Source organism: Phoca vitulina, unplaced genomic scaffold (genome assembly GCF_004348235.1).
Source record: "Phoca vitulina isolate PV1807 unplaced genomic scaffold, GSC_HSeal_1.0 scaffold18, whole genome shotgun sequence".
In the NCBI taxonomy this organism is placed as follows: Eukaryota; Metazoa; Chordata; class Mammalia; order Carnivora; family Phocidae; genus Phoca; species Phoca vitulina.
In genome coordinates, this window is record NW_022589721.1 from 6,803,647 (window position 1) to 6,938,788 (window position 135,142).

The 135,142-nt window shown below is 36.7% G+C and overlaps 3 protein-coding genes across 6 annotated transcripts in view; 2 read left to right on the top strand and 1 right to left on the bottom strand.

Moving 5' to 3' along the window:
- Positions 1-27,623: 27,623 nt before the first annotated feature.
- On the bottom strand, positions 27,624-98,203 carry NUDCD1 (NudC domain containing 1). 2 transcript variants are annotated; one of them, XM_032415720.1, is made up of 10 exons: positions 97,342-97,969; positions 87,290-87,444; positions 76,479-76,664; positions 73,185-73,362; positions 69,338-69,520; positions 67,279-67,483; positions 62,307-62,451; positions 57,988-58,113; positions 31,466-31,625; positions 27,624-29,066 (listed from the first exon to the last, which is right to left on the bottom strand). In XM_032415720.1, exons 2-10 carry the CDS (start codon positions 87,395-87,397, stop codon positions 28,774-28,776), a joined length of 1,584 nt encoding a protein of 527 aa, XP_032271611.1. In that variant the 5' UTR covers positions 87,398-87,444; positions 97,342-97,969; the 3' UTR covers positions 27,624-28,773. The 2 variants fall into 2 exon arrangements, with proteins under 2 accessions (XP_032271611.1, XP_032271610.1); XM_032415719.1 differs by lacking the exon at positions 97,342-97,969 and adding an exon at positions 97,985-98,203 and having other exon boundaries at positions 27,628-29,066.
- Positions 98,204-98,389: 186 nt separating this feature from the next.
- ENY2 (ENY2 transcription and export complex 2 subunit) lies at positions 98,390-111,344 on the top strand. Of its 2 annotated transcripts, none has more exons than XM_032415901.1 (5): positions 98,390-98,486; positions 99,966-100,042; positions 103,724-103,794; positions 105,145-105,219; positions 107,801-111,344. In XM_032415901.1, the coding sequence occupies exons 2-5, from the start codon at positions 99,975-99,977 to the stop codon at positions 107,875-107,877; spliced, it is 291 nt and encodes a 96-aa protein (XP_032271792.1). In that variant the 5' UTR covers positions 98,390-98,486; positions 99,966-99,974; the 3' UTR covers positions 107,878-111,344. The 2 variants fall into 2 exon arrangements, with proteins under 2 accessions (XP_032271792.1, XP_032271791.1); XM_032415900.1 differs by having other exon boundaries at positions 98,397-98,558.
- A 12,436-nt stretch (positions 111,345-123,780) lies between these two features.
- Positions 123,781-135,142, top strand: part of PKHD1L1 (PKHD1 like 1) — a 152,943-nt gene continuing 141,581 nt past the window's right edge. For both annotated transcript variants that reach the window (XM_032415905.1, XM_032415904.1), the window contains exons 1-3: positions 123,781-124,026; positions 125,807-125,896; positions 134,504-134,648. In XM_032415905.1, coding sequence (XP_032271796.1) covers positions 123,954-124,026; positions 125,807-125,896; positions 134,504-134,648 — 308 coding nt within the window. In that variant the 5' untranslated portion in view covers positions 123,781-123,953. The remainder of the gene's footprint in view (positions 124,027-125,806; positions 125,897-134,503; positions 134,649-135,142) is intronic.

Sequence of the window (135,142 nt, forward strand, 5' to 3'; positions counted from 1 at the left end):
TTTTGTTTTAGCTTACATACAGGAAAATTTACTCTTTATACAGTTTCTGGGTTTGTTTGTTTGTTTATTTGAGAGAGAGAGAGAGAGAGCACCCAAGGCCGGGGGGGCGGGGGAGTGGACAGAGAGAGACAGAGAGAGAATCTTAAGCAGGCTCCACACTCAGCAGTACCGAGCCATGAGCCTAAGGTCGTGACCTGGGCCAAAATCAAGAGTTGGATGCTTAACTGACTAAGCCACCCAGGTGCCCCATTTTCTGGGCTTTGACAAGTTACAGACTTTTGAGTTCACCGCTACAGTCATGATACAAAACAGTTTATCACCCCAAAAATTCCCTCAAAAGAAAGCAGTTTTAAAAGCATCAAATTTTATTATTTTTTATTTTTTTAAAGATTTTATTTATTTCTTTGAGAGAAAGAGAGAGAGAGAGTGCACAAGCAGGGGGAGGGGCAGAAGGAGAGGGAGAAGCAGACTCCCAGCCGAGCAAGGAGCCCGATGTGGTGCTCCATCCCAGGACCCTGGGAACATGATCCAAGCTGAAGGTAGACTCGTAACTGACTAAGCCACCCAGGCGCCCCTAAAAGCATCAAATTTTAAAAAGTAAAAAGACTAACCATAAATAACACCGCTGAAAATTTGACTTCCTAAATATTTTTTCAAGTACTTGAATTTTTTTTATTGGTTTATTTTGTGTTCATACTGTGTTCCTCAAATATCATATTTAGTCTTAAAATTTCATAAGGTTTTACTGAGATGAATTTTAAATTAGCTTCTTTGAGGTATCATTTATTTAAAAAATAGGCTGTACCTATTTATTTACTTTTTAATTTTTTATTTGAGTATAGTTGATACACAATGTTACATTAGTTTTAGGTGTACAATATAGTGATTTGACAAGTTTATACATTATGCTATGCTCATCACAGGTGTAGCTACCACCTGTCACCGTACAACACTATTATAATATCATTGACTATCTTCCTTATACTATGCCTTTTATTCCCATGACTTATTTTTTCCTATAACTGAAAGCCTGTATCTCCCACACCCCTTCATATTTTGCCCATGTCCGCATCCCCATCCCCTCTGGCAACCATCAGTTTGTTCTCTGTAGATCTGATTCAGTTTCTTGTTTGTTTATTCATTCATTTTTAGATTCCACATGTAAGTGAGATCATACTTCTTGTGATGAGAGCTTAGGACCTACTATCTTAATGATTTTTAAATATACTATACAATGGTGTTAACTGTAGTCATCCTGTTGTAAATTACATTCCTAGTACTTATTTATTTTATTTATCTTATTTACATCCCTAGTACTTATTTATCTTATCTGGAAGTTTGTAGCATTCTCCCATCCCACCCCCACCTCTGGTCTCTTTTTGTATGAGTTTGGGGGTTTTTTTGTTTTTGCTTGATTATTTGTTTGTTTAGATTCCACATGTAAGTGAAATAGTACAGTATTTGTCTTTGACTATTTAGCATAATGTCCTCAAAGTCCATCTATGTTGTCACAAAGATAAGATTTCCTTCTTTTTTATAGTGAATAATATTCCATCGTGTATATATATATATATATATATATATACCACAACTTCTTTATTCATTGATCTCTCAGTGGACATTTAGGTTGTTTTCAGGTCTTGGCTATTAAAAATAATACTGCTGTAAACATGGGGGTGCAGATATCTCTTCAACATAGTATTTTCATTTTCTTCAGATATACTCCTAGAAGTAGACTTGCTAGGTCTTACGGTATTTCTATTTTTAATTTTTTTGAGGAATGTTCATACTGTTTTCCATAGTGGCTGTAACAATTTACGTTTCCTCCAACAGTGGAAAGGGTTCCCTTTTCTCCACATCCTCACCAGGATTTGTTATCTATTATCTTATTGATCATGGCCATTCTAAGAGGTGTGAGGTGATATCTCATTGTAGTTTAATTTGCATTTCTCTGGAAATTAATGATGTTGAGCACCTTTTCATGTACCTGTTGGTAATTCATAAATCTTCTTTTGACAAATGCCTATTCAGGTCATTAGCCCATTTTAATTGGATTATTATTATTATTATTTGCTATTGAGTAGTGTAATTTCTTTATATATTTTGGATATTAGGCCCTTATCAAACATACAATTTATAAATATTTTTTCCCGTTCCATTAATTGTAATTTCATTTTGTTGTTTCACTGTACAGATACTTTTAAGTTTAACGTAGTCCCACTTACTGATTTTCAATGTTGCTGCTTGTGCTTTAGGTGTCATACCTAAAAAATCATTGCCATCACCCATGTCAAGGAGGTTTATCCTATGTTTTATGATTTCCAGTCTTACATTGAAGTCTTAATCCATTTTGAGTTAATTTTTGTGAGTGGTTTAGAGGTTTAGTTTCCTTATTTTACATATCAATATACAATTTTTCCAGGACCATTTAGACTGCCCTTCTCCATTGAGCATTCTTGGCTTCCTTGTGAAATATTAGCAAACCATATCTTCATGGGCTTATTTCTGGGCTCTCAATTCTGTTCCATTGGTCTATGTGTCAATTTTTATGCCAATATCACAGTATTAGATTAGCATAGCTTTATGATATCACTTGAAATCAGGAAGTGATACCTCCCACTTTGTTCTTCTTTCTCAGGATTGCCTTAGCTATTTGTGTCTTTTGTGATTTCCACAAAAGTTTTAGGGGTTTTTTTTCTTCTATTAAAAATACCATTGGACCTTTGATAGGAACTGCATTGAATCTATAGATGGCTTTTGGTAGTATGGATATTTGAACAATATTAATTCTTCCAATCCATGAAAATAGGATGCCCTTCCATTTATTTGTGTCTTCTTTGATTTCTTTTACCAATTTCTTATAGTTTTCAATGTAGAGATTTTCACCTCTTTGGTTAAGTTTATTCCTAAGGATTTTACTATTTTTGGTGCTATTGTAAATGAGATCATTTTCTTTATTTCTTTTTCAGATGATTCATTGTTAGTGTATAGAAACACTACTGATTTTTGTCTGTTAGTTTTGTATCCTGCAACTTAACTGAATTTATTGATTAGATCTAACAGGTTTTTGGTGGAGTCCAGGATTTCCTATATGTAGTATCATGTCATCTGCAAATAGTGACAGTTTTATTTCTTCCTTTCCAATTCTGATGCCTTTTATTTCTTTTTCTTGCCTGATTGCTCTAGCTAGGACTTCAGGTACCATGTTAAATAGGAGTGGTGAGAGGGGACATGCTTGTCTTGTTCCTGATCTTAGAGGAAAAGCTTTCGACCTCTCACTATTGACTATAGTGTTAGCTGTGGACTCATCATATATCGCCTTTATTATGTCAGTGTACATTCCTTCTATACCTAATTTGTTAAGAGTTTTTATCGTAAACAGATGTTGAATTTTGTCAAATGCTTTTTCTGTGTTTAGTGAGCTGATCATGATTTTTTCTTTCATTCTATTAATGTGATATATCATATTTATTGACTTATTTAAGTTGACCATCCTTGCATCCCAGGGATAAATCCACTTGACTATGGTGAATAATTCTTTTAAATGCACTGCTGAATTCAGTTTGTCAGTATTTTATTGAGAATTTTTGCATCTATACTAATCAGGAATACTGGCCTATAGTTTTCTTTTCTTGTAGTATCCTTTTCTGGCTTTAGTATCAAAGTAATGCTGGCCTGGTAATGTGAGCTTGGGAGTATTCCTTCCTCTTTGATTTTTTCGAGACTTTTGAGAAGAATTGGTATTAATTCTTCTTTAAATGTTTGGTGAATTTCACCACTGGAATCATCTGGTCCTGAGTTTTTCTTCTTTGAGAGATTTTTGATTACTGATTCAATCAGTAATTGGTCTGGTCATATTTTCTATTTCTTCCCAGTTCAGTCTTGGTATGTTTTTAAGAATTTTTCCATGTCTTCTAGCTTGTCCAATATGATGGCATATAGTGATTCGTAGTAGCTCTTATGATCCTTTGTTTTTATGTGATATCAGTTGTAATGTCTTCTTTTTCATTTATAATTTTGCTGATTTGGGTCCTCTTTTTTTTTCCTTTGTTAGTCTAGCTAAAAGTTTGTCAATTTTAAAAAATCTTTTCAAAAAGCCAACTCTTTAGTTTTGTTAATGTTTTCTATTATTTTCCTACTCTTTTAGTTATTTCTGCTCTAATCTTTATTACTTCTTTCCTTCTGCTAATTTTGGGCCCAGTTTGTTCTTCTGGTAGTTCCTTTAGTCATAGAGTTAGGTTGTTTATTCGAGGTTTTTTAGATTCTTTTTTTTTTTTAAAGATTTTATTTATTTATTTGACACAGAGAGGGAGATAGTGAGAGCGAGAGCACAAGCAGGGGGAGTGTCAGGCAGAGGGAGAGGGAGAAGCAGGCTCCCCGCTGAGCAGGGATCCCGCCGACGTAGGGCTCAATCCCAGGACCCTGGGATCATGACCTGAGCTGAAGGCAGATGACTAACTGAGCCACCCAGGTGCCCCAAGATTTTTTTGATTCTTAATGTAGATGTTTATTGCTATGAACCTCCCTCTTAAAACTGCTTTTGCTGCATTCCATAAGTTTTGGTATGTTGTGTTTTCATTTTTGTTTGTTTCAAAATACTTTATTTCCCCATCCAGGTGTCCAGGCCAGACTTTCTGGTCAGGAGCTATACTGGGGGGTGGGTGTGGCTATTAATGAACTCTTCTGCCTGAGCAGAATGGAAGGGCCAGCCCCAGCAGCCTCTCAGAGGTTCTCAATCAAGTTTTCTGGTTAAAGGAGTCCAGGAGCTGCATTCTGCAGCGTGGGACTATGAATTAGCTCTCTTAACTGAGTGAAACATGAGGGTCAGCTTCAAACAGCCTCCCAGGTGCTCCCAATCAGGCTTTCTGGTTTGGAGGGGTTAGGAGCTGCACTCAGCAGTGCCTGGGGCTAAGAATTAACTTTTCTGCCTGGGTAGAACATGAGGGCCAATTCCAAGCAGCTTCCCAAATGCTTCTAATCAGGCATTCTGGTTGGTAATGGCCAGAAGCTGCACTCAGTAGTGGATAGGGCTATAAATTAGTCCTTCTGCCTGGGCAGAGCAGGGTTGCTGATTCAAAGTTCCGAAAGGTTGTTTGTGGTCTTAACTCAAGCCAACCTGCTCCTTAAGTTCCTTAAGTGTGACTGGCTCTGCTCTGGGAACCATCAGCTCTACTTGTCGGACTCTCTACCCACGTGTTGCTGGGCCATGCAGCTTCTAGGTGTTCCTACCAGGCTTTCTGGTCAGATAGGCCTGGGGGTTATACTCAGCAGCAGGCCCGACTATGACTATGCAGCTGGCTATGCAGCTACCCTCAGCTGTGCACCTAGGACTCTTACTCAGCTCCCTTGCTTGGGCAGCAACAGTCCAAGCTCCAGGGCTATCAAGACTCTTCAATCCAGGATCCAAATCAGGCAGACCTGCACCCACCAAGTTTCCTGGTTGGACTACACCACCATCTTGTCTCTGCTGAAAAACAAAACTACTGATTGGGACAACTACTTGAACATTGCAAGTAGGAACTCGGTCTGCCATGATCCAAGTGCTGGTTATTGCAAACCCCTCTCCCAGTCTCCATCACAATGAAATTCCCAGTGGTCAAGCCCTACAGATTCCCCCACAACCCCTGTCTGGCAGGACCAGAGTTGGGGCTCCTAAGAAGTGACCCATAATGCTGAGGAAGCTGGATGTCCACACTGGACTCTTTTTTCCCACTGGAGGAACATAGGCTCAGGGGAGACTTATTCTACTGAGGGAGGGGCAATGTCTCTTATCCTTATAATTCAGTTTGTCTTTGCCTCTGTGGTGCTGGGAGTGTGTGTGTGTGTGTGTGTGTGTGTGTACGTGTGCATGGGGGGATTCCTCAGCCTCACCCCTGTGTTTAGGATTTTCTGTGGTGTCTTGTCCATTTTTTTTTTAATGAGGTGGAGCAAAGTCAGGAATGATCTATGTCACCATCTTGGGGACGTTACTCTCATGAGCTGGGTAATTCTTTGTTGTGGGGGACTTCCACTGTCTGGCCAGAGCAGGGGAATTGTAGGATGCTTACCAGGATCCCTGGACTCTACCGCTAGATGCCAATAACATTTTTCTACCCCAGTGTGACAGCCAAAAAATGTCTCCAGACATGGCAAATGTCTCCTAGGAAACAAAATTACCCCTAATTGAGAAACACAATGCTCTACAGAAACTTGGAAGGAGGGCAAATGGGGAACTCCTGTTAGCATTGCTTTAGTGGTAGCAGTTGCCCTCATTTCTAGCTTCCTTTAGCACTGAGTCAGAGACATTAGTGGCTGCTGCATAGGGTAGTACCCCTCTTCAGTCTCTTCTGGTCATCAGCTCCTCAGGGACTCTGCTCTGAGCTACAAGGTAACCCCAACTGTGCCCACTATTTCCTCAGCTCAAGGGGCAATGGTGAAGTGGTCACTTCCTGGAAGTGGTTTCTTCCTCCAGCTTACCTCGGTAACTCCCTGCTGTGCTTTCACCTTCCATCACTCATGTAACTATTCCTCTGTATTAAAACCTCTGTTTGAAATGCCTACTGTAGTTTCTGTTTTCTGAACTGGCCTCTGACTAATAGAATGATAATGACTAACTTTGACATAGACCAAAAGTATAGGTTCAGGAGCCTAGAATGTTTTTCTTCAACAGACATTTATTAAACATCTATGAATAGACAGGAACTGTACTAGCCTTTGAGAATTAAAGGTAAACAATATGCAGTCTCTGCTATCTGCACAATAAAGAAAAGGCCTATCAAGAGCCAACTATAGATGAACTAAGTACCTGCAAAATTGTTTTTTAATCCAGTACCTCATTTGGCAACCCACGGATCAGTGTCAAGAGGTGCATTGTATTTTTTTTTCTTTACTAGTTTTAATTATTTTGAGTACATGTCCTATTTCTTTTGTGTGGCTTTTCAATTGAAAATAAACTCCTCCTGAAACATGCATGTTTATCTTTACTAAAGATGAAAGTAATTCAAATATTTTATAGTTACCAGATCATCCACAAAAGTGGAAGGAGGTTAAAAAATATGTATTCTTTGTTCAAACATCTTTGTTGCAACTTGGCGAAATTGGCCAGATTTATTTAGAAAAATGAAGAGTAAAAGATACAAGCTGGAAACCAGTAATGTTAAATGTTTAAAATTTTACAAAATCCTCCAAGATTGATTTGAGACTTCATATGTTGAATAGTGAAGAATTTGAAAAAATAAATTTAAGACTCCTAATTTTATAAGGTTGAGTATCTGAAGGAAAATTTCAAGTTCTCTCCTTTGCCTGAATATGCCTGGTGAGAAAAGAAAAGGACCTTATTTAGACACTGTCTTAAATTCTGATCTTGATGATTGTTTTGAGACCAGTAATGAATGGTCTTTTTTTCCTTCTGTGATGGAGTAGGCCCGCCAGTGTCTTAAATAGGACACTTGCTAGCAAGTGATAGAAGCTGAACTCAAGCTAACAAAACCCTAAAGGAGAACGTAAGGATGTTGGGGGATCTCACCACCATGTTGGTTTTCAGGAATATTGGAACCAGGGTCTTGAATTTCATTAGGACTTGATATTTTCTTTCCTTTCTTCTTTACCATTTTTTTTCTCTCCTTGTAGATCAGTTTTCTAACAAAAATTTCCAAGTTGTGTAGGGTCCAGCCTTAGCCACCAGAGAGAAACTTAGTATGTGTTCCATTCCCAAGTCCAAAACTATGAGGAAAGAATCTCAGTTTTAACCCAGCTTGTGACCCATCAAATGTCACCTGAACGGAGGGTTTTTTAAGAATAATTATTTTTAAAAAGAACAGTTACAGAGTTCAGTTAATAGAGACAGTAATTGTACCTAAGGACATCAGGAAATGGTAACAGCATTTCACCCAAGCATTTAAGGATGAGCAGGAGTTTTCCAAAAGAAAGATACACCATGTATACCTGACTGGAGGAACTACCTCTGCAAAAATGTTGAGGCCTAGAAGAATCTGGAGTATTGATAGAGCAGTTTTCAGTGTGATTGGAGCATAAGATGCCTGGTGTATAGGAGCAGGAGATTAAGCTGCAGAGAGCTAGGAGCTAGTTCACAACAGGTTTTATATGCTGTCAAATTCCTCATATGCTATTGCAGAAATTAAACTAGATCATACAAACAAAAAGGAGATAAGAGAGGTCTCAGATAAAAGGCTACCATAATAGTCTTCAGGCTCTAGTCTAAGACAGTGACTCTTAACTGAGGACAATATTGCCCTCCCCCCACCCCCCCAAACATTTTGTAACCTAACTAACATGATTTTGTACCTTGGTGAGTTACAGGCAGAGACTACACCAGGTGGAGTTGTCACACAAAGGAAACTTTATTTTCAGCAAGTAAGAAGATCATAGGGAATAACTTCCAAAGCTGCAAGTACCCCAGTGGGGGTGAGTGGGTTCCTTTTATTTAGGGTTACGATGAATATTCAGAAAGGGAGATTTTTTCATCATATGTGGAAGTGGTTATAAGATCATGCATGTGTGCTTAGGAAACATGCCTATACATGCATCATATGTTATGTTAATGAGGCTTGTTCTCCTTCTTGGGCAGAGATTTTAACATTATAATGAGGTAGAGGTAACTGTTGGACACTCCATGGTCCATCTATGCAGGTATGAGTTGGTGGTGGAGCTCAAACTGGCCGGGTGGAGCTTTTCCTGTTATTTGCCTCTAAAAGATAAGGTTAACATACCTGTGAAGAAGAAGATGGGTCAGAGGTGGGAGTCATGCTAGTGACAAAATGGCAATATCCAGAAACATTGATTTCACAATGTGGGGAGTGATACTGACATCCAGTGGGTAGAGACCAGGGTTGCTTTAATGCACGGGACAGCCCCCACAACAAAGAACCATCCAGTCCAGAATGTCAATAGTGTAGAGGTTGAGATCATGGCTGGTCTGAGATCATGGCTGTGGAGACTCAATGGCTTTTGTAGAGATGCTTCAAAAATGGGTTGAATGTGGGAGTAAGATAATGAGAAAGTCCACAGTGACTCTGCGGCAGCTGTCTGAGGAGCTTGTGTGGTCATTGATGCCATTAATCGAGAACAACTGAAGTGGGCTTTTGTGGGATGATAATGAAGCATTCTGACAGGTTTCTGTCCCATTGTTATGACACTGCTCCCAGGAAGGTGGAGATGGATAATTAGCCCAAGGGGAACTTGGGTGTTATTTGATTATATATCCTCTCTGCTACAGTAATCCAGGGCATAGTTCTTCAGCCTTTACACCAGCATACTAGCAGTGAACGAAGCCCATAGTATATTGGTCATTTTATGGCCAAATGAAATACTCTTATCGTTGCATTCAGGGAGATGATATTTAATGGCACTAATGTATATTAAAAGAAATAGTGTTTATGCTGTTTTTGCTCATCTGGTTATTATTCCTTGGTTTCCAGACATTTTGAATAAAGGTATAATAAGCAGGAATTTGAAATTATTTTATTAACAAGCTGCCATGTCCTTTATAATATCATACATATTACTTTTTTCTATTGATTAGCAAAATATATTTAGATATTGACCAAGACCCTCTTCCTGACTAACTTTAGGCTCCTCTAAGCCCTGTAGGCCTTGATCTTGATGTCCATCTTTGTCATACCTGCATCACCCAGTTGTAGCAAGCATCTTGCTAAGGCAGTTTAGAGAGCCCCTCCCCCATTCTTGATATCTGATCAAATTCCTCACCCCTGACCCTTGATGTCTGATTACCCTGAAATCCTATGAAATAGGATTTCAGCAAAAATCCTATTACGGCTCCCTCTCTCACCCCTCTTAATAACTTTCCATCCACTCATGCCCGCCCTGCTCCTTGGCTATAAATCCTCACTTGTCCAGACTGTATTTGGAACTGACCCCAGTTTTATGCTGAGGTCTCTTTTCCCCTGAATGGAATCTGTTTTTACTGTTTGACCTACTGTCCACCTCTGGGTTTCTTTAACAATCTCATCCTAAAGTAGGAGTTTAAGAAATTTCAACAAAGCCAAACAAATACCTACTAGGTACCATTACTATGCTAGGGGGTCATATCAGTTAGGGACTAAGCAGGAAACAGAGCCACTTGAACTTGTAAAACATTTAACACAGGGCATCGGTTACATGGGTGATGAAAGAGCTGAGAAGCTAAACAAGGCACGCTAAGTCAGGGCAGAGATTCCTAAAGCAGGAACCTAGGATTAATACTCCTGGGCGGGGAGGGGAATGGCAGGGAGGTGGAATTACCCAATCCCAGGGAACAGGGTTACATGGCAGAAGTTAACACCGTGGTGCACCTAACCAACAGGAACGGGGGCCATGAAGAAGACAGGCTGTGCCAGAAACCTCACCCAAGGCAGAAAAGACAGGGGAGGGGAAAGACTTTGGCTTCTCTCTCTCCTACACGTCTAATGAGCAATCAGTGTTCCCCATTGGCCAACTCCCACTGAAACCCCAGAAATACAGTCTGCAGAGGTCCCCTCACTTAGAGCAAAGCAGGGGAAAGGCAAGAAATGGATCTGAGGCTGGAGACACTACAGCTGGCAGAGTGGTTCATTTAGTATTTATTTAATTTGTGCAACACTCAGTAAGGTACCGTTACCCACTTTACAGCTGAGGAAACCTTAGTTCATCAAGTGACTCAAAGTCACAAGGCCCATAAGGGGTAGATCTGGAAGTTTTACAAGGTCTCTCCTGATCCAAAGCCCCTACAGCTTGCTCAGCAAAGACTTGAACATCACTGCTGGGCTTTCCATGCTGCTAATCCTGAAAGAACGGTTCCCAGGAGGACTGATACGCTTCTGGAAAACAAAATAGGGAGATCTTCTAAGTCATAGAGAGACACTCCTGTAATGCAAGGCTACAGGACCTAAGAACCCAGCTACAGACCTTGAACCTTTTTATTAAACAAAACAAAGATCCTGGCTTAACTGCTCACATAAATCATTATTGTTCTGCTTAATGGGGCTGCCATAAACCTAATAACCTGAAGGATTTGAAAGCATTTTAATGAAAAATACGCTGGCATTTTAGAGGAAAGTAATTTGGCCCTGGGGGACAGTTTGGATACAAGGGAGATTTAGCCTTTGTAGTCAACAATAAGCTCCGTTTCCTGGGCAATGTAACACATTAGCACAGATGAGTTTATCTGATAAGGTGCTGCCAGCAAAGAGCAAAACCTGAAGACAAGTAGAAGGGCACAGAAGAAGTGGTTTTTATAGAGTCTGACAAGAGGTAAGGGGGGGAGGAAGGAAGATGAGCTATCTTACAGAGAGATAAAGTCTCCATCAAGAATAATGGAATTGCTAGGGAAGTTTATTTGGTTTGTTATTTGTTTTTTGTTTATTTAGCAGATTTTCTATGTTCTTATTAAGTGTGTTACATGATCCTATGGTTGTCAGGCCATATTAGAAAGTGATCTTATATAGATTTAAAGATTAAGTAATGTGGAAAACTCTTCTTGGATGCTTGTACAACAGGTGTCCACATTTTCTGATCTCTATAGCCTGATGGGTTCATAGGCCTCAGATAATCCATGGTTATAGCTATTTCCCCGGAGCCATGTGGCAGTGTTTAAAATTCCTGATTTACAATTTTTTGTACTCTTTGTACTTGGATGTTTTATGGCTTGCTTGATGTGTTGTAGAGACAAGCTAGGCTCAGAATCTTCCCGTGGGCTCTGCGTGGCTCCTGTAATCTGGTATCAAGCCTAATCCCCACTCTGCAATTGAGCCATTGGAGAAACTTTCTCATTTGGCCCCAGTGATGAAAAAGAGATGAGCACACAAAGTCAAACCCATTTGAGGCCATTGCTGGTTTTTTCCAACTGAAGCTAACCATAAAGCTGTTAGGCTATAATACTCTAAGGTGTTGCCAGTCACATTATAGCAGATAGAAAAGTCCTTTGAGCATCAGGAGATAATGAAGCTGATAAACTAAGGAGAGAGAACCAAGAGCATGTGTGTCAGGAGTGTTTAAGTTCTAGTTCCAACCCCCTGGTTCATGTAGCGCAAACCCTTCCAAGTGCTTCTGTCACTTGCAAAGTCCTTGCCTAAAATAGTTTTTAATGTAGGTATAATGCTGGTGATTCAAATATAAGTGAAACTTCCTGAAGCCCCGCTTCTGAACCCATCACTTGTGGAAATCAAAACTATACACAACCCCTCCAAAGACATTAGCTAATTCCTGGGAAATTTACATTATTCCCACCACTCCTGCGATGGGGACCCAGCATCCTTGCATATTACCTGTACCATACCATGAACAAAGCACACAACAGGACAGGCTCTTCTATGAACAGCCTCCATAAAAATCACATTTGTGAGTTTAGAGGACTGCACTAAAGATTTAATGGAGGCTAGGTCCTGACGCACAACTATGTTGCATACTTCATGGCCTTTTACCATCGTTTCATTCTCTCCCATCTCCTACCCCTTTTGTTCTCTCTTTTCTTCTCAGTAGCAGTACCAAAAAAAATTAAATGCATTTTCCCCATACATGGAGATTTATTCATCATAATCTGTTGCCTTTACATCTCAATTATTCAACTTCACTCCAAATGTCTTATTACGATAATTTCCTAATAAAATCCTTTCACAGTCTGATGCCAGCTAGAATTTTACCATATTACATAACATCATCTGTGAATTTCTTTTGTCTTTTTTAAAAAGTAAAGTTTTAGATATTTGAAGTAGTAAATCGTATCTAATTTTATATTCTGCCTTCTTCATCTCACTTGAGACCATAAGCATTTTCCCGTGTGAATAAAAGCTCTTCAAAAATCATGATATTTAATGTCTTTGTAGTATTTTTATTATATAAATGTATGCTAATGTACCTATAATTCTCCTAATCTTGAGTATTTGTTTTTAGTTTTCACTACAATGCAATGAACATCTTCATGGATAAATGTTTGCATTTTTTATTCCTCTTCTGGAATCGTTTCCCAAAAAATGAAATTATAGAAGGTATGAGAAATATTAAGGCTCTTAACCAAATCTCTAAATTGGTTTTTCAGGATGCTTATGTAAGTTTAAAATCTCTCTGGCAGTGTATGAAAATGTGCTTATTTCACTTCATCTTTGTTATCTTGTGAGTGTTTCACTTCACCTTCTATAAAAAAGTGCTTATTTCACTTCACTCTTGTTACCTATGTAAACCTGGTTGTCAAGTTTTTAAATTTCCTAACTGGTAAGTGAAAAAGGATTCATCATTATATCTCTTTAATTACTAGGGAGGCTGAGAAAGTTTTATACAAGTTTAGCCTTTTATAAATAGTCTGTTCATGTCCTTTGCCACTTACATAATAAAAGCAAAGTCTGACATCCCACCTAACCCTCCATCAGAAACAAACTCTTTTAATATTTCTGTTTGAATTTGTTTTGGTGGTTTTCACTGTAATCCAATAGCATGTTCAAACTGTCATTTCTCATTTTACCAAATTTAGACAATATGTATTAGTTCCTGGGTGTGGGGTGATAAAAAAAAGATTTGACTCACATTTTATAGCTTAGATTCCCACCAAAAACAGACCCTGAGACAAGGATTTATGTACAAGTAGTTTATTTGGGAAGGCAATTCTGGGAAGCAGAGTGAGGGAGTGAGGAAGTATAACACAGAAGAGAGAAAAGCCAATGAATAGCAGGTTAATGAGTGAGTTATCTCTGTGGGCAACTGGGCTAAATGTTTCTGGGGACCCTGTAAAAAGACAACTCAAAGTTGTCTGCCTGATTGCAAACACTCATCCTCATTGTCTGAAGGTTATTTCTGAGCCATCTTCTTAGCACTTATGGCCTGTCCACCTTACAGGTCAAGCCCATTCTAGCAGAGAGAAAAAGACACAGGAGGCCATCAGGCCAATCTGTGCAGGAATTGTCTCTGGTGGTCTCTGGGGTAGGCTGTAGGGATATGGGTAGTACACCAACAGCCTCTTGGTGTACAACAGTACACCAACTCTTCCTCCCTAAGTGTGATATTCTTGTTTTTATTATTTTTTTATTGTTCTCTTGGTTGCCTTGATAATGTAAATAGCATACTCTAGATACTTTTTTTTTTAAAGATTTTATTTATTTATTTGACAGAGAGACACAGCGAGAGAGGGAACACAAGCAAGGGGGAGTGGGAGAGGGAGAAGCAGGCTCTCCGTGGAGCAGGGAGCCCGATGTGGGGCTCAATCCCAGAACCCTGGGATCATGACCTGAGCCAAAGGCAGATGCTTAACGACTGAGCCATCCAGGCGCCCTTAGATACTTTTAACATTATCTCTTTTTGAATCCCACTTTGTGAGACAAGAAGATTGACACTCATGCTCTTTCTCAGCTCTTCCTCTTCCCTTCTATATGTCACCCTCTGCACCTACAGAGTTAATATTTACATTATTTCTGGCTATCATTGCAGGGCTTCTTTGTTGTGTCTTTAGGTTGACTCTAAAAACTGAGACCCAATACAAAACATTTCCATATTTATGATTATATAAGCAGTGCTCATTAAAGACCCAAGTAATCTGTTTGGATTGCATTTCCTCCTCTGTGTGTACAATAGCTTGATCCAATGCCACCTGAAGAGAAAATGAAGGTTAACATGCTTAACTTCATGCCATGTATCACTTAGCATCATATTCAAACCATGACTTCTCCAACTTTTTATTTTGCTCAGGGATTCTATTTGCAATTTTTCTCTTGGTTTATTTGTATTTAGCATACTCTGAGTTTTTTCTAACCTCAAAAACTGGTTTTATTCTATAGAGCTCTCCCTTTCAGAGCCCTCTGTCCTTTTCTTCCTAACTGGATGAGGTACTAACTGCTCAAGAGCTAATTGTTTTTTAAGTCCTCATGAGTCCCTTCTCATCACTTTATTTGTTTGATCCCACTGTTTTTAGTATTTCATATTCTTGGTTTATTCTCTCATTTTATTGGACTATATCCTTAATAAGAACACTTTCAACTTTCCTAGAACTTACATGCAAGAAAAATATATATATTCTGCCCTCACACTAAACTGATAATTTGTTGGATACAAATTTCTGGATTGAAAATAACTTTGTGACAGAATTTTCAATTTATTGTGCCACTATTTTCTACTCTCCAGGACAGTTGGAAAAAAAAAAAAAGAATCTGATGTCAGCATGATTCCTTGTGATTTGGTTTTTTGTCTTTGAAGATTTTAAGATCATCAAATAATCTCAGTATTGTGAAAGTTCATGATACTGTCTAGGTGTGTCCTTCTACAATTGTTTTCCTGGACAGTAGGTGGGTCCTTTTAGCCTGAAAACTTTTTTCTTTAGTTCTGGAAAATCCTATAAATGGTGAAACCCCACTGTAGGTTATCAGTTGTTGTTTAAAACAAATGGGCAGATTGCCACTGTGGATATTCTGTGATACTGAGTATCTTGGCCTCTTTTCTGAATAGATCCCTCTCCAGTATAAAGAAATTTGAGAACTCTAGTGAGGAAATTCAGGGTATGTCAATAAATATAATCTACTTCACTGTGAGCTAACAGAACTATTTGTGAGGCCACAAATCTGCCCAAATTCTAAAATGAGAAAAACTTTTTTGGAAGCTCCAAAATCTTCACCAGAAGTCTTAGTTATTTCTAAATAATCAGATTTGTGTTTTGTTTTTCCTTTAAAAAAAAGTTGGGGGGGGGGCAATTGCAGGGAGGACAACAAATGTTTTGCCTTGGAAAATGCCATCTGCTTCTCCATGAGCAGGGCAGAAGAGACTAAGGAAACCTACAGGTACAGTTGGCCCATATAGAGTCATTTAATTAATTCCTCTGATTTCAGCCTCATTCACTTTCCCACCTGATCAAATCTGAGCTCAGAACCTCCATGGGGTTCTATTTTGGTAAGCTGCTATATTCTCACTATCCCTTCCTCATAGTGTTATAGGTATCATTTTCTCTACCTGCTTCATCAATCCACTAATTTCTTTCTTCCAGAAATTGTTTTAAAATGTGCTTAATCTATCTTCCTATTTAAGCATAACCTTAGGTTTTTATTACTCATTTGTATGAGCATTTCACATATGAATTTATGTGTTTATACATTTTCTTATTTAAAACAGGACTTAAGATAGAGATTGCTTTCAGGATATATATACCAGGATAGATATATACACACACACACACCAAATTGTAATAAACCCTTTTAGGCCTAATAGATATATATGCATATGTATCTTGATAACAACAGTGAATAATAAAATAAAAATTAAGGCTTCAACCTATATTGATATAAAAATCTTTATATTCTAGATAACAAGCTATGAGATAGCTGTAGTAGGTAGAAAAATGATCCCCCCCAAGATGTCCTACCTCCTAATCCCCAGAATCTGAATATGTTACATTACAAGGCAAAGAAATGTTATGGTTGCAGATAGAAATAAGGTTATTAATCAACCGACTTTAAGATAGGGAGATTATTCTGTATTATCTGGGTGGACCCAATATAATCAAAAATGTCCCCAAAATAGAAGGAGGCACAAATATAATAGTGTCAGAATAATGCAACTTGAGAAATTAGACCACCATTGCTGGCTTTGAAGATGGAAAAGGACCATATGCCAAGGGAAGCAGGCAGCTTCTAGAAGCTGGAAGCCAAGGAAACAAATCTTCCCATACACATTGGTTTTAGCCCAGTGACACAAGTTTGGGACTTGTGACTTCCAGAACTGCTAAGATAAATTTGGGTTGTTTTAAGCCACCAAATTTGTGATAGCTTAGTAATTTGTTGTATTAGGATACTAATCTACCTCTCTAGGATTTAATCTCTCTAGGATTCCTATTGTAATTAAGATTCTGGACTCCAGAATGGGCAAAAGCAGCTTAGCAGCACTATCTAGAAAATGCTATCATTTAGCACATTATTTCCATCTGGGTGAAGGTGAAAGCAGAATAATGATATTAATATATCGTTTAATGATATTAATATATATCATTTTTTTAATGTGATTTTAAATATAATTCTTGGAGAAAATTAAGGAGTACAATTGCAAAAGCTTCTCTTTGAACTGCTTAAAATGCATATGGCAATGTTGAATTTCCTTATTTATTAAAAGCAACATTTCCAACTCAACCCATTATATTTAGTTTTTGATGACTGTGAATTGACTGCAGTTTCTAATTTCACATCAGTTTGAAAAGTAGGTACTACTTGCCTTCAGATCTAGGATCAATACTGGTTAACACCAAAGTGCGAACATTTGCTAAGGGACAGATGGCTTGTATCACTCCTTTAACTCTACAATGAGTCAATTCTTATGAGTCATCATTCCAGAGTCCTACCAGGAATGCAGTAGAAACCACTAGTTAATTCCCTACAAAGAAGTTCACTCCTTTCAAAAATCTGTCATTGCATCTGACTCCACAGTGGACAGACTTGGTAAATAGGTCAACAGGCTTTCCTGCTTTGTTATAATGATTCATGGACACTGGGTAAATCAGGAAGCTTAGCCAGCTGCTATCTTTGTAAAACATGGTCTCTGGGCAAGTAAACAAGTATGTTTAGCCCAGGATTCAGCACAGGTTGAAATGATCCCTTGAGAACTAAACACTCAAGGAAGTTAGAAAAGGGAGAGGGGGAGAGCCAAAACTTGGAAAAAAGAGTAAAAAAAACTGTGCAAGAAGCATTGCTTAAGAAAGGTTGTTCAGAAACAGTTGAATAGTAGTTTTTCTTCTCATCATACTAAACTGTAATAAAACCTTTTATGCCTAATTAGGAATTATTATACAGCTGGGGTCAGCCATTTGATAGATCACCGGGGAAACCATTAAAAAGCATGCACTTGGAAGAAATTCAAAAGCAGTGCTATGGAAACCACAACTGAAATTATCTAGACCCACCCCAAAAAGCATGGGGTGAAATCATGAGTTTCTAAAATCATAAACCAAATTTTTCCATTGATTTAAATATATATATATATATATATATATATATATATTTATTTATTTATTTGAGACAGAGAGAATGAGAGAGAGAGAGCACATGAGAGGGGGGAGGGTCAGAGGGAGAAGCAGACTCCCCGCCGAGCAGGGAGCCCCATGTGGGACTCGATCCAGGGACTCCAGGATCATGACCTGAGCCGAAGGCAGTCGCTTAACCAACTGAGCCACCCAGGCGCCCGATTTAAATATATTTAATTACTTTCCCAAAGCCTCTGTCTCTGAAGATAATGAATACTGACAACCACAGGAAAAGTTAGTCAAGCAGTAAAAGAAAAGCAATGATTGAGAAATATAATTGTGCCCAAAACTCCATCTGCTTAAAATCTTAGAGACTTGGGACCTATATGACAAGAAATCGCTACCACAATCATCAAGGAGTATGCGGACAAGTCACTACCTATGCATGTAAAGCAGATTTTAAAAGTGGTTAAGAACTCCCTAGAGTCCATACTGTCTTGGTTCAAATCCAGGCTCTGACACTGTTGTAGAACGAAGGCATACTTAAATTCTGTGTCCTGGTTTCCTCTTCAGTAGAAAAAATGATAGAATTGTTATGAGAAAAGAGTTAGTATGTAAAGTACTAGAACAGTGGCCGGTACATAGGAGTGCTATTTACATATCAGCTGTAATATTGTTGTTACCTTTAAGAAATAGGATTTTGAAATGCCTGTGGCTTCTATGTACTTATTTAAGGCAAAGATTCCAACTTGTCATTTAGATAAATGTATAAATTTAAGACAGTGTTGTTAGTCTGTTTTCTATTTCAAGATCCCAAGGGGTTTTGTTTGTTTGTTGTTTTTGAAAGAATTTCCTGTCCTTGCACAAAGTTTCCAAAGAAAAGTAAAAGGTTGGACTTTTAACATAGGATTTCCCAAATTAAAGACCACATATTCCTTCTACAACTTGCCCCTAATCCTGAATCTATGCATCTAAGCAGTCTGGTTGTAGTAGCCAGATGCTGAACCTCCATATCACAGTCTACTGCTATTATTAACTTGCAAATGTCTAGCCAACTTCATTCTGCCTCCCCTCATCCCTGAGACTTTCAGAATTAAGCTTTCTGGTTTTAACTGTTAACCCTGTGAGACCCAGTTACATAGTCTATTTTACTTCCATATAGTGGCACCCACTTTGCAGCTGCCCTCAGACATAATGCTTCATTGTCACAGACTGTGTCTGTCCTTGGAGAATCTCTGGCTTCCAATCTCGTTGACTGCCTTCACTCCTAACACTGGTACCTGCAGCCATGAAAAGAACCCATCCCTGTACGTCTCAGGCATCAGGAACTCCGTTCAGGGTCCTTGTACCTTTCCCTCGCTGGTATCCCTCTACCAAACCACCTGTCCACACTGTTCTTTGCCCTACTCCCATAGCACAGGGCAGGTGGAAAAGCCTGATAGCTAAGCAGAAATCTGACTTTGATTTGTCCTTCTTTGACACCTACAATGCTTTAGAAGAAATTTTCAGCATCTCTTTGGGGAGGAAAACTAGTCAGGCACTCCATCTCTCTCCATCCCAGCCCTCTAAAATTACCCGAAGGTATTAGAACTGTGAATGCTGGCAGTACACGTTCTGCGAACACTGGCCTCTCAGCATGCCCTGGTGCCCTCCACGACAGCTGGTTCCCCAAGCCAGAAGTAGCATGCTTAGCAAACTTCGTCCTCTTTCTGCAAGCTTTAGAAGCCAATTATGGGGGGGGGGGGGGGCGGACTCATTTAACACCCAGTATCATGCTGTTACAATTATTTCTTATTTATCAGTTGTGTATTCTTTAAGACACTATAAAGCCTTTTGAGGAAATTAGCATGGATGGATAATTAGGCACTCTATATAACCTATAACCCTCACAACTCTGTGGGGAATGTATTATTTTCCCCATTTACAGAGTAGGTATTGAGGAAAATCTGACTCCCTAAATCATGTTCATTTTACTAAATGAAACTTGAAGATCTGTGTTTACATTTTGATTAATCTTGGCACTTAGCAAAGTTACACAGAAACCTAGCATATTTTCAAAGTTCATAATGCTGTAGTATGTATTAGTACTTCATTCCTTTTTATTGCCAAATAATATCCCATTCTATGGCTATAGCACATATTTATCTACCCATCCATTTCTTTATACTTCTGGCTATTGTGAGTAACGCTACTATGAAAATTCATGTACTAGTGTTTCTTTCTCTTGGGTATATACCCAAGCTTGGGATTAGTGGGTCTTATGGTAATTCTATGTTTAACCTTTTGAGGAACTGCCAGGCTGTTTTCCAAAGCAGCTTTCCATTTTGTTTGACGTTCTTGATTTCTCAGTTGTTTTTCCTCCTCTCTGATTCCTCCTCTCTGATTCCGGCTGGGTTCCTGAAGTACCAGTAACAAACCCCCAACAGAATTGATTATACCAACATTAGAGAATACACTTCATACTTTTATTACCCTGTACTTCCATTAAGATAGCCTCATCCTTCTCTTTTTTCTCTCTAGTAAAGTATGTATTTACAGACAAAGAAAAACCCTGAATACACATGTGCTATTGAGGTAAAGGACCACGGAAGAACAGTATTTCTTTGAGAGTTCATTTCATAATTTCAGTGACTGGATTAATGTTGCATGCCAAACCATCGTTTTCCTGGGGTAAATACACATGACAGGCAAGGGAGCAATATTTGTTTTAATGTCAAGAATATACTCAATCTTCTTCAACATTCCCCTGCTACCATTTTTCCAGAAATAAGAGAAGTAAATATCTGTGTTGGATATTTTAGCAAGCATTAAAATGAATCTCAAACTTAAAAAAAAATTAATTATAGAAGTAGAAAAAAATGTAAATGGCTTAAAAATACAATATGCTACCGATTTTCCCCCCATTTTTAGTAGAATATCTATAGCATGGGCACATGGAAAAATGGCAAAATCAGAAAATAGAGTTTCAGAATTGAAACATCTCCTAAATCTCTTCCCCCCGTGGCACCAAAGAAGTTGTTTTCTGAATTTATTTTCATAAATACACATTTTTGAGGAGGGTAGCAAAACTATTTTGAAATGGAAAAAATTACCCTTTCTAAAAGGCACTGTAATTTATTTATAAACCCCTATTTACTGCTGCTCTTGATAAAAACATAATTTAACCATCATCTATAAACTCAGGTGTAAATGTCTAGCATAAAGTCTCAATGTGAAGAGCATAGTTATGCATTAAAAGAATTTTTCATCATGGAATCAGGCTTCTCTTGACCAAAAGGCTCAGGCAAAAAGATAACTTAATGACTTACATTACCCAAACATCCAAGAATAGATCTAACTTTAAGCACTGAGAGGTAGACTAGATGATATAATGAAGATCTGTTTTCTCTCTTACAGCCTTTTAGCTCCATCCCTCTATTGGGTCCATATTTTGAGAGGTTCTCACCTTACTATAGTGACAAATTTGGTTTTGTTTATATTCCTTCATTCTCACATCCAGTAGCATGTCTTTGTCCCAGAAATCACAGCAAATACTCATTGTGAATCATTAGTTCTAAATGGGTCAGGTTCCCATTTATGAACCAATCCCCATAACCACAGCAATGCAAAGTGCTGACTGGCTTAGCTTTAAGTGATGGTGCCAAGGATGGAGTCAGTAACACACAAATATATGGTTTCAGAAAGAATTTATGGTATAGCTACCAAAATAAAGGGGAATGGAGGCTGATGCCCAAAATATATAGGAAATGTGTACTAAAATGCTTAATACAAGTTATTAATAAAGGAAATACAGTAAAAAATGATTACACAATAGGAGAAAAAATTGATAAAATTCAATACTTAATCCTTAGATAAAAATTGTAGTAGCATTATGGAGTAATCATTGACATAAACTGCACATTTAAAGCATACTGTTGAATAAAGTTTGACTTAGGTATACACTCATAAAATGATCACAGTTAAGACAATGAATACAACCATTACCTCAAAATGTTTCCTTATCCCCCTTTATAATCTCCCTTCAACCCCTCCCACTCAGCAACCACTGATCTGTTTCCTATCAATATAAATTTGTTGACACTCTAGAATTTTATCTGAATTAAATAATTTAGTTCACACTTTGGCTTGTTTCACTCAGCATAATTATTTTGTGATTCATCCATGTTGATTATGTCAATAGCTTATTTTTTATTGTCCTGTCCATTGCATGGATATCTCCCAGTGGATTTTTTCATCTGTGATGGACATTTGGCTTGTTCTCAGGTTAACTATTACAAATAATGTGGCTATGTACAAGTCTTTGCATGGGCATATACTTTCATTTCTCTTGGGTAAGTGAAATGTTTTGGTCATAAGGTAGATCTATATCTAACATTCTAGATATTTGCCTATTTTCCAAAGAAGTTTCCAAATTCTGCCATTTCACAATTCTAATCAGCAGTGCATGAGAGTTCCAGTTTTCGGATCCTTGCCAACACTAAGTATGGTCAGTCTTAAATTTGAAGCATTTCAATACCTTATTGTCATATCTTATGCTTTCATTTTTTGATATCCTAATGACTAATAATGTTGAGCATCTTTTCCATGTGCTTACTTACCACTCATAATATCTCCTTTGATGTGATGTCTGTTTAATACTTTGGCTCATTTAAAGACATTTTATTCATTTGATTATTTTCTTGCTGAGTTTTGATGAGTTTGAGTTCTTTGTATATATTTTGGAGATATATATATATATATATATTTTGGATGAGTGATTTGCAAAAGTTTCTTCCAGTCTGTGGCTTGTCTTTCATTCTAAGACTGTCTTACCAAGAACGTAATTTCTTGAAGTTCAGTTCATCAATTTTCTCTTCAATGGATCTTGCTTTTGCTTTTTGGTGTCCTAAACAAGAAATCTTTGCCTAGTCCCAGGTTACAAAGATTTTCTTTTAGGTTATCTTCGAGAAGTTTCAAGGTTTCTTTTCATTTCCATTTGCATGATACTTTTCCATCCCTTCACTTTCAATCTGCATGTGTCTTTAGGCCTGAAATGAGTCTCTTATAGGCAGCATATAGATAGATGGGTCTTGCTTTTTTATCCGTTCCATCACCCTATGTCTTTTGATTGGAGCATTTCATCCATTTACATACAAAGTGATTATTAATAGGTATGTACTTACTGCCATTTTGTTATTTTACTATTGTTTTTGTACTTCTTCTGTTTCATCTCTTGCTCCCCTCTCTCACAGGCTGGCTTTCTTTAGTGATCTACTTGGATTCCTTTCTATTTTTTGTATATCTATTACTGGTTTTTTATTTGTGGTTACCATTATGTTTATATATAACATCTTATGCACATAACGGTCTATATTAAGTTGATGGTCACTTAAATTTGAGCCATTCTAAAAGCACTAAATTTTTACTCTTCTCACCACCCCCCCACCCTCAGTATATGGTGTCATACTCTACGTCCTTTTATTTTGTGAATCCCTTGACACATTTTTATAGATATAATTAATTTCACTGCTTTCGTGCTTCCTAATTTTCTTACTCCTGCTTATGGTCTTTCCACTCAGAGTCCCATTTAACATTTCTTGTAAGACTGCTTTAGTGGTGATGAATTACTTCAACTTCTGTCTGAGAAACCTCTCCTATTTTGAATGATAGCCTTGCTGGATAGAGTATTCTTGGTTGCAGTTTTTTCTTTCAGCACTTGGAATATATCATGCCACTCTCTTCTGGCCTGCAAAGTTTCTGCTGAAAAATCAGCTGGTAGCCTTAGGGGGTTTCCCTAGTATATAACTGTTCTTGCTGTTTTTAAAATTCTCTTTATCACTACTTTTTGCCATTTTTAATTACTATGTGTCTTGGTATGGACCTCCTTCGGTTGATTTTGTTGGGGGCTTTCTGTGCCTTCAGGATCTGGATTTCTGTTTCCTTCCCCCAATTCGGGAAATTTTCAGCTATTACTTCTTCAAATAAATTTTCTACCCCTCTTTTCTCTTTCTTCTTCTGGAATCTCTATATGGCTAAAGTTATTAAACTTAATGGTGTCACTGAATTCCCTTAATATATTTTCATTTTTTTATTCTTGTTTTCTCTCTCCTATTCAGCTTGATAGCTTTCTATTACTCTGTTCTCCAGGTTGATCTTTCTGCTTCCTCTAGTATTCATTGAGTTCTTCATCTCTGACTGGTTCTTTATTTTCTATCTCCTTGTTGAGGGTCTCACTGAGGTCCTCCACTCTTTACCCCAGTCCAGTGAATATCTGTGACCATTACTTTAAATTCTCTATCAGTTATATTACTTATATCCATTTCATTTAGCTCTCTTGCTATGATTTTTTTTTTTCCTATTCCTTCATTTGGGACATATTCCTCTAATTTTGCCTTACTTTCTGTCTGTTTCTATGTGTTAGAAAAGTCATCTATGTCTCCTGCTCTTGAAAGTAGTGGCCTTATAAAGAAGAGGTCCTGGAGTGCCCTCCAGTGCAATTGCTCCTGTTCACCAGAACCTGGCAGCTCAGGGGTGTCTCTTGTGTGTTGAATGCACCCTACTATTGTGGCTGAGCTTCATTTGCCTTCAGTCCAGTCATCTGCAATGGTTTCTGCTTTTGTGGCAGGGTTTGATCCCTGTATTAGGGGTCCAGTCTGGGACTGCCTTGGGCTTGAGTTGGGTCAGACCAGGTGTTTGCCCCTACCCCACTGCTGGGACTGCTGTGTGTGGTGGTTATCTCCCCCTCTCCCTGGGCAGGAGTCACTTAGGGGTGGTGCTGACTCATCACGGCTGCTTGCACACTGCCATGTTTGTGGCACCTCTTTGGATGGACTCCTACCGAGGGTGTGTTGGAGATAAGTCCACAGAATACAGGGATTGGGACATGCAGTGTTAGCAAGGTCAGTGCTGGTTTGCTGTGAGAGGAATTTGAGATGGGGGCAGATCTGTACAAGTACGCAGGGCCGGGGCACACTGTTAGCAAGCTAGGTGGAGAGTGTTCAAGCTGTGCTGGTTCCTGCAGGTGTCTATATATCTAGGCTGGGCGCAGGTGAGAGAAATGGCACCTACCAATTCCTTTGTTCTTGGTGAAATCTCCCTCCAGCATACGCCCCAAGATTAGCAAAAAAATCTCCCTCACATATACTCCAGGTGTCTTTTAACCTGCTGCTTCTGTATCTCAATGGGGCTGTTTGTGATGCTGTCTCTTCAAGGGTGGGGACTCTTTCCTATCACCCTCTGGCCTGCCCAGCTGAGCCCATGATTTCTAAAGTTCCAGGTATTAAGCCCCACTGATTGTTAAGAATTGAGAAGTTAAGCCCTTCTGGTTTTCAAAGTCAAATATTATGGGTAATCATCTTCCCTGTGCGGGTCCCCCATGCCTGAGGTGCCGGTGTAGGGGATGCTCCTTTCACCTTTTGTGCCTGCAGCGTCCCTCCCCCCTGTGGATAGTTCTGAGTCAGTTTGGCTCTGGATGATGTCTCTACCCTTCCTAACCCCTTCGATGTGGCCTCTTCTTTACATTTAGCTGTGGAGTCTGTCCTGCCAGTCTTTGGGTCATTTTCTGGGTTATTTACACTGATGTGGATTTTATCCAGGTGTATCCATGGACAAAATAAGCCTAGGATCCTCCTAGTCCACCATCTCCCTGGAAGTCAATAAAGTTCATTTTAAAAGTTAATGCAATGATATGTATGTATATCTGAAATGGTAATAATTATACATTTTGGATCTAAATGGCACAGTATATTTTTCTAAAATAAAATTTCTCAATAATTTTTTGAAGAAAATTGAGTATAGCACTTAACTATGACAGTCTTTCAGTGCATATACATACCTCTTAGACTTTACATCAGTGTGTTGCAAATAGGTTACAGGTTTCCTAGATACTTAATCCCTTGGTCCTTGGATGGCCAAGGTCACTTCTGGCCAAGAGCAGCCCATATACTTATGGTGTGCCATAAGTATAATTTTCTGTGTGTCATGAAGGGGGGGGGGTGGTTAGAAGTCTATATTGGTTGGACATAGTATGGGTACATGTGATAGATTTCAAAAATGGTTCCAATTCTTCACCCTCCCCATAGGCATGTCCTCTGCCATGGAACTTTGCAGGGCACTCTATTCTAACTCTGGGAAAAGCTATGTGATTTGCTTTGGCCAATATGATATGAGAAAATGTGACACAAATGGAGTCTTGAAAAATGGTTGTGCAATTGATCTTGCCCTGTCACATTCTGACACATAGCCATAATACATGCCTGGGTTAGTCTGCTGCTGGAAAAGACAGGTGGAACAGAATCTCAAGATGGATGTGGCTGGCAATGGATGAACACAAGTTACCTCTCTTGAACATGGCTTACCTGCTTTTAAACCCAAAATACTTCTTCAAAGCAAAGACACGGGGTTGGCTCTTTTTATTTCCTTCCCATGGCAGAAACTTAGGAACCAGGGAAACACACAATCTTAATTTTCTTATTTCCTCTGAGGCACTAAGAGGGTATTTCCCTCCTTAATATATACATTAAACATTAGAAAAATACATTTTTTATTAACAAGAGTTTTCACAGGTCTATCTATTCTCTTGGAAAAGACACAAATCCTGTTGTCAACTGCCCATGTGTTATAATTTAACTGCATCTTTCTCTTATGAGAAAGAGGGAAAATATTACTTACTTACATAATGAGTGTCAGGAGGTGCCTCGTTAGCGCAGTAGGTAGCACATCAGTCTCATAATGAGTGTCAGGGAGTTTTCAGGCCCACAAAGAGGGATTTAACTTAAAGCTTTTTATAAACACTAATAATACATATACTATTCTAACATAAAAACACTACAATTTAGTTATTCCCCTAATGACAGACATTCAGATTCCTCCAAATTTTTATTATAAACATCACTATAATGTATATTCTTATATATATTGCTCTGTGCACATGCTGTTTTCTAGTATTTCTGGAATTCTAGAAAATGCACTGTTTATATGTATTCAAATAATATTTAATCCTTTGGTACCTACTGACACTCCCACCAACAGTATAGGCGAGTTTCCATTTTCCCTACCTCGGCTGATATGCAATGTTATAAAACTTTACATTTTTTACCAATTTCCCTGATTACCTGGGAGACAGCATCTTTTATAAAAGTATTGGCCATCTTTATTTATTTTTGTATGACTTGGCTGTTAATATCTTTTGTTTCCTTCTCTTCTGTATAATTTTTTTGCTTTTTATTATGAAATAATCTTTTGACTTTCTAGATTTTAACCCTCATCTATTATGCACTGACAAATATCTTCTCTCAGCCTGTTGTTTTTACAACTATTAATAGAAGCAGGTCATAAAGAAATTTTACATTTTGTAATAAATCTATTAATCTTTTATATTCTTGCTTTCTGGGTCTTCAGAAGCCCTCTCAATCTTGAGATTATACACATTTTCGTCTAATAAGTAAATAAAAAATGTCTCTATTTACTGATCCAATTATACCATCTCATTTAATTACCACTTCATAAATATCTTGATATCTGGTTACTTTTTTTTTTTTTTTAAAGATTTTACTTATTTATTTGACAGAGAGAGACACGAGAGAGGGAACACAAGCAGTGGGAGTGGGCATGGGAGTGAGAGAGGGAGAAGCAGGCTTCCCGCAGAGCAGGGAGCCCGATGCGGGGCTCGATCCCAGGGCCCTGGGATCATGACCTGGGCCGAAGGCAGCCGCTTAACGACTGAGCCACCCAGGCGCCCCTGATTGGTTACCTTTTATCTTGGCTGTTTTTGCTCATTAAAATGGTATATGAAGTAAACAATTTTCCAGGTAAATGCAAGCCTAAAAAATCCAAGGAAATAGTAAGAAACTAAAATTCATGACACAAAATATTTAATGTATTAAGCAAGGTTTTGTTTTTTTTTTTTAAATGTAGAAGTTCAAGAAGAACTACAAGGATAAATCATAATTTGTGTGTGATAGATTTACATTAATGGATACTAAGAATTATACCTCCTGTTATCTGTGTTCCTGTGCAGTCTCCTCTCACACTGACTTTAGACTTGGCCATGTGACTTGCTTTGTTCAATGCAAGAAGAGCAAAATGATGCAAACACAGGCCTGACAAGCTCTTGTATACCAAGGCTTGCCCTCTTGCAAGGTTTTCTCTATCACAGGAATAAGACGAGTCTAGCCTGCTGGAGAATGAGATGCCATGCAGAAAGAACAGAGATGGCCCAATCAGTGATTCATAGATTTTCAAATGTCCTTGTTTTAAATCACTGAGTTTTGAGGTGGTCTGTTGTATAGCAATAGAGAAGAGCTACACTTTGTGGAATCTTACCATCTCTCTATGTCTGTGGAAGAACAAATGGATAAAAATTAAGTGGAAAAAATTAAATAATTAAAAAAAAAATCTTAGTCTTTCAGCAAACTGTAAGAATACCGGACCTGTTGTACTTCTGTTGTATTCCCCCTCTTCCTCATCTATTTATTCCACTTAAGTATTTACAAGAATCAACAGTTTATCTGTTATCCAAAAATTCTATAGGTACAGAATGAGGAAACTATATCAATGAACAAAGAGTACATGATAAACATTTTTATTTTTAAACACTGAATTGTACATCTTTCATATAAAAGATGAAATTCCAGCCTGTTTTTTAAAAATAATTATACTTACTAATACTTTTACATTTTTTTAATAGAAGCCAATTTCCTCTAAATTTTCAGCTTCGTTCCATAACTTTTACAGAATCATAATCTCTTGAATATATTTCCAATATCCTTTAAAAAATAAAAAATTCATACAAGATAATTTTATTTAATATAGTAAAACTTAACAGGTTACAGTATAACTACCAACCTTCTGGCTATAACTGAATACTTTTCCACTACAGAAAAGCCAACACGTTGGAGTAATCAATTCTCTGTATTTACTTTTATTAAAAAGAGGTTTTTGGTAGTGAGAACAAATAATCTCTCATTTGTTGCTTGAAAGCCTAAAATAGGATCATTGGTTTCTAGGCTTGCTACTTGCTGCTTAGCAACCTGTCCTACTTGCCTGCCTTCCTTTCTGTTGTAAAGTACAGTGGACATGGGAGTAGGCTGACGGTAGATGAATACTCGACGAAGGCATTCGCACAGGGCTGCATAGGAGTAATTGGGAGCACAGGCAAAAAATTTTTTGTCTCTCTTTGATGCTTGGACATAGCCTGACAAGAAATAAGAGATAAACAAATAAAAACCCCATATATTAAAAAGAAGAAAAATGTGATTAAACATTTAATATTTCATAGTTTTTATTACAAATTAAAATGCCTCAATAAAATATACACCATAAATATTCAACAGTGGTTGAATTCTGAACCATTAATGATTAGCCATAATCAGTTTCTCCCAACTGGTGCAAAAATAGCTTTAATTCCTAAGGAACAAAATAGGTAGGGTTTTATCTCTTTAAGAAAAACAAAACATAGTTCCTTATTATTTCCATGAACAATTAAAACACTAAAAATCTAAAATCAGTAAAACTGAAAACATGTCAAACTATCTTTAAATGCCAATTTAATAATCAGTTAAGCATCAGACTCCTGATTTCAGCTGAGTTCATGATCTCAGCATTGTGGGATCGAGCTGAGTGACTGGCTCTGAGCTGGGTGTAGAGCCTGCTTGGGATTCTGTCCCTTTCCCTCTGCCGCTCCCCCTGCTTGTGCTTGCTCGCACACATGCTCTCTCTCTCAAATAAATCTTCAAAAAAATAATTAGGCTCATCAATCACAGATGTAGCATTACAGAAATCTTTTTTATCAAATAAATGGGAAAAAATTATAGAATGCCACTGTAAAGTTATTTCAGGAGTGTATCTATAATATAGGCCCCAAGCCTGAAAATGCTAATATGACAATGCATTCTCTTATTATTTCTGTAATGTTAGTGGTTATTTTTATACACCAATACCAACAATGTAGTAGGATTCTGTCGTACTTCAGCTTCCAGAAGTAGAACCTTGAGATCACTACAAGCTGGAATGAAAATTCAAGTATCTGATTTTAAAAACTCAATTAGGACATCCCTTGAAAACTAAACTTTGGAAAAAATCTTGTCTTTTAAAAAATCTTTACAGGTTAAAAGGGCATTTACGTTCTGAAATACAAATTAGGATTTTCAGATTGGGACATGGTTACAAATGTCATAACATGTGAGAGAAAAAACAGGACACTAATTTAAATTGAGATCTCACCAAATAATGAGCAAAGGAACGACTGAGCACAGGAAGGCCACCACTTTTTTTTTTTTTAAGATTTTATTTATTTGAGAGAGAGAGCGCGTGTGGTGCAAGTGGGGGAAGGGGCAGACCAAAAGGGAGAGAATCTCAAGCAGACTCTGTGCTGAGCCCCACATGGGGCTCGATCCCCTGACTCTGAGATCATGACTTGAGCTGAAATCAAGAGTTGGACACTTAACCAACTGAGCCACCCAGGTGCATTTCGATACTGGTTTTTAATATTAAGCAGAGTTTGAGGAGGAAAAAGTGAAGGGGATGTAGATACCTATTTGAGTATTTTAGAATTAGCTCTCCAGGCTAACCTTGAGAAAATTAATAATGTATATAATATCTCAAGACTACATATCTAACGCAATGTTGATTTAACTTAAATTCAAGCATAGTAGAATTTGTCTATGATAACGGATTTAGGGATACAAATGAAGAATCTGAGCATATAAAAATTATGATAGTGCTTTCTTTACTGAAAAAAGATTCAGAATTGTGAATTGTAGTACAGAGGCTAGAAATTGTGTGTTTAAATTTTTCAACAAAACTGTATTCCACATCAGAAAAATCCCATTTGGTGTGTGAATTAACCAATTTAAACAGCCTATATTATGAACTATAAAGGATAACTGACAAATCTCTATAATTAAGGTTGTATTCAGAATGTATAATTTTACTTCCTGTTGCCAGTTTAAAATCACCTAATAAAGCAATAACTGTGCCTAATCGACATAGAAAACTTCTCCCACACAATATTATTTAGACATAAAATCAATTATTGCATAAGTCTACAATTATGTAAAGTTTTTCGAGATATAGTTTTAAAACCATTTTCCCTTTTACCCTACAGAATAAATTTGATTTCTGCTTTCCCTGTTTTCATTACAATGGCTCTTTTGCACAGAAGTTCCATGACAGATGTCTCCTCGTGTGCATTATCTTAGAGCAATTTTATCATGTTTTTGAAGATTACTCTAAAGAAACCTGAATACAAGTTCCATGTAGGGTATTATGAAACCCACTGTTCATGTTCTAATTCAGTATAGTTTACTTAGAATAAACAAATGACTGATTAGAATGATTCAAGTGGTTAGATAACCACTTTGATTTCTAGTCTGTATTGACCTTCTGTACAAGCATAAAAACAGATTAATTCTACTGTTCTGTTCCAAAAGTACTAACGTTCATCAGCTATAGTAAAAGCAACCAAATTATAGTACAAATCAATCCAAATATAATTAGGACAGCTCAAATTAAAAAAAAAAAAAAGAAATTAAAAAAAAAAAGACCATAATTTTTGACATAATGGAAAACGCTTGCAAAGAGTTTGTTTTATACCTAAAGCATTGAAAGTTGCAATATGTTCCCACATATCATCTTGTTTGCTGGAGTGTGGTTGCCAGAGTAGGGCATCAACATCATGGCGCAAACAGAAGCAGGGCATTTCTTTAGGATCCACTATGACAGAGAAAAGGTACTGGTTGCTTCCAAGATTCACCTAAAATAAAAAGTGACAGAATAATTAACAAATAACCATGATGCCAATAATTGACACACAGTGCTATGTCAGCAGCTTTTCTAAACTTTCTAAATGCATAATCTGATTACCTCTTCAGAAATGCGCCTGGGAGAAATGTGCTAGTGCCATGTCTATTTTATAGTTGAGGAAAATGGTACACAGGGCCTTTAAGTTACTTGCTCAGGGGCAGCCTGGTAATAGTGGAGCTGAGATTTGAACCCAGAATCTATGTTCTTTTCTTTTTTTAAGATTTTATCCATTTATTTGACAGAGAGACAGAGCACAGCCGCAGGAGCGGCAGAGGGAGCAGGAGAAGCAGGCTCCCTGCGGGAGCCAGACACAAGGCTCAATCCCAGGACCCTGGGACCATGACCTGAGCCAAAGGCAGACACTTAACAGACTGAGCCCCCCAGGCGCCCCTGGAATCTGTGTTCTTAACCACTAGACTGTACTGCCTCTCAACTGTTAGTAACCTAGTTTAAAACATGATATAAAAGCATTAATTTATAGACAGAATATTTTTTAAACCATAGAATACAAATATGAAGTTTACAAATGGTTAACTTGTAATAATTACCAAGAACAATTATAGCTGCTAGGATTTATGAGCATGTGCTTATATGCCAGGCATGTTACAAATATTAATCTCAACCTATAAGGCTATTGTTACCTTCATTTAATAGATAAAAGAACATACTTGGAAAGTTTGAGAACTTGTTTAAGGCTACAAAGAAAAACCACAATGCTGGGATTCAAGTTCAAATCTGTCTTTACAAATTATTGACTTTGACGTACTATTTAATTATAGTATCAATGTCAAGAATGTTTATTATGTTAATTTTTATTGCAATACTGATGACTAAAGGAATTCATTTTAATACAAAACCATCAGGCTGAGACTCATACTTACAAGAATACTTCTTTTAACGAAAATAAGTTGAAATGATATTCTTTATAGAAATGTTATTAGAGTTAAAAATGTCTAAATACCATACCAACAAAATCACATCAAATGGAGAAAACATAAAATATGCATAGCACTTGATAAATACTGAATTGCCCTCTTGAGTTTCAGGGTTAAAATGAGAGGTAGAGACCCGACCTGTATTCAATAGGGAAAACTGTGAAGTGGCTCTCCAGCTAGAGGGTTTGTGGGTACAGCTGTGCCAGCAGAGGCTCCTGGTCACCGGAGAATCCTGTGACAGAGCAACCCAATTTCTGTTGCCCCAGCAATGCCTGGAGATAGGGCTTCTGTTTGTTCTCTACAGAGGGGGGTAAAGGCTGGCAGACAGTGTTCATAGATGATACCTGTGTATACGTATATATACTTACAAGGATGTTTACCGCAGCTTTGTTTATAGAACAGTGAAACACTTAAAACTGGTACATTTATTCTTGAAAAAAAAAAAAAGGGCCCCTTATTCTGACTTAGATGTTCCTTCTCTTCCACTCTCACTTTATATGTATCTCCATTACAGTGGAATCAAAGTACTATTAATTACAAAAACAGCAATTTCACATGGTTTCATTTTGCTCCTGCTAACCACTGGCTAAGTGAGGTTCATTTTCAAAACCACCAACTGCCTGGCCTTTTATAGTAAGTTTGATGGATCCAACACTGCTTCAAGCTCTCTTCTCTGCATGTCCCTCTAATATTCTCATTTATAATTTACCAAGGGCTTTCACAGAAGGAAAAAATAGTTGAAATACAAATAGGGGTTGATATTTTCATAAAAATGCATTTATTTTTATGAGCCAAGTGCCTTAAGAAAGTATTGGGTATTAACAATGAAAATGATGTACCTCTGATCCTCGCATATATGAATGCACAACACTAAGAGAACAGAGGGCCCTGAATCATCACGTAAAAGGCTAACCACTGAGGGAGATCAGGCATGAAAAAAGGGGATGGGGGTGTAGATCTCTTGCTATGTGCCCCTTATTCCAACTTAGATGTTCCTTTTCTTCCACTCCCACTTTATACATAGCTCCATTACAGTGAAGTCCAAGTACTCCTAATTACAGAAACCGCAATCTCATATGGTTTGCTTTTGCCATACCTTTCACACCGCATTCTGCCTGGACTTTTTTTTTTTTTTTTTTTAAAGATTTTATTTATTTATTTGAGACAGAATGAGAGAGAGAGAGAGAGAGAGAGCACATGAGAGGGGGGAGGGTCAGAGGGAGAAGCAGGCTCCTTGCCGAGCAGGGAGCCCGATGCGGGACTTGATCCAGGGACTCCAGGATCATGACCTGAGCCGAAGGCAGTCACTTAACCAACTGAGCCACCCAGGCGCCCCTCTGCCTGGACTCTTCTTGCCCTTTCTTGCCTGATGGATTCCTTCTCACCCTCCAAGATTCCAATCAACATCAGTTGCTCTGGGAACTTCCTCTATTCCCATGGTTATATGAGCTGCTTGAACTCTTGAGAACCCTCAGCATCAAGTATATCATTCCAAACGAATTTTCATATTTGTGTGAGATTCTTAATATGCATGTATACCATCCATGGTATGCTGACTAATGTACCGCCCCCACCCAATGTCCACATCTTAATCCCATGGAACCTATGAATATGTTACCTTCCAAGGCAAAAGGGGCTTTGCAGATATGACTAAGTTAAGGATCCTGAACTGGAAAGCTAATCCTGGACTACCTGGATGGGCCCAATGTATTAACAAGGTTTTTGTTTTGTTTTTTTTTTAAGATTTTATTTATTTATTTATTTATTTATTTATTTATTTATTTGTCAGAAAGAGAGCAGGCACAAGCAGGGGGAGAAGGAGAAGAAGGAGAAGCAGACTCCCCGCTGAGCAAGGAGCCAGTGTGAGGCCTGATCTCAGACCCCGGGATTATGACCCGAACAGAAGGCAGACACTTAATCGACTGAGCCACCCAGGCGACCCTGAGTTGTAATTTTTTTGATGGTGGAGAGTCTTGCCTTGATGCTAATGGCTGCTGAGTCATCAGGGTGGTTATTGCTGAGGATAGGGGTGGCTGTAGCAATTTCTTAAAATAAGACAACATGGAGTTTTCTGCATTGATTGAGTCTTCCTTTCATGAATGATTTTTCTGTAGTATGTGATACTGTCTGGAAACATTTTACCCATAGCAGAGCTTCTTTGAAAATTGAGAGTCAATCCTTTCAAACCCTGCCTCTGCTTTATCAACTAAGTTCATGTAATATTCTAAATCCTCTGTTGTCAATTTCAATAATCTTCATAGCATCTTCACCAGGAGTAGATTCCAACTCAAGAAACCACTTTCTTTGTTCATCTCGTAAGAAGCAACTGTTCATCAGTTCAAGTTTTATCATGAGATTGCAGCAATTCAGTCACATCTTCAGACTGTCCTAATTCTAGTTCTCTTGCTATTTCCATATCTGCAGTTATTTCTCCACTGAAGTCTTGAACCCCTCAAAATCATCAACAACTTCCAAACTCCTATTAATATTGGTATTTTGACCTCTTCCCAAGAATCAAGAATGTTCTTACTGGTACCCTAAAATGCCAAATTTTTCCAGAAGGTTTTCAACTGATTTTGCCCAGATCCATCAGAGGAATCACAATCTATGGCAGCTATAGCCTTATAAAATCTGTTTCTTAAATAAGACTTGAAAGTTGAAATTACTGCTTGATCCATGAACTGCAGAATGGATGTTGTATTAGCAGGCATGAAAACATTAATCTCATTATACATCTCCATCAGAGCTCTTGGATGATGAGATGCACTGTCAATGAACAGTAATATTTTGAAAGGAATCTTTTTGCTAAGCAGCAGGTCTTAATAGTGGGCTTAAAATATTTAGTAAAGCATGTTGTTAAAAAAAAAATACTGTCAACCAGCTTTGTTGTTCCATTTATATAGCAAAAGCAGGTAGACTTAGCATAATTTTTTTTTAAGATTTTATTTATTTATTTGACAGAGAGAGATAGCAAGAGCAGAAACACAAGCAGGGGGAGTGCGAGAGGGAGAAGCAAGCTTTCCGCTGAGCAGGGAGCCCGATGTGGGGCTCCATCCCAGGACCCTGGGATCATGACCTGAGCTGAAGGCAGATGCTTAACGACTGAGCCACCCAGGCGCCCCTAGCATAATTTTTAAGGGCTCTAGGATTTTCAGAATGGTAAATGAGCACTGGCTTCAACTTAAAAACACCAGCTGAACTCACCCCCAACAAACAGTCAAGCCTGTCCTTTGCAGCTTTGAAACCAGGCACTGACTTCTCCTTTCCAGCTATGAAAAGTCCTAGGTGGCATCTTCTTCCAATATAAAGCTGTTTTGTCTACACTGAAAATCTGTTGTTTAGTGTAGTCACCATCATTAATGATCTTAGCTAGACTTTCTGGATAACTTGCTGTGCCTCACCTTGCACTTTCATGTTATGGAGATGGCTTCTTTCCTTAAACCTCATGAACCAAGCTCTGCTACCTTCAAACTTTTCTTCTATAGCTCTTTACCTCTTCCAGGCCTTCATAGAATTGAAGAGAGTTGGGGTCTTGCTCTGGGTTCGTCTTTGGCTTCAGGGAATGTTGTGCCTGGTTTTATCTTCTATCCAGACCACTAAAACTTTCTCTGTATCAGCTAAGGCTGTTTTGCTTTCTTATCACTGGTGTGTTCACTGGAGTAGCACTTTTAATTTCCTTCAAGAACTTTTCCGGAGTGCCTGGGTGGCTCAGGCGTTAAGCGCATGCCTTCGGCTCAGGTAATGATCCCAGGGTCCAGGGATGGAGCCCCGCATTGGGCTCTCTGCTCCGTGGGAAGCCTGCTTCTCCCCTCTCCCTCTGCCCCTGCTTGTGTTCCCTCTCTCGCTGTGTCTCTCTCTGTCAAATAAATAAATAAATACAATCTTAAAAAAAAAAAAAGAACTTTTCCTTTGCATTCACAACGTGGCTAGCCATTTGGGGAAAGCAGCCTAGCTTTTGATTTTAAAATGACAGACATGTGATCTTTCCTTTCACTTTAATGCTTAGAAGCCATTGTAGGGTTATTAATTGGACTAATTTCAATATTGATGCGTCTTAGGGAACAGGGAGGGTTGGAGAGGGAGAGAAGGGAATGGCAAGGTTGGTCAAGCAGTCAGAATACATACAACATTTATAGATTAAGTTTGCCATCTTATACGAGCAAGGTTTGTGGCACCCCAAAACAATTACAATAGTTAACAATAAAGATCAATGATCATAGATGACTGTAACAAATACAATTTTTCAAACTTTTTTATTATTATAAGAATTACCAAAATGTGACAAGGAGACACAGTGAGCAAATGCTGTTGGAAAAATGGCTCACTAGACTTGCTCAGCACAGGGTTGCCAGAAACCTTCAATTGTGAAAAAACCAAACCAAACCAAACCAAAACAAAAACAAGAAAAACAACAACAAACAAAAACACTGCATCTATGAAGCACAATAAAAGGAGGTATGCCTGAACTTTATGCCATACTCAAATAATACCTTCTCTTCTCAGTTTTCTCCATTAATAAAAAGAAATAAGGCAACAATAGTTTATACCTCTCCTATAAAACTTATCTCATTTCCTTTATATGCTCTTTGAGGGTGAGGCCTATGACTCTAGGTGGGCTACTTAGCCCCTATTTCATTCTCCTGTAAATATATGATAATAATAGTACTTATTTCACAATTGTTATAATCAGTAAAATATATTTCAAGCACCTGCATAGTGCTTGGAACTTAGAAAGACCTTAGTAAACCAAATATTCTTTATTGCCATTCTAGGCATCTTCTATAGATTCTTCCTTAAATATTATTGGCATTCCAAATTAAACAAAGGAGATGAACATTAATGGGGAAAGCATAGCAACTTAGCAATGATCTTCATGAAATCATACAGCACTTAATTTTATGCCTAAGAAATGTGTGAATAGCTATTAAAAAGAAAACCCTTACTCTGTGTTAATCAGCATATTTCATTTAGACAAATTTCTAAACTCTTGCACCATTTCAAAACTAAGAAACGCAAAATTCATTATTCTGCTTGTCATTTTATTGTCAAATAAATTCTATCTATAGTTCCACCTGTATGCCCATCAGTTTTAATTTTATACCTTCCTATAATGCATATGTTTCAGTAGTTTGCAGATCTGCCTAGAAAAAAGTGAACAAATTATTCTTGAAATAAGATTTGGATGCTTTAAATATACTCTCAAAACCAAGTTTCTGGAAGTTTTAAATAAAGCAAATTAAAATTAACTAGTCTGATGATACTAACTGCAAATAATATAATGTGAGAAAAAACATGCTTTAATGAGGTAAACAATTCAGAATTCTTCTATGTGTAGTAAGAGACTGTGTAATATTCATTTTAACTAATAAATTCCAGCCTTTCTTGTCTTCATTTTATTTATTTTTTTAAAGATTTTATTTATTTATATGACAGAGACAGAGACAGCGAGAGCAGGAACACAAGCAGGGGGAGTGGGAGAGGGAGAAGCAGGCCTCCTGCTGAGCAGGAAGCCCAATGTGGGACTTGATCCCAGGACTCTGGGATCATGACCTGAGCTGAAGGCAGCCGCTCAATGACTGAGCCACCCAGGCGCCCCCCTTGTCTTCATTTTAAATCAAGTATTCTACACAGCTAAATAAACAAGACTATGTCACTAAAAAAAAAAAGCCACTGAAAGATGTTTGATCCTTCTTGGATTGGTCAGTGGCCATGACAGGAAAATAGGCTTATAATTCCATTCAAAGTCGCAAAGTAAGAGTGGATAAAGGAACTGCATATAAACACTGATTTTAAGGTAACACCTTAAAAATGTTTGGTTTCATTCTTCTCATAACAGTACTGGAATCTTGTGATAATTATTCACGCTTTTTACTACTTTTTTTTGCCTCGCTTCACTAGCATGGATTTCCAGCACGATGCTGACTAGGAGTAATGAGGGCAAACACCTTGCCTGCTACCAGTCTTAGCGGGAGGCATTCGGTCTTTTACCATAAAGTACAATGTTAACTCTAGGTTTCTCAGGGAGGCAGTTAGCTTCAATTCCTAGTTTGCCAAGCATTTTTATCATAAATGGCATAAATGTGGCTAAAATATTTTTAGTCTGTTGATAATGCTGAATTTCACTGATATTTGAATGCTGAATCAGCTTGGAATTCCCAAGATAAACTATAATTGGTCATGATGTATTATCATTTTACTTACTGCTGGATTTCATTTACTAATATTTTACTGAGAATTTTTACATTTTATTCATGACAATATTGGTTTCTCTTTTTTCATACTTTTCTTTTTTTGTCATAACTTTGGCTATCAGAGTACTGTGGCCTCCTAAAATAAGTTTAGAGGTATTCCTTTTATTTCCTGGGACAGTTTGTAGATGAATGATACTGTTTCTTTGTTTGGTAAAACACTGGTGAAGCAACCTAGGTCTGGAGATTTGTTAGAAGGTTTTTAACGATAAATTCAATCTTGTTAACAGATATAGGACTACTAAGGTTATCTATTTCTTCTTGAGTGAACTGTGCTTGTCTTTTAGGGAATTTGCTGCACTTAAATTGTCAAATATATGAAAACAGAGTTGCTCATAATATTCCATTATTACACCTTAGTGTCTTTGGACCTTTATGCACCTTTTTATTCCTAATATTGGTAATTTGTGTCTTCTTTTTCCTTGGTTATTCTGGCTAGAGACTTACCAAGTTTGATCTTTTCAAAGGATGAGCTTTTGGTTTCATTGCTTTTATTATTTTCCACTGATTTCTGCTCTTACCTTTATTAAGTTTCCTTTCTCCTGTTTGCTTTAGATTTGGTTTGCTCTTTTCCTAAGTTTAAGGTGCAAGCTTAAACTATTAAGTTGATACATTTTTTCTTATATAACCTGTAATGCTATAAAAATTCCCTCTAAGCATTGCTTTAGGGGCATCCTACATGTACTTGCGTCATTTTCATTCAACACAAAATTTCTTAACTTCCTTTGTGAGGTCCACTATGGCTCATGGGTTATTTAGAAATGTGTTATTTAATTTCCAAATTACTTGTGGGTTTTCCAGATTTTTCTGTTTTACCAGTATCTAATTTAATTGTTATGATCAGAGAACATTCCATTTGTGATTCTTATTTTTAAAAAATTGTTGAGGATTATTTTTTGGGCCAGAATATGGTCTATTTTGGTGAATGTTCCATGTCTCTTCTGGGATTCCAATCAGATGTAAATACTCCTAAATGCTTTTTTTGTTTTTAATCCCTACCCCACCCCCCACTTTGGTTTAGGTTCTACTAATTTTTGATAACCTATTTTCAAGGTCACTAATTCTTTTTCCACAGATGTACTGAATATACTGAATATACTGATGAGTTTGTTAAGGCATTCTTGTTGCTGTGATTTTTTTTCTAGAATATTCATTTTATTCTCTTACAGTTTCTCTCTGCTATAATTCTGCATTTATTTATGTACGTACGTATGTAATTTGTATTTTCTACTAAACTCTTTAACATCACACAGTTATTTTAAGTTCCTTGTCTGGTAGTTCCAAAATACATATCATTTGAGTCTGGTTACCTGGTCTGCCTTGTCTCTTGACAGTGGAATGTTTTTACTTTCTTCTTTTTGTGTGCCTTGTATTATTATTTTTTTGCCTTGTAATTTTTGATTAAATACGGGATGTGAAAAACAGTAGAGACTGAGGTAAGTAGTATTTATGCCCGAGAATGGACACATTTCTGCTAGGTCACTAGTGTGGGTGGTTATGACAGAGTAAGGTTGTAAAAAGGCTGATTTAAGCTTGAGTTCTGTTGTTACGGTTACTCTCAGTGTATCCCTGGCTTCAACTTCCCCTAGTGTTAGTTATTTCAGGGTTTGGGCCTTTTCAGTGACACGGTCCTTCCTCCAGTGGTAGAAAACTTCTAATAGTCTGGGCCTCAGATGATCTGACTTCTCTCCCAGGCCCAGAGATGGTGTTTTTTAAAGTTTTTATTTTTATTCCCCTTAGCAGCAATAGGTCTTCTTCTGAGCCCTTGGGATGCTAAGATTCGATGCTCTTCTCCCAGCAGCTTAAGACTTCTGTTACTTATGGAAAATAATCTAAGAAGGATATCATACACTGCACTGGAGTACAGAGCAAGGGACATTTGGTTCTCAAGAGATAAGTAGATTACCTGTTCATCAAAACTATGTGCTGTTTTCTAAACAATATTCCACTTCTCCGTTAGACCTGACTTGCCAATGCATTTTTTATAGGATGACCTTCTAGTTCTTCATGAAATCTGAAAGAGATTGTTTCTACTGTTCCCTATAATCTCCACATATGTTCACACTAAACATCCATCTCAAGATAATTTCAAAGGTTTTCTCTCATCCCTGCAAACTCTAAAAATCCACACAACATAATCTTGTCCAAAAGAAAAATCAGAATTAAGATTACAAATGAAGTAACCAGTTTGCTAAGTGAACTAAGTAAATGAAAATGAAGTGTGATAATTAAAAAATAGAATTAAAATTAAAATTAATTAATTAATTAAAATTAAAAGCTGCTCCTCCTGGTCTTAATTTAGGAAATTACGAGGGTTTCAGGAACTCGGTGTCAGGAACTGGAGGCAGAGTATATATACATATTTTCTATTATTTTACAACTACCTTATTTAATCTTCACTACTTGAGAATTAAGAATATGATGCTATTTTGTAAAAGAGGAAACTCAAAAACAAGATGTTAAGAGACTTAAGTTAAGCTAATAAATGGCAACTGGATTTCAGTTCGGATATGCTTCCAAACCCATGTTCTTAATTACCACCACTGCATGCTCTCCAAAGCCCATTTTATAGTACTTATTATTTGTTATTTTTAATTGAAGCATAGTTGACATGTAATACACCATTAGTTTTAGGATGACCTAGTGATCCAGCAATCATATATGTTACAAAATGCTCACCCATGACAAGTATAGTTACCATAGTCACCATACAAAGTTGTTAAATTACTGACTATATTCTCTATGCTATACTTTTTGATCCCTGTGACTTTTTATAACTCCAAAGATGTACTTTTTAATCCCCTTCACCTATTTTGTCTGTCTTCTTACCCACCTCCCCTCTGGCAACCACCAGTTCTCTGTATTTATGGGTGTTTTTGTTTGTTCATTTGCTTTGTTTTTAGAGATTCCACATATAAATGAGATCATATATTTGTCTCTGACTTATTTCACTTGGCATAATGCCATCAAAGTGCATCCATGTTGTCACAAATGGCAAAATTACATTCTTTTTTATAGCTAAAAAAATATTATATTGTGCGTATACACACATTTTCTTTACCCATTAATCCATCAATGGACACATATTGTTTCCCTGTGTTGGTTCTTGGCTATCATAAATAATGCTACCATGAACAATGGGGGTTAGTGCTTTTTTGAGTTAGTGTTTTTATTTCCTTTCAATAAATACCCAGGAGTGGAATTACTGGATCATGTGGTTATTTCTATTTCTAGTTTTTTGAGGAAACTCCATGTTTTCCATAATGGTTGCACCAATGTACATTCCCACCAAAAGTGCACAACGGTTCCCTTTCCTCTCATCCTCACCAACACTTGTTACTTCTTGTCTTTTTTGATACTAGCCATTCTCACTGGTGTGAGATGGTGATTCACTGTGGTTTTGATTTGCATTTCCCTGATGATTAGTAATGTGGAGCATATTTTCACAGGTATCTTGGTCATCTGTTGTGTCTTCTTTGGAAAAATGTCTATTCAGGTCCTTTGCCTTTTGGTGTTGGTGTTGAGTTGTAGGAGTTCTTTATATATTTTGGATATTAATCCCTTATTGGATATATCATTTGCAAATCTCTTCTCCAAATTGGTAAGTGACCTTTCATTTTGTTAGTGGTTTCCTTTGCCCCTCAAAAAGATTTTTAGCTTGATGTAATCCCAATTGTTTATTTTTGCTATTGTTTCCCTTGCCTGAGGAAAGAGATTTAGAAAAATACTGCTAAGGCTGAGGTATAAGCCTTTACTGCCTATGTGTTCTTTTGGGAGTTACATGGCTTCAGGTCTTACATTCAGGTTTTTCAGCCATTTTGAAATTATTTTTGGGTATGGTGTAAAGAAATGGTCCAGTTTCATTCTTTTCCCAGCATTATTTATTGAAGAAACTATCTCTTCCCCATTGTATATTCTTTAAAGAAAAAAAAAAAAGATGTATTTGAGAGAGAGCAGGGTGGGAGGGGCAGAGAGGGGCAGAAGGAGAGGGAGAGAATCCCAAGCAGACTCCCTGCTGAGTGTGGAGTCCTACTTGAGGCTCGATCCCGTGCCCCTGAGATCATGACATGAGGCAAAACCAAGAGTTGGACCCTCAACTGATTGATCTACCCAGGTGCCCCATCCCCCTCATATATTCTTGCCTCTTTTGTCATATATTAATTGACCATATCAGCATCGGTTTATTTCTGGGCTCTCTCTTCTGTTTCACTAATTTATGGGTCTGTTTTTGTGTCAGTATCATTCTGTTTTGATTACTATGGCTTGTAGTATAGTTTCAAATCTGGGATTGTGACATTTCTAGCTTTGTTCATTCTCAAGAATACCTTGGATATTAGTGGTCTTTTGTGGTTCATACAAATTTCAGGATGTTTTGTTCTAGTTCTGTGAAAAATGCTATTGGTGTTTTGATAGGCATTTCACTGAATATCTAGATTACTTTGAGTGTTACGGACATTTTAACAATATAAATTCTTCCAATCCATAAGCACGGTATATATTTCCATTTCTTGTGTTTTGTTTGATTTCTTTCATCAACTATAGTTTTCAGAGTACAGGTCTTTCACCTCCTTGGTTAAATTTATTGCTAGGTATTTTAATTGCTTTTGATGCAACTGTCTATGAGGTGTCCTTAATTCCTCTTTATGATAGTAATTAGTGTACAGAAACACAAAAGATTTCCGTATGTTGATTTTGTATCCTGCAACATTAGTAAATACATTTATTAGTTCCAACAAATTTGGGGTCTTTAGGGTTTTCTATATACAGCATTACATTATCTGCAAACAATTTTACTTTTTTTTTAATTAATTGAAATACAGTTTAACACCTAATGTTCTGTTAGTTTCAGATGAACAACATAGTGATTTGGTAAGTCTCTATGTCATGTTATGCTAATCAGAAGTGTGGCTACCAACAGTCACTATACAGTGTTATTACAATACCACGGACTGTATTCCTTATACTTGTATCCTCCATCCCCATGACTTATAACTATAGGCCTGTTTCTTCCACTCCCCCTCACCTGTTTTGGCCATTCCCTCCCCTTTGGCAACAGTTGTTCTCTGTACTTATGGGTCTGTTTCTGCTTTTTGTCTGTTTTGTTTATTAGATTCTGCATATAAATGAAATCATATGGTATTTGTCTTTCTCTGACTTATTTCCCTTAGTGTAATACTTTCTTCCTATGTCCAACCATACTGTCACAAATGGCAAGATTACATCCTTTTTTTATAGCTGAGTAACATTCCTGTGTGTGTGTGTGTGTATGTATAAACACATACCACATCTTCTTTATCCATTATTCTATTGATGGACACTTGGGATTGCTTCCATATCTTGGCTATTGTAAATAATACTGCAATGAACATAGGGGTGCATACACCTTTTGGGTTTTTTTTTCCCCCTGTTTTTAGAAAGGAAGAGAGAGGGGAGGGGAGGGGTAGAGGGAGAGAATCTTGAGCAGGCTTCACACCCAGCTGGAGCCCGACAAGGGGCTCAGTCTCACGACCCAGAGATCGTGACCTGAGCCTAAATCAAGAGTGGGATGCTTAACTGACTGTGCAACCTGGTGCCCCTACATAGATCTTTTTGAATTGTTTTTGTTTTCTTTGGGTAAATACCCAGTGGTGGAACTACTCAGTTTTACTTCTTCCCTACTAATTTGGATGCCTTTTTCTTTTTCTTGTCTGACTGCTGCAGCTAGGACTCCCAGTACTATGTTGAATAAGTGGTAAGAGTAGGCATCCTTGTCTCGTTCCTGATCTTAAGAGGAAAATTTTCAGTTTGAGTATAATGTTAGCTGTGGCTCTATCATATATGGTATTTACTATGTTGAGGTATGTTCCCTCTATACCTGACTTTATTCAAAGTTTTTATCATTAATCAATGTTAAATTTTGTCAAATGTTTTTTCTGCATGTATTAAGATGATCTTATGATTTTTATTCTTTATTTGGTTGATGTGGTTTATCATGTTGGTAGATTTGTGGATAATGAACCATTATCCATTTTTACATTTCTGGAACAAATCCCACTTGGTCATGGTGAATGATCTTTTTAATGTATTGTTGAATTTGGTTTGCTTATATTTTGTTGAGGATTTTTACATCTATATTCATCAGAAATATTGGTCTGTAGTTTTTTTTTTTTAAAGTGTCTTTGCCTGGTTTTGGTATCAGGGTAATGCTAGCCTTGTAGAATAAATCTGTAAGCATTCTATTATTTGGAACAGTTTGAGAAGAATAGGTATTACTTTTTCTTTAAATTTTAGAATTCACCTTTGAAGCCATCTGTTCCTGGACTTTGTTTTTTGGGAGTTTTTTGATTAATGATTCAGTTTCACTACTAGTTATCAGTCTGTTCAGATTTTTTCTTTCTTTCTGATTCAATCTTGGACATTTGTATATTTCTAGAAATTTACCCATTTTCTAGGTTATTGAATTTGTTCACATATAATTTTTTGCCATAGTCTCTTATAATCCTTTGTATTTCTGTGATATCAGTTTTAACTTCTCTTTCATTTCTGATTCTATTTATTTGAGTCTTTTTCTTGATGAAAGGTTTATCAATTTTGTTTATCTTTGTAAAGAACCAACTTTCAGTTTCACTGGTCTTTTCTATTGTTTGTTTAGTCTCTATTTCCCTTACTACTGTTTTATGCTTTATTACCTTCCTTCTACTAACTTTGGGCTTTGTTCTTTTTCTCATTCCTTTAGTTAAAAGGTAAGATTGATATTTTTCTTGTTTCTTGAGATAGGCCCATTTGGCTATAAATGTCCTTCTTAGAACTGCTTTTGCTGCATCCCAAAGATTTTGAACCATTGTGTTTCTATTTTCATTTGTCTCCAGGTAATTTCTGACTTCCTCTTTGATTTCTTCATTGACCCACTGGTTGTTTAGCAGAATATTGTTTAGCCTCTATGTGTCTGTGTTGTATCCAGTTTTGTTCTTGTAATTGATTTCTAGTTTCATACACTATGATTGGAAAATATGCTTGATATGATTCCAAACTTTCTGAATTTGTTGAGACTTGTTTTGTGGCCTAATGTGATCTATCCTGGAGAATGTTCCATGTGCACTTGAATGTGTATTCTTCTATGTGGGGATGGAATGTTCTATATCTATATCTATACATATTTATCTATTGTGTGTGTGTGTGTATATATAAAGTTCGTCTAGTCTAATGTATTATTCAAAGCTACTGTTTCCTTACTAATCTGATTTTCTGTCTTGATGGTCTATCCATTCATGTAAGTGGGTTGATAGTCTCTTACTGTATTACTGTCAATTTCTCCCTTTGTCTTTTAATATTTGCTTTTACATATGTAGGTGCTCCTGTGTTGGTTGCATAAATATTTACAATTGGTATAAACTCTTGTTGTATTGATCCCTTTATCATTATTTTAATAATGTATCATTATACATTCTTTGTCTCTAGTTATAGTCTTTGTTTTAAAGTCTATTTTATCTGATATTTTTTTTCCACTTCCATTTGCATGGGATCATTTTCCACTTCTGTACTTTCAGTCTCTATGTGTCTTCAGGTCTGAAATGAGTCTCACATAGGCTGAATACATATGGGTTTTTTTTTTTTTTTATCCATTCAGTCACCCTATATCTTTTGTTTGGAGCATTTAGTACATTTACATTTGAAGTAATCAATAGGTATGTACTTATTGCCATTTGTTGTTTTCTGGTTATTTTGGTAGTTCTCTGTTCCATTCTTCTCTTGCTCTCTTACTTTGTGACTTAACTTTCTTTAATGTTATATTCCTTTCTCTTTGTGTATCTATTAAAGGCTCTTAGTTTGTGGTTACCATCAGGTTCATATATAATATCCCATGTGTACAGCAGTCTACATTGTTGATGGTCACTTAAGTTAGAACACAATCTAAAAGGACCACGTATATACATATATACTTCCTCTTCCATGTTTATGTATGTCTTTACATCTTTTATTTTGTGTATCTCTTGATTAATTTTTAAAGATATATTTGATTTTACTGCTTTTGTCTTTCAACATACATACTAGCTTTATAAGTGACTGATCTTCTACCTTCACCTGTATATTTCCTTTTACCAGTGATAGTTTTTCCATCATAATTTTCTCAATTTTAGTCATGGCCTTTTCTCTTCCACTTAAGGAAGTCTCTTTAACATTTGTTGTGTAAGGCCAGTTTAGTGGTGATGTACTCCTTTAACGTTTGTCTGGTAAACTCTTTATCTCTCCTTCAATTGTGAATGATAATCTTGCCAGGTAGAGTATTCTTGGTTATAGGTTTCTTTCTTTTAGCACTTTGAACATATCATGCCACTCCCTTCCGGCCTGCAAAGTTTCTGCTGAAAAATCAGTCATTAGCTTTATGAAGTTTCCCTTGTATGTAACTGTTTCCTTTTCTCTTATGACTTTTAAGAGTCCCTCTGTTTCTTTAATTTTTGCCAATTTAATTATTGTGTCTTGGTATGGACCTCTTTGAGTTCCTCTTGTTTGAGGCTCTTAGATATGTATGTGTGTTTCCTTCCCCAGGACAGGAAAATTTTCAGCTGTTATTTCTTCAAATAGGTTTTCTGTTGTTTTCTCTTTCTTCTCCTAAAAACACTGTAATGCAAATGTCATTACACTTGATGTTTCAGAGGTCCCTTAATGTATCCTCATTTAAAAAATTCTTCTTTTTCCTGTTCAGCGTGGTTGCTTTCCACTACCCTGTCTTCCAGATTCCTAATCCATTCTTCTACATTCTCTAATCTGTCAATTCCCTGTAGTGTATTTTTCAATTAATTGTATTCTTCAGCCTGATGGGTTCCTTTTATATTTTCTTTCCCTTTGTTGAAGTTCTCACTGTTTATCCACTCTTCTCTCAAGCCGAAACATTACTTTGAACTCTATCAGGTAAATTGCTTATCTCCATTTGGTTTAGCTCTTATTAAGTTTTGTCGTGTTCTTTTGTTTGGAACATATTCCTCTGTCTCCTCATTTTGTCTGTTTGTTTCTATGTATTAGGTAGGTCAGCTGTGTCTTCTGGTCTTGAAAGTAGTGGCCTGATGTACAAGGCATCCTGTGATGCCTAGAAGTGCAACTGCCCTCAGACCACTAGAACCAGGTGCTCCAGGGATGTCTTTTGTGTGGGTTGCATGCACCCTCCTGTTGTGTCTGGGGTTGCCTGTGGTCAGGGTTGGCCCTCCAGCCAGCTGTCAACAATGAACTGCCATAACTACTGTGGGCACATTGGTGGGCAGAAATTGCCACCAGCATGACCAGCTACAGGCCCAGCTGGAGCAGCTTTGAGTATGCTGGTGGGCAGATCTGGCCCTTACCCTGTCTGTAATGAATGGCTATGACTGCTCCAGGTACACTGGTGGGCAGGGCTTGCCCCTGGTGCAACTGGCTGAGAGGCCTGGCTGTAGCTACAGTGGGCATACTGGTAGACGGGGCTGGCTCCCCCTTTCTTGGGCAGCAGTTGCTTTAGAGAGGCACTAGTCCTGGCCAGGACTGCCCACCAGATGGTCCAGGCTAGAGCCACTTTGGAGGAGCATGTGCTGGGGTGGACAGATTGGGAGTGATAGGTCCACAGGGAATGCTGGAGTGTGAAAAGTAGTGCTAGCAGGGTAGCTGGAGAATGTCAAAAATCAGCTCCCACATGCTTCCATCCAGCTAGGTTGATGAAGGGCAAGAAAAATGGTACTTGCCAGCACCTCTGTTCCCAGTGAAAGTTCCTACAGATCCCTGCCCCCCTGGCACACGTCCTGAAATTAAGCAATGCATTTCCATGTATAACCTATGTGCTTTTCAAATCGCTGCTTCTGTGCTGGGTCTCAGACCAAGTAATATAGCACATTAGCCTTTAAGAGCAGACACTTGCTTTCCTCTTGTCTTCTGGCTCCCCCAGTTAAGCCCCACTGATTTTCAAAGCCAGACGTTATGGGGACTCACCTTCCCTGTACAGTTCCCCAGGGCCGGAGTATCCAGTGTGGGTATTGATCCCCTAACTCATCTGAGCCCATGATATCCCTCTTGCTTTTGGGTCACCAAGCTGGGGGTTTGGTTCAGTTCATGACCATGTGTCTCTGCCCATCCTACTCTTCTCAGTGTGGCCTTCTCTTTATGCTTTTAGCTGTGGAAGATCTGTTGTGACAGTCTTTAGGTCGTTTTCAGACTGAGTTTCCTGAACTGAAACTTTTGGCTCAGTGTATCCATGGGAAAAGGTGAGCTCAGTGTCCTCTCGCTCCACTATCTTCCCCCACTCTCCTTTTTTTATAGTAATTATTAAGCAACAATTGAGGATGTCCCTGGCTGAGCACTATTTCAGATATGGTAACCCACATACTATAAAATATGTGTGTATTCTGCTTGGACAGTTAAATTTTGTTAAGTTGTGCATGTGTGGCATATCCAAAACTGATGTTTGAAAACAACAGAAAAGAAGTTGTACAAAATCCCGAGTTGCCTTTTTGTTTGAACATCCATTTGTAAGTTAATTATGTAATGATGTTTTAACATTGACTAGAGATTGGAATATAGGAAGATGCCAGATCTTAGCTTAAGTGGCATAAAATACAATTGGGGGAAACACACTTAAATTTTTACTTTACTAAAACCTATAGACAACAGCCATTTTTTAAGAAGTATAAGAAAAAAACTTTTTTTCACTTTTGAAAATTATCAGATTGGATCTTCAGCTGTATCATAATGTATCAGACAACATAAATATGTAAATATATCAAGAAACAGAAAAGTGCCATGAGAAAAAAAAGAAAGCAGGTGAATAGAAATGCAGTTTTGTTTAATACAGGTTATTAAGAGATGGAAGGTAACATGTGAAGAGAGGTCTCAATAAAGGGACAAATGAAACAAGGCAGAACACTTCAGGTATAAAAAGTATTAACAGAAGCATGTTTTTAGTATGGGGAATGGTATGAAGGCCACCATGGCTAAAGAAAAGTGAGCTAGGAAAAAATGGTAGAGTATGAGAGACAATCAGCACTGGAGGGCAGTGTTTTTTAACTATGGGTCTCAACATTTTTGGTAAAATTAACTACGTAGATCAAAAAAGAGAACTTATTGTATAAGACATTCTTCATTCCATACTATTTTTAATGAGCTAAAACAGTAAGGATAGTACTGTTTTGTGAAATTTTTGCTTCACATGTGCATGCTGAGTCTCTATTTAAAATACATACAGTGAGTTACAGAAGAGGGCTCATAGATCATGGTAAAAATCCTAGACATTATTCTAAATGTGACAGATAGGAAGCCACTAGAGGGAGGGAAGCAGAGGGAAATGACAAAACCTACTAAACCCTTTAGAGATTACTTTGACTTTCACATGAAGTACTTATTAATTCAAAGGGGAAGATTGTAACTGAGGAGCAGAGAAACCTGGTGAATACCACCCAATTAAATTTCACACCACAATGGTAAGGAAAACTGCCATGAAGCTCTTCTTCATGTGATACACTAAAAAAGAAGTATTCCTAGCAAAAATGCATCAACTGAATCTGATCTTGAGGAAATACTGGATACAGTTCATAAAAGGTACAAAATAAAGTCAATGTCATAAAAGCTGGGTAACTGGTTGTTCCAAATTAAAGGAGACTAAAGAGACATCACAACTAATTGCAATGTTTCCAAATCAGGAAAAAAAAATTGCCAGTTAGTACATTATTTGAGCAACTGGTAAAATTTGATATGAACTATATTAGATAAAAGTACTGAATCAATGTTAAACTTCCTGACTTGTATTGTGGTTATCTAAGAAAATGCCTTCATTTTTAGTGTGTATGTGAGGTACTGGGGGTTGTAAAGGGACATGTTTGTGCAACTCATTCCTAAATGTTTTAGCAAAAAGGAGTAAGAAAAAAAGAAATGTGGCAAAATGTTAATAACTGCTAGAATCTAAGGGAAGGATACTACTATGGGCTAAGCTGTAGCCCTCCCAAAGTCACATGTTTAAGTCTTAACCTCACAGTACCTTAGAATGTGACCTTATTTGGACAGAGAACCTTTAAAAGGGTGGTTAAGTTAAATTGAGGTCATTAGGGTGGGTCCTAATCCAATACAATTGGTGTCCTTATAAAAGATTAGGGAACAAACACAAGTAGAAGAAAGACCATGTGATTACTAAAAAGAGAAGACAGCCATCTATCTACGTGCCAAGGGGAGAGGCTTCAGAAGAATCTAACCATGCTAACACCTAGATCTTTGATTTCTAGCCTCTAGAACTGTGAGAAAACAAATTCCTATTGTTTAAGTCACCTAGTCTGTGGTACTTTCTTATGGAGGCCATATTAGGGAAATTATTATATAGCTTAATTTATTTTTTAAAAAAGGTTTATTTATTTTAGGGTGCGTGTGCATGGGGGTGCGTGGAGAGGGAGACTCTCAAGCAGACTCCCTGCTGAGCCCAGAGCCTGATGTGGGGCTTGATCCCATGACCCTGAGATCATGACCTGAGCCAAAATTGAGTTGGACGCTTAACCAACTGAGTCACCCAGACGCCCCAATATAAGCTTAATTTCTAATACTTGGTCAAATTTGATATAATGCAAATAAAAAAATTTGATACTCTAAGGAATATAAGAATGTAAAGGGTCCTTAGACCAAAAAGCTTGAGGACCATTGGTTTAGATCCTTTCTAAACATATTTCCTTTCTCTATAACTTCTGATCTTATCCTTAATATCTTCTTAAAAGAATTAGTATGTTGGATATATGCCTTTTCTACTAGCTTTCATAATGACATTAACCTAAAAGAATTATTTCTTCTTTGTAACTCCTCTGCTTCTTGTCTTGATGGCTTTATTTATAAGTTGCAAATACTTTTTCCAGGTATTTCAGTCTCATGTTTTAAGCAGTATATGATGAATACCATTTGCTCTTGGGGCACCTGGGTGGCTCAGTCAGTTAAGTGTCTGCCTTCAGATCAGGTCATGATCTCAGGGTCCTGGGAGCGAACCCCACGTTGGGCTCCCTCCTCAGTGAGGAGGCTGCCTCTCCCTCTCCCTGCTACTTCCTCTGCTTGTACTCTCTCTCCTTGTCATATGAATACATAAAATCTTAAAAAAAAAATTCTCATCTTAAACTCACTGTAATTTAATTTTTAAAAATATCCTTTCACCTTTTGATTGCTCAAGTCTATATTTAATTTAATCACTACAGACTGGTGTTATTCAAAAGAAACTGCAAACCACATACATAATTTTGAATTTTCTAGTAGTCACATTAAAAGGTAATAAAAACAGGAAAAAAGTAATATATTTAACCAAACATATCTAAACTATCATCATCTCAACATAAAAATCCAAATAAAAGTTATTAATGTATTTTATATTCTTTTTTATTCTAAGACTTCAAAATCTGGTTATTTCACACTTACGTGAAAGCTACATTTCAAATAGTCATTAACTACTATGTGGCCAGTGGCTACTATTTTGTAAAGTACAGCTCTAGACAGAAGCAAAAATAATTCCTCTTTATTTGTATTTGAATTCTGATTTGTGCTTTACATCCCAGTGACCACATCTTATTACCTTTCTTTCCCAGATCTACTATTTAATATTTCTTTTATTGTGCTGCTGCATATATTCATTTAACATTTTATTTTCCAAATGTCAAATTCTAACCCTGATTTCCATTTCTTTCAGGGAATTTTATATTTTGAAAAATCTGTCATTTATAATATAGAATTCTGACCTTTATGTTATAGTATTGTTTCCTAAAACTGTAAGGACATATACTGACCTTTCCATGTACAGGTTAATTTCAAATTGTCCAAAGTCATGACAAATGAAATCAAGAAGAGAGAACTTGAAGAGAACACTGAAGAAGTACAGACTGTCGATGAAGTACTATTTCATTCCTAAAGTGGATGTAGCAGTGAACATCTGAAATACTATAGCTTCCTTTGTTCTCTTCCTCCAATGACAAGCCAACTGGTACCCTCTTGGGTATACCAAGAAACTACACATTTGACTAGGTAGACCTTGACTTTCATACAGTACACTGACAAGCCAATTCTGCCTCTGGAAAGAAGATGTACTTACTACTTATTTATTGGAGCTGTTCCATTTATACCCATTCTACTTATACCCAAACAGCAATGTTTATGCATTTTTACTTCACAGAATCTTTGCTTATTTATATAAAATGTCTAATAATAGAAAAACCAATGTGCTCATAATTATAAAAAAAGAAACTCTGGTCTCAAATTTAACACAACTGAAACAAAGACAAGATATTTAGGAGATTCAGTTCAAGATGGCAGCATAGAAAGATCCTGAACTTACCTCCTCACATGCACACTGAACCTACAGCTACATATGGGGGAAAAAAAAAAACATATCCAAGCAGGTAGAGGGGCTGAGATATAATCTCACCATGAACCACACATAAACTCTGGCACATGGGGCGCCTGGGTGGCTCAGTCGTTAAGCGTCTGCCTTCGGCTCAGGTCATGATCCCAGTGTCCTGGGATCGAGCCCCGCATCGGGCTCCCTGCTTGGCGGGAAGCCTGCTTCTCCCTCTCCCACTCCCCCTGCTGTGTTCCCTCTCTCGCTGTGTCTATCTCTGTCAAATAAATAAAAAATCTTTAAAAATAAATAAAAATAAATAAAAATAAAAAAAATAAATAAATAAACTCTGGCACAGTCACCTATAATCAAGAGGAACTTGAAACACCGAGCTACTCCCTGAGGAATGATGGGTTTAACACCATTATCAGGCATCCCACTTTTTATGACCTGCACTTGAGAGATGAGTCTCCAAAACATCTATGTCTGAAAGCCAAGGAAGCTTGAACTGAGAAACTGTTATTAAAGAGCCATGGGGCACAGACTTAACAGTCGTAGAGGCAGCTGACTGCAAAGTACCCAGACTTTCCGTGAAAGATGTTCATCTGCTTATCTTATTAAAGCATCTAATTTACCACTCTCCTAAGAGACAGAGACAGCAGGTGTCAACTTTGCATTCTCCCTCTGCCTCACTCCAGAGCACTGGTACCTCTCAGAAAGGAGTCTGTATCCTCAAATGGTGCCCCAATTTTTGTGGCTGCCACCCAAGAGAGGCCTCTAGATCACCTGGCTCTGGTAGCCAGAGGGTTTTAGGCTTGCAGGTCCCACAAGCTTATATAAGACAGAGAAAGCATTCTTAACCAGCTACCACCCCTAGGGCAAAGCACAGAGGCAAAAATCTGAAGTACCCAGTCTTTCCATAAAAGGGGACTATTAGCTTATCTTCATAGCTGCAGCCTGAAGGAGAGACCCTCTCCAAAGACCTCAGATGGTTGACACTACCTTTGCACTCTCCCTCTGCTATGCTGCAGGTCACAGCATCTCCAGAGGGAAGCTTGCTGTACACACATCAAGAACCCCAGGTTTTAATCTGGTGGTCTCAGTTTTTATGGCTGCTACCCAGCGGATGTCCCCTAATTGCCTGGGGGCCAGTGGGGTTTTTATTCCTGGGTCCCATGGGACAATAACAACTAGAGATGCAGTTCTTGGCCAGCTACCACCACCAGGGCACAGCACTAGCATAATGAAACATATCCCAAGATTTCTGTGAAAAAGGCCTAGTTACTTGGCCTGGAACTTCAGCCCAAGGGACAGGCTTCTTTTGGTTTGACACACATACAGAGACTTCTGAGATTCTTTCTGGGGATGGAGACCATCAGGTACTATTACTGTGCTATCCCTCTGCCTTGTTCCAGAATGCCAGTAACTCCTGGAAAGGAGCTTGTACACTTCTCTGGCATCCTGACTTTTGTGGCTGCCATCCGGGGACACCTCTAGTCTACCTGGTTCTGGTTGACAGTGGGACTTGTTTATGGTCCCACATGACTATGTATTTTGCACACTTTAAAAGCCATTGCCTGAGAGACAGGATTCCAATCAGCCTGAATGTAGCTGCTGATTGGGATCGTCCACTTAGGGACACTGACAGGTGTTAGTACACCCTCAAATACTGGGAGCTACTTAGAGTAAAAATAGGCTGCTTGGGCAATCAAAAAAGTTTGAGAGACAACCAAGAGCTAGGGTAGAGCTGAACAATAAGGTTCATCTCCTACAAGAGACCATTCCTGCAAGACTGGGAGAGTTCATGGTTTTATCTAATGCATAGAAACCAACACAGAAAGTCAGGAAAATTAAGAAACAGGAATATGTTCCAAAGAAAGGACAAGACAAGACCTCAGAAAGATATCTTAATGAAATGGAGGTAAGTGGTTTGTTTACCCAATGCAGAATTCAAAATAAGTCATAAAGATACTCACCAAGCATGGAAGAATGGATAAACAAAGTGAAAACTTCAAAAAAGAGATAGAAAATATAAGAAAGTATCAAATAGAAGTCACAGAGCTGAAGAATACAATCACTGAAAAATATACTAGAAGGGTTCAACAGCAGACTAGATGAAGCAGAAAAAAGGATCAGTGAACTCAAATACAAGGCAGCAGAACTTATCAAATCAGAGCAGCAAAAAAAAAAAAAAAAACAGCAAAGATAGCTTAAGGACCTTATGCAACAACATCAAGCAGAACACTTGCATTATAGGGGTCCCAGAATGAAGAGAAAGGGGCAGAAAATTTCGCTAACCTAGGGCAGGAAAGACACTGAGATTCAGGAAGCCCAGAAAGTTTCAAGTAAGATGAACTCAGAGACCCACACCAAGACATATCACATATCACATTTAAACTGTCAAAAGTTAAAAATGAATTTTTTTTGAGAGAGAGAGAGTACACGGAAGAGGGAGAGAATCCCAAGCAGATTCCACACTCAGCATGGGATTATATCCCTCTATACCCATTTTTTGAGAGTTTTTATAAATGTTGAATTTTGTCAGATGCTTTTTCTGCATGTATTGAAATGATCATATTATTTTTATTGCATTGAAAAGAGTAAATTATGAATAAATTTAACCAAGGAGGTCAACAACCTGTACACTGAAAACTATAAGACACCAATGAAAGAAACTGAAGAAAACAAAAATAAATGGAAAGATATTCCATGCTCATGGATTGGAAAAACTGTTAAAATGTCTATATTAAGCAATCTACAGATTCAATAAAATTCCTATCAAAATTCCCAATGGCATTTTTCCCAGAAATAGGACAAAATCCTAAAATTCATATGGAACCACAAAAGATCCCAAATAGCCAATGTAATCGTAAAAAATGCTTCCTGATTTCAAATTATATTACAAAGCTGTAGTAATTAAAACAGTACAGTATTGGCATAAAAATAGACACAGAGTCCAATGGAAGAGTCCAGAAGTAAAACCACCCATATATGGTCAATTTATGATAAAGGAGCCAAGAATGCACAATGGAGAAAGGAGAGTCTCTTCAACAAACAGTGTTAGGAAACTGGATAGCCACATGCAAAAGAACAAAACTGGACCACTATCTTCACATCATATACAAAAACTAACTCAAATGGATTAAAAAGGTTAACATAAGACCTGAAATCATAAAACTCCTAAAAGAAAACAGAAGCAGTAAGCTTCTTGACATTGATCTTGGCAATGATTTTTTGGAGCAAAGGCAACAAAAGCAAAAATAACAAGTGGGACTATTTCGAACCAAAAAGCTTCTGAACAGCAAAGGAAATGATCAACAAAATGAAAAGGCAACCTCCTGAATAGGAAAAAGAATTTGTAAATCATATCTGATAAGGGGTTAACATCCAAAATTTATAAAGAACTTCTATAATTACATTACAAAAATAATGCAATTAAAATATGACTGAAAGATTTAAATAGACATTTTTTCCAAAGAAGAGCTATAGGTGGCCAACTTGTACATAAAAAGGTGCTCAACAACATTAAGCATCAAGAAATGTAAATCAAAATCACCATGAGATATGCCCTCACACCTCACACCTGATGGTGGCTGGGGGATGGATTAAGGGTGTCAATGGGTATAAACTTCCAGTTATAAATAAGTATTGGGTATTGTGAGGTATAGCACAGTGACTATAGTTAATAATACTGTACTTCATATTTGAAATTATTAACAGAGCAGATCTTAAAAGTTCTCATTATAAGAGAAAAATTTCTAACTATGTACGATGACAAATGTTTAACTAGACTTATTGTGGTGATCATTTTGCAATATACACAAATAGCAAATCACTGGTGTTAAACCAGCAATTAACACTAAACTGTGATTAAACAGTTTTAGAGTATGTGCAAAATGCTGAAAATGTTTTATCAAATATCATCTCTAAAAACTACAGTACAATGAGGGATCGTATGTATATTTCTTAACTTTCTGAAGAAGAACCTACTTATAATGGAAGTCTATCATACATGCTCTTTAAGAACACATTTTATAAAGAAGGTCACACAAGTCAGTCAGAAACACCAAAACAAATAAGTGAAAAAATTTTTCACAAGAGTCAAAAGTAATGTTATGAAACAGTCACTAGTAAAAAAACCAGACTAAAAATCCTATATCTTGCACACCAAATAGTAAAGATCAAACAAAAAACTGAAGGGGGAGGTAAAGATGCAATGAAATAGGTAATAACTGCTAATATTATTAATGAGAATATCGAGTGGAAATCAATTTGTCAGAGACTTAGTCTATGACTTATTAATTTGATTTCTGTAACTGTTTAAGATAAAATACCTGAATACAGGAAAAGGCTTCATGTAAAGAAGGGATTTTAAAAAAATAGCATCATCATGAATAATGCAATTGAAAAAAATGTATTAAAGATGTATACTATAATCTGTAGGACAATCACTACATACACACATGAACTCCAATAATAACATTATATAGTGTCACCCAGCCATTAAGCCAGATTGAAACGAGAACATGAAGAAATACTTATGTCATAATTTCAAGTAAAAAAAATATGAGGTTATTATAGATTAGTTGTAACTATATGTAAAAACCTGAACAGAAAAAACCCAATCACAAGATTTCAAATATGCAATAGTACCAAAACAACAAAACATTGTTTTATTAGGGATGGTGGTATAAAACTGCCACTTCATGGAGTGATGCGTTTTAAATCATAGCCAGTAACTGCCAATCAAGCCAGCTTTGCAAATTATACATTTGGTCAATTAATTATCATCTCATGGTAACTTGTATTCATAAATTTTTAGAAATACAATGATCAAGAACTTACCACATGAGTAGTTTTTAATGTACTGCCATCAAATCTGCATAAACTGGAGCTCTCTTCAAAGAAAATGTCACATTCTTCTAACTCTTGAGCATTACAAGGAGGTTTTTCTTTATCTGGATTTGGATTCTTAGACCAGAAAATAAAATAAATAAACTTTCAACAATAGGAGAATGGATTTCTTCATTCTTAAAAAGATCAAAATTGTAGCAGTAATGAAAAACTGAATTTCAGACCCATGACCAATAAATCCTAATCAACAAAAACAGAAATAACAGAATGATGAAATCACCAGAAAAAAATATTAAAACAGGTATTATAAACATGTTCTATATACTCAAAGATGTAAAAAAAAAAAATGTATATGTTGACAGAGGTATGGAAGACATAAAAAAATAACCAAATTGAACTTCTAAATATGAAAATACAGTATCTGAAATGGAAAGTAAAAAAGATAGGACTGGCAACTAATCAGACATGGCAGACCTGTGAGCTTAAAACAAAGCAATAGTCTATCTAAAATGAAAGAGAGGGGAAAAAAAAAAAAACACAGAACTGCAGTGACCTGTGGAATAATATCAAATGGTCTAACACATGAGTAACTAGAAGAGGGCAGGAAGAATGAAAAAAAAAAAAATGAGAAGAAATGGTCAATAAATGATGAAAACTATAATCCTATAGATTCAAAAAGGTCCAAGAAACATTAAAAAAAACTCACTGCAAATCACATTATAATGAACTTGTTGAAAAGCAGTAATAAAGAGAGTATCTTAAAAGTAGTCAGAGGAGAAAAAATAAACACATTATGAACAGAGGAACAAAGATACAAATGACAGCTAACTTCTCATCCGAAACTATGCAAGCCAGAAGACAATGGAGTATAACTGAAGTGAAGGGGGAAAAAACCCCCATCAACATTGACTCATGTACTTAACAAAGATACTAAAAAAGGAAGACAACCTAAGTATTTTTGCAGCAAACAGAAACTGAGAGAATTTACCCAGCAAACCTACACTATAAAAAATGCTAAAGGAAGTTCTTCAGCCAGGAGAAAAATGACAACAGACGGAAATGTGAATCAACACAAAGAAATGTAGAACAGAGGAAATGACAGGTATGTGGGTCAATGTAAGATTTCCCCTCTAATCTCTTTAAAAGAGAACTGATTAAAGTTAAAACAATAATATATTATTGATATGATAATTTATAAAGGATGAAGAAATGGAAATATATTGTGAAGTTCTTAAGTTATGAGTGAACTATATTTTGACAATAGATGGTGATGAGTTAAAGATGCTGTGTAAACTCCAGAACAACTACTAAGCACACATGCACGCGCACACACACACATTAACACACACAAATATCCACCCAAACAAAAACACAGAGGTATAGCTAATAATAAGCCAAAAGAGAATATAAATGGAATCATTAATTTTAATATGTTCCATTGCTTAAATGCAAGAATCACTGTCTGGTCTTATATCCCTCATAGAGTAAAAGAATCACAATGTTCAAGTAATAAATATTATACACACACACACACACACACACTCACACATACACAAACAGAAATGTAATTCTACAACTGACCAAATGTCCACACACTCAGTTTGCCAAAATGCTGTCAGGTTATTGAGAACTTAATGAAATGGCTTGAGAAAGCCTCTGAAACTAAATGGTTGGGAGTTATAGATCTATATTATCAAACCTGTCCATGTCCCACCTGGGATATGGAGCCACCTAGTTGTGGTTGTCTGCTCCAGCCTATATATCAATGCAAACAATTCTGGTTGCTATACTTGGCTGGGAAGGCAATATCAACAATTAGCTGGGGCCATTTTTTCAGTGATTCAACAACATATATATGCCCAGCAGCATAAAGAATACCCTCTGCACTTCTCCCTCCTTTCCCTTTTCCATTACCCGTATGTTGAAGAGGGCAAAATTATAAGGTCAGGACTATGAAGGCAGCCAGATTTTAATAGGACAAGACTATAGAGAAAGGGGAATAACAGAGAAGAGAACCCAAGACTCTGCTGCTTCGCTATAGCCATTTACTGATTTTCAAGCTGAGCTGAAAAAGACAAGTGGAAAGAAGCAGCATGCAAGGGGCTCAAAAGCTGAGTGCTGATACTATTACAGTGTTTGGGAGACAAAAATTAGAGGACAGGGCCTACACAGGAGAAGCCCTGGTAAACATCCTAGACTTTCACTTGAGATTCATGAAAAGTTCTGCCTTAGGAGTAAGAACAAACAAGGAATAAATATCAGCCATGTAAAAAAACATGGAAATACAGCACCAAATCAAATCAATCCTTAATGGGGTTAAGAAGATAGGATGAAATTTTGCAGGATGCAGGTCAAGTATTGTTTAGAATGAAGTATATAGCTTTTCAATAGAAAAGTAGGTTAAAAAAAATCATCTGAACTTTCACTTTGAAAAATAGAGCAAAATAAATCCAAAGTAAGCAAAAAGGAGAAAATAATGTAAAAACAGAAATGAAATTGGAAACTGAAACAACAACAAAAAACAATGGAAATAGATGCCCCAAATAATCCTTACATAATAAAGAAATTAAATTCATGGCTAAAAACTTCCAAAACACAAAACTCCAATCTAGATGGTCTCACTGGTAAATTCTATATTTAAAGAAATAATGCCAATTCTACACAATCTCCTCCAGAAATAGAACAAGCAGGAAACACTTCCCTACTCATTTTATGACATCAGCATTATCCACATATCAAAACTGGACAGCGACAGTAAAAAGACAAAACAAAACTGCAGACCAACATTCCTCCTAAATATAGATGCAAAACTCCTCAATAACATTTAGCAAACCCAAACCAGTAATATGCAAATAGGATAATACATCATTACCAAGTGGGTTTTATCCCACAAATGAAGAAAATGTATTTGACAGAATTCTATAGCCTTTCATGATTCAAAACACTCAGTTTAACAGAAATAGAAGAAAATTTCCAGAACATGACAAAAATAATCCATAATACTTAACAGTAAAATATTCAATTATTTCTCCAAGACTACAAATGAGGCAAGAATGTTTGCTTTCACTATTCACCATTTCTATTTTACAGTGGATTAAAGGTTCTAACCAATACAGAAAAGCTTAAGAAAAAGTATAAAGATTTGAAACACATAAGACAGCCTTCAGTTGCAGATAACAAGATTCTATGTTTTTTTTTCCCAAAATGTTACAAACACATTGGTGTTCAGCCATAAATAACTTACTCAAACAGACCAATATTCATTTGAAATAATCTAGTTTAAAAGGCAGTTAACAGCAATAAAATACAGTATCAAAACAAACCTCCACTACTATAACTATTATATCCCAGAGCACACCACAATAGTCGCTGAATGAAGGAACATTAATAGGGCAATGCAGTCTACATGTCTTGTTGTAACACTAGGACTATGAAATCAAAGTCATGGTCTTACATATGAATTCTAGTGATTCCTGAAATTTTTAATTATTGCTGGCAGACATGAAACTTGGTTTCTCCATTTTGGCCATGCTTTCTTTTGACAGAGACACTTATTTTCAATATTCTAATTTCCTTCCTACTTTAAGATGCAATTAACCCTATAGTATAACTACATCTTTATACAGTTTTTTCCTCATCGTTCTAACTCCAGGCGGCAATAAGTCAGACATTTTACATGTGCTGATATAATTTTTGGTGAATAAACATATAAATAAAATTCTGGTATGCTTTATTCAAATTTTTAACATTATCTTAAAAGTTATCAGATTAGAACATTTCAACAAAATCTCATAGTTGAATGAGTACTGTACTATTGTAATCACTACAATGAATTACTTTGTCAATCAAAATTAATTATAGTATATATTTATACCCCTAGTGATATTCTAAGATAATCTAGAAAATTTCAGTGATAACAAGTAGATTATTAGCATAGGTAGACAGTAAAATCTTAATTTTTTTGTCCCTACCAGTATTGGTCTATTGGTTCTTCTAAAGGAGAATATATATATTTATGTGCGTATATGTGTGAATATGTGTGTATATAGATGTATATATATATATGTACATACATAGATACATACATACATGAACACCCATCTTATACAATCCCACACACATATATGTATTCATGTGGTGTAAGGAATGAGTATTAGAATTTTAAGCTATATTCAAACACCAGTCTGTAGTACCTAATCTGTGTCTCTAACATTAGCAAATGTAAAATAATGTTTGAAAAACATGGCATAATCCTCACATAACATACTTCTGGGCCTTTGGAAAATGACCCTACTACTACAATTGCTTACCAGTTCTTCAGAGGTCAAATGCATTAAACGTTCAGCTATTGCAGCACACTGGGCTGAGTCTCTTATAAACTCTCCTTGCTTATCACCGACCACTAGCTCTGGCCATGTTAGTCCTTCATTCTTTTTAATCAAGAAAATCTCCAAGCTAGAAGTTAAACAAGAAAAGTAATGTTACATTAAGCAACTACATAAATTACATAATCAACACCAAACAGAAGAATCTTCCATTGAATTTATCCCTGCCTTGGTGTCCAGCCAGAGATGTTTTACCAAAACTTGTGTTAATTTTAGTACTGCATATTGGAATACAGATGGAAAATCTGTAATCCAAGGGTAAATAATTTATACTTAATAAACGAAAAAATACTGCTGGAAATGGTATGTCAAATGGCCTGATGAGAAGAGTGACTGGCAAGAGTAAAACCACCTAGAAAGTACTGTTGTAGTCCAGGTACGCAGTGTGTTACTGAACTTAAGTGACAAATGCAAGCAGCGTGGATCTATGAGATCTTTTACCAGGTAATGGTGGTGGTGGTGAGGGTGGTGACTGGGGTGGGCACATAAAGTTAACTGGACAGGGACTATAACTAAAGGTACCTCTTTGTGCATGGAGCCAAAAAGTAGCTTCATTTCCCCAAACTAGTAGCCAATTATACAATTATTAATGTAAACATAAGGCAATTAGATCAATACAAATGTTAATTTTTAAAATACATATTTTAAAGAATTGAAAATAAAGTAGAAATTAGAAAATAATTAACTTTGATAACTCCTTAGGAGGAAAAAAGTTATGTGGCCTCTATCAACTGAAAATCTAATTCTGTACATTTAAGCCATTAAAGCACAAATTCCAAATACACTAAAAAGGGCCTATCAACGTAATCCTGAGATTAAGGTTTGATGCAGCAGGAAGGGGAAAGAGAGCTGAGTCGGGGCAGACTGTGGACACAGGAGTTGCCCACGTGCCTCTTGAACAGGAAGGGAAATTCACGTAAGCTGCTTTAGGAGTAGTTGGTACTGTAACACAGAGAAAAGTGGGGATGGTGGTAGCTGTTCCATAGGAAAGCAACCTTTTCCATGTGCCATCTCTGGTACACGTGTGCCACTAACCTGTGCCCTGGAACACAACTGCAAGGAAAAACTGCAAGGACACAATAATAACAATTATCATAATTATCAAATAGAACATGCAAACCTATCAGTTATTCTTTTTCAAGGTTGTTATTATCACCACCTCATGAATTAATTACAGCATTTTAAATTTTTCTGAAAGTACTTCTTTTAAGAGACTATACAAAATATCTTTTCTATGTAATGAGTTCCTATCATTAGCATTAAAAATTACTACCATAATATATTCTCTAAGAGAAAGGTCATCTTGAAAATGATGATGATGAAGAATCATGACAGCTACTCATACTTAATCTTCCCATATGCCAGGTGCTGTCAAGCATTTTACGTGTTTTTAACTCATTGATTGCTCATGACAACCAAATAAAGTAAGTAATATTTTGTCTTCATTTTACAAGTAAGAAAGAAAAAAAAGCACTGAGAGGTTAAGTAACTTGCCAAAGTCACAAGCTAGGAAAGCAGTCTGGCTCTAAGTCCATGTTCCTCACTACTTTACTATTCTGCCTCTTTGAACAAATATATGTAAATAACTACTAAAGAAAGTTTACTGTGACCAGAATGTATAAGTACTGTTTTTCGTCAGTTGCTACCTGGAGTTCATACAATCTCATTTATAAAGAATTTCTGAACCATCATTAAACTTGCACACCTAGTCAATGCAATCCTTTTAGTACAACTGCATTTCTACATTTTTTTTTTAAGATTTTTTTTTTTTTTATTCATTCGAGACACAGAAATACAGAGAGAGAGAGCAGGGGGAGAAGCAGGCCCCCCACTGAGCAGGGAGTCCGATGCGGCGCTCGATCCCAGGACCCTGGGATCATGACCCGAGCCAAAGGCAGACGCTTAACCATCTGAGCCACCCAGGCGCCCCTGCATTTCTACATATTAAAGCTAGTATCAGATCCTACCATCCAAGCAAAAAAAAACCATATAACGTAATAACCTAGACTAGTTAACAAATCCTTCCAAAGTGAGAGGGAACATTAACTATTAAAAAATGAGAGAGATGAATAATTTAACCAGGTACAGAAAATCATGTTTTAAACCAATAACACCACCAACAGTCACTGTAATTATCCTTTGTAACATAAAATTGTAATCAAGTACCTCAAATTTAATGGGAAAACAATACCGGTTTATGCTCATGTATTAAATGCTGAAGCTATCTGTGTGAGGTCCAGCCATTCTAGAGCTTTGCTGGGTTACTGCTTCATGATTTATATTAACAATATGTTATAGTTGGTTTGCCAATTTATAAATGCTACCCTCAAATATCTCTCATAAAATATGTTTAAACAGAATGTGGAGATATAAAATATTTCTTAAAGAACCTTTTAGATAATTAAGTTTTTAAAATCTGTTAAAAAGTATAAAGGGATTAAAGGTATACTTCTCATGATAAGCACTAAGTATAGAACTGTTGAATCAATATGTTATAAAACTGAAACTAATATAACACTGTATATTAAATAAAATTAGGAAAGAGTAATTTTATGAGATTCTGTTAGGAATTCAGTGTGTTAGCATGTCAAAGTTCACAAAGAACGAGGCAAAAAGCCAATGTGCTTGACCGTGGTGACCTAACCATAGTCAGATGGGTGATTACCAGAAACATTAGATTCCAGGGTTCTTTTCATCTTAGTGTCCTTTTCTACATCTTTATTATCCAGGTAAATGGATAAACTGTTAGCAAAATGAGGTATCTATTCAATTGGTGTAACTGGATGTGTTGGTAAGTATGATATTCCTAAAGAAAGAAGTAGTAAGACTGTTGGTCAGGACTCTAAACGACTTTTATCTTTTCATCTACCTTGAAGGTGGGATTTTTGTAAACTATCATGTCCATGAGATTGAGTTTAATCTAGCTCAGATCAACTTTTCACTCTCCTTCTAAAAGAGTAATACTTTTCTGAGAATTACAATAAAAGTACTTTCATAAACATTTGCAGGAGTAATTATGAAAAATGTTGGAAGAACTACACTGATTTCTTAAATATACCATGATTAAAACTGGTTAGCAACAATTACTAGAACAGTTAAAAAAAAAAATCCATGTCCCGAAACAGAAAGACAAGGGATCAGATTCACAGAAATCATTATTCTTTTTTGTTGAATTCACTGAATACTGAACACTGAATAGTTCAATAATTCTCAATAAATTATAAATGACATAATTATGAATCTATTTTTCTTACTGCATTAAAAAAGAAAATATAACCAAGTCACTAAATTTCCCCTTTAATAAAATGAATTCAGGATCTAAAAGCATAAAGCCTAAATTTTTTTTGAAGTAGATATCTATTTCTTAGACTCTCAGGATTTAGACTCATATCAAAGACTCATATGGGTCTTTTATTACAAATTGAAAATTATATTTAAGATAAAAATATCTAATTTTAACCCACTTCTGACCAAATTTGACCCTTTTTATCACAGAATGCAGTAATTACTGACAATCTATAATGAAAGAGTAATTTTATTAATCCAAATAACTGGGGAGTGAGTAAAGTATCGGGGACAACAGATTTGCAAAGGGGAATAAAAACAGAAGCAAAGGTTATAGTTTTATAAGACACTTAACCTTTACCTATTTGTTTTACATATTCCTTTTACTGAGGTTTTTATAGATAAAATTCAGATTTTAAATGTAGAATTCATTGAGTTTGGCACCTGTGTCACTCAGTGAAGCTACTGAATCATCCAGAAAGTCATTCACTGTGGCAAAAGATTGCAAACAGTCAAAATATCCAACAATAAAGGACCATTTTTTAAAAATGACTGTGCAGTTAGTTGATAGAGTAAAATACCATAAACAGCCATAAAGGAGAATAAAATAAATCATTATGTATACGTTATCCAAGATTTATTGTTGAAAGTCAACAAAAGCAAGCTGTAAAAAACTATGTATAGTCATGTTGAAATCTTTTTTGTTCAAAAAAAATATATATCTGCTTGGATATGCATAAAATGCCTGTAGAAGGAAACTAATAATAGTGGTTATGGGGAGGGGAAGGGTGACTGGAGGGCCTGGGCTGGAGGAAGCCTTCATACAGCTTAAAATCTAAAGAACAGGAATTAGGGGCGCCTGGGTGGCTCAGTCGTTAAGCGTCTGCCTTCAGCTCAGGTCATGATCCCAGCGTCCTGGGATCAAGCCCTGCATCAGGCTTCCTGCTCCACAGGAGGCCTGCTTCTCCCTCTGCCACTCCCCCTGCTTGTGTTCCTTCTCTCCCTGTGTTTCTGTCAAATAAATAAAATCTTTGAAAAAAAAAAAAAAAAGAACAGGAATTATTATCTAGTTGGCAAACTGAAATTAGTAAGAGAAAATTAGTTAAAAAAATTTTAAAGTATTAATTAAAATAAATAACCATTTTTGGGGGCGCCTGGGTGGCTCTGTTGGTTAAGCGACTGCCGTTGGCTCAGGTCATGATCCTGGGATCCTGGGATTTGAGCCCTGCATAGGGTTCCCTGCTCAGTGGGTGGTCGGCTTCTCCCTCTCCCTCTGCCCTACCCCAACTTTTGTGTAGGCTCTCTCATTAAAAAACAAAAACATTTTTATCTATTAATTATTACTGTTAATATTGTTATGATTTTATTCAGAGCTGGTAATGAAAAGCTCTACCACAGAATGCAAACAATGACTATAGTAGCATCTTTAATCTTAACGATAATTATACTTTTTGATACAGTAACTCCATTTTCAATCTATCTTAAGAAAAAGAATCAGCAATACAGACAGACCTATTGTAGTATTCAACTGTGGTGTAACCACTGTGGAAAGGATTAAAAAAAAAGAAAAAAGAAAAAAAAAATTAATATAAATACAACTGTCCATATATACCAATTATTCTCTTTAATTATCCATGTACTGCTTTCTTGATCAATAGATGAATAGAGATTTCCTTCCAGAAACCTCTGACCCTTCAGCACAATGTTGATGTGATCAGGCAAAAACTGTACTTGAATGTCCTCCTTAGAACTGCCTTCTGGAAGCCGTATTGTTACTGTCAAATCATCTTCAGTCTGTTGCCAGTAATACAGAGGTTCTGTTGGGAAAAGAAAAATACATTATGTAATAAAAAAGTGCAAAGAGAATACACAAAATTAGAGACTAGAGCATACAAAGGAACATCTATCTAAAAGAATCTTAGCATAATTTCTAGTGATCTTACAAAAAAAAAAAAAAAGTAATTATAAACAAACACATTCAGATCTCTTTGGGGAATTTTCAGAGTTATAACAATTGCACCTAACATTCCTCTTCTGGGCTTACCTAATGCTCCAGGACATAAACACTCATAAAATACTAATGACAGCAATCCTTTATCCCCATTCATTCTCTTCCTGCCTCCCAGTTCCCCTCTCTTTTCCTCCTCCTTGCTCTTCTCTTTACACACATACACACACACAGCAGATTTCTAGTTCAAAAGAATGACAAGTATGTCATAAACCACTGTCTGAAACTTTCACCATTGCCTTGATTTGCCCTAACAATGTAACTCTGTGATACAGGAGGCCACTATTATTTGGTGAGATACACATCCACACAAAAATAAAAGATTTATTTGTTTACAAAGGAACTAGCTTTTCTACCCCACAACTTTGTTGCATGAAAGCAATTTCATAGGAAATTCAAAAGCTGTCAGTGTATTTTGTCTAAGTTCCCAATGAAAGAATCTTCCCTTCACCTCCTTATCTCCTTGGCTTGTCTTCTAAAAAGCCAGCTACTGAAGAAATACCTTAAAACCCATCATACTAAACCATGAAGTAAGAAAATAGGGCTTACGTACAAAAAGAATAAACATTTGCTTAATGATATCCATAAACATTAATCTGTCCATGTGCTCATTAGAAAGGAATATGATATAGTGGTTAGAACTAGTACTCCAGAGTTGACTAGTCATAGGTCTGAATCTTGAATATAAGAGTACATATTCTTTGTATAGAAATATAATTTATTTATTTGAGAAAGAGCAAGACAACACACGCACCAGCAGGGGGAAGGGGAAAGGGAGAGAACCCTCAACCAGACTCCCTGATGAGTGCAGAGCCAAAGCAGGGCTTGATCCCAGCACCCTGAGATCATGACCTGAGCGAAAACCAAGAGTTGACGCTCAACTGACTGAGCCACCCAGGTGCCCCAGTAAATATAAATTTCTTTTGGAAGACCTTATTACTGTCTTTGTTCTAAAATATTACCTTTATCCATTTATTCATTTAACATTGGGAAAACTTGGTGATTTTGCCCTCAAGAACTTGTTTTCAGGTTAGTACTAAAGTTAAGTAAAAGTACATTAGTATACACCTATAATCAACAGAGTTTAGTTTATTTTAAAAGATTAGTATCTTCAATACTAATATGCTAGCTTCTCGAACACCAATAACAGAGACATCATTTATTCATTTAATAGGTATTTATTAAACATCTAATCAGGTAAGCTAATGAAAAGTTTTTTTTTTTAAGATTTTATTTATTTTTATTTATTTGACACAGAGACAGTGAGAGAGAGAGCATAAGCAGGGGGAGCAGCAGGCAGGCAGAGGGAGAGGGAGAAGCAGGTTCTCTGCTGAGCAAGGAGCCCGATGCAGGGCTCGATCCCAGGACCCTGGGGTCATGGCCTGAGCCGAAGGCAGCCGCTTAACCGACTGAGCCACCCAGGCGCCCCTAATGTACAGATTTTTTAAAACATTTTTGGTAATTACTAATTAAAACAGTTCATACTATTTAGGTAGTACATTTTACAAAAGACTATTCTGACAAATACAAAGGGAAATAAAGAAAAATTAAAAACCTGTCTGGTCCTAGTAGAAGCCAAAACCTAACCAAGAAGACAAACCAGCCATAAATGTGTGTGTGCATAAATACACATGAGCTCTAAGAAGGTGAACAGTAAAATTACCTTTGATTTTCTCTGACATGTTCTCATTCTTATTTTCTTCAAGATCTTGACCAACATGAACAAATGTGAAGGACTTGTAGGAGACAATCATCAGACCCTTCCCATCAGGCTCAATAGCAGCATAATGTGGCACTGACTTTCCACGGAGAATATCACGTTTAATAATTTCATATTTGTTATTATCTGTAAGAAAACAAAGTATTTTAGAACAAAAAGATTACAAATAAAACACTATATTATAAAAATATCCTGAAAATATTTGTATATTGGTTTTAATTAAAATTGAGTATTTTAAGTGTACCGTTAAAAGGCATGCTACTAACAGTCTTTTCAATAGGGATAAAAAGATTTATAACCTAATTTTCTGTAAATACACTCCTACTTTAAAATACTAGGTCTGATGAAATTTGCTCTTAGTTGTGCTTTCCAGTGTGGAAAGTAGCACACTACTGGCCATAGGGGCTATTTAATCAAAATTAAGTAAAATTTAAAATTCAGTTCTTCAGGCACCTAGTCACATTTCAAATGCTCAATAGCCACACATGGCTAGCTGCTATTTTATTGGCACACAAATAAATGACACACATAAATGGCACACATATAAACATGTCCACTTGGCAGAAATTTTCATCAGACAGCAGTGCTCTAGACTTTGAAAGTGACTAACTTACCTGAAATATCAGCTTCTGATGGATCTACCTTTTCCTTTACTGTAGCCTGTCTACTTTCCCAGCACGTACATGATAGGCATCTTCTGAAAAGAGCCACACTAAATAAAGGAAAGGTATGGGGTGGACTATTTTTCTGCCTATTCTAGCTATTGATAAGGGGTTTCCATAAAATGAAATGTTTATGGTAGAAATGATTTTTATACAGAGACAGATCTACATGCCAACTGTAATCAAGCAAAAAAATGAAGGGGGGGAAATCGGAGGGGGAGACGAACCATGAGAGACTATGGACTCTGAGAAACAAACTGAGGGTTCCAGAGTGGAGGGGGGTGGGGGGATGGGTTAGCCTGGTGATGGGTGTTAAAGAGGGCACGTTCTGCATGGAGCACTGGGTGTTATATGCAAACAATGAATCATGGAACACTATGTCAAAAACTAATGATGTAATATATGGTGATTAACATAACATAATAAAATAAAATTTAAAAAAGATACTTAATTTTAAGACATAAATTTTAAGAATGAAATATAAAAAAACTGAATTCTTTCTTGAAAATAGGTGGGCTTTTTTTTTTTTTTTGCTTTAAAAAGTACTCAAACATTACAGTTGAGTCCATACCTTTACTTACACTGTTACTCTATTGAAGTGGGTTGTACTTTAACAAGTAAGCTTCACAATGATCGCAACTCAATGTCACATGTTCTACATAATGATACAATCTGTTCTAAAGTATCTGTCATTTTTTCCCTCTAAATCTTCACCTACATTCACATTCATTTCATACATATTTAAGAATAGACTTGTAAATTTATGAGTGAGCTAATATACTTCCTGCACAGTACATGCAAGGCAGAGTCCTACCTGACTCCAAAGACTCAGACTTAGATACTACATAGTTTATAGGGTGGCTTTTCCCAATATGTGTGCAGGAGAAAATAACAGGTGAATCTCAAGTGAACTCCATGATTAAATAAGTTGGGAAATGCTTGATTAAAATTAAATTGTCCTTTTACTCAAAATTTCTAGAACTTTTAACATGTTTAATGTGTAATAGGGATATTATACACCCACATTTTCAAATTTATTTGACCACAAAACAATTATCAGATGTTCCACTCAACACAGTTTAGAAAAGCACTGTTATGTTCATTAAAAAAGAAAAAGGAAAAGAGTAACAATTATATTAATAATACTTGGGAGGGGTGAAAGGAATGAGACATTAAGAAGAGTAATGAGAAAAAAAGTGAACCATGGGGAGAATTAATATTCTTAAATTACAACCTTGGGAGATAAAAAGAAAAGTAAATCTAATGATATCTGTCCAGTAGAGGCAAAGACACAAAGCGAAGGAAATGCAGGTGGTGAAGCTTGAGCAGAGTGCCTCTACATTCTGGTAAGTTATCGTGAACTGAGCCACAGCTGTCACAGAACCAGAGAACAGGAGGAAAAATATGCACCATGATTTCTCTGTAAGCTGTCAAGTTATGTACCTTAATAAAAAAATTAAAGTTTCTCTTATCTAAAGTAGAGACTGGCAAAGTATGGCCAGTGGAGACAAAGCTGAGTTTATGCATATTTTCATATGGTTTGTGGGCTAAGAATGAATTTTATACCTCTTTAAATGACTAAAAATAATCAAAATAATATTTAAATACATGTTAAAGTTATATAAAATTCAAATGTCCATAAATAAAGTATTATTGGAATACAGCTATACTCATTTATTTATTATCTATGGCTGCTTTTGGACCACAGTGGCATAACTGAGTAGTTGTGATATAAATTGTATGGTTACCATCTAGCCCTATACAGAAAGTTTTCCAATACCTAACGTTTTAAGTTACTGTGTTTCTCCAGAGATGAAACTACAACACTGGGAAAAACAACAAATTATATTAAACAGTTCACAGAACCAATCTAGGAAATTTACTCAGCTTACTTACAAACTATTGTTACATATATATGTATATACACACACACATACATGTACATATATGTACATATACACATATTCATTTTAAAATAAAAAAGCCCTCTTAGAAATCAAACACTAATAGCCTTTATCAGATTGTAAATTTAACAGTTAACTCTTGAACAACATGAAGGTTAGGGACACCAATGCCCTGTGCAGTCAAAACTCTGTGTATAACTTTTGACTCCCCCAAAAAACTTAACTACTGATGGCCTACTATTGATTGGAAGCTTTACTGATAACAAAAACAGTCGATTAACACATATTTTGTATATGTATTATATACTATATTCTTATAATAAAATAAGCTAAAGAAAGTGTTATTCAGGATATCATAAATACATTTACAGTACTGTCCTGTATTTATCAAAAAATATTCGTGGACCTGCACAGTTCAAACCTGTGTTGTTCAAGGGTCAGCTATAATTTAAGGCTCATAAGTTAAATGAGTAAGTTAATAAAAACTGAGAAAAAGCGGGGAGAGTCATCATGGAAACAAGCTCCCTCAGTTCTCAACTACAGAAAAATCCACTTAGTTCTCAATTAAAGTAAGAACTAATAAGCAATGGCGAAGAACAAGGACACACCATTAAAGGAATCCTAATTAATAAATGAAAAAATAACTCCTAATGTCCAAGTTAGAAGCCTGACAGAGAGATTCGAATAGACCAAGGGTTGAGACTTTTCTACACGTGGAAGCATTCTAGGTAAGAAAAGCCAACAGTTTTCCTGAAGGTAGAAACAAACAGCAAAGTTCAATTAGATTCAAAAGAAATTACAGTTATGATTTAAGGAAATAAAGGTATTTGTTTCCGTCTAGGTATTTATATTTAATTGATACTTCAATTACACTGTAATTTATAATTTACATTCAACAATATATGTATTACATACACACAAGAATATATGTATGTAGTCTTGTATATACTGAAAATAACACTTAAAATTCTTCTAAAATTATGTAAGAATGTCTTCTTTTATACAGAAAGGCATAATTGACTGTGGAAGCACATTATTATTTTTTCTATAATCCATACCTGAAGGGAAACTATCTACAGGAATTCATTCCACTAGGTGTCGGGTATTAGATCACAGCAACACCACCCAAGAAAAAGTCAACAGCATTTACAGGAACAGCTCTGCATTTCAAAATCTACCAAACGGTGCCAACCACTATGGATTCACAATGTTGTTACATTTTACCTTTGTTTTTTCTTATAGTGACCCACTCCAAAGAAACATAGAATCCACTTCCTTTCATATCCAATGCCTCTTTCTCTATTCGAAGAAGTAAGGTAGTTACTGAATGTTCTTCAGCATTCAGCAGTAAGACACTGTGAATTATGATAAAAGGATTCCCAAGCTCTTCATTAAACATAATCTACCAAAAAAAAAAAAAAAGATTACACATATAAAAATGTACATATTACACAAATGCAGGTAGCACAGAGGGGATACACAGAATTCTGACAACACAACAACTAATTTGTATACTATTTATTACAAGGAATAGAAAAATGAAAAAAGCCTTTAAATAAAGGTTACAAGTTCAAATAACATCTTTGAAGAAAGAACTTTTTAAAAAATTCCTATTTGTTTGATAGAGAAAAGTGATCAGTACTCTTGGCTTAAAAACAAGGAAAACAATATGGCATCCAAGCAGCATAAAAAGAAGAAAGGGAACTAGAAGCAACCTCCTAGAAAAGAATTATACAAAAGAGGACATGAGTCAGTCAATGTTGACTCCTTTATCTCTTCTCCTATCTTGTGTATGATTTATTTCTGCTTTGCTCCTCTTAGTTTCTGAATATTGTTCATGTTCACGCACATGTGTGCGCATGTGTGTATGTATGGTTTTTCCTATTGTTTTTGTATTGTTCTTCTATTTGTTTCTTAGAAGTCTGCAAAGGTCAGAGTCAAAGGAATTGGAGACACCACTAAAACTTCTTTATTTCTCAAAAATAAAAGAGCCCCTTTACATTTAAAAGTTATAATTCAACAAACTATTTGAATATAATACTGAAGTGTCTTTTTTTTTTCTGAAGTGTCTTTTTAAAAAGCAAATCCAATCACTATTCAGAGACACAAAATCTTAAATTCTTTTTTCTATCACAAACACAAAATCTAAAGAACTATTATACTTATTTAAGAGTAAATAATAAAGAAGAGCTATTTTAAGACTGTTCACTAAACAAGATTTTTGAATAAAAAAATAAATGAAGAAAATATACAAATGACAAAAGTTAGCTTTAAAAAAAAACAAAAACAAAAAACCCTTTATCTGGAATCCCATCCTATCTGCTCCTACTTGAAAGCCTTATAAAGAAAAGTGTGCTTTCGTATCAATTCCCTAAGTGTTTGAGCACCTCTGCCAAAATTATTCAAATAGTAGACCTTTGGAATCCATTCTGTGGTCTTCCACAAACAGAAAATAGCAAGAACAGCAAAAAATACCTCAAATACTCAAAACTGAGATGACAGACAGGTTCTAGTTGTTTGACTGGGTTTTGCTTTCGTTTGGGGGACAACAGGAGACCAAAGGGAGAAAAGAAAGTAAATTTTGTCAGGTACAAGTAGTTAGTTTATTGCTTCCTCCTCTTCTTTCTATTTCATGTGAGTGAAAGGGACTGGAATGAGACCAGGGAGTAGATGTCTAAACTTTTATAAATTGTCAGGCTGAAGTTTCCTGTCTCCTGAACAAGCCCAGCAACTCAAGCGTGATACAGCTGATAGCAACGCCCCCATCATATTAGAGGCAACACACTTGCAAAGCAGGCAGTCTTCCCGTCTTCCTTTATTTCTCTTTCTACACTGCAGTCATCACCACCCTTACTTGGCCCCCTTATGCCCTCCTGTATCCTCCAACCATTCCCACCTTTAGCTTCCTCTCTGTTCCACCAATTGCGCAAAGTCCTAAAACTCTCCTAAGTTGTTTCTCTTAAAGTGACCAGTATTCCACAGTATCCCTCCCACCTCAGTTAATGCCCAAGTCCTATCCCTGTCTCACTTCCCCTCTCCCCAATCTAAACTATTATTAATTGCAAACATCTCTGAGGGTGATTTCATTACAGCAGTGTATACTGAAGAGGGCATGAAGTAAATTTAAATTTAAAAGAATTTTTAAGCGATTTAAAAAATATTACTAAAGGCTTAATATGCACCAAGGGGATATACATAGCATAAACCAAATGATTTATAAATCTGTATGAATTTCCTTATGGCAGAGTATGCGGTGTTATTTTTAAGCTGAAGGTAAGCTGGGTCAGTGTGTCTCTTTCTGCTCAAAACCAACAGAATCCATAGCTTGATAATACATAAATTCTCATTCTCCTGCCCCTTACTCTCCAAACTCCTTCCAAATGTTTCAGATAGCTATGCTATTTATGTATCACACTGCCTCAGTAATACAAAAAAAAAGAAAAAAGATAAAAATTATTACTGGAGGCCACAGCAGAAAAATGTCACAATGTCCAATGAATATTTAAATCTGTGACTACAAAGGCCTGCAAAGGCCCCCTACAAACAGGCTACTGTTGTTTTGGTTATTTATCATGTTTTTTGTTTAGTTTTTTGAATTACTATAATTTGGTAGTATACCATTTAATATAACTTAGTAAGAAAGGCAAGCCATTTGGTTCTAAGGCCTTCTTGATTTCTCTCAAACAATTAAAGCCTGATCTTTGTTAGGCATTTGATGGTCTGATAAAAATATTTTACAAGATGTAAATAAATTAAGTTCGTATTTCTTTATCTACACAGAACTAAAAGGCCACCTGCTGAGATTTAGACAATAGCAGTACCACAATATACTTATTAGTATTAACTCAGTGTCATTCTTTCCCACCTTCAAAAACTGTGGCTCTAGAGAAATTAATTCCTTATTTATTATTATTAAAATCCTAATCTGCCCCTCAGATTTAAAAATGTTGCAGTTTTTAGAAAACTGAAATAAAAATAGCATCTTAGAGATTGGCACATTACTATATTTATGTTATAGTGTATTCTTCTAAGTAGGGAATACTCTGGTAAACTCAGCATTTGACTAATGGCAACTTATCAGATAGCTAGCAGAGTGGTGCCTCAGAAGTGTGCTGGGTCCATAAAGATACCAGCAAATACAACATGTGTAGAGGAGAAAAGATATCCCAATGTAATTCTTGGCTAACTCTTCATCAAGAAGGAGACAATGTTAATACTTTAGTGTACTGCTTTACACATAATATAAAGCATTCAATAAACATTCGCTGAACAAATGAATGCAATTCTTGACAACTGCAATGACCCCAGATCAAACCAGAAATGGTTAAGATACCAGTTTTGTAAAAGGTATATATTTTATAATTTAATTAAAAATTTCCAAAACATTATATATTATAAAAATGAAGAGGTCACACATAAACCATGCCCAGAAAGAGTTATTTCAAAATCACTAAGGTCTAATTTATACATACTTTCCAGACTTTGCTTAAATCTAAAAAACAAAAAACAAAACCGCACCTCCCATTTTTCAGAAGCACTATTTCCACGTTCACCTGTACCAATGAGATATAATCGTCCAGTTCCATCTGACAAGGTAACCCAGGTAGAAGATGTGAAATGGATAGATGCACAAAGACGACTGTCATATGCTGTCAAATCTGTGGGAAGTCGAAACACTTCTCGTGGTTTTCCTAAAGCAGTGTCCTAAAAAGAAGCCAAACATTATAAATGAATCCTTCCCTTTCCTTGATCCATATGCACACAGAATAAATATCTGCAGTGTAGTGGTTACTCTCTTATTCAAGAGAAGGTGCCTAATTCCCCTCCCTTTGAGCATGAGCTGTACAACTCACTTCTAACTAATAAAATATGGCAGAAGTGACAGTTTGTGACTTCTCAAACTCGGTCATAGTTTCTGTTACATCTTCTATCTTGCTCTCTCTTGGACTGCACACGATAGACCCACATGGCGAGGACGTAAGGGCTCCTCACAATAACCAGCACCCTGTGAGCTATGTGAAAGCCCTAGTCGAGCCTTCAAATCACTGCTCTCTGGGCTGACATCCTGGCTACAACTTCATGAGAAACCTTGACACACAAACCACCTCACTAAGCCACTCTGATTTCTGACCCACAAAAACTGAGATGAAAAATATTTATTGTTTCAAGTCATTAAGTGTTGAAGTAGGATATTACACAGCAAGAGATAACTAATACCCTGTAGTAATCTGGTCTTCATTCTTAAATTTAGAGTTAATGATCAGTATTTTTAACTAATTGGAAATACTACATCATGTTCTAAATGCCTCCAAAGACATCAGCCTGTGGTATGAAAACACTACACTTAGACTATTAACAATTTAGGTTTCTACTAGCACATTTTTATTGTATCGATACCCTTAAAATTTAAAGCTGTAAGATGGATTGCAACATTAAACTGTTTTACAAGAAAATATATAAAAAGGTCTGTATTTCAGGAAACAAACATCTTATACATCAGATGTACTCAATTCAATAATTTGTTGTTGTTGCTAAAGTTTTAGGTTTCAGTTAAGAGATTTTCCTGCAGGCCAAAAGTAATTCTTGATTCATGTATTTCATTCTCTGTTCCTAGAATTACTTAGATAAATGCATATATTAACAAAATTTAAGTAAACAAAATGTCCTTACCAGCCACAAGTTTTTTAGTGACCCAAGTCTCTTTCTAAAGCATCCAGTTTAGTTTTCTTTGAAATGGCACCTTTCCTTCTTTTTGTATTCATATTTTAATGATTTACATAATACTGATTAAATAATGAAAATACAATGACAAGCCCAGCTGGCATAAAGTTTTTAGAATGCCCATATCTGAGTAAAACTCAACTAGCAGAAACAGAATTGTTATCACCATAGTACTGAGTAGCCTACTAGCAGTAAATATTAAGCTTACTGTGGTCTCCAGTCAGTATATTATATGAAGGGAAGAGAGAACATCAGTTACTCCAGTCACTCAATTAAATGGAGGTCAATTAAGAGATATTTTACTGCAGGCTGATGTCTATGTAGGCGTTTAGAACATGATGTGGTATTTCCAATTAGTGAGAAATAAATGGGAATGGTCAAAAAATGCTATTGGGATACTACAGATCTGGAAAAAATTGCCCTTTCCCTCACAGCATACACAAAAATCCCACATTCCAGAGAGATTAAGGTTTAAAGAAAAAGTAAAATAAATTTGTTAGAAGATTAATCACATTTTAATCTCAGGGTGGAGAAAGTCTTCCTGTGAAAAAAAAAAAGACATGTATGAGACACGGAGAAAAATATTTGCCACAAGAATAAGACAGGACCAGCATCCATAGTATATAAAAAACCTTAGCAACTCAAAAAGAAATACATGACTATCCAAAATGTTTAAATGGGTAAAGACATGTATAGGAAAACTATGGTTAAAAAAAATTAACCAGAAAAAAAATCACCTAATACAAGCCCAATCCTGTAATAAATCCTTTCCAACATCCTCTTACTGAAACACTTGGTTCCCCACAGTGTAGACTCTCCTCTGCTGTAAAATGTAATAAATACAACTTGTTCAACTCTAGATGAGTACCTGGCATCTTTGTCTGAAGAGCACTGGTGGAGGAATGGTTAATTTTGAAATATCCATCCTTTGAAATACCAAATATCTGTTAAATATGCAGAAATGGATTTATAATACTGACATAAGATCTCCAAAATAATAACTGAAAAAAAAAGTTGCAGAATAGATACAGTGTGAATCCATATATATTGAAACAACAAAATGTTGTGATTTGACAGCACAGAGTAAGGTGTTCACAGACACATGCTGGTCTGTTAACAGTGTTTACCGCCAGAAAGGAAAAAAAGATCGTAGTGCAACTGGCATTAGGGAAGACTGAGGTAAGGGGAAACTTTCCATTTTTGCTTCAATACTTTGCTTGACTTTTTTTTTTTTTTTTTTTTACACTGAGCAATTTATGTGTAATATACATAGTTTAAAAGATATTAATAGGATAAAATAAAATGGGACTCCTTCCTCAAAACAGCTGTTTCAAAGTAAAGGTTTCTAGTGGTCTCCCCCACTACATGCCCTTCACTGCATCTAATCTAGTGAACCACTTGTTAGGACAAATGCACGGCTTAAACCTGTTAAATCACTACTTCATCGCATCATTTCATATACAGTTACTAAGGTTGTTTTAAGCTATTTTCTTTTAACACTAAGCTATTTTCTTTTCTTTTTTTTCTTTTTTTAAAGATTTTTATTTATTTATTTATTTATTTGACAGGGAGAGAGCACAAGTAGGCAGAGCAGCAGGCAGAGGAAGAGGGAGAAGGAGGCTCTCCACTGAGCAGGGAGCCCGATGCTGGGCTCGATCCCAGGACCCTGGGACCATGACCTGAGCCGAAGGCAGACGCTTAACAACTGAGCCACCCAGGCACCCCTAAGCTATTTTCTTTTAAATACAAGGTTACACATAACCAAGATTGCTGGCAGTCTAATTATTAGATAGATGATTTTGATATCCAATAGAATGAAAAATAATCAAGTACATAGATGTAAAGCTAAAAATTAAATTAAAATACAAAAGAAAATAGTCTCTCTTACGTAAGTTAAATGATAGTTTAAGTGAAAGCGACCTGAATGTTCCTAATTTTTGAAATCTAATTCTCAAAGGGTACATTTAATTTTAAATGGACTGTATGCAATAAAATATTTTCTTCTGTAAATCTTAAATTAGAGTATTAAATTATTTCTGAATAACCTCCACTGACAGTTTTACGAAGTGTCCTCATAATAATGCTTTATGATATTGGCATCTATAATGTCTTTGTCCCACCCAATCATTTTCTTCCAGACAAAAAAAAAAAAAAAGGTTAATGTAACTATGTTCAAAGCTGTTGAAAATAATTCTGCACTAACATTTCACAGCTGAATGGCAAAAGAATTAAAATTTCAATGATGAATGGAACATTTACTGAATAACTACAATGTATAAGCATCGTATTAAATAAGTGCTTTGATTTTTTGCCATCTCATTTAACGATTACAAAATCCTCTGAAGTTGAAATCATTATGCACACTTTGAGAGATAAAGAGCTCTGTTCAAAAAGATTAAATCATTTTCCTAGAACTCCAATGATAAGAAAATGGCAGGGCTAAGATTCAAATTCTGATTGACCCCACTCCAAAAGTTGATGGTCTCTCGTGTATTCCAAACTTTCTTGAGAGGAAACCATTACCCAAGTTTTTCTAAACAAATGATACCTCAGATCTCATTGCAATTTCTAGAATACTCCCTGCAAAAACAATAAGAATTGTGACTGCATCTACCATATTCAGTTTTTCTTTAGACTAACACATTATATAAAATTAATTAATTAAATTCCTGGGTCAACAAAATGTAATACAAAAATTATAATATCAATATATTGTATATAAGCGACACAGTAAATAATATATGAACTATATTTATGAAAAATAACTCTAAATGGGAGTTTGAGGGCCTCTTGTCACAGCTACAAGAAGACAAGGTTTGAACTGACAAGGCATTTTTCTAATACATATATGTTTATAGAAAGCACTACCCAAGTTTAAAGAAAAATGGTCAAGAAAAATTAAGTAAGGATGCCATTTACTAATATTATTACACACTGACATTTAAAATTTTGCCCTTTTAAAAGGAAGTGATCTTTTTATGGAGAAAGACTTTCATCACTAATAACTGTTAAGTTTATTTGAAAGAAAAGAAAACTTCCTTTTTCCTTTCTCTTTTTTTGCTAAAGCTATAAGAAATGATGTTTTATTAAGTGGAATTTGAGTAATGTTTCTATAAAACATAAAACTTTTAATAATTCATTAATAACATACAGTTCAAAGAACTTACTCCTCCTTTATTTTTTTTTTCTTTAACCAGGTAATACCTGGCTCCCTATTAATAAATGCAACCATAGAAAATAAGGTAAGATTCAGGTCTAGAGATGCTAGTTTGGAGATACTGGCATGCAACTGAGCTTGACTAATAAGCAGTTACAGTATGTTACTCATTCCAAGACACAGCCTCACAAGTGTGGGCTTCACTTGGAATCCAGTAACTCTCCTCCGATCTTTAAGTGCAATTTAAAGAGGCACCATAAGATGACACACTTCTTTAGGAGAAACAAACTAGTTTTTCAGCTAAATGGAAAAATAAGTTATAAAAGAATTCCCTAAATATTAAGAAACAAAACACATTACTTTAAAAGAAGCCCTAATACCCTAATAAAATGACAACATAAGAGTTAAATTTTAAAAACACTTTTTTTTTTTTTTTGCTTTCCTAACGCATTTTCTACTTTCTAAAAGCACTTCCTCCCAACTGACATTTCTCTAAAATTAAGGATTGTAAACCGATAAAATAAACTGACTTGGAAGTATAATGCCTCTATAAACCTGTGTGTTGAACTGCTGCCATCTGCTGGCTCCTGACAAAACCTCAAGGTCAGACAATTGTGTGGATTTCCTTTCTTGGGCCCTACAGCCACAATAGTGTTTAGCACGGATTTAACAGGGTGGAAGTATTTGTAAACCAGCCACTCCAAAAGAATCTCTCTGCGATTTGTGCATGTGTGCCTCTGACTCAAAAAAAAAAAAAAAAAAAATTTATATATATATATATATACATATCAGACAATAAAATGGGTATTAGAACAACTTTTCTGCTTAAATAAAAAGCCAACGCGTAACCAGTGGCCAATAATCTTCACCTGCCCCCAACACAGAAGTTCAAACAGGTCCGTTTCCTTTTTTGCTGATCAGAAAAATAGTAAGAAATAAGTGTGGCATTCTTCTGCACCGCAGGTGAAGAGCTTCTCAAAACTTGGTCACTGGACCACAAGCAAAATCATATGAGGTCCTTGATAAAATGCAGATTCCCAGACCACAACCAAGCCTGACATACTGAATCTGAATCTTTAAGAACCATAACCTGAAATTAGCTATTATTAATTATTCCAAGTGATTCTGATGTGCAATACAGTTTGAAAACCAAAGACAAAAGCTGAATTAAGCAGAAAACAAACTAAAATAACCCCAGACAAATAAAATAAAAATAAAATAATAATAAAAATACCCTTCTAAAATTTGATTAAGGAAAAAGAGAAAAAATAGAGAAAGGAAAAACAGAAAGATAATCTTAAGAGCATAAAACATGCAAATTTACAGCAACAAATCTGAAAAGAATAAGAAGAAATGAACAATTTTCCCTAGCAAAAAAGTGTATTATTAAATTACCAAAGAAACAGTTTGACTAAACCAATTACCACAGAATCAACTGGATAGGTAATTAGAAGACTATCACTGAAAAGGACAAAAAGATATATAATAAAATAGGTCCAAAGAGGATCTTTATTTAACATATAAGGAAAGGGTCATTCCAGTCCTAAACTGTTCCAATTCCAGAAATCTCTCCAATTCCTTTAAGGAAGTGAGCAAAACGTTAATGAAAATCTGACAGATATCACCAAAAACAAAATTAAAAAAACTATTAATTTGTGAAAATAAATACAAATATAATATACATATATAAAATATGTGTTAATCAACTTTATGTTATCAGTAAGGCTTCTGGTCAATAGTAAGCTATTAGTTAAGTTTTAGGGACTCAAAAGTTGTACTTTTCTACTGCAAATTTTTGATTGTGCAATGGGGGGAAGGGTTTAGCACTAAGATTCCCAGTATCGTTCAAGGGTCAACTGTCAATTCACAGTCTGCTGTGAATTAATAAACTAGAAGAAACTTTATTTTGTATGCTGCAGCATTCTCAGTGCCTACGACAATGTGTAACATATAGTAGGTATTCAATAAATATTTTGAAGGTCAAGTGAAGAGTATAAATTAGACTATGTGACTTAGTTAGGCTCTGTAAGTCAGTATTAAGAGAATTTCCAGATTTTAGATTTGTCTTCCCAATCAAACAAAACATAACAGAATCTGAAAAATATAAGTCCTTAAATTTAAAAGACAAGTTAAAATACAAATTATCCATATGCAGAGTATGGACATGTATAATCATGTATAGATAACACACTGCACATGTATGCATATAGGGCATTTTGCTCAAATGTACACACTACTCAAGTAGATAGTGCATATAGAGTGTACGTGTATATTGTGTCTTTAATGAGTCCATAGGTAAAGAGACTAAACTAAATAAGGAACTATAACTAGTTATTCTAAGATGTCCATAGAAGCCAGAGAATAGGTCAGAAAAAAGGGATCAAAAACATTAGTCTTTGCCCTGATTCCACATCAAGTAAGTTATCTTAATAAAATTACGGCATTTGATTTCCTGTGAAAACTTCCCAACGGGAGAAGAAAACTATACTGACCAGTCCACACTGCTTATAGTATTTCAAATGCTATCACTAAACTTTCATTCCACATTTCCAATCAATCTTGTGACTTAAAATGGTTTTAGTATTCTAAATCATGATTACCAACGAGTGAATTGATAAAACCAAGTTTCTGGCCCAAAACTGTGACCCTATCCACACCCGTCTCCCGGCCAAGCATAGTTAGAACTAAAATGAATCAAACAATCAATCTTTCTTTTTAACATTTCTCTTTGCTTAACACAGAATAACATGACTGTTCCTCCCCGCTTCAAAACCTGGCCTCTACGCACCTTGCCATCCTCCTCTCCAACCACAGCCTGCATACTATTTAGGTCCTTCTATACATACTCTTGTGTTGCAGCAAATCAAGCTAGAGTGCCTATAGTGCACACACATGCCTGTGGGAGTTTGCTGAACGTGCCTCTTAACTTCAGGTGCAGACACAGCTGCCTCAAGCTGCATGGCAAACTAATTGATCCTTCAAAATTCTGTTAAGGGGCGTGACATCTCTTCTGAAACTTCTCTGAACACTTCATCTTTCGACATTTCTCATTTCCTTCTCCATACTATGTCTGCATCCTGTCCCTACTTCCACTGTTACATGTTATCAATTTATTTGTATATGTAGCTACAAAGCACATAACAGCATTCAATAAATGTTTGCTGAAGAAAAATAAGTATTTATTATTCACTAAAATTATTTATCTCAATAAACCAAAGACTCATACCTGAGCCTGAAGAAGAAATAATAAGAGAAAAATCCTATCAAGAAACCAAGCCTCGGTAGCTCAGTTGGTTAAGTGGCCAGCTCTTGATTTCGCTCAGGTCATGATATCAGGGTCCTGGGATCAGGCGCTGTTTAGGGCTCTGTGCTCAGCAGGGAGTCCGCTTGAGGATTCTTTCTCCCTCTGCCCCTCCCCCCCCACATGCTCGCTCTCTTTCAAACAAATAAATAAATCTAAAAAAAAGAGAAAGAATGCGAAAAAGAATGCAAAGCCAAGGGGCGCCTTGGTGGCTCAGTCGTTAAGCGTCTGCCTTCGGCTCAGGTCATGATCCCAGGGTCCTGGGATCGAGCCCCACGTCCGGTTCCCTGCTCGGCAGGGGGCCTGCTTCTCCCTCTCCCACTCCCCCCTGCTTGCATTCCTGCTCTCGCTGTCTCTGTCTGTCAAAAAAATAGATAAAAATCTTTAAAAAAAAAAAAAAAAAAGAATGCAAAGCCAACTCCAAAGGATAAGAACAAGCTTTAACCAGCTGTTATTATTTCTACAAACATACTGACCAAGCCTCCTGCTGGGTGGCAGGATTATAGAAATATAAGAAAAACCCAGGGCGTAGACTAAGGGTTGGCAAGCTCTAGTCAATGACCTAAATCTGGGCAATGTCATTTTTAAAAATAAAGTTTTATTGGAATTCAGTCACATTCATTTACATATTGTCTAATGCTGTTTTCATACCACTATAGCAAAACCGAGTAGTTGTGACATAAGACTGTCTAGCCTACAAACCCTAAAATATTAATTATCTGGCCCTGTGCAGGAAAGGTCTGCCAACCCCTGGTCTAGAAGGAATTCAAAGTCCACACAGAGCTGAGGGCCAATTGTTTGAATATTCCCGGAGGCGCAAAGGGAGGATGTCAGGGAAAACTTAATAGATGAGATGGTTTGCTGGGACTTAAAGACTGGGAAGCAACCTGACACAGAACTAAGGAAGAATGTTCCAGGTGGAGTTAATCACATGGGAAATGGGCTGAAGGCACAGGATACAGAGCATATCTCGGGAACTGCAAGAGTTTGGTATTGTTTGGGTATAGTGAACAAAATGGTAAAACACAAGGTTGGAGAGAAGGGCACCATAAACTGCATATACCAAGATGAAGAGTTTGTATTTTAAAAATATATATCACGGGGCACCTGGGTGGCTCAGTTGGTTAGGTGTCCAACTCTTGGTTTCAGCTCAGGTCATGGTCTCAAGGTTGTGAGATCAAGCCCCACCTCTCTCTCTCTCTCTAAAATAAATAAATAAAATCTTTAAAATACATACATATATATATGTGTGTGTATATATATATGTACACACACAACACTTTGTGCTTACACTTGCCAAAGAATCAAAAACAGACACAGAAAAAACGAACCACTTCTGGAAGGACACACAGGAAACAAAAAGAATTTACAAGAAAACACAAATAAATGGGAAAATATTCCATTCTCATGGACTGGAAGAATCGATATTGTTAAAATGTCCATACTACCCAAAGCAATCTACAGATTCAATTCAATCTCTATTAAAACTCCAATGGCATTTTCACAGAAATACAACAATCCTCAAATTTGTATGGACCCACAAAAGACCCCAAAAAGCTAAATCCCAATCTTGAGAAAGAAGAACAAAGCTGGAAGCATCACGCTCCCTGATTTCAAACTACTTTACAAAACTATGGTCATCAAAACAGTATGAAATTCAAGACAATGGAACAAAATAGAATCCAGAAATCAAATCACACACATATGATCAACTGATTTACAACAAGGAGCCAAGAATATACAATAGGAAAAGGACAGTCTCTTCAATAAACAGTACTGGGAAAACCTGACAGTCACATGAAAAAGAGTGAAACTAGACTACTATATATATATACACACACACACAATACAATATTTTATTTAGCCATAAAAAGGAATGAAATCCTGCCATTTGCAACAATATGGATGCACCTTGAGGGCATTAAGCTATGTGAAATAAGTCAGAGAAAGACAAATACCATATGATCTCACTTATATATCAAATCTTAAAAAAAAATCAGATTGATGATTCTGTAGATGCAATGTAGAACTATGCTAGAAGGAGGGAGTAGTCAGGAAGCTATTATTATTCTACTTACTGTTTAAAGCAAATACACTAATAACATGAAGTAAAATACAGGACGAAAATAGCTTGAAGGATATAAGAGAAGTACAAGGAAATATATTATTGTAAAGTTTTTATAGTAAAATATTAAGTAGAGGAAGACTATGATAAGTTAAGGATGAATACTATAAACTCTATATTAACCATTAAAAAAATGATAATACAAACGGGTTTAGATAAAAGCCAAAAGAGAAAATTAAATGGAATTTTAAGAAAATTTGCTTAATCCAAAAACAGGTAGGAACAGAGAGCTACAGAAAAAAAGAACAGACGGGACAAACTGAAAAGATAGCAAACTGGTAACATAATCCAACCATATCAGTAATTACATTAAATATAAATGTACTAAGCCCTTCAAATTAAAGGACAGATTGTCATGCCAGATACAAAACAAGACCCAACTACATGCTCTTTACAAGAGATGTACTTTAAAAATAACAACACTGTCATGTCAGGATGGCTGAGTGGTCTAAGATGTCAGTCAGACTAAAAACAACATTGATAAACTGAAAGAAAAAGGATAGAAAAAGATGAATATTACTAATAAAAAAAAGCCAGCACAACTTTATTAATATCAGAAGATTTCAAGACAAAAATCATTCCCAGAGTCTAGATATGAAGAGGGGCATTTCATAATGCTAAAAGGACAAATCCATAGCAGACAAAATGTTTGTGCCCCAATTAACACAATTAAAAATACAAAAAGCAAGAATCAAAAGGAAAAATAGACAAATCGAATGTTATAGTCAGTGTTAACACTTCAGGTTAGAAAAAGCAGACATGAACAGTTACATCAATATTGATCTATAAAACCCATTGGAGTAGTTGCTCATTGGTGGGAGTGGAGGAGAATACTTCAGTGTAACAGGAACAAAGGGAAAAATTAAAACTGAATTAAACAGAATAGAGCCTTATACAGATTAATGATAGGAATGATTCCATATATTAAAGATACATGTACCTCAATTCTCTGGACACCAGATTAAAAATGAAAATTAAGAATCAAATTTATTGGAAAGTCCTAATATTACAGATATTTTTCTTACCAGCATCACTGTTAAATTCATAACTCTTCCAAGGTTATCAACGTAGTAGACACTGTCTTGATACCATGAATCACAGTGTAGGTAATTATACATTCCAAAAGCATGCATGTGTTCCAGTGTATATTGATCATCTCGAAGTTTTACTTCTGCCACGGCTGAAATATAAGAAAAATAAACATACACATCACAAATTTGTCTCAGATTATTTCTTTCTGCAGAATGCTTACAAGGTGAAGAAACTGCAGAAAGCTAATCACAAAGGCCTTTGGGACAAATTCACTATATTATTCATTCTAAAACAATTTCTAGGCGCTGTGTATAGAGGATAAACAGGAAGTAAAATTGAACGATCCCTGACAGTAGTCATAAGAGAGGGTTTTTCATGCCATTACCATCTCTTCTTCTAGGCACCTCTTCCTTGTAATTATGAATAAAAAGAACAGGGAAATTCTAAAATTGAAGATCTCCTGTCTTTTGGGCAAATATTAAGTATTTTATAGGGAATTTTTATAGTTTTTAAAATGCTTTTACCTCTATTATATCTCATTCCTTTTTTAACACACATTAAGAAATAAAGATAATGTTAATGTAGTTCATTTAAGTTTTTAAGCAGGAGAGTAAAGTTCAGATTTGAATTTATAAAAGATTACTTATAACTACAATATGTAAAACGGACTGAAGCAAAGTAAGGTAAAATCCAGTGTAAATATTAATAAAATGAAACCTCACTAAAAATACAGTGGAGAAGCTAGCAGGGGGAACCCAACCATTCAACATCAATTACAGGAAGTACTGTTAATTACAGACCCCAACAGCACAATATTCAATAGGAAAGAATCACCAATTACAGGCCCCAAAAGGGAAAAGATGTACACTGCATCTCCTACAAGAAATGGCACTACCCCTGCAACTCAGTTAATGAGAAATCAACATTACCCTGTACTCGAGCTTTTCAGTGGACTTTCATTCAAAACAGCCCCTCTCAACTTCCTCCTCCTTCTCCATAAAATAACTTCCCTCTCCTTTGTTTGCTGAGCTTGCCTATGGTTTTGCTGTAGCTTGCATGTCCCGAATTGCAATTCTCTAATATTCCAAATAAATCCATTGTTGACAAAATAACTTGGCTGTTTTATTTTTATGGTTAACACCAGGAAGATCCATTAGAAAGTTATTGCAGTCATCTTCGTGAAGGATGACTGACTGAAGTTTGGAGGCATTTCAGGGATAAAATCGTAACTTTATTATGGATCTGATGAAGGTTGAGGAAACTGCTATTTATAATTCAAGGAAGTATTTATTTTATAAGGAACACTTAGAAATACATATTCCACTGATTAGGAGGGAAACAATCAATTCTTGGTTTTCTAGCACCACAGTGTGGATGAAACTCAATACTGCAAGAAATGTGCAAGGTAATATAATGGCCCAAATAATAATAATGATATGACAAATACATTTTCTTCATATTTGTGCCAAAGACCCTGAGCAATCCCAAACAAGCCAGAGACTTCTTAGCCCTCTGCCTTATTATAATAACTCATCTGTGAACATTAGGGTTCTGGAAAACCATTATTGGGTGACTATAATACAGCCTAAGTCTTCTGTTATTGCATTTGGACAAGATAATTTACTAAGTTATTAGGACACAGAAATGAGCATAGGGTATATTACATACTTAATAATTTGTAAAAGCTTGTTAGTGTATAGAAAAAGCCGCATCTCTGTCCTCAAATGAGAAAGGAAAAGTTATCACTGCATTTTTCATGTAAACCATCTTGAGTTTATAAAAGGAGAGGCAGAACAACTGAAAGGAAAAAGCAGTGTCCACAATGTAACAAACTTAATCACTGGCAGCCTCTTTCATAGAACCTCCTAAGAAAGGAGGAGGAGAGTAAGGAGTCTCAAATCTCTGCTGGGATCTTGGAAATGGTGGAAGAAGGTGAACCTCTTTAAAAGAAGGCTAAGAGGCCAGAGTAGTAAATATTTTATTATTTAATATTATCTTGCATTGGAAATAAAAGAGCTTTGCTAAAAAAAAATCCTTCTCTTTTTAGTCTTTTAAAAAGAACTTAGGGCCCGACAAGAAGAAAATCTCCCTTAATCTTTACCTAGATTTCTCATAAAACATGTATGAAACCTCAAAAACCTATAGTTTCTCATTCACAAATTATTTATTGAATGTCTACTACATGTACTGTGCCTGGCATGGGGCATACATTGGTAAGTATAAAACAGACATGATCCTTGTAATAGTGTTAATAATGGTTACAATTACTGCTTCTTGTCCTTTCAAAATAGTATATACTGTTATGTTGAACCACAGGAAATTGCCAATATTCAACTTTTTTTTTTTTTAAAGATTTTTTATTTATTTATTTGAGAGAGAGAATGAGATAGAGAGAGAGAGCACGAGCAGGGGGAGGGTCAGAGGGAGAAGCAGACTCCCCGCTGAGCAGGGAGCCCAATGCCAGACTTGATCCCGGGACTCCAGGATCATGACCTGAGCCGAAGGCAGTTGCTTAACCAACTGAGTCACCCAGGCGCCCCAATGTTCAACTCTTTTGACACCAATTAAATATGATTCATTCTAATACCTATATAAGCAGAATACAGTTTTTAAAAAAAGCGGGCATAGAAACAAAGAACATTAAAACGTTAACTTACAAAGTCCACCTCTTAGACTATTTATCTTCTAATCATACCCAATAAATTAAGTCTTTTCGCCTAGTTACTGAGTTTGCTATTTGTGTATAAAGATGTAAAAAAAAGTACAGTAACCCCCTGCCCCCTTATCTGCAAGGGATATGTCCTAAGATCCCCAGCAGATGCCTGAAACCACAGATAGTACTAAGCCCTATATATACTTTTCTTCTTATACATACATACATACCAATAATTAAACCAATAATAGGTTTAATTTCGAAATTAGGCCTAGTAAGAAATTAACAATAATAATAAAATAGAACAATTATGGCAATAACCTGTCATAAAAGTTACATGAATGTGGACTCTCTCTCTCTCAGATATTGTATTCACCCTTCTTCTGGTGATGCTGTGAGATGATAAAATGCCTATGTGATGAGATAAAGTGAGGGGAATGACATAGGCATCATGATGTAGTGTTAGACTACTACTGATCTTCTGACAATAAATACATCAGGAGGACGATCACCTGCTTCTGCACCACAGGTGACATGGGTAACTAAAACTGCAGACAGTGAAACTAAAACTGTGGATAAGATGTAACTACTGTGCAAGTCCATGTTATGAATTCTGAAGTAAGATTTACGGAATATAAGAACTAGAACTCAGAGCATTGCTCCCACTAACCTATTTTATATAATGCTTCTGCATAAATTAACATAGTCATCTACCCCTCTTGCCCATATTTTCTACCCCAAGAGCAGATATGAATTTTACAGTAACCTCTACATAAATTCAATGGGTACATAGCTCTTTTCTCTCTTTACTCCAACTATAGCCTAAATCTTCACCAGCTTTTACTCTCCCTCCACTGAAGAAGAGTCCAGAGACCACATACATTAGAAAAAAGCATGAGCTTTGACACTGTCAAGCAGTTTAAGTTACTAGCCTTTCTACCCTATCTCCTCATCTGTAATGAAATTTAATTTATACTTGTCCTATAAAATTATTGACAAGCGTAACCTTAAACCATGTAAAGTATTTGCTATATGACACGTAAGAAGAAAAAGTGTTGATTTCCCTGTTTCTCCTCTCCTGTCCAAGGTTAATTGTCACATAGTTCTTTATTATTCCATTCTCTTCTACCTCTTCTAGAATAAGAGGGAAGTATTGGGCACTCACACAAGGCTGGGAACTATGACTGTTCCCAACAGGTAGAATGGAGAAAACGCCTAATTCACGGGATAATGGGTAGAGTACACAGAAAACTTTTGTCTCAGTAGTGCAGAATATTAGCCCTAAACTGAACACTGCTCCAGACCAGCCTAACAAATCATAAAACACTAAATGAAATTAGTCTGTTTCCAGTAACTCAGTTGCATCCCAGAATAAAGTTGACGAAATTTGTAAGAATACAAATCTATCCTCTAGCCAACAACGTAAAATTCACAATTTCTAGCATCCAGTCAAATATTACTACACATGCAAAGAGGGAAAAAAACCAAAACCCATAATGAAGAAAATAATCAATCAACAGCTCAACATAACTGACAGAGAAGTTATAACTAGCAGAACACTGAAAGTTATTAAAGTATATTCCTATGTTCAAAACAATAGACATGAAAAATGTAAAAAAGATGAAAACTATACCTATGACGAAAAATACAAGTAATGGGATTAATAACAGGTTAGACATTGCAAAAGAAAAGATTAGTGAAGGTAAAGGCATGAAAATAGAAATTATCCAAAATAAAATACAGGAAAAAAGAACAGAAAAACACACACAAATCAAGAGCACTGATGAGCTGGGATCAATTTCCAGCAATCTAAAAATGGGCAACTGGATTCCTCAAAAAAAAAAAAAAAAAGGAAAGAAATAATGGCTGAACACTTTCCAAATTTGAAAACTATAAACCCAAGGATCTATCTAGATAGACCAACAAACAAAGCACAAAACTCATGAAGAAAACCACCCCAAGGCACAACATAATCAAACTGCTCAAAACCAATGTAAAAGAGAAAAAAGACATGTCATGTATAAAAGAATAAAGATTGGAAAACACCAGATTTCCATCAGAAACAAAAGCGAGAAGACAGTGGGGCAACATCTTTAAAATACAGTTGACCTTAGAACGACACATGGTTAGGAGCACTGACTGGTACACATTCAAAAATCCACCTATATCTTTTGACTCGCCATAAACTAAACTACTAATAGCCTACTGTTGACCAGAAATCTCACCAATAACACAGTCAATTAACACATATTCTGTATATGTATTATATACCGTGTTCTTACAATAAAATAAGATAGAAAAAAGAAAGTGCTATTAAGATAATCATAAAGAAGAGAAAACACATTTATGGTCTGTACTATATTTATTGAAAAAATCCAAATATAAGTGGACCTGCATATTTCAAACCCACATTATTCAAGGATCAAATGTATTAAAAAAAGAAAAGGTATCAATCTAGAATTCTACACGTGACAAAAATGCTTTTTGAAAACACAAATATAACAGCATAAAGGCCAGGAGGAAAGAAACAGAAGTATACTATTGTAGAGTCTTACATTACAAGTTAAGTAGTGTAACATTATTTGAATGTATCATGTAATAAGTTAAAGATGTATACCCCAAAGCAACTAGTGAAATAACAAAGAGCTATAGCTAATAAACCAAAAAATGTGATAAAAACGATTTCATAAGAAAATACTCAATCCAAAAGAATGTAAAAAAAAAAAATGGAAATATGAAGAAAAAAAAAAGAAGAAAATTTTGTCTTCCCAAAGACTAGATAGGACAAACAAGATGAAAGACCCAAACTAACAAAATCAATAATCACATCAAATGTAAACAGTCTAATTAAAAGGTAGAGATTGTCAAGTTGAATAAAAAAGCAAGACTCAACTATTTCTGCCAATAAGAAATACATGTTAAATACTAAAACACAAACAGGTTAAAGGTTAAAAGATGGAAATAAATAAATACACACGCTATGATGATATTTAGCAAAAGAAAGCCTGAGTGACTATTTTAGTATCAGACAGGTTTCAGAGCAAAGAATATCACCAAGAATAAAGGCTATTTTTTAATGACAAAGGTGTCAATTTATTAAGAGGACATAATAGTATTTACGCAACATAACAGAGCTTTATTTTTTTAAAGATTTTATTTATTTATTTATTTATTTGAAAGAGAGAGCACGTGTGAGAGAACAAGTGGTGAGGGGCAGGGGAGAAGCAGGCTCTCTGCTGAGCAAGGAGCATGATATGGGGTTAGATGCTGGAACTCGGGGATCATGACCTGAGCCGAAGGCAGATGCTTAACCGACTGAGCCACCCAGGCGCCCCCATAACAGAGCTTTAAAATATATGAAGCAAAAACTGACCGAACTGCAAGGAAAAAGAGAAAAATCCACAATGGAAGAGATTTCAATATCCTTCTCCCACACAAGCATGAACTAAAAGTAATTATGCTGAGTAAAAGCGAGACAAAAAAGAGTACATACTGTATAATTCCATGTATATAAAACTCCAGGAAATGCAAACTTATTTATCGTGACAGAAAGCACAGCAGTAGTTGCTTAGGGACTGAAGCGGGTACGTGGAGGAACAGAGGGCTAGTTACAAAGGGCACAGGAAGTTTTGAGGATGATAACTAAGTTTAATATCTTGATTACGGTGAGAACTTCATGAGTGTGCATATATGTCAAAATTTGCCAACCTGTACACTTAAATACGTGCAGTTTATTGTCAATTATCCCAATAAACCTATTTAATGTGTGTATGTGATATAAAATCATCTGTTATTCACCAGGCATGCTCCAGCCTAGAAGTAAAGCACTGAAAGATGGACATTGGAACCATTGATAACAAAACCAATAGTCTTAAAAGAGAAAACAGACACCAAATGCTACAAAGTACGATAAAGTCTATGACCAGGTACAGTAGGAGAGCAGATTACAGATTCTAATTTGTACAGATTCTATAGTATAGATTCTCACTAGGTAGTCAAGAAAGGAATCTCTGAGGAACTAACATGTAAACCAAGATGAACAAATGGAGTATAAGTTAGCTAGGTGAAATATAGGGGGAAAACATATACAAAGACATTTACACAATGAAGAGTTTAGGAAAAAAATATGTACAGACTGTCCCCAACTTAAACTGGTTCAACTTAGGATTTTTCGACTTTGCAATGATGCAAAAGCAATACATATTCAGTAGAAACTGCACTGTGAATTTTGATTTTTTTTCCCAGGCTAGTGATATGCAGTAGGATATTACTGGTGATGCTGGGCCATGGCAGCAAGGTACAGCTCCCAGTAAGGCACATGACTGATCATGAAGGTAAACAACCCATTCACTTACAACCATTCTGTACCCATACAACCATTCTGTTTTTTACTTTGTATTCAGTAAGTTACATGAGACTCAACACTTTATTATAAACTAAACTTTGTGTTAGATGATTTTGCCCAACTCTAGGTTACTGCAAGTATTCTGAGCACACTTAAGGTAGGCTAGGCTAAGCTGTGGTGTTAGGTAGATTAGGTGTATTGAATGCATTTTTTAATTTAACATGTGTTTGTCTGGACATAACCCCATCGTAAGTCAAGGAAGACCTGTATAAGGTAAATGCCCAGAAATGGAATTGCTGGGTCAAAGGGCAATCACAGTTTTATAAAAGAGGGATTTTTTGCTTAATTCTTTGGAATACATAAACTGACAGTTATTGTTTATGTAGCAAAGGGAACTCTAGAACAATTTACTAACATTATTTAAAACAAGAGAATAAAAATAAACCAGTATTCCAAGCTCTTTGAAACCAGAGCACATCTTCACCCTCACATCCTAAATGCACAGTTTCACACACCATCCACTAACATTTTGCTGAATTAATGTAAACTCCTTGGGTAGCAAAGAAGAAATCAAGTTGCCAAGAGGAACTCCTCAATCATACCTCACTATCTCTAGAAATGACAGTTTTTAAAAGAATTAACCTCTCCATCCTCCTCCTCAGGTAGCAATTCTTAATGAAAACCCCTCACATGAATTATTGCAAAAGCCTCCAAACTGGTCTCCCTGTCTCTATTCCTCCAATCTTCCAAATTCAACCTCCACAGAACCTAAAATTAAACCACTCAATCTCTAAATCTATTTCTTCTCTATACCTAACACCCTAAATGGCATCTCATCACCTCCAACTGTGCATCCCAAACACAGACTGCAAAACCAACAACAGTGAAAAGAAGAGAAAACAATGACAACTTAGCGAATTGTTAATAAAGTTAATGTATTCTGTTTAGAGGACTATTGGGAAAGTTTGCTTCCTGCTTTTTTGATGTTAAAATATCCTTCTGCTTATGAAAGAATGGATGAGGACATCAGTTTTTAAGAAACATCTCCCATAAGGAGCTAGAGTTTATCAAGCTAAGCCAAACAAGTCAGTCATAGCAAGACAAATGCCGTTTGATTTCAGTCGTATGTGGAACTGAAAAACCAAAACAGATGCACATGGGGAAGGGGGAAAAAAAGAGGGAGGCAAACCATAAGAGACTCTTAACCATAAAGAACAAACTGAGGGTTGCTGGAGGGGAGGTGGGCAGGGCATGGGCTAAATGGGTGATGTTAAAAGTCCATCAAGGAGGGCACTTGTGATGAGCACTGGGTGTTACACATTAAGTGAAGAATCACTAAATTCTACTCCTGAAACCAATATTACACTATATGTTAGCTAACTAGAATTTAAATATAAACTTGAAACAACAAAAAATAAGAAATATCTCCATTTAGCAAATTAAAAAGTTGGCAAATCTTTGACAGCTGAGCTTTATTTTTTTCATTGTAAGGGCCAGAGAAAATGTCTGGGAAACACTGACTTACACACACCAGAGGTGTGGATAAAGTCCACAAGGCAAACAGTGCCCTCACCTATTTTTCTAAGTGGTCTCTACTTCCCCAGGAGAGTTTTTGCTCCAGCTATACAGGACTGCATCATTGTCCTACACACAACCTACTTACTCTCTCCCATTGCTCAGGCTTTTTCAGGATTGGAATGGCCTCAATACCAATTCCTCCTTTTCTTCATGCACTCTATTTATTGAGCACCTACAATGCTAAGCACTAGGGACAGAGTAGTGAACAAAAGAAAACATTACTGTCTCCATGGAGCTCACAGTCTAGTGGAGGAAACAGGATATCAAATAAATATAAAATTAAAAACTAGAAGGATACTGCTTTACAGAGAATGGAAGGAAGGAGACTGGAATGGCGGGAAAGCTAGTCAATATACAGTTCAGGTAAGAGATAACTCTAATTTGGAGAAGGGTAGAGGCAAGGAGAAGTCAAATTTTGAGCTGACTGTATTGCTGACAGACTGAACAGGACTAAAAGAAGAAATACTCCATGACTCCAACATAAGCAACTATATAGACTTGCACAATAGTCCCAATTTTTTATGCCTCCCTGGATCTATGCCCTTTGCTATGAGCTTGCTACACTGAACTTACGGCTTGTTTATACATCTTGTTTGGACCAATGGGACAAGAGCAAACTTATTCCAGGCAGTAGCCTAAAAAAAGTGCCTGTGCACTGCTACTTTTCTTGGATTAAGCCTGGGCTAGCCTGCTAAAAATGAGAGACCACATGGAGAAGAGCTAAGCAAAGACCATTTGAAATAATTTTATACCAGTCTATAGCCAGAGAATCCCCAAACATATGAGGAAGTCCAGCCAAGATGAGCGGAGCCACCAAACCACCATAACTGAACAAAGATGCAGGAATGAGTCCAAGCCACTATTAGAAGAACCACCTACCTAACTTGTAGACTTGTGAGCAACAATAATTGCTTACTCTTTTGGCCACTGAGTTTAATGCACAAGCTAAATATAGTGATACCCCATTACTGACATGGGGTAGAAGAAGGAAAGGAAGGCAATTAAAAGAAAAGCTAAGCTCATTTTATCTTACCCCAGTCAATGCTTACCTCTCCTTCAAAACTCAACTTAGATATCAACTCCTCCAGGAAGCCTTCCCAGATCCCCTGGCTGGTTTGGAAAGATATTTAAGTACTACCATTACGTTCTGTACATAACCCAATCACTGTCTTATCACACTGTTTTGTAATTATGTTTATACTTTTCTTCCCAAGAAGCCAACTGCACTTTTATGTTACAGACTGTATCATATTCATCTTGATATCAGCTTGTAACATAAAACAGGCTCTCTCCATAAATATTTCCAAATTCTATAAATCAATTAATAAACACTTATTTGATAAAAGTCCTTTAATTCTAGATCAGTATTTCTCAATGTGTGACACACTCACAACATGCACCAGAACCAGTAGAGGTATGTATTAAAAATGCAAATCTCTGGGCTCTTTAACGAAAATGCCATTCATTACCTCGTAAGAAAGAACAAGGATGAATTTTTTGGCCAGCCTCAGATACACAAAACAAATAGCAGAAGTGTAGGTACTAAATCAACTTTTCCTCAAAATTTTCTAGAGATGTTCTCTACGATAATGTCCTTAGTCTGACAGCACCTCTGTAACTGAAAACGCTCTGAACTGCAACGGAGTTTCTCTTCTACGAAACGGGTCTCCGCCAGAGGAAACAGGAGCTGGGGGTCCTCCCAGGAGGTGTGGCTTCTCAACGCACAAGGTTACACACGGTTACAGGGGATGCTCGAAAGCGAAACAAGTCCTGAGTTCTCTCCGCAGCAGGGCCCAGGCCAGAGACGGACAGGCGACCGAAGCCCAGGCAGCAGCCGCGTGCCGCTTGACGAACCTTGGAGCCCGGGCGCCCGAGCCAGCGCCGGCCCACGGTCTCGCTAATTAAGAGCCGCGCCAAAGAGACTCCCACTGGGTTCCGGGATGGGCGTCCGTCTCCAGGGCGACCACCCTCGGTCCACCCCAGCCCGACGGGCCGTGCAGAAGGCCCCGGTCGCCTGCCCAAGTCAGAATGGAAGAAAATGAGGGAAGGGTCCGGCCGCTGGCAGCCGACAGGGGAAAGGACTAGAGTGCCGGGGGCGCCGCCGCTTCCCACCTGCGTCAAGCTCCAGCTGGTAACAGGGCAGCGGCTCGAGGGAGAGCTTGTAACCCTCGAAACGGGGATCCAACAGAGGTCTCTTCACGCGCAGAGAGCAATTAGCAGCCACCTCCATAGCCTTCCTGGGTCGTAGCGTGAGAATTAATAAAGCTCTTGTTGAAAGGTCCGCGCTTCGCTCGTATCACCGAGGCTCCCAGGCGGCGTGGTTCCCATTCCAGAAAACGCTGCGGTGCGGGATGCCCTCTGGGAAATGTAGTGTCCATGAGAAAGTTGCATGACGGGCTAGGTAGTTTTTCGGAGACTTAACGCCCGCACGACAGCATGGTCTGGACTCTCTTACCCAGAAGGCTGAGCTACCAGGAGGCGGCCCGCGCTGGTTAAATTCTCACATTTATAGGCAGGGCGGCGAGACCCCGCCCCGGAAATGCGTGTTTTAGCTTTCTGTGTGCTTAGGTGCCCGAGCTACTGAGGGTCTAGGTCCGGGCAGCCGAAGAGTGTGGTAGGTAACGGTCGTCAGCGCAAGGGTCATTTCGTCGCTGGGAAGGGACGGCCCTCGCCCGCGGTGATGGTGGTGAGCTATGCCCGTGGTCCTCAGGGCCGGGACCCGGGCCCAGCCCAGGCTCCTTTCGATGTGCTGTCTTTCGTTAGCTTCCCCGACCCGCGCTCGCGGGCCTGTAGGGCTCTCCGACAGGGCGTGCAACTGGAGTTGGCCTGAAGCCAGTCCACGCTTTGTTTTCTGGCTCCTCCCCTCCCGCCTCTCCCGCTGTCTCCGCCCTATTCTATTTTCCCAAAGAATGTCTGAACTGGGAGGGATCCCCTAGCGCCCTCGTTTTACCAGTGAGAAAACTGAGGCCTTTAAGAATTGACTTGTCCAAGGTCACTATCCGTATTTTAGGGGCCAAGGCGAGATCAAGTTCAATATTCTAGGAATGGTACCGACTAGACCTTAGAATTATTTTGGAAAATGTGAGCCTCCAACTACACAAGCAAACATTTCTCAGTCCTTTCTCAGCCCTTACTTTTTCCTGTTCCACTCAAAAAAAATTTTTTTCCCAACTCAAAACTCAATTGCCAGCCTGACTTTTCATATAGGCGAGATGGGACACAGCAAAAGTGGTCCCAAGTTAGTGACAGATTATGTGCAGTAATGTTAGCTTTTTCCAAGTGTCATTCTAACCTCCCTCTCCTTTCTAAATCGCTTTGGTTTTGGTTGTCTTTTTTCACTGAAAATTGAGAATTTTCTGTTAGGAATTAGTTTGAGATTTGTTTTTCCCTTATCCTACCAGCAAGCTTTGATGAAGACCATACACAAACACATACTTGGAGCTAGTTTGGCAGTTGTAATTCTGGGTACATTCTACTGAAAAGTAAAGCACTTAGAGCCTAATCTGTAACTTTGATTTTTCACCAACAGTGCTTAATCTTTTATTAGTATTTAGGTTATGTGGCTTCCCCGAAATTTTGAATGCAGTTAAGGTGCAGAAATGATTAGCAGTCAGTTATGATGTGCTGTTAAAGTGTTTTGGGGCTGCTGGGCTCAAAGTGCATGAGTTCAAATCCTGCCTTCACCACTTTCTATCCTGGTGCCTCAGTTTTCTCAATTGTAAAATACAAATTATGTTAATAATTCTTACATAAAAGAACAAGTTTTGGGAATTAAACGAGGTTAAAAAAAATCAATGTGTTAACCCAGTACTTGGCACATAAGTGTTGCATAAAAGTTACAATAGTTATTATTATCCAAAGATTGATTAATAAAGAGTATATGGGGGAAGAAAAATTGTAAAGTGCATTAATCAATATGACTTCTTGGGATGCAGTAAATAATATTTAGAGTAATGACATTGTTAACACATTGTTGAAATTTATCACCCCTTCAGGTGATAGAATGTTAAGTGTGTTGGGATGCTTACCTAGAGGATTTAGAAGAAAATGCTTTGTATGTGTTTTGTATCTGAAAATACATGTTGATGTTCAGGTTAGCAAGATGAACAAAGATGCGCAGATGAGAGCAGCGATTAACCAAAAGTTGATAGAAACTGGAGAAAGAGAACGGTAAGCAATAGATTGTGTTAGTAAATTACATTTAACGTCTTTAAATTATAGTTACGTTATATGTAAAAATCTAAATATCAAGGAACAAAACTGATGTCAGTGGAAGGAATTACAGAAAATTGATATTATCAAAAGTTTCAATTCCTAACATCTATAAAAAATAGGTGTGTTCAATATTGCATGCTTAAAGGAAAGTGAGTCATCTAGAAAGATGAACAGGAAATGACTCAAAGAATGTATAATCAAATGGAAGAGAAAAAAAATCCCAAATAACTACAATTAAAAACATAATGTTACCCAGTTTTTAACAGGGAGATAATGTGGTAGAACCAGTTTTCAGTTTCTACACTCTCAACTTCAGAGCAGCATGTGCTGTTCCTACTCTGAAATACTCTTCTTCCCCTGATCTTTAATTAATTCTAGCTCATCTTTCAGGTCTTAATTTAAACATCACTTCTTACAGGAATCTGTTAAGTCCCAGATCCCTTGTTCTAGCCTAGCATTTAATCACATATTATAACCACCTGCTTTGCTTGTTTGTGTCCTGCAGTGTAATCTAAGTTCCTTGACAGTAGAAATACCATTGTATCCCTAGCATCATCACTAGCACATAATTGGCCAAGGTAAATATTTGAAGAATGAACAGGTTTGGAAGTACTAAACAGAGACTCAGGAATCAAGAAAGGCTTCCAGAAACAGGGTGAAAAGTTGCATAAGAGAAATATATAAGGAACAGGAGGGATCTTTCAACTCTACCTTGGGGGTTAAGGTAATCAGTTACAAAATAGTAAAAGAGTTCCTTCAACTCGGGAAAAAGATTAGCCATTCTTCCAGCCAATAAAGAACAGAAGACATTCTAGGTAGATGGAACAGAATGTGCAAAGTCACAGGGATTTGTTACAACATGATAATGTTCTGAGGAGCTACAAAATTAAAGCTAGCAGGTGAAGTGTGAAGGTGATGTTGCTGTAACAGTGGACAAGAGGAGTGGATTTTGTATAAGTCAGAATTCTTTCATTTGTAAATGATAGAACTCAGAAACCGGCTTAACCAGTGAAATATATAAGCTCATCTAAGTACAAAGTTTAGAGCTCGAAGTTGCTTCAGTCTCCACTGGGTCCAAGCACCCAAAAATTGTTACCAAGAATATGTCTTTCTTTTTCTTTCTCAGCTCTGTTTTCTTCTGTGTTCGCTTTATTCTCAAGCAGGCTCTACCCACAAGGTGGCAGAGATTAGCAGTTCAGAGTTCATACCCTCTGGCTCAGACTACCTTTCTCCTAGTAGTTCCAGCAAAGTACCTGGCGTGATTACCATCTTACTTAGGTACATAGGCCAGTTATGGTCAACCTTGCTTAGGTCTCATTTCCAATGTTGGAACCCTATTTAGATTTCTTACACTAAGAGTGGTGTCAAAGAAAGGTCAGGAAAATGGGTGATGGGTTTGCAGAAACATCTGTTGTTGACTTTATCCTTGGGTGGTGGGAGTCATTAAAAGATCCTAAGAAGGGGGATGACTACATCACATTTGCTCTTTAGGAATATTAGCCTGGCAATGTGGAAGAGAGACTTGAAGGGCTAGACATAGATTACAGAAGAACATGTTAGCAGATTATATCAGATTAAAAATGGAAAACAGCAAAAATAGAAGAACTTATAATTTTTTAAAGTAAAAGCAGCCCTCAATATGAGAAATGAGGAAGAAGACATCCAGAACAATGCCTTGGGGAACTGAGAGGATAGTATTAGCAGTAATGAGGAAAGGGGGTTATTTATGTTTATTTGTTTTAGGAGAGTATTAGCCGTAATGAGGAAAGGAGGTTATTTATGTTTGTTTTTTTTCATTCATGCAGCTTAAAATTACTGAGTTTCTACCATATGCTATGTCCTCTTAAGGTGCTGGAGATAGGGTAGTGAACAAAATAAAGTCTGTTCTTTCATGGAGCTTACATGGGAGAAGACAGAAAATAAGTCTGTATTATGTAGATGGTGATAAGTTCTAGAGGAAAAATAAAACCGAGAATAATGAGGTGTGTATTTGAGACAAAAAATAAAGAAGGCTTCACTGATAAGAGGTCAGAAGGATATGAAGGAATGAGGGGACTCCCAAGAGCCAAGGACCCAAGACAGGAGCTTGCTGGTATTTTGATCACCACATGGAAGCTCATGAGCCTGAATAAATTGGATGAGGAGAAGAAGAGATAAAGTCAGAGGCATAGCTGGGGAGGGGGGCAAGATCATGGAGGATTATTTAGGCTGTAGCATAGATTTGGAATTTTAAGTAAATTGGGAAGCCACCAGACCCTTTTGAGCAGAGGAAGGAGAGCAAAGTATATAAGGGAGGGAGCAGGGGAACAAGTTAGGGGCTTTGGTAACAGTCTAGTCAAAAAAGAAGATGGCTTGGATAGGGGAGTAATGGCAAAGATGGTGAAAAACATTTGAATTGAAGTATATATTTAAAACTGGAGGGGCGCCTGGGTGGCTCAGTCGTTAAGCGTCTGCCTTCGGCTCAGGTCATGATACCAGGGTCCTGGGATCGAGCCCCACATCGGGCTCCCTGTTCCGCGAGAAGCCTGCTTCTCCCTCTCCCACTCCCCCTGCTTGTGTTCCCTCTCTTGCTGTGTCTGTCTCTGTCAAATAAATAAATAAAATCTTTAAAAAAACTAAAATAAAAAAATAAAACTGGAACCAATAGGAATTGCTCCTCTGGATTTTATGTATAGTGTTAACAGAGTTGCTGAGTGAAGGATGCCAAGTTTTCTAGCCTGAGGAACAAGGATGGACAATGGCATTCTGACAGGGAGAATCGGTTGAAGTGGGAGAGAAGCAGGAGTTGGGTTTTGGCTCTATTAAGATGGAAAGACCTAATTAAATACCAAGATGGAAATGTCACGTAGTGAATGGTTAGAAATATTGAAAGAGAAGTGGTTTGTTTTGGGACATGACATGTTCAAGCACTGAGAAATTCCTTAGGTTGACGATTGAAGATTTGTAAGAATGGGTATGGCAAAAGGATAAGAAAATATTGGTAAGAAAATGTTTAATTACACCCATGATGCCATTAGTTGCTATACACACCATTATTATTATTTTTTTTTACCAGTAGGGTAAAAGAAGATACTGCCAATTAAATTATGATAGGCATACTAATTACTGAATTGTTGAAATGTGGGGAAAAAACAGTCTTAGAATCAATGAAATACCACACTTAGTATATAATTTAGAAGGTTACGGGAAAAAATTGAGGGGAAAGTTTTTGAGGTTAGAGAGGGATATGATGGGGAAGTAAGAGAGCTCAAGGATAAGAGTCTGTAGTCAGAGAATAGATTTTGGAGTTTTAAGATTTTGAGGTGCAGCAGCTTCAAGCTCAAGTAATACCATTTAGAAGTTGTACAAGATCCACAATATTCCTGTTGGTGGAGGTGAGTAGAAAGTGTATGAGAAGGCCAGAGAGTAGAGTTTCTTGAGAATTAATTTTACTGATGATGAAAATGAAGTCCAGAGTTCAAATGACTTGCATAAGGTCAAAGAATTATTTAGTAATAAAACCAAGATTAGGTCACAGTTAAGGTAAAGTTTTTGGGATTAGAAGGCAGGGAACATTTGAACTTTTGCTTCAAACATTCCTACCTAAAATATTGTACCTTGTTATAGTTTAATATGAAAAATTTTCTTTCTCAACAGCCTCAAAGAGTTGCTGAGAGCTAAATTAATTGAATGTGGCTGGAAGGACCAGTTGAAGGCACACTGTAAAGGTAATCAGTTTCATTTACAAGATAAGCTAATTTCATTCTTCTTGTTGGCTTGGGGTTCACTAGAAAAATAATAGGCAGTATTTTAAGATCTATCGAGTGCTGAACATAATTTTAAACAAATAGAAAATTCAATCTTCTGGTAATGATTTCCCCCTGTCTCCTTTTGGTAGAGATAATTCCTGAATCTTTAGAAATTTTCTTTTTTTTTCTTAAAACAAGTGAGGCAAGATTTTTTCTGGCATCAAAGTATGCATTCCATCCTTTTTCAGTGTGCCTACTCAACGTGAAACATTAGTTATTCCTATGTTTTTACTTTATAACAAATTGAACACTTTATGATTGGCAGAGTCCATGGGAATTATATCTCCTGGCTTTAACAGTGTTATTTTTGAAAATTTACCTATAAAAGATCTTAGGTAATTACACTTATTTTTTAAAATGTAGAATGGAAGCTTATAAAATTGCTAGGTATCGATGATGATGCCACTAGATAGTTGATACATGTCATGAAGATGAGCCTCTTCTGGCTCGGCTTTGGTATACTGGAATTCTGGATATTTTCAGTGAACTCCTATTATATTGTAATGGTTTCTACAATTAATAATAGAGACTATTTATATTACTAACCCTAAGAAGGCAGTGTGGCACATTAGAAAAAGCATAGTTTCGGGGGTCATACAGACCTTCACTGAAAGAGACTGGAACTGGATTTCAGCTCATGTTTGGATGAGTTATTTACTTTAAGCCTCAGTTGGGTCACTTGTAAGTGGAAAAATGTCCAGCCCATTAGATTGTTAATGAATATCAAATGCCGTAAATCACGCAGCACATAAGAGTGTTCCAGTAAATATTAACTCCTTGCCCTCTTCTCTCTCCTTTGGCCCAGCCTCGAGAAGAGAAAGGAACAAAGGAGTTGTTCTATTCTTTAATTTTGGGCAATGAAATTACAAGTTAGACTCAAATAATAGCTTTTTACCCCTTCCATACATTCAAGAGCTGGTATGATTATGGTGAAATAAGATCTGTACAGTTATATGTTTCCAGCTTTTTACACATAATTAGATTTGACTTTATAGTCCAAATTCATTCTAAGTGTTATAATAATTGTTAAGTTACAGGTTATTTAGCTGAGAGATGAACAGGCTTTTAAGATTTTGATCTGGTGAATACTTAATGTGTTTAAGGTTGAACTAAATCTTCATTAGAAAAGAAAAAAAGAAGTGTCCTCTTTTTTTTTTTTTAAAGACCAGTCTGCACTCTAAAAACATGATCTTAACCCTTCCTCTATGAAAATCTTTCTTACAGATAATGATTTTAAATGATATGATTTGTTTTTTGCTTTTGCATAAGAGGTAATTAAAGAAAAAGGACTAGAACACGTTACTGTTGATGACTTGGTGGCTGAAATCACACCAAAAGGCAGAGGTAAGGAATACAAATTGTGTGAAAGGAAAGGTGTGCTGAAGACATGATTTCTCTCTCTCTCTCTCTCCCTCACTGGTTCAGCTTTTCTTTCTTTTTATAGGGAAAAACAACCTTTCCAGAATTATTTGGGTACTTGCATTTCCTCATTGGGAAAGATTATAATTGCCTTCCTGCCTCTCTAGCATAGTCTTGAGTAATACATGAGATAAGAGGTATAAAATGTTTTTGGACTCTAAAACAGTATACAGATATAAGTTGATGATGGTGGTTAAGACAGATAATTTTTAAAATGTGGGATTTTTGTAGAGGCAAGTATTACCTGAAGCTAGGATTTATAAATTTTATTAGATATGGCCCAATTTCACTTAAATATTTAATAATTCAAAGTTTTACTCCAGCCCCAGGGTCAATGCTCTTCTCTTGTTTTTCTTTTTAAAAATAAGTAAAGCTCTGTCTTCTTAAGTGTCTAAATTAAGAATTTGGTGGCTCTAAAACTTTGTGTTCTGGGTAATCTGTATTTAAAATTCACACTACCATCATCTTCATTTCCTTACAGAAGGCAAAGGAAAGAGATGAAACAGTATATTAACATTTATGATATGTAATAAATATTAAGAACTACATTACATTGTTAGCTCAGATGTGGCTACATTATTTTCATTTATTTTGTGAAAGGGTTTCTTTTGGTAATTTTAAGTGAAAGCAGATAAATTAGATAATCCATTATCTGTTTTGTCACACAGAAGTAGTAAAAAGAATTTAAGTGTAAAAAGTAAAAAAGTTTGAAAATTATTACTAGAGAGTACTAATTCTCTGAACTACCTGCTGGGGTAGAGCTACAGAATCCTGTAGTCCTTTCCAGCCATCTGTAGGCTGTTTACAGCTAAAAAAAAAAGACTTTTTCATCAAGTATGTCTCAGGGAAAGAAAAACAAAATATAGTATTTATTGTTCCCCAGATGGATTTACATTTTAAAATAATATCCTCCAATTTCTTTTTCTATTTTCCTTCTGTAGTTTATGCTTAAGCTATTACCATTTTGGAGCTGGTTATACAGGGCAGAAATTTTCTTTGCTTCTCCTTCAACACTTGTGTCTTAGACATTTCAACCCCTTATAGCTCCACTGCTAGAAAATGAGCAAATACAGAACAGAGAAATAAAAATAAATCTTTTGTTTTATGTTCTTAGTCTTCTTTATAGCCAAGAGAAGTATTTATTTTCTTTTTTTAACTAACATACAGTAGAATTGACCATTTTTTAGTGTGCAGTTCCATGAATTGTATACACATGTACAGATTCATGGAACTACCCTCCTCCCCGCAAAAAAACTCCCTCAAGCTATCCTTTTATAGTCATACCTTATCCCTAACTCCAAGGCAACTAATCTATACTCCCATCACCTTAATTTTTATTAAAAGTGTGTTTAATATACGTACTGATCACGTTTCCAGTGGTCTTGAATTAATTATGTAGCTTTTATTTCTAGCAGGCTTAAACTAAACAATCTGTAAAGAGGAGTACGTGTCCTATTTAATTTGTGTACTTATTTTTGGAATACTGAACTGTATCTGAAATATTTCATTTCCTTTGGATACAAGCAAGTAGCATTAGAAATTTTAGTTAATTCACTATTGTCCTTATTTATTAGTAGCCAAGAAAAGAAAAAAAATAGTGTAGATTCATTTGTTGACATTTAATAGTAATTTAAAATTACAAAGAGCAGGGCTCTAATTAAAATTTCAAAGAGCAGGGCCTTTTTTTTTAGTGTGATACCCTGAATAGATAATAGTCACATGGTTCAAAATTGAAGAAGTAAAAATACCACAAATGTAACTCCTGTTGCAATTTTTGCATCTTGCTGAGTCAGAGAGTATGTGCACTTACTTCAATACAGTATTGCCAAATTACCTTCCCAAAAGTATGGTACCAATTTATAATCTCCACCAGCTAATATAAGAGAGCCAGTTTTCCCTCAGTGTTGCCAACACAGGATATTACTGACCTTTGGTTTTTAACCAATATAATTGGCAAAACATGCTGTTTGTGGTTTTAATTTACATTTCAATTATGAAGTTACACCCCTTTTATGTTCAAGAACTGTGTTTTGCCTTTTCTTCATCTCTTTTGCTCATTTTTCTATTAGTCTGATCTTTTATCAATTTGGAGAAATGCAGTGAGAGATCAGCCCATTTTTATAAGAGTGTTTTCCCACTTTTTGTCTTTTGCCTTTCTTTATGGTGATTTTGACCCACTTACTAAATTGCCATTGTTGATTTATATCAAATTTATCAATTTGTTATAACCCTCTGTTTCAAAAAGGTCTTTTCCACTCCTAGTTTAAAGAATTTTCCCATATTTTATTCTCGTTAGTGTGCAGTATATTTAGGTATTGGATAGTTCACTCAAATAATGAATTGCAAATATACTTTATTTTTTCAGATATCTTTACCTCTTTCTTTTTTGAGGCATATGGGTTATTCATGAAATTATTTTGTTAATTCTGAATAAAATATCAAATACCAAATTGACATATATTAATTGGAATCTTCTTACTCCTATATTTTTATTTTTGTATTTCAGCCCTGGTACCTGACAGTGTAAAGAAGGAGCTCCTACAAAGAATAAGAACATTCCTTGCTCAGCATGCCAGCCTTTAAGATTGGATGAGATTGTGTTGTTTTGTGGTTTTATTTCTGAAAGTAAAACTTGCCATAAATTAGGAATCAATTTCCCAAAATAAAATCCTTTTTTGTATGATGGTATACAGTTTTCAGTAATGATGTATACATTGTATTGATTTTTTCCCTAAATGTGTTATTTTAATAAATATCTCATGAATGAGTTTGAAGTTTCCTTGGATTTTGGAATAAAAGGGACTTTATTAATAATATACCAGATTTGTTCAGAGGAAAATTCAGCAATTGATATAGTTTAAGTGTTAAGTATGTGCATATCTCTGTGCTAACAACTGAGGAGGAGTAAGCAGGCTCTTCTTAATGTCTGGATGTGGTGTATCCCTCTTTTGAATCTCTGCTATTTTATAATACATGTCCCATCTTGTACTACGGATGTCTTATTTCTGATTTGTTATAAATGCTGAGGGTTGGGACTGGGTCTTACTCATCTTTATGTGCCTTCCTTATTCCTCAAAGAATTTACCATCCTATTGGAAGAGAGAACATTTGCAAACTGGCTCCACACCAAGCTCCTCTTTCATACTCTACTCATCTGAACTTTGAGAGCAGAAACTCTAAATTGCATCCCCACATACTAAGGTCAAGAAAGAACTTTATGGGAAATAATCTCCACCTGTAGCTTTACTCTGACATCAAGATTGCCAAATCCAATGGACTTTTGTCTGTTCTTATGTGACCTCTGCTGGAATGAGAATGTTGACCATCCTGCCACTTGGAACTTTCTTCCCACTACTCACATTGTGTATTCCTACCACTGGAAGTTCCTTCTGTGTCTTGTGGATACCTTTTGCTGTATGGGACTTCAAATAATGGTGTTTCTTAGTGTTCCCTCCTGGGCCCTCTGCTTGACTAATGATATACTTTCCCTGGGCAAATCCCAGGAAACTTGGGTTGGACCATGGATTCAAATACAAACTTGTTGATAAATGGTAAATTGTTTCTCTAAACCAGACTTCAACCCAGCCTCCAGACCCGTATACCCAACTGCTATGGATCAGCTTGCTTGGATGTTCCATAAACACCTTAAACTGACCACACCTAGGATAGTGACTTCTTTTCCTCCAGTAACTGCCCCTACCGTGTTCCTTATCTCTGTGAGTGGTACCTCCCAGACCTACAGATTACCAGAGCTTGTTAAAATACTGATTCAGAAGGTAAGAGATAAGGCACAACATTCTCTATTTCTGACAAGCTCCCAGTCAATGCTTGTGCAGCTAATGGAGGACCAGTTTGTAGCAAGGTTGTCGACTGTCCACTTCTGCAGCGGGCTCCTAATGTTTCCTGCTGTCGTTGTTTCATGCTTCCTCCAATGACTCTTCCACACTATTACCTAAGTGACCTTAACTAAAAGTCAAACCTTGTCATTTTAGTCTACCTGAAATTTCTCAGTGGTTCTTAGTTTACAACGTAAAATTCAAGCTTGACCATAGCAACCAGGTCTGACATTTACTTCTAGTTACTCTAAAGAGTCCTCAAAAGTATCGAGTTCATTCATCCCCAAATACAAAACTTCATCAACCTAGAAAGCCGTTTTACTTCTCTCATTCCTACTTTACCTTCACAATTCAGCTTGAGTTGTTGCAAAAACATTCTAACATTCCTTTGTCTGGTTTAGATTCTCAACCACTTTTTTTCTATAAGAAGCACCTGTGCATAATTTCAACACACTGGTTCTTGAACGTCGCATACATCTGGAGGAAAGGAAACGACTTTTTGACTTTGCGTGATACGTATTTGTAGATGGATGGACAAGGGAATGAACATTATGCGAGCACAAAATAAGGTAACAATACAATTGGGTATCGTTGAGAAAAGACTTCGTGTTAATTTTTGGTTTACTGTTCCAGAGATAGAATTTTATATTTCTGATGAATTTATATTTTAAATGTAGTCTTTGAACTAATTGGACTTAATTATGTAAAGTGACCTCTCTCTCTCTCTCACACACACACACACACACAAAATCACAAAACCTGCACAAGAGTTTGTTTCATCTCTTATAAAGCAATGATAGTTACATTCATTGTTCTGTTGCCCATAATCAAAAAGGAAACAGTCTTAAATGGTACATCAGAAATGTTAAGAACAATAGATCTTATTTGTATGTGAAAACAAACCAAAAATTGCTCATGAAGATATTTTAGTAGCTTAAAAGGAAAACGAGAAAATGAAAACAAAATATTTTGAAATGGAACAAAAGAAAGTTGAATTGAACATAGCAATTGAAAGTACGAAAGAACATAATTTTAAAGTGATAATGCCAAAAACTGCCCACCTCTGCGCCCACTACCTCTAGGTTTTTTTGACTTCTTAGGAATGTCTTGTTTGCATCTAGAACCATTGATATTTTTCAAATAAACCAACTTCTGACTCCCATCATTGATTTATGTAAACTAGGAATACCTTCTTTAAAGATCTTGCACCATTCCATGCTCAATGTCAGGAATTCAAAAGGAGAATACTGTTACACAACTGCACTGGGTGAGTAAAATACTAATTAAGATTACTATGAGCTTCTCTTGTATAGGATTAAAGAAGACCTAACTAAATTATTTATGTAATCACTTTGCTTTGGCATTAAGAGTGTATCATTTGGTTGAGCAGTGCCAAGCCAGGGCCTGGGTGATGCTGGGGATTGGTAATTGGATATGGGACTTTTCATAACTTGATAAAACTCAAGAGAATTACGACAGTTGCTCAGTAGCTGACGTTGGAAATGATCCAGTGTGTGTGTGTGTCTGTGTGTGTGTGGTGTGTGTTTTAACCCTTCTTGTAAATGGCTGTGTCATATTACTCAGTGACTTCATAAGACCCTTCATATTACCATTAGAAACCACACAAAAGTCACTGGATGAATCCACCAAGAAAACTAACAGGTGCAGTCAGGCAATTTGAGTTCCAGTTCCATCTATGACACTGAATTATCAGGTAAGACCGACTCTGCTGCATAATAGGTCTGATAATGTTATCTGGCAAGAATGAAAATAATTACAAAACTGCTAATACTATTAATAAGGTAATCATAAAAGCAATATGGATTAGAGTTACTCCTAGGAAAAACTCTAGAAATATGTAATTATTTACTATGTGTTTTCTAGATTTATAAAGATAGATGAATTACACCCTGTGTGGAAAATAGCTGCTTTTATTTGTCAGGAATTTCTATATAATATTAATTACCATGATAATACCTACAAGAATGAAGGTAACCAACATATCTTGGTTGGAATAGAATAAATCTCTCTGTAACAGCACTCAGGGAGGGTTGAAATTATCTGTAGTCAGTTTTACCCTCATTCTGCTATTAACTCCTCTATTACATAGACTGTATACCATTTATCTTTGGATCCGAAGTGCCTAACAGAATAAATTCTTGATAAGTTCTTTTAAAGAAATGAATAAATAAATGCAACAGAGAATGAAATTTGGCATGTGCCTGTTTATTCCAGACTCCAAATTGTATTTGGTTGTTCTGTCTGTCAGCCACCAGAGGGCACCTGAAGCCCGTATTTTGGTTCTACCTGGGGCTCTCTCTAATTAAGTGTGTTATTTGGACAGGCTTAATTCCAATGCAAGCCAATCAGATTTTTCAAGATGGAAGTGTTATTGAATTAAAACTTAATGCGAGGACCTCAGAATGTGCTTCTGGTATAAATTAAGATGAAGCTACTGTGAGATGTGTTATTTTACCACTATCATTTTCTGAAGCCAATTCAGTATTTCAGGCAGAAATTTGATTAAAATAGCATATGCCATGACTGAAATAGTTCTATTTCAGCCATTTCATCAAAAAAAAGAAGCATAGTAAATTTTTAATAAAAAGTGAAAGAAAATTTCCAGTGTTATTTCCCTGTCATCGTGCTCCTCTTTTATAGTCCTTTTAGAAGGGAATAATACTCATATTTCCCTTTTTCATACTTATGTCAGTGTTTAAAAAAAGAAAGTGTAAATAGAACATTATGTAGTGCCAAAACCCTGTAGACGTTCATTGAATGTTGGCTTATGATAACAATGGTAAAGAATGTCAGTTAATGAAGGCAGATAGATTCTGCACTCAGGGTGCAGTGTTTTTCATAAAATAATTTTAAGTACAGGACCTGGTGCCAGTACTCACCACATCCATAAATGCTTTGGCTTTGTGCCTGGGATCACCAGAATTGAGTGCTAATAAATGGCTTTCAGTTACTGCATACCTCCTTAATCTAAAATTATTTGTTGAGGGCACATTTTGAGAATTTATCCTTTCTAGGCAGCTACTTATATCAGTATTGGCCTTTGACAAAATAAGAGGCATAATGTAGAGTAATTGAAATAGAGACGTCCATTAAACCCCAGCCTGGCAGGTGTGCAGGCGATCTGGGTAGTGATAGACATTGTGTAATCTGAGGAGCATTCAGTTCGGCTAATACATGTGAGTGCGCACTCTGGTTCTCTTCTTGGAGCTATTGTCGATGGACTTAATGATTTCATTAGTCACTTACAAGTTCTACCTGACAGTTGCCTATCAACAACACGATTCCTTTCTGCTAGGGATGCTGAGAAGATAATAAAGTATGAGAATCACGAGTGCTCTTCTTAGGAGGCGTAACATAAATTCTAAGTTATGGTAAAGGACTTTACAAGTCCTTATGTGTATAATATATGAGGTACTTCTAGCAATGGTGCTCATAAAACAGTTTTGTGTATAGCATCTATCTCCTGCATCTTATCTCAGGTGTAAACACAGGCTTTCAGCAGACCTGTATAGTGAAAAATCACAGATGTATTCACTGATCAGCTGCCTTTCCTATGTTCCTGACCCAATTCTTTCGTGTTACAGAGACTTTGTAGAGATCTCCAGTCATCTAACCACCCCTTTATCATTACCTTCACTCCATTCATGCTCTCGTTCCCTCTTACCCACTTAGAGTTGATGGTTTATCATTCGAACTCCCTTACAATTACCCTTCACTTCCCTCACCCTTTTGTTCCCAATCACACACAGTCCTGCTTAAATATAACTACCCTGAGAGCTTACTCCCTGCATGCATCTGATCACCTGAACTTTGTTGAAGAAAATTACACAACCTTCTGGTAAGTCCCATTCTAAAATAACAAGTACAACATTCTGAAAGACAGTTAACCTGGACTTATCAAAAATGTTAATGTCATAAAAGAATGAAAGACCAAAAAAATTGAAAAGGGAAAAAACGTCAAGAACTGTTTTATGTTAAAAAGAGAACAAAAAGACATTTGTCTTTAAAGGAATATGTCAGTCTTGATAAATAAAATTATAAAGAATATTATTAGGGCACTCAGAAAATTTTAAATATTGGCTGTAGTATCAGTGTTTTAAATTTGCTGAGTGTTACATTTGTATTCATGAAGAATGACTTTGTTCATGTTGAAGTGTTTAGGGATGAAGTGTTCCATTGTAACTAACTTTCAAATGGTTCAATAAGAGCAGCAAAGGTGTTTGTACTTGATATGGAGAGAGAGAATGACAGAAAATGTGAATCTAAGGGTATACTTAAGGTATAATCTAAGGAAGGGTATACTTATCACAAACAGGCTTGAAATTTTTCAAAATAAAAATTTTAAAGGAAATAATGGTCACAAATCTCAAATGAATACTTTTCACTGCCCTGGAACTCCACTACACTTCCCTAGTATACACTTCCCACTCCCCAAAATGCCTGTTTCACATTCCTCTCCCAGCTAACAACACTGCTTCATGCTTTACCAGGGAACAGCAACAATCAGACAAGAACCCAGCATCAGCCCATGACCAAACCTAACAGCCTTCCTGAATCTGGACCCAGACTTCCAGACTTTCTTCCACTATTGCTCTGAATCCCAACACTCTCTCTTTCTCAGTAATTTCTCTCCTGAGGTTATTCCTCTCTAGACTTTTCCATCAGAAGTTTCTCCCTGTATTGCATCAGCCCTAACAGCAGTAATGTGGCCTGGTATCTTGCATCTTTTATAAAAAACCATGTCTTGGTCACAGATCTCCCTCAAGGAAGAGCCCCATTTCTTTGTTCCCATTCAAAACAAGGAAAGCTGCTTAACTGAGTTGTCTATAGGTACTGTCTCCACTTCTTCTCTCCCACTCACTCACTCAATTTGGGGTTATGGAAATTGTCATTCCACTGAAGATATTCATGTCAAGGTCAAGAGAAAGCACTACCTTAATAACCTCTCGGCAGCATTGATAACAAATGACCACTCCTTCCTCAGACACATTCTTCTCTTGATTTTCATGTTGCAAAACTATCCTACTTTTCTCTTAACTCACGGCTGTTGTCTCTGAGTCTGCTAACTTCTCTTCTTCTAGACTTTGGATTTCTCAAACCCCAATCATGTGACCTAAGTTCTTCTCTGTCTCAGGGGTTCTCGACTGTTTTGTGTTATTTGGCACTCAAGTGAAGCCTGTCAGTTCTTTCTAATAATAATATATTTAAGTGCACAAAATAAAATTCTTAGAGTTACACAGGAAACTATATTAAAATATAATTATAAATATATTTCCAAATAAATGCATGATATTCATCTTTATTAACACAAAAATAAGGCAATGCATTTCAAATATAGCTTAAAATCATGTCTTATTTTCAAAATATCAATTTAAAAGCTACTTAAGTTATATCTTAACGTGTATAAGAACATTAAATGTGAAGTGGTGTTCAACCAGACAACATATATATATATTATGTATACATAATATATATATTATGTTGGACATTCCATCAATTTCAAATTTTTGCTTTAATGGTTATAAGTACTGAAAATATTGATTAGTTAAGACACATATTTTTTTGCAAATGGAATTAAACCTCCTTTAGCTCACGTTGCAAGGCCAGGAAAGCTTGTTTCAAAGAACACCAAGATTCTCAAAGGCTTTTTGAGTTAAATTTCAACTATAATAAGATTTGGTCCTAAGATCAAAGAACATGGTCTAGGACAATACCTTCAATAGAGTTTATAACAGAAAGAAAAGGATTGTGGATCTGTGGTTCAGCTTTAATACTATCAAAGTAACTTCTGAAAGAATCCTCAATAGTTTCCAATTGTCCATAGATTTCCCTTTTTGAAGAAATCGACAGTCATCTGAGGATGAAGCACCTACTGCAGCATTTCAAAGTTTGGCATTCCTGACTAGTTGCTAATCCTAGAAACTATATATATATTTTAAAGTAGAAACCACAATGGACTTGAAATGAAAGCTTTATCTATTCATATGGTTAAAAATAACTGCCAGGTGAGCCAATTCATAGATAAATCATTTTTTTTCAAAGTGTTCCAAACGTGGAGTTTCTTTTCTTTTAGAGAAGTTAAAGCCAACTGTCCTTAATTCAGACATGCATTTAAGTCTTGTTCTCTGGGAAATTCAATGAACTATTTGGTAAAGAGGAACTTCATATTCTGATCCTGTTTTTGACAAATTTATAAATTCAATTATTCAGAGTAATTATCAGAGGATAATGTTGATAACTTTTATGCTTGTTGGTAAAGCTTCTCTCAGGATTGTAAGAATAGTCTTAATTCCTAGCGCATGTCTGTGTTGAAAAACAGAAAGTGGTGACATTATGAGGTGCTACTTTTCCGATGAAGGTAAAAATACTGGGTATATTACATTACCAAGTATTACTGCAATCATGGGAGGACTGTAGTGCTTTTTTTCCAATTGAAGTTTTGTTTGGAGAAATAATCCTTATAAGAAAACAGAACAATAAAACAACTTTTCACATCTTTGAGCCTCTCAACGGTCTTGGTCAGTTCCAACAGAGACTCACAGAATAAGAATTCTTCCAGCCACATACTCCAGGGGAACAGTAAGGAGGCCAAGTTCCTCCATTGCTTGTTTCAAAATTTTACGATATTTTTATAATTCTACCCTGAATGAAAACATTTGACTTGAGAACCTCTCCTAGATTTCTGTTGGTTTGCAACCTTGGGAGCTTCCAGGTAAAATCTGAAATGAGCCTCTCTACATGGAGGGCAAGGAGAGACGGAAGGAAGGGGCAGACCACTCCAGATTAGTAGGCGGAAGTTTTAATAAGCAAAGGAACTTACACAGGAGGCTTGTCTTGGGCAGCAGCAGAACAAGTAGATTTCTGTACTACCTGCTGGAATCTTAAAAGTTTATATGGAGATCTTAACTGGGTTCAGTCATGTATACAGCGCAGACGGTCTCAACAATGCCTCGTTCTTTCGAGGCTGTGTCCCTGTTCCCACTGTTCACACTGTTTCAGGGACACAGAAATGGTGGGCACAGTGTGCATTCCAAGGTTAGGGGAGTGGGTCAACTGGTGGTCACATCCTCTCCATCACCTGCTGCAACAATTTCATCTGTTCCAGTTCAGGAACCAACTTGAACATTTTCAGTGAATATGGCTGAATTAGAGTCTCTCCCATTTTATAGGAGAAAAAAATAATTTGTTAAATGGAAATTCCATTTTGGAAGTATCCTAGCTTTTCATCTTGAGATTTTCTTGCATGAAGAAAGTGCTATTTGTAAGAATTTTTACAAATAAAAACACTGTGGTGGCACGATCCATGAAAGAACTAATTGATGAATATGACTTCATTCAAATTTAAAATTTCTGCTCTGCAAAAGACACGGTCAAGTAATTGAAAAGACAAGCTACAGACTGGGAGAAAATATTTGCAAAAGGCATATCTAAGGACTGTTATGCAAAAATTTATACAAAGAATTTCTTAAACTCAACAATAAGAAAACAAGCAAATTAAATTAAATTAAAACATGGGCCAAAGACCTCACCAAAGAAGATATACAGATGGCAAATAAGCATATGAAAAGTTGCTACACATCATTATTTCATCAGGGATATGCAAATAAATGAGATGCCATGATACACCTATTAGAATGGCCAAAATCCAGAACACGTCAAATGCTGGGGGAGATGTGGAGCAAGAGGACTCCTCCTCATTCATTCCTGGTAGGAATGCAAAATGGTACAGCTACTTTGGAAGACCGTTTGATGGTTTCTTATAAAACTAAACATACGGTAAACCATGTAATCCAGCAATTATCCTCCTTGGTATTTACTCAAATGAGCTGAAAATTATATCCACATAAAAAATGCACATGAATATTAATAGCAACTTTATTCACAATTGCCAAAACTTAGAAGGAACCAAGATGTCCTTCAGTAGGTGGATGGATAAATAACCTGTGGTACATCCAGACAATGGAATATTATTCAGCATTAGAAAGAAATGAGCTATTTAGCTCATTAGAACTTAAAGGGATACTACTAAGCGAAACTTAAATGCATATTACTAAGTGAAAGAAACCAATCCGGAAAAACTACATACCGTATGATTCCAAATATGTGATATTCTGGAAAAGGCAAAAGTATGGAGACAGTAAGAAGATCAGGGTTGCCAGGGATTCTGGGGAAGGAGGGATGAACAGGAGGAGCACAGAGGATTTTTAGGGCAGCAAAACTAGTCTTTTTTAAAAAAAAATTTTTTTATTTAAATTCAATTTAGGTAACATATAGTGTATTATTACTTTCAGGGGTAGAATTTAGTGATTCATTAGTTGCATATAACACCCAGTGCTCATCACATCAAGTGTTCTCCTTAATGCCCATCACCCAATTACCCCATCCCCCACCCAACCCACCTCCTCTCCAGCAACCCTCAGTCTGTTTCCTAGAGTTAAGAGTCTCTTATGGTTTGCCTCCCTCTTTGTTTTTATCTTATTTTTCCTTCCCTTCCCCTATGTTCATCTGTTTTGTTTCTTAAATTCCACATATGAGTGAAATCATATGGTATTTGTCTTTCTCTGACTAATTTCACTTCACATAATACCCTCTAGTTCCATCCACGTCATTGCAAATGGCAAGATTTCATTCTTTTTGATGGCTGAGTAATATTCCATTGTGTGTGCATTGTGTGTGTGTGTATTTTTTTTTTTTACAATTTTATTTATTTATTTGAGAGACAGAGAGAACATGAGCAGGAGGAGAAGCAGAGGGAGAGGGAGAGGCAGACTCCTTGCTGAGTGGGGAGCCTGACACGGGACTCAATCCCAGGACCCTGAGATCATAATCTGAGCTGAAGTCAGATGCTTAACTGACTGAACCACCGAGGCACCCCATGACAGTGATGGCAGGGGGTATATGGGAAGTCTTTGTACCTTCTGCTCTACTTTGTGAACCTAAAACTGCTCTGAAAAATAGTCTATTAAAAAATGACTATATTGGGGCACCTGGGTGGCTCAGTCGTTAAGCGTCTGCCTCCAGCTCAGGTCATGATCCCAGGGTCCTGGGATCGAGCCCTGCGTCAGGCTCCCTGCTCAGCGGGAAGCCTGCTTCTCCCTCTCCCACTCCCCCTGCTTGTGTTCCCTCTCTCACTGTGTCTCTTTCTGTCAAATAAATAAATAAAATCTTTAAAAAAAAAATGACTATACTGTAGCCTTTGTGTCTCATCACATTTAGTACACAACTAATGCACTAGCATCTGAGGCAGGAAGAGTATAGTTATGTTGTTGTGGGTCTGATAATTCCTTTAAGTAGTGATGAGCATAAATGATGTTTCAAGATCTCTCCAACAATTACAATATTATATGAAAATATCTATGATTTCCATTGATATCATGGATCCAACAACACTACTGTGGTTTGTCGTCTATATTAGTAATTGAAGGGAATGCAAAATGAAGCTATAATTTTTTCCCCATCCAAGTTCATAACCGTCTGCCCTCCTGAGATCTTAGCCGCTCTTATGGCTTCAATTCCATCTATACGCTGCTGAATAATTCCACATTTTGTTTACTTAACTTGACGTTTACACTCAGTCTCTAGGAATAGCTAGCGTTTGTTGAGCCCTTACTGTATGCTAGGCACTATTATAAGCATTTTACATTTACTAAGTCATTTACTTCCCAAAAACAACACTATCAGTTAATGTTCTATTCTCATTTTATGTAAAAGGAAACCTGAGGCACAAAGATGTTAAGTAGTTGGTCCAAGGTTTCCCTGTTACTAAGTGGCAGAGTGAAGCATGGAGCCCTGGAAGTCTGCCTCCAAAGCTCATGCTCTTAACCTGTAAGCAACCCTTCTAATCAGCACCTCAGACTCAAGTTGGACAAATCAGGCATCTGGATCACCTACCTTAAACCGTACCTCCTCCAGGCTTTGCATATCATAGTAAATGATGCACCATCCACCTAGGCATTAACACCCCAGACCTAAGATATCCTAGATTTCCCTTACCCCACCACTAACCTATATCCAGGCATCTGCCCATTTCTTAACAATTCCAATACTTCCTTTCTAATTCCATCCTCACCACCTCTAGTCGAGACCGCTACAATAGCATCCTAATCAGTCTTGTGTCCATTCTTGTCCCCAATTTAATCCCTTACCAAGAGTGCACTCTTGATGCACTCTTCCAAATCTACTCTTTCCAAGATTCTTCACCAGCACTTAATGGCCTCCACATTTCTAGATGTTGAGGACCAAACTCTTGCAGTTATATTTTACCCCCTCCTTTTTCCTCTTACCCTACATACTCCTTGTCAGCAAATCCTATCAACTTAGTTCTCAAATATACACACAACCTGACCTCTTTGCACTATCAACACTGTTACCATCCAGGTCCAAGATGCCATTATTCTTGCCTGGATTATTTGCATTTATCTCTGAATTGATCTCCCTGCATCTGCTCTTGCCCTAGTGCAACAAAATAGCATCTGGGTGTTTCTTTGAAAACATAAATTTTAGCTTAATATTCTACAGTGGATTCCCATCTCACTCAGAGTCAAATTCATGATCCTGCATGATTGGCCCCTCCTCCCATTACTTCTCTGACTTTGTGTCTTATACCACTCTGGCTTCCCTGCTCCTTACACATCAAATACACTCCCTCCTCATGGCATTGACATTTGTTCTAAAATGCCTGGAATGCTCTTCTCCCAGATGTCCACGTGGCTAAGTAATTCCCTTTAGACCTTTAGATCTTTACTCAAAATTCACCTTCTCTGTGACAACTTCCTGGTCTTCCTATTTAAAACTGTGTCACACTCAGTCCCACCCCCCACCCCCACACATATATGATATTCTTCCTTGCTTATTTGTTTCTCTCCAGCATGTATCACTTTCTAACATACCATATATTTCACTCACCTATCTTGTTTATTGAGTCTCTCCAGTAAGAATGTATGTTCTGTGAGGAAACAGATTAAAAAAAAATTACTGCCCAATTTCTACTGCCTACCATATTGAATACTTATTGAAGGCATACTAAGAGAACAAACCTATTCCTACAGGTACCTCAATTTGTTCATCATCTCTCACAATTAGGTCTAGATTCAAAATCAGTCTTCCATGCACAGCTCATTTTCCAAGTTAAGTGATTCACAAGTGAACCCTTTATGCCTTCTAGCTCTGCAAGAGTTCTTACTCTTTATCACTTTCTAATTGCTTTTATTTATTTTTTTTAATAAATCGATTCCTTTTTTAAGATTTTATTTTTTTATTTGAGAGAGAGGGAGAGAAGGAGAGTATGTGCCCACCAGGGGGTGGGCAGAGGCAGACTCCCCACCAAGCAGGGAGCCTGACATGGGGCTAGATCCCAGGACTCTAAGGCAGATGCTTAACCAACTGAGCCACCCAGGTGCCCTTCTAATTGCTTTTAAATTGAAGGATCGACAAATTTATAATCTCTCTCTTTTTTCATCATCAAGGCAAGCAGGACCAGGCAAAATAAAAATGGGGATTCCCTCATTCAAAAATTATTAAGGATTTCACAATGGTGCCAGCAGAGCATTCAACAAAGCATGGGGTCTATGAGACCACACATGTCATATGCCCATGATGCTGGGCCTAATAGCGGGGTTTAAAGCTGGACTTTTTTTTTTTTTTTTAACTTACAAAAGCATGGAGTTTAGTGATCAGGAGTTGCCTTTTCATGTCCATGGTCCATGATGAATCTGTGTTATAAAGGTTTAAATATTCTAAAGACTAATATAATTTAAATCATTAGTTATGTAAACTACATAATCACTTTTTCTGGTTCCAAGTTGACTTTTTGGTTATACAAATTTCTATCTAGTTATAATTATTTATTGTCACATTATCCCATCCACTTATGTTAATAATTTAAGGTAAAAAATACCACTGGTGGGATCTTTTGCTAGACATTGACTTATCATATAAATAAGCACTTTTAAAGGGAGAAATGTTAAAGATGCTCATTCATTCAAGAGTTGAGTAAAAATCTATATATGCAAATTATAGTGCTTGGCTTTTTAAGAAATTTAGGCATTATATGACAGGAAAGCAGGATTTTTGCTGATATATCAACTTTTCTAAAGCCAATTAGCCAAATGATCAATTTGCTGAATGACCAATTTGACAAATTTGTCAAATGAATGTAATTTAACATAACAGCTTGAACGAGTTGGTGAAATATATGGAAAAATTATACACACATTTTTAATATTGACTATCACAATTGGATTATGAATTATATATGGATATGTGTATATTTTATATATATATACTTGTTTCATACTTACATATATACATTTATTCATACATATAGAGTTAACTAGTTATATATGCATATTATATGAAACATATATAAGTTACATATATAGTTAACTGGTTATAAGAAGGCTAGCTATAAAGTAAGTAAAGATATCTGAAAGGGACTACTATAATCTGGAAGGGACCATATCGTTAGTATGAATTAAGTAGAAAGATGAAATAGGACAGAGTGGGAATAACCGTATTATATACTAAATATTGTATGACATTTTCTGGTTGATATACTCTGAGGATTTGGTAAAAGAATCTTAAAAATATTAAAGGTTTGGCAAAACAGTAATCAACATAAAAAGGTTCCTAATCACTTATTAATATATCCAAAATGTAGAACAGTTTTCCTCTTTGTTATAAATAACATGGATTCCTTCGACAGCAAAGTCTGCCTATTTCAATGGTTCCTGATTAGAAACCACTCCAGTATATGACATGGGACAAAGTTTTTCACCTACTTCTGATTTATTTCATAGTACCTTTGAATGACATTTCCTACCTTTTTAATACTGAAAACATTTAAAATATTTTAGTATTATCTCACCTATTCTTCATACTGTTTTAATATTTTTTTTTAAAGATTTTATTTATTTATTTGAGAGAGAGAGAAAGAGAGACAGAGAGCATGAGAGGGAGGAGGGTCAGAGGGAGAAGCAGACTCCCTGCTGAGCAGGGAGCCCGATGCGGGACTCGATCCCGGGACTCCAGGATCATGACCTGAGCCGAAGGCAGTCGCTTAACCAACTGAGCCACCCAGGCGCCCCCTTCATACTGTTTTAATTTATAAATTCAAAAGCATCTGAAAAAATCAGAATTTTGAATTAAATTGCCCTTAAATTACTTTTTAATGAAATCATCCAAAATTTAATTTAGGCCAACTTAATTTAATCCTAATTTGAAAGCATCAGAAAGAAATAAAAATTAACCAAATAATTCCAATTTTTATTCCCACATTACATTTTATTTTGGTTTTTGATACTGAAATATATACTTCTACACATTTCACAGCTAATAACTTGGAATGAATATTTTTGTTAATGCTGCTAAATAATTCTTGATAAAGTTGCTAATTATTGCAATACAACATTGCAGTCTTTAAATTTAGTAAATTTGGCAAATAGTTAATCAGCAAATTGGCATTCAACTAGCTGATTTTCTGCTAATTGACCTACTTCCAGATAGAGGAGGGAAGGGTGAGTAGAACCTGCAGGAATACCAATTTTCAGGAAGAAGATGTAAGAGAAAAATATGAAATAGAAGTGATTGGAGAGGTAGGAAGAAACCCAAGCCTCTTCAGAGGAATGGAATTTCAAGAAGGATGTTAACAGTGTCACATGCTGCAGAGCTCCAAGAGTAAGAAGTTCAGTGGTACTTTGCAGGCACTATTTTCGGTAGGGTGGTGACATGGGCAGTCAATCTGCAGAAAATTATGAGATGAATGAAATTAACCAATCTAACAACAACAAAAATTAACCTCCAATGAGATAGATATCAACTCTAGAAGAGCAAGGACCTAATTTTATTATTTTAGAGTTCTCTCTTCTATTTCTACTCTCTTCCCTCCCAACTAGAGTAGTCCGATTTGGTAAATACAAGATGCTGAGTTAAATGTGAATTTTAAATAGACAGCGAATAATTTTTAGTATAAGGATGTCCTAAGTAAGCATTGCAAACCCTCACTAGAAGTGTGCTAAATTGGGGACAATGGAGGGGGTAAGAGCACTGTCTCTGGAGTCACTGCTTGAGTCCTCACTCTGCACTTAGTTATATGGCCGGGGGTAAATTACTCAAACGTTCCTGCCTCAGGCTATAGCTTGGAACAACCGGGATAATAATAGTAATCGTAATTAGTAGTAATAGTAACAGTCCTTTGGGGATTATTGTGAGTTGAAGTCTCTAAAGCATTGGGCGTGGTGTTTGGGACAGGCAGAGAAATCAATACCTCTAAGTATGATTGTCAATTAAGGGAACAGCACTAATTTATATGAATGTGAAGGGGGAAAATGTGTGGGGTTTGTGTATTGGATGGACTTGCAGGTCCACCTGGGGACAGTTAATAGCCAAAGCATGCAGGCAAATGAAAGTATGTAGGCCTAGAATTTTTAAAAAAGGGAGGGGACGGGATTCACGGAAAACTTGCCCACTGATCCCTCTTACGAAAAGGAGTGGAGTCATTACACTTATGGGGACAGCCTTGAAACGTCAGCACCCAGGTTTGAGCGTGGAGGTCTCATGACCATCTGATGACCACAGACCGGTCGGGGCCGGTTCGGTTCTCCAGCGCTGGGGAGTGTATCTGCGTGCAAATCCCAGAGGTGCAGCGGGCCCGCCCGGGGCGGGGCGGGCGTCGGGTGGCGGAGTTCGCCCGCGCGCGTTGGAAGAGTCAGGCGCGCGTGCCAGCCGCGGTCGGCCAGCAGAGCCCGGCACTGGCGGAGGCTGCGAGCGAGCGGCGCGCGCACACTCTGCGCGACTGACGCGGCGATGGGACACCTGTGGCTCTTGGGAACCTGGGGCCTCTGGGGGCTGCTCCTGTGCGCCGCAGACCCCCGCGCAGGTAACTTATCCGGGGCGCCAGGGAGGCGAGCAGAAGTCTGTGCAGACGCAACCCCTGCTCCCGGAGCCGCGGGAGAGGAGGGACTGACTGCCTGGCACCAGCCCTGCGCCAAGGGTGCGGGTGCGGCTGCATGGCGATCCTGGGGACCTCTCTGGGACCCGGGACCTGCAAGGCAGGCGTAACAGACAGACAGAAGAGAAGAGGGATTGCTCTTAAGTCGTAAGAGTTACTGCTTGAATTATGGAACCTCACTGCCCCCACCCACAAGTGACTCAATTGAAAAAGACATTGAAACTTGGCTGGGGATGGAGGTAGGGGACACAATCTGAGTCCGCTCTCTTCTCTTCTTGGGTGCCTTTCCCCCATCGAAGGGAGGACAGTGTCCCCCAGTAGGACAGGAATGGTGTCTGTGGCTGGTGTCAGTCCCTTTAAGGGGCAGCTGCCCTCTGCCTTCAAAGTAATACCCAGGAGAGGGTTAGAAGAGACTGATAAGATAGAAATTGGAGTTGTCCGTTGAGATAAGGGAGGATGAACCTGAGATAGGTGGAGAGCAGCATGGTCTTGGAGATAGGATCCAGAGTCCTCGCTGGAGTTTCCTGCTCTTGGCTGCTCGAAGTTATAAATGTCCCTGAAGCAGGATCAGCCTTGGAACTCTTGGCAAAGTTAGACCCGTAGTACAGAGACATTTGAAGTCCATGCTAAGCTTTTTGCGGGCAGGAATGAACTATATGATTATAATTTTTAACCTTTTCTCATACATCTATTTCAAACAGTCATTTCTATAGCGCTTCTTTTTGTGTCCACTTCAATTTTTCCACCTACTTTGAGAATTGTTACTGAATCTAATAATTACCAAATTTGTACAGCTGAAGCAGAAAACGAACCCTTTTAGCCACTGTGTATCTTTTGAGTTGTCAGAGAAGCAGCTTGCTCACTCCTGTGTTTTGCATAGGCTCCTCCCTCTTTCTGGAACTCTTTCTCTCTCCCATAGTTGGTCCAATCCAGCTATTCATATTTGCCCTCCAAGATGCAGCAGGGACACCCCTTCTTTCAAGAAGCTAGTAGGACCCAAGCAGTGTGGATGAAATGCCCTTTCTTGGTCACCCATGACCTCTGTGCTCTCTTGTCACTCCATACTGTCTAAGCTAAGCTTTTGGAAAGTTGAGACTGTTAACACATTTTTATATCCCCAGGACCCATACACCGTTCATTGAATGAATTAGTGACCATTAGAGTAAGAACTTACTATCATCAGGAGGCTAAAAAGATCCCAGAAATTATCTTTCCTGAAGTCTTACTCTGTCACAGAAAACAATTTCTTCTTAAAACACACCATTAGCTTTTGTACCTGGACTATTCTCTTCCTTTTCATTTATTCTTTGCATTTCTTATGTGCTTTTATAATGAATGACTTATTTCTCCAGCATTGTCTGCTGCTGTGTGGGCTGTTCACTGTAGTTATAGATCTGCAGTTAGTTGAGCAATACATGAAACTAAGGGTTTAATAAATGTTTTATAATATGACAGGTAAAAATGATGAAAATGATCATGGATTATTCCTGCCCTTTGTGGCATCTAAGGTAGTGCTTTGCTATGATTTATTTCCCTGTCAAGTCACTGGTTAGTAGTAGAATCACAAATACAATACGATGTATTTACTTTCAGTCCTATAACCTTCATGATGTTTTTCTTACAACATGGTTAAGATGTGGTACCAAATTTGATGCTTGAATTGAAGTACTTGACGCTTTTACCTTTACTGTGTTTTAATATCTTTCAGATGGCTCTAAAATAATTCCCAAAGTCACAGAAATAATACCTAAATATGGCAGCATAAATGGAGCGACAAGGCTGACTATCAAAGGAGAAGGTACGGTTGCCTTTTTTTTTTTTTTTTTTTTTTGGGTCAACGTTGAGGTATCTTAAAGACTATTTCACATTTGGACATTTATGGTTTAAAAAAAAAATCCACAAGAGTTATTTCTCCATTTGCCCAGAGTAGTAAAACTCTATCCCTTTGACAGCTAACAAAATCCCCAAGAGTCTCTACCATCTGAATTCTTATTATAATTACTTGCTTAATTTAACTCCCAAGATCTGGATTATAATGACTGAACTGAAAGAAATGTCTTTAACCCAACTTTGCAATTATTTGCTTTGTTCTTCATGGGTCTAATAACATTTAATTTATCTTTATATGAAATATAACATTTGGGGGGCCTTGGAGGTAGAATGTTTAATAAGAGGGAATGATGGAGAAATAGAATGTTAATGAAGGCAGAAAGGCAATTGAAAACAAAACTTTGGATCCCTTCTCCTGCCACACAGTCCTTATCAAATGCTTCATCAAAGCATGGGTTATGTATGACTCTTTCTCCTTCCCTGGTCTTGGGAGGAAACATAGCAGGCAAGCAGTGAATTTATTTAATGAGCAACTCTTCCTAAGATTAAATAGAAATATGTGGTTCTTTTAGCCCTAAGGTCTTTGCAATCTAAATAATAGTATTCAGCTTATGAATTTTTGAAGGATAGGAAAGAAAAATATTTAAATACAAAAAGCTATTATTTAGTCTGTAAAATCAAAAGAGAAATGAGGTTTTCGGAGTTAGAATCGACAGAGCAAGATATTTAAGTATTCTGTCAGATATATTGAAATGTCTTTCAATACTTCCAAATAACATTTCTGCTGAATGCAATCTCTCAGTGATACACTTAAAATGGTTTATGCCTCTAAATTGTGAAGAATATATTTTGGATTAAAGTTTGGTTGTCTTTGTCATTGTTTAAACACCCAAAGGCAATGTATTTGTTAAAGACTATTTTAAAAGTGTCTTTATCCATAGTTTCCTTATATTGTGAATTGCTGTTAAGATAGTGTGCTTGAAAGCTATTAGGTTTTTAACAGAGATTTAAAAGCCTTGAGAAAAAGGCCCAGATTAAAAGAAAACAAAACAATACAACCACTCAGCTGTTTCTTTCTGCCTGGAGACCTAAACTCTTTCTGATCCAGGACCCATGGAGTTTAAGTACATAGACCCAGATGGCCCTTAGTTATAAATACAAAACAAAGCATTCTATTCTCAAGGCATTTTGGAAGAACATCTTTATGAATTTAGCTCTAACCTTTGCTCTTTCATGGACTTTCTGAGTCACAATATATCCTTGTCACTGGTGTCGTGGTGAATTTCTAGTGTTCCTATCTGTCTCAATTTCTGAATGCTCTTGACAGAGAATCATACAACAGTTAAATCCTATTGGAATGGCAGATACGTGCATATCCCCAGCCTGATTTGTCTTCCCTCTTCTTGCCTTAACCACACATTGTAGGTGACTAAGAATGTGTTAGCATATGTCTTTCTCAGAGGCTGAGTCTAAATACTATTTTATATAGGTTTTCAGGGCCCATGATATTTACAGAATGTGTATAGAGCAATGTAATTAATTTACAAAACACACCAGACCTCCAAAGCTACATGAATGTGCTACTTGAACAAAATTTATTTGGAGGAACTACATTCACATAATACATCAGAGCTGTCTCGGACCCACACTTCATGTTTAGAATTGCATGCAGAGCTAATTTATTAATCACACAAGAAAATTTTCTAAATGGAATTGTAACTACCAGATGATTACTTAAATAGTGGTCCCATATGACTATAAAAAATGTTTTATTTTTGTAAAAGTCATGATGTAAAAATTAAATGTTCTAGAAATGTTTGACTTAGAAAGTGAGTTCTCTGAGATTCCACCCTCTGGAAAGATCTGTTAGTATTTTGGTGTATCCACGTGACTTTTGGCCATTTCCAACATACCATATTCACTTTTACAGGCAAAAATTTGCTGCTGCGTCACTTTGTTTTAAAGGCTATGCGTCAGGAGCCAAAGCCATAATTTTACAATTACGATCCCCAAGTTAAAGTGTTTTGAGCACTTTATTTCCACGATCATGGAAATGATTGTGTCTCCATCTAAGAGGACTGATTTAATGAGGAGTGTTATCATTTTGATTATTAGTTCTGGAGTGTTTCTAACTTTATACCTGTATTTCTCAATTGTCTTTCTAATAGTTCCCTTTACTTAAAAAAAAATCAATAAGATGGAAGGAGTAGTATTTTATTTTTAGCTTTTTTTTTTCTAGATATTTCCCTATTGCATATGTTTTTATCTAACTGAAGTGTTGAATGATACATTTTTTATAATGTTATGGAAAACACAGGGACTTTGGTCCAGTCTGACTGGTTTTCAGTTCCATCCTTGCCCTTCCCACTCTGTGACTGGGGCAGGTGACTCCCCCAAGCCTCGGCTTCCTCATCAGTAAAGAGGGATATTAATTCCTACCTGTTGGGGCTATTGTGACTATTGAAAAGGATGATGTATCTAAGGTACCCATAGATATTATCTGTTCCATAAATAAGAGCTACTTTATTTTTATCATTTTGTTTTATTTTTATCATTTTTTTGTATTTATGTTATAGGTTTGGTTTCATTCTTTAGGAATCATCCTTCATCACACTGTTCTTTTCTTTCTCATTGTTTTTAATGTTACAACTTTTTGAGTAGGTTTATACTCTCTCACCCCTGCATTTTTTTAACTAGAGAAATCCAAACAGCCTGCATGGTACATGGCAACTGCTGGCTTCAATGACACAGCATTTTCCATGATAGCAGCACAGGCTGCTATCAGAAGAACCAGGTTTGTGTGCCTGGCAAGTCTTGTCTCCAGTGTTTCTGCAAAAGAAAAAAATACATCAACATGCCAGGAATTTCCATCTGAAGCCTCAACCTTTTCTGTATCCAGGGTACACCCAACCCTTCCTGTAATCTTTGTGCTTTGGAGTACTTCCAGAGGTGTCTTCTTTATACCCAATTTTTAATTTAGAATTATACTTTTTTATTGGAATTCTTTTTAGGGATGATTCCTTTGTATTGCTTTTTAACTCTTTGGAATTAGCTAAAAAATTAGAAATATCTCTATAGTTTTTTTAAGCAATATTTGTAATGAGAATATTTACAAATCTTAATGATTTGGCTCATGTTTTTACTTCTGGGAGATAGGTCTATATATATATGACATAAATATGATGTAAAAAATATATATGACATACATATATGACATTAAATATATGTATGTGACATTTAAGTATATATATGACATTAAAACAACTCCTAAGCAAAAAACAGTATCATCTTTTGTTGGTTTTGTTTTTTACAATTGTATTTGTCTCAGGAATGCTGAAGAACAGATCTGTGTTGCCGTACCAATTTTGTGACATGTGCCTAAGAGGGAAATAAATACATGTATCACATCCTGAGCCATCCCACAAGTAAAACTTTCCATACTTTAGTTAGTTGCCAACAGCCCTTCTGTGTATTTCAAACTCAACGTGAACACCAAAGATAAGCAGAAGTTGGCAAAAGGAAAGAGCAGGTTTACAAGTAACTTGCTTTTCTGTGTTTTCCTGTATCTTTTCAAAATTCCATTTTAGCAGTAACTGCTGTCCTAGAATCAAAACTTCAGATTCAATGCAAATATCTTTCACATGTTAAATTGATGCTTATATTTGTACTTTAGCCTATATTGGATGAGTTCTGTTTGGTTATGGTTTGAGCTTAGAGGAAGAAGTGGTGTTTATTAAAATCCCTACCTTTTGTTGAGTTTCTGCTTACTTTTTCTACCTATAAAGGATAGGAGAAGAGCTAAGAACATAGGGTCTGGAGGGAGTTACATATGGTAATGGCTAATAGCTTTATAATGTATGTTTTTAAATATTGTTTTTCTCCGAATTATCACAGGTACCAGGTTGACATCTACAACCTGGATTCGAATCCTAGCCACCCATTTATTTCTGTGTTATTTATCAAAAGGGATGTTAACACTGAACTTAAATTTCAGCATTTTTATGACCGATAATAAGAGCAAATATCAACCGAGCTCTTAACATATGAGCCAAGCACCATGTTATGCAATATAATAATCCTCATTTTGTCTTCCTAACAATCCAATAAGTAGGTGATTATGGTAATTTTCTTTTTTTTTAAATATTTTATTTATTTATTTGAGAGAGGAGAGTGAAAGAGAGCACAAGCAGGGGGAGTGCCAGAGAGAGAAGCAGACTCCCTGCTGAGCAAGGACTCTATCCCAGGACCCTGGGATGACCTGAGCTGAAGGCAGACGCTCAACCTACTGAGCCACCCAGGTGCCCCTAGTCATTTTTCTGATGAGAAAACTAAGAATGAGAGAGTTCATATCTAAAATTTGAAGGCCCAAAGTCATACAATAAGGACATGCCAGAGTGGGATTCGAATCCAGGACGTTAGGGTTCCTTTAAAGAGCACCATCCCAAACAAGCAGCTTTACTAGAGCTAGAGTTTTAGGGGCTTTGGCATTTGATGAACATCTGGCACAGTGAAGTCCTTAAACTAGGACTTATGTTTTTAATGGACCTTTTTAGAATGCTGAAAATGTTCAATAATTAAAAAGCAATCACACCACAATTCAGCCACTTCAACTATTAAAGGTTATTTAATGTGAGCCCATAAGGTAGTAGTGATTTTTTTCTGAAACATACTGCAAAACTTCTTGACAATTGAAAGTCAATACCTAATATTTATTTATTTTTTCTAACATAAGTAATATATATACATAGAATTTAGAGTTAAAGCTACATCTTTCCTGGCTTACTAATTTTAAGTTTATTATTGTACTGTGGAACAATATGCACTGTAGATAATTAAGTTCTGAAATTCAAATAGCTTATAAATTTACATTAATGACATGGATGCAAAGGAAAAAGTTTTCGTAATTTCAAAATATTGTTAGTCATCAATTTGGCAATAGTGGTGTTTTAATGTTAAGCACTTGCGATATTTAGAGAAAAGTAACATTTAAAAACACACATACTTTTACAACTCAGAATTTAGGAATTTTAGATTTTGAAGTGATCAAGGCAAAAATTGTTTATTTACTAACTTAACTTTATTCCAGAAAATATTATAACATTGACAACTTCATAGATTTACTCTGCATATTAGAATATTATTATCTTTTAAACATTTTTATTAGGAGAATATTTAATTATAGGATTTACTCAATGGAACAGTATCCAATTAATCTTTTTTTTTTTTTTTAAAGATTTTATTTATTTGACACAGAGAGAGAGAGACATAGCAAGAGAGGGAACACAAGCAGGGGGAGTGAGAGAGGGAGAAGCAGGCCTCCCGCGGAGCAGGAGCCCAATGTGGGGCTCGATCCCAGGACCCTGGGATCATGACCTGAGCCGAAGGCAGACGCTTAACGACTGAGCCACCCAGGCACCCCAGTATCCAATTAATCTTAACCATAGGTTTTATTTCTTGGGTTTATTTTGAAATTGAATGTTGTTCCAGCAATATAAAATACTTTTATGTGGTATAAAATTACTTAATGGATATTTAACTACTTCCAAATCTAGTTTTGAATTTTCATGTATTCATAGTAAGATTAAAATAATCTTCATCAATCAAAAAATAATTTTTTTTCCTCTGTTTCACATCATCCATTTCTCTGGTTCTGTTGAATCGCACACACCCATTAGCATGCAAACATAAGGCTATTTCACCAACCTGAAAAAAGGCGAGAGCAAAATCATCAGGCTTCCTCTTGCTCCACACCCCCTTCTAACTACCATCCATGTCTCTGCTTCCCTTGATAATAAAACTCCCCCAGAAGGTACCAGTATTTGTTCTCTTCACTGATTATCCTCCAATCTTCTCTTGACCCCATGCCAATCACTGAAACAGCATCTTCTCTGCTGCCCCTTGTCTATACTCTCAGAACAGCAGCTAGTGAATCTTGGAAAGCGTAAGTCATATCATGCCATGTCTCCGTTGTGAAGCCTCCAGTGCTTCCTCACTCAGAAAAATAATCTGAATGCCTCAATTTCTGGTCTCATCTCCTACCACTCTCCTCACACATACTTCTTCAACCATGGTTGCTAATTCTTGAATCCAGAAACATGCTCCCACCACAGGGCCCTGTGAACAGCATGTTCCCTCTATCTAAAATGCACTCGCCATAGGTATTCTCCTGGCTTACTCCTTCCAGAAGGTTTCCTTGACCATTTATGTCACATGCCTCCTATATTCCAGGAATAGGGTTCAGAGATGAGAAACAAGAAAGTCCTGGAAAGAGGCATGTGAAGGTGGTATGAACACAAAACATGCAGATCTATGTCTCAAGTTCATTCCTACAAGAGAGGATCCCCCACAGAGGAAACAGAAGAACCAGGTTGATTGAAGGACTCATCCAGGAGCTTCTCTCTTTGGCTCCCTCAATGCTTGTGCAGTGGGCCCAGGAGCACAGGGGCCACAGGGTGAAGGCTGTGCATGGGTTAACACCATGGACTTTCTTTCACCAAGGCTAAGCTACCCACTGCAGTTGCTGAATAGCTGGCCTGCCAGTAGCAGAGACTAACACTGAGCCCTCAATAGGGGCCATCCCTCAAGAAGTCCACACTTACTTAGGGACAAGTTGACTGCATGACTCCCCTTCTCTCACTGAAAGAACAGAGATACATTATTGCTGGAACAGATACTGACTCCAGATACAGCTTTTGCCTTCTCCATTCACAGTGCCTCTGCCAGGCCCATCTTCTGAGAGCTTCTAGAGTCTGAGTTACTGCCAGGAGACTCCATAAAATAGTGCCTCAGAACAAAGAACACATTTTATAGTGAAAAAGTGATTATGGGCACATGACCGCAAAACCTGTGTCACTCTGAAACATGTGGGCTAGTAGAATGAGGGAATGGTCTATAAAAGGCAAGCCTAAGATACCAGCTTGGGAACATCTTGTGGGATAGGATGCCGGCCTCCATCATATGCCATATGCCTTGATCCCATGGCAGATACATGCTATTCTTTCCCGATAGACAGAACACATGGAGCTGGAAGTGAATGGTTACTCTCAGTCATTATCACTCCCAGTGATCTGGAAACGGCATCTGTGCTTTCTGTCCTTGCAGTTTTAGATTCTGCTGGATTTGGGTCTGAGTTTCCAGTGAGAGAATGCTTTTGCCAGGGATCCCTATATGGGCTCCCACTGAACTGAAACTACCATCACTAACTGATCAGTTTGAATTCATCAAACATAATTAGTAGCCTACCAGAGATAATCAGTTCTGATGATCATGAAGAGGTAGGGTTGCTTTACCTAATGGAGATAGGGAAGAATATGTCTGGAATTCAGGCTATTCCTGGGGGTATCTCTTGGCTTCCATGTCCAGATGACTGTGAATAGGTAATTATAACAACCATAACCTAACAAGGGTAAAGCAGCTAAGGGCTCAGACCCTCAGGTTGAAGGCTGGTGTTGCTCCATCAGCTTAAGTGCTGGTTAAGGGTAAGGAAATCTACAATGGGTGGAAAGAGGGGGTATGGTGAATATTCATTATAGCCTCAGGACCAGTTGTATTTTGTTCCACTAACCCTCTTGTATTAAATCTTTAGCAGAGCTTTTGGCTGGTTACCACCTTGGAGACTTGATACTGGATTATATTTAAAATGTGGGGCATGAGCATGTCCATATGGTGTGAGAAGTCAACTGTAAGAGATGCCTTTTATATTCAGCTTCACAGTCTCTTGTTCTCACCTCTAATTCTAGCCACAGCCATGGCAGATAGTCCCCCATAGACTGTGACTCAGTCTATGCTTGCAGCTCTTGCCTTCTGTTCCCATAGCACGTCTTTGTCTACTCTCCCAGGGCTTCACCTATGCAGTGACATGGGACATTGGAACCCCTATGGCATATGGGCATATGTGCAGCCTGAAAGTGCAGGAGAAGCTATTTCACCTGGAGAACCCCCAACTAATGGGGACAGGATTTGATGAAGAAATGTTTGATTCTTTGATTCCGAGAGGCAGTCCGTATTTTCCTTGGGAGTTTCCAGCAAGATTGTGCTCCAGCTGTGCTCACAGCCCAGGTTTTCTTTCCTCAGGTCTTATTCTCTTTTCTCCCAAAGGGGTCACTACTCAAATAAATCATACGCTTACAAGTCCTCACCTCAGATTTTCCTTTATAGGAACTGAAGGTAAAGATCCCATCCCTTATAAAATACTGTTCCCCTCATCTACTCTTTCTATCCCATTGGGCCTCCTTTTTTTCATAGTAGTTATCCTCAGCAGACATAGCATCTGATGGGGAGGGCGGGGAGAGTCTATTTTCTCCAGCCTCCACACCCTACCACTGGAATATAAGCTATTCAGTTCTGCGCCTGGCAAATAATAGGTTCTCAAGCATTACTTTTGTGAAGAAATGAATTGAAAGTGAGTTTTTAAGCTTCCAAAAAGGATTACAATCATAAGGATAAATATAAAATAGGTTAACTGCTTATTTCAGTACTATTCCTTATTATTTATTGATGATTCAATACTGAATGACAATTGTGAGATCTTTGAAAACAGAATTCTAATAATAATTCAGTGTTTTTACTTTTCCAGGTTTTGCTCAAGCAAACCAGTTTAACTATGGAGTTGATAATGTTGAGTTGGGAAACAGTGTGCAATTAGTTTCTTCTTTCCGATCAATTTCTTGTGATGTAGAAAAAGATTCAAGTCATTCAACTCAAATTACGTGCTATACTAGGTATATTTTATAGTATGTTTATTAAGAGCATTTTTATCATACACATATTAGTATTATATAGTTTTTTATATACTCTGGCTATTATAATATTTTCTGAAGATCAGTTGTTTTTTATTTCATGATGTTTAGACTATTTTATAGCTTTATTATATTCAGTTGTAATGTTCTTTCCACATATTGGCACAATAAAATAAACTCTATATCCTCTCCCAGGTTATTAGAGCTATTATCTTATCATTATTGATCTATTTCAGAAGATAAATGGCTACTATTAAATTGTAATGATGCTCCTCAAAATATCAAAATTATGCTTTCCTGTCCAGTTTGATTACTTTCATTCAAAATTTTGACATAGTCATTAAGATTAAAGATGATCATTTTGTATAGTGACATTTCAAGTTCTTTACCATCAGTCCAAAATGATGTTTGTTATTAACAACTTATGGGAAAAATTAATCATTTTAAATGGCAACTTTTATTTTATTTATTTATTT

Coding starts and splice junctions, on each gene's coding strand:
- NUDCD1 (XM_032415719.1), bottom strand. CDS start 98,102: ATGGAGGTGGCTGCTAATTGCTCTCTGCGCGTGAAGAGACCTCTGTTG. Junction 69,521..73,184: donor CACTATAAGAAAAAACAAAG/GTAAAATGTAAC, acceptor GTTTTCTTACAG/ATAATAACAAATATGAAATT. Junction 29,067..31,465: donor TGCAACTTTCAATGCTTTAG/GTATAAAACAAA, acceptor ATTTCTTGTCAG/GCTATGTCCAAGCATCAAAG.
- ENY2 (XM_032415900.1), top strand. Junction 100,043..103,723: donor GAAACTGGAGAAAGAGAACG/GTAAGCAATAGA, acceptor CTTTCTCAACAG/CCTCAAAGAGTTGCTGAGAG. Junction 105,220..107,800: donor AATCACACCAAAAGGCAGAG/GTAAGGAATACA, acceptor TTTGTATTTCAG/CCCTGGTACCTGACAGTGTA.